The sequence below is a fragment of the Marmota marmota genome, unplaced genomic scaffold (assembly GCF_001458135.2).
Source record: "Marmota marmota marmota unplaced genomic scaffold, marMar, whole genome shotgun sequence".
NCBI classification, from domain to species: Eukaryota; Metazoa; Chordata; class Mammalia; order Rodentia; family Sciuridae; genus Marmota; species Marmota marmota.
This window is the reverse complement of record NW_026000022.1, coordinates 3,962,300-4,098,121: the sequence shown is the minus strand read 5'-3', so window position 1 is coordinate 4,098,121 and position 135,822 is coordinate 3,962,300. Positions and strand designations below refer to the sequence as shown.

Sequence of the window (135,822 nt, the reverse complement as noted above, 5' to 3'; positions counted from 1 at the left end):
CCCCCCCCCCCCCCCCCCACACTTTCCATATATGAGAGAAAGCATGCAATACTTATCTTTCTGTGTCAGGGTTATTTCAGTTAACACAATGTTGCTGTGGTTCTATATATTTTCCTGAAAATGACATGATTTTAGTCATCTTTATGGCTGAACAATGCCCATTTTGTGTGTGTGTATGTGTGTGTGTACACCATATTTTCTTTTTCCATTTATCTGTTGATGATCACCTAGACTGATTGCATATCTGATAAAAGTTTCTTCTCAGAAATACCTGTAAACCCATGTTTATTGTGAATAGTGCCACAATAAACATGGGTTTACAGGTATCTCTTTTGTATGCTGACTTCACTTTCTTCAGGTATATACCCAGAAGTGGTTTAGTTGGTTTATATTTATCTCATCTTAGTTTTTTGAGGAATCTTCATACTCTTTCCAAAGTGACTGTGCTAATTTACATTCCCACCAACAGTGTATAAGGGTTCCTTTATCTCCATATCCTCTCCAATGTTTTTTTTATTTTGTTGATAGTAGCCATTCCAAGATGGAATTTCAATGTAGTATAGATTTGTATTTTCTCATTAGCTAAAGATGTTGAGCTTTTTTTTTTTTTTCATATTTTTGTTGGCCATTTGTTTGAGAGGACAACATATAGAATGGAAGATCTTTGCCAGCTATTCATCTAACAAAGGATTAATAACCAGAATATATAAAGAACTCAAAGAATGTAAAAACAGAATAACATAATTTCAATCAATGGACAAGGGACTTGATACTTCTTGGAATACTTTTTAGTGATTCAAGGGTAGCAGGAAAAACTTATAAGTTGTACACAAAAATAGATCAACTTGGCAACACAAGCCATAATTTTTGTTGGTCTCTAGTTTGACATATTACATTCATTTAAAAGTTGTTAATATATTACACTCAGCTTATATGTTCAAAAATAATATTTCCAACCCAAACATTTTATAAAATGGGATAATCTGCATTTTTTTTCTACAAAGACTTTGGACTTGAATGTGTATATTACATAACTGCATCTTAATTCCCACCAGACGTAATCTGCACGATAGACGCTTGTGGCTGATGGCTACCATCTTGCTAAAGGCCTTATAGACACTGCCATAGTCTTTTGTGGCAAATATTGTCAACATCATACTGAGCTCTTCAAAGTTAAACCTTCAGGGCATCATTCTAGAATTTATTAATGGAGGATCCAGGACTAGGACTTGGTTGGCTAATACCAGTGGCTGTCTTTTCTATATCTCAGTGCTTATGGGGTGGGGTGGGGTGGTTCTGATCTATTTCATTCATTCACATTTTCATTAAAAATGTGGATTTTAGAAAACCATTTTTTTCCCAACAAACTTTTGTTCTGGATGTATTAACAGAAACATGCAAAAATCTAAGGTGGGCAGAGGCATGATTTGCAGACTTCATTTTTCCCTATAAGGTGAACACAACACATTTTAACACTGATCTGTCTTTTACCAGGCTCTTCTTCATTTCTTCAAGGCTGCAGGGAATGTGGGTGTCCACCAAGGTGCCCCACATACAGTCCCAAGATGTATGGTCTAAACAGCCAGGTGCCCACTTTTCCTGAGAAAGGTGGTGTTTTAGACGGAAGGACCTGCCCACTGGGATGGCATTCGCCCAGGGACCCCTGAGTCACCTGGGAGAGCAAGTGAGGGCCTATCCTGTTGGGAAATGAAATTCTCAGAGACTTACATAGTTGTAGGGAAAATAAATACTGGTCCCTGCCATTGTATAAATGTGAAAGAAAGAATGGAGAAAACACCCACATGACAGAAACTGAGAAATGCCATGGGAGCTGGATAACGTGTCCTCACAGCTCATTTATATGTAACCTAGTCACTAACAAGATTCTGAATGTTGTTCTGAATCAACCTGTACAGTTCTAAAAGTTCAGATTATGACCTGGGAGTCTGGGTCAGAATCTCTCTGGTTGGTGTCAAAGGACAACTCTTGTCTTAATTCACACTCTTCCTGGTTTCTGGTGAGCTGGCTGCAGGTGTATCTTGCCATGATGCAATCTACCAGAAGTAATGCCTTCCTGTTATGTAGGCCTGAGCTCATCTTAGATGACCTTCCTCCAAAGTTGGATAATCAAGTTCAACTATTTGAGATTATTTTTTAACCAACATAAAACTGCACATGAGCCAGGCGTGGTGGCACACACCTATAATCCCAGTGACTCAAGAGGCTGAGGCAGGTGGATTGCAAGTTTGAGGTTAACCTCAGTAACTTGGTGAGAACCCGTCTCAAAAAAAAGGCACTGGGGGGGCTGGAGATGTGGCTCAATCGGTAGCGCGCTCGCCTGGCATGCGTGCGGCCCGGGTTCGATCCTCAGCACCACATACAAAGATGTTGTGTCCGCCAAGAACTAAAAAATAAATAAATATTAAAAAAAAAAAAAAGGCACTGGGGATGTGGCTCAGTGGTAAAGTGCCTCTGGTTTGGATCCTGAGTACGAAAAAGGGGGAAAAAAACATGAAATATCTGCATCCAAATAAGTGTCTCCTGATCTATATGCATAACGTCATTTATCTATTCAATAAATATTGACAAACTATGATGCTTTGTACAGGCCTCTGTGCATCACAACTGATGTTAACCATAAAAAGTGAGGGAAAAAGTTCTGATTTTAGCTCAGATTCATCCTGAGAAAAGAAGGAACAGTACATAGAGATCCTGAGGGAACACCAAGAAGGGTGCAATGCTAGGCTCAGGTGAGACAGACATTGTATAGGTGTGAACACATAGGTATTCAACCCTGGAGCATGCATCAGACTTCATTTTTCCCTATAAGGTGACTTTGTTAGAGCAGGTGACGGATTCCCCAGATGACTGATTCTCAAGGTCTAAAGTGGAACCCAGAAAATATGCATTTGTAACAAGTTTCCAGATGGTATTGACACTACTGGTCTGGAGACTGCACTTTGGTATCAAATGGAAATTGTTATTAAAAATAGGAAAATTGGGGCTTTGGATAATGCACTGAGAGAAGCATGTTATGAGGTAAGCTCAAGATCAGAGAGACAGAAAACTGGTGGGGAAGAGAAGTCAGGCCAGAGGGGAGAGAAGCTGACACGGAACCTGGTTTATTATTTTGTAATATGCACATTTATTGGTATGAGGTGTTTTACTCTTGCAGCTGGGAGAGATAGTAGGACAGCTCCTGTTGGTTCCCACCAGAGTAAATGACAAGTTTTCAGAACCAAAGCAAGTTTCCAGCCACTTGGAAGACATCTTCACAGCCAAGACTTCTGTTTAAGAAAATGGGCCACCTGGGGAAGTTTGGTAGGGAAAGGCAAAATAGGGTTCTGTTGTGGAATGACTTGTGTACCCCCACCAATATTAATTGAAGCCTTAATCCGCAATGTGACTGTACTTGGAGATAAGGGCTTTTAAAAAGTTGTTCTAATTAGTTGTACATTACAGTAGAATGAATTTTGATACATACATGGAGTATAAATTCTCATTCTTCTGGTTGTACATGATGTAGAATCACACCTGTCATGTAATCATATATGTACATAGGGTAATAATGTTCAATTCTTTCTACTATCCTTCCTATCCCCACACCCTCTACCTTCCTGTCACTCCCTTCTGCCTAGTCCAAAGTACCTCTATTCTTCCCTAATCTCCCCCCCACCACGCCCCTCATTGTAAATTAGTATCCACATATCAGAGAAAATATTCAGCCTTTGGTTTTTGGGGATTGGTTTATTTTGCTTAGCATGATATTCTCCAGCAGCATCCATCTATCTTCAAATGCTATAATTTCTTTAAGGCTGAATAATATTCCATTGTGTATATGCACATTTTTTAGTCCATTCATCTGAGGAAGGGCATCCAGGTAGGTTCCATAGCTTAGCTATTATGAATTGAGCTGCCGTAAACATTGATGTGACTGCATCACTATCATATGCTGATTTTAAGTCCTTTGGATATAGACCGAGGAGTGGGATAGCTGGGTCAAATGGTGGTTCCATTCCAAGTTTTCTGAGGAATCTCCATACTATTTCCCACAATGATTGCACCAATTTTGGCAAGGATGTGGGGAAAAGAAGACAGGAGTGTACCACACAAAGGGAAGTGAGAGAGGACACAGCAAGATGGCAGGTGACTGCAAGCCAGGGAGAGAGGGCTGAAGAGAAATCAACCTGCTGGCACCTTCCTCTTAGATTTACAGGCTCCACAACTGTAAAATAATGAATTTCTGTTGTTTTGGCCACCCTGTCTGTGGGACGTTGTTTTAGCAAGTAGAGCAGAATGATGGTGTCCAACCAAGGAGAGAGGGTGAGTTTCCTGAAGCTGGTGCAGGGGACGAGTTTGGGAGAAGGTTCTGCTGGTTGAGAACTGCCTCCAGGTGATAAGGCCTCTGAGGAGCTGGCATGTCGTGGGAAATATAATCACAGGAGGCAGAGCCTCAGGTCACAGAGCCCACGGATAAGAACAGTGAGCATCTCCTTGGGCCAAGGGCTCCAGGCCTACCGTCTATGTCCAGATGACTCCTAAGCCCCAAGGGTCCTAGTACAATCATACAGAGAAGTAGCCATCCGTCCAAAACTGCACGGATTGGATGTGTCAACATTTTAACCAGTGGTGGCTTGGAGCTAGTTGGCTTCAGTTTCTGAAAATAATGTCTATTTCTTGCATTGACTATTGTGGAGCAAATCTAGATCAAGTGCACAATTTGTAAATAAGTAATGGGCTAAGTTTATAACACTTTAAAATATAGTGGAAGAATTTAGGTATATGTGAAAATAGTAGAAGAATGGACTTGTTTCTATCACCCTGTTCAGTTATCACCACCTGTGGCTAACCATTTGATTTATTCTCTCACCCCTCGTCCCTCATGGATTAGTTTGAAGCAATCCCTAGATATTACAACAGTTTATCCATGAATGTTTCAGTATCCTTTCCAAATTCACTAAAATTATCACATCAAAATCTAATGAAAGTTTTATTTTATCAAATATTCAGTTTTCAAATGTCCCTGGTTGTCTCATAGTGTTTTTGAAAAACAGTGTATTTGAGTCAAGATCTAAATGAAAGTAACACATTGAGGGCGGTTGGTAGGTCCCCTCTCTTTGAAAAGTCAGGATTACCAGTGCTCAAGTGGTCTCAAGCTTTGGTCAGCAGCAGCCTCTTCACACTGGATGCTGGGTATTTTAGATATGATGGTAGTGGTCTTTGGTAGTTTTCTTGCCTTCTGGTGTGATAAGTTTCTAAGTTCTTTTTGTTCATTTCCCACCCCAAACCCTGGAATCAGCTATTTCTCTAGGACTCTGGGTTTAGAGTGGTTATACCACCAGCTTGGTAAATATTTCATTTTGTCTTAGATTTTTATGGGTTGCTTTTCAATTTAATTTTGTTTTATAATTATATAAAATATTATCTTAAGTCAAATCTGCAGAAGAAAATCTAGCCAAAGTTCCAGTTTCCCTCCCTTCTCCACCAGTGTCTTCCTTACCTCGGCAAGTAACTATTCTTCATTTTCAACTTATCTTTCCAATTTAAAAGAACATATAAACAAATGAGTTTGTATTTTTCTATTCTTTTGCTGACCTCACTTACCCCCTTCTTTCTTATCTCATTAATAATGGCCCAGAGATCACTCCATAGCCTCTTAAAGATACTTTACATTTCTTTTAAAAACAGCTTTATTGGGAGCTGGGGTTGTGGCTCAATGGTAGAGCACTTGTCTTACACTGGGTATGATCCTCAGCACCACATAAAATAAATAAATAAGTAAAACAAAGGTATTGTGTCCCATGTTCAACTAAAAAAAAAATAAAAATAAACAGCTTTATTGAGGTTTAACTTTTATAGACCTCACAAGTATGATTTCATCTTACTCCAGTCAGAATGGCAATTATCAAGAATACAGCAATAATAAGTGTAGTGAGGATGTGGGGGAAAAGGTACACTCATACATTGATGGTGGGACTGCAAATTGGTGCAACCAATCTGGAAAGCAGTATGGAAATTTCTCAGAAAACTTGGAATGGAACCACCATTTGACCCAGCTATCCCATTCCTCAGTTTATACCCAAAGGAGTTAAAATCAGCATTTGATAGTGATGCAGTCATATCAGTGTTATAGCAACTCAGTTCACAATAGCTAAACTATGGAAACAACCTAGATGCCCTACAATAGATGAATGGATAAAGAAACTGTGGTATCTATACAAACTGGAATATTACTCAATATTAAAAGAGAATAAAATTATGGCATTTGCAGGTAAAGGGAAGGAGTTAGAGAATATCACACTAAGCGAAGTAAGCCAATCCCCAAAACCAAAGGCCAAATGTTCTTTCTGATATGATAGGTGGATGCTGATCCATAGTGTGTGTATGGGGGGGTTGACATGGGAAGAATGGAGGAACTTTAATTGGGCAAAGGGGGGTGAGGAGGGTAGGGGCAATGAGGGCAGGAAAGATGGTGGAATGAGATGGACATTATTACCCTAGGTACATGTACGACAGCACATATTGTGTGATGCTACATCGTGTACAACCAGAGAAATGAAAAGTGCTTCATTTGTGTACAATGAATCAAAATGAATTAATAAATAAAAATTTTTAAGCTAAGAAGCTAGAAAATGAAGCAGAGCTTTTGGTAGTCTGTGAGTCTTAAAATCTCGTTAGTGGCCCACTAAATAAGAGAGCCCTATCTTTTTATTAGTACCTTCTTACAAAGGCTTACCCTAAGAGTAAGGGCCAATCAAGAAAAGGCTGGTCCTTCTCAAAAACTAAAACCCAACTTTGAATTAGACCCTAGTATAGTAGTCATTCCTTTCTAACTACTTTCCAAGAAACAGATTCTTTGTGGGGAAAAAAAAACCATAATTTTGGTAAACCTCAAATTTTGTCTCAATTTTTTATACACATGCCTGGCATGAAATAAGAGATGACCAGGCATCCCAAGGAATGGGCAAAAATAAGCCAGTTTAAAAAAAAAAAAAAAACTATAGAAAGAAACAGGTGATGCAGATACTGGAGTTGCATTGGATCATTTTATCATGTTCAATGCAAGACAAAATTTCTGCAGAACTGTAATCAATTAAATCAAATCAAACGGATATTTGATAACAGGAAAAACTTAAAAACTCATGGATGTGAAGTGAAAAGACAACCCACAGAATGGGAGGAAATATTTGCAAGTCATATATCTGATAAGAGGTTAATATGTAGACTATATAACAACCCAATAACACAAAACTAACCCTATGAAATCATGATTGAAGGTCTTGAATTGACATTTTTCCAAAGAAGATACACAAGTAGCCAAGAAAGCACATAAAAAGACGCTCGAACATCACTCATCATAAGGAAAGCACAAATCAAAACTATACTAAGCTAATACCTCTTGCTCATTAGGATGGCTGTTTTCAAACAAACAACAGGAAATACATTTTGGCAAGGATGTGGAGAAACTGGAACCCTTTTGCATAGTTGGTGGGAATGTAAATTTGTTCTACTGTAAAAATAAATTTTAAAAAATTGATAGACCTCTAGCCATACTAACCAACGAAAAAGAGAGAAGGAACATTACCAATATCAAGATAAGAGGAGAGGATATTACTACAGACCTTGCAGGTATTAGAAGAGTCAATAATCAACTCTTAGATGAAGTGGATTAATTTTTTGTAAGACAAAACTATAACACTCAGGAAGAAATATGACAGCATGAATCAAACTACTATCTGCTGAGGAAACTGAATTTGTAAACCATAAAACAGAACAACTACTAAGAAAACCAGTGCTCTCAAAACACTTTCAACAAGTTAAGATAGACTTGTATAGGAATACAAGAAAAGAAAGCAGGAATGAGAAACAGGACAGAAACAAAAAAACAAGTCATAGATAGCAGATAAAAGCCCTGGCATTATTTACCACCTTAAATGTAAATAAAAGTCCTGGTTGCCTCATGCATTTGGTATTGTCAGTGTTCTGTATTTTAGATATTTTCTCAGGCATGTAGTAGTATCTCATTGTCATTATGGTATTGTGTTTCTAATTTGGGGCTTCATATTTCATTTCAAAATAAAACATTGAAAAAAGGCTGGGGATGTGAAATCTGTAAGAACTCTATGCATCGTACCAATGTCAATCTCCCAGTAACTAGAAGGGTAAGGGGACCTCTCCACTGTTTTTTCAATTTCCAGTGAATCTATAATTAATTCAAAATAAAAGTTCTTTAAATCAATTATATTTCTGTTCAGCAGCAAAAATTCCAAAATAAAAATATAAATATGCCATTTATTATAGGTTTTAAAAAATCAAAATCCTAGAAATAATTTTAATAAAAACTGCAAAACTTCCACACTGACAACCTAAAGAATTTAAAGAATGAAAAAATGGGTTATTCTATATTTATCAATTGGAAGGTTTAAAAATGTTAATTTATTCTAAAATAATCTATATAGATTTAATATAATCCCAACTAAGATCCCAGAAGCCTTTTTGTTTTTGCAGCGGGAAAAGTGGCAAACTAAAGTATATGATAAGCAAATGACAGGAATTTTCAAGATAATAATGAGAAGAAAAGTTGGAATGTTTTCACTTCAGATATCAAGATTTATTATGAAGTAACAGTGAGGTATTGGTGCAAGAACAGGAAATTAACCAATCAATTAAAATAAAATTCAGAAATATGCATATGAGGCACTTAATGACAAAGGTCTAGAATGGTGGGGAAAAGAACTTTTTCAGTAAATGAAACTGGGTCATTTTATATCCATATATGAAAATACATATATTCAACCCTACCTCATATGGTACACAAAATCACTGTTGTTCTACATGTGAAAGGTTAAACAATAGCACTCCAGCAATACCCCTAAAGTATACTATAAAAGAATATCTTTTTTGAGTTTGGTGCAGGTAAACAATTTTTCAACAACAACAATACCATTGAATATTACTTGAGTCAGCTCTTTTTATAAGTTTTTATTCCTTTTTCATAGCACTGTCTTCTTGTTTTATGAATGTAGTATCTCCTCCATGGAGATATAAATTAGAATCTTTTAACTTGTGCTTTGTGACTGTCCAGCTTCACCTTTTTATTTGTTTACTGTTTCACACTCCTCCTATCTACATACATCTGATGATTATAGGACTGATTGCTTATGGGTGGCTGGTGTAAGTTTCCTCTCCTATTGCATAAGCAAGTTTGTTTCCTCATTAGGTCTGAATGGGAAAGCTGGTGGGGAGCTTTGGGTACATGGCTAAATGGTAAGTCTTTGCTTGGAATCTCCTAAACACCTGGATTCTGATACAATGGGCCTATCCTTTGCCCAGGAATCTCCATTTCTCTAGAAGAGAATTTTATTTTTGTTTCTTCACTTAGAGATAAAGACTGGACTGCCAGTCTCTTGGAACCCATCATCTCTGGTTCTAAAGCCCTTGAGTCTCTCCAGGGAGACTTCTTCCCTGGCCCCCTGTATCCTTCTTTTGCATGTATCTTAGCCTAGGTCCCTTCACTTGACTTCTCCCAGGATAATATTCTAATCCCACTTTTCTCCTCCCAGAAGCATATTAAAAGCTCTCATCCACTGCAGACCAATCCCTGTATTCATTTCTTTTTGGATATATGCTTAATGGTAATAAGTGTGTGTTGGGGGGAATATGGTTTTAGTCTACTCTCTTGAAATGGAATCTTCTAGCTTATTCATCTTCTACATAACAGCTAAACTGAGCGTTTGCCAAAATTACAGCATTTGTCTTTTAGTTTATTTTCTGTTGCAATAATTGAATACTTGAGTCTGGATAACTTATAAAGAAAAAGAAAAGAGGTTTATTTTGGTTCATGATTTTGGAGGTTCAATAGAATGGTGCTTCATGGAGATATAAATTAGAATCTTTTAACTTATGCTTCCAACTAGCTACTGCGGAGGGTCTTAAGAAAAAAAGGAGAATGTAAGTGGACATATATGGAAGGAAGAGAAAGAAACTTGCTTTATAACAACCTGCTTTTGCATAGGAGTTAATCCCCTCATGAAAATGGAGTCCTAATTATTTCTTAAAGGTCCTACAATCTCTTAACACTGCCCTGTTGGTGAATTAAGCCTATACTCAAACCATAGCAGTGTTCTATTGACTACTAATAGAAACAGTATTACATAGAGATTTAAGGAGATTATGAGAAGTTTGACCAGTCTGATTCTGTGAATGAAAATTTTCACGTTCTTTTTGGGAAAAAAAAAAAATCAGCATTTCTTCATGCAAGATTGTTGAGTTGCGTCATATGATTCAGAACAGCAACTCCAGCATCTTGGTGTCCCAAATCCCTGGGGTGTTAAGATTTCATAATCTTAACAACTGATTGCTTTCCCCAGGGGTCAAGTGAATCCAAAACTACTTCAGGTTTCATCCACTGATGCCCCTGTACCTACATCCTTTTTAGGGCAAGAATACCAATTAGGCTTCAAAATATTCACAGAAAATTGCCAGCCCACCTATTCCCTTACCAGCTCTCTTATCCATTCCTCTGCCTGGAGCCAGACACATGGAATAGCAAAACCCTGGGCCCTCCTCAGAGAGCCTGGCCCCGTGCACTTCTGACCAAATTCCAGGCCGAGGTAAAACACCCTGAGAGAAGAACATCTACAGCAATATTTTCTAGGTTGTTCCCTAGAACACCTACCACATGTTAATAGGTCTCTATGGGCAAAAGAAGTTCAGCCCTTTCATGAGAGCATGTCGGAGTGTCTAGGGGAAAAGTCTCAGCGGGACCAGCCTGTTTTACCTGGTTGAAACCAGCCTTTCCCTACAGGACAACTCTGGAAACTTTATTGAGAGGATTTCTAACAGAAACACATGTATGAAATACAGTTCTTCATTGTTACACAATGCTGTTGGGGAAAAAACAAGAAAACAAAACCAGAAACATCTCTTATGGAACTTAATGTCCAAAATGCTCCACGTAACAAGTGTCTCAGAATTTGTGTGCAAGGCTAGGGGGAGGGAGGAGGGACTGGGACACTTTTCCCTTTCTGCTGAGGGGAGCCATGTCCCTAGTTGTTCCCCTTTTGGCTCGAGGAAACTGTGAGTCAAACGTGAGAGTCAACAGCGAAGATATCAATCTGTGATTAGCATGTTGTTTTCCTTCCTCTTTCCATATTCTTACTGTTTTGATTTTATCTAGCTTTCTGTTAATAAACCACTTGGCAAACCATTTCAAAAACATCTAGGTGGGCTGAGGATGTGTCTCCAGGGCAGAGCTCAACCCCACCACTGCAAAACCAAACTTAGAAACAGTCAGGGTCTAAATGTGTTTCAGTGGGAAAACGTAACTAAAGCTTGCCCCTCCTATGATTATATTTAATGCCAATATACAGTGATGTAATGTCTAGGTGGTATAGAGTCGACAACACAAACACAAACATTGCACATGGTGACGAGTTCCTCAGACCTGGCTGATGGATTTGCATGACAAGGGTACCAAGTCTATACGGTGGCAGAAAGAAAAGTCTCTTCAACAAATGGTACTGAGTCAGACTCCAGGTACAAAGCAAAAGAAAGAAATTGGACTCCTACCCCACACCATATATCCAATCTACTCAAGATGGAGCAAAGACCTACATTTAAATGGATTCTTATGATATCTAAATTACAAGCGACAACAAAAAGATAATACGTACTTTATCAAAATGAAAAACTGTTGTGCATTAAGAAAGTGAAAAGACAACCAATTAATATATTCCGTATATATAAACATATGAAAATCTATATAGAAGAAAATATTTGCTAATGATATATTGATAGATGTTTATTTTCCAGAATATATAAAGAATTCTTGTGATTCAACAACAAAATTCCAATTAAAAATCAACAAAGGATTGAAAGAGATATTTCTCCAAGGAAGATATACAAATGTTCAAAAGCCCATGAAAAGATTGTTAACATCATTAGTTTTTAAGGAATCACCATTAAAATCATGATACCTTTCTCTGGGCATTTTTTTTTCTGGGCAATTCTATAGTAACACATAACCTTAGTTTTCCTTTACTTGAAGACACCTTAATTCTCTCTTTCATCTTAAATAGATTCACTAAATATAGCTTTTAAAAAATTTTTTTCTTTTTATTTATACATGATAATAGAATGTGCTTTGACATATCAAACATACATGGAGTATAGCTTTCCACTTTTTGTGGTTGTACGTGATATGGAGTTACACTGGTCATGTATGAATATACAAAAGTAATGACTTTCCTATTTCCATCCCCCATGAATATAGTTCTTTTTTAAAAAATATTTTTAATTGTAAATAGACACAATACCTTTATTTATTTATCTTTATGTGGTGCTGAGGATCGAATTCAGGGCCTCTCATATGCTAGGGGAGCGTTCAACCACTGAGCCACCACCCCAGTCCGTGAATATAGTTCTTGATTGAACTTTCTTTACTTTCAGGACTCATTTAAAAATGTTTTATTCTTCTTTCTGACCTCAGTAGTTTCAGATGAGAAACCAGCAATCATTTAAATCATTTTTTTCCCTCTAGGCAATGGGTCACATTTCTTTCTTGTCTGGCATGGAGAAGGCCGTTGGTTTTATCTCCAACAGTGCAAAAATAAAATTGAAGGCAATGATAAAGATTATTTTTTGTCTTTAATTTTCAGAAGTTTAATTATTAAGTATATTGGTATGCATATTTTAAAACATTCTATTTGAGACCCACTCTGCTTCCTGAATCTCTAATTTTATGACTTGCACCAAATTGGGGGAATTTTTAGCCCTTGTTTCTTTGAATAATTTTTAACCCCACAATCATAGTCCTCTCCTTCTAGGACAGTGAGCACATAGATGTTAGGTCCCTGAGACAGTTCATTTTTTTTTTTTAAGTTTATTTTCTCTTTGTTGTTCAGAGTAAGTGAATTCTATTTCATTGATCCTATCTGTGGTTACTTGTATTCTAATACTGAGCTCATCCAGTGAACTTTAAATTTCAGTTATTTTACTTTTCTTTATATGATTTCCCCTTGGTTATTTTGACAACTTTTATTTTGCTGAGAATTCATATTTTTTTCATTTATTCCAATTGGATTTTTAATTGCTTGTTGAAGCAATTTTTATGATGGTAGTTTTACCCTAGGTCCACATGTGATTTATGTCCACATTGGCATCATTTAAGTTGCAGTTTCCCTGGTTTTGGGTATGACAAGTGATTTTCTAATCTGGACATTGCAGATTATGTTAGGAGAGTACTGATCCTATTAAAATGTCTATTTTAGGAGGCCACTTGCCATGTTTTGGTGTGGCGTTCAGGTTGTGGTCTACTTTTGTGGCAGTAATTCAGTTGACGACTTAGTTGAGGCTTGGATTGGTCTTTCATTTTCTGGTTCCACTTTAGATCCCCACTAGTCCTTGACGGTCTTGCCCATAAGAACCCCAAGGGGCTTCTCTGGGGCCTTACCTGCAGGAATGGAAAAGGCTTCCCTTGACTTTTCCTTCAGCCACCAGGGGCTGGTGGGCTTCCTACTCTCTCTCTCTGTGCTCACTGAGATGGAGAGGGAAGTCTGTTGGGCCAATTGCTATTGAGAGCCACAGACAAGTCAAGATGGCGCCTGGCACTTTGGCAAGAGGAGTGGTTTGGGAAGTAACGCCAGCGAGCCATTAAGATGATAGAGATTCCTTAATGACTGACTACTAGATTATGTCAATTAAGTTAAGCTGTGTATAATCATTAAGATGATGAGGATTCCTTATTGGTTGGCTGCTGTATCTAGTTTATGTTAATTAAGTTAAGCTGGGTATTCAGTTATGTATATATACCTCTCTGTCCTGTAATAAAGCGGCTCCCACTCCTGCTGTATCAACCTTCATAAGTTGCTCATCATCCCCCGTGAGTTTGCCCAGCCAGACTGCGGCAAACTGCCACTGGGCTGAGGGTGGGAGCCATGGACCTAGGGTGCTCTCTGGTGCTGGTGGAAGTTTGGGAGAATAGGAGCCTGCCAGTACCACGGGTGTGTGGCAAGGGCTGGGTCCCTCCGCTTGGGCAGCCTCTGCTTCAGAAATTCACGGGCCTTGGTGTCAGTACATGAGTGTGTTCTCGTCACAGTTGTGCTCCTACCTTTCCTCAGCCCTTTGGACAAACAGCACAGAAGTTTTCTGTTTTCGATCTCATTTTGCCTATGACTGTTGGCAGTTCTGGGTTACAGGTCTCTCCTGGGCCCATGCTGGGGGCACAGAGAAGATTAAGAAAAGAAAATCTGAGAACTCAAAATGGTGCTGTTCTTCAGGACCTGAGGTTCCTGTTCAGTTTGCCTCTTCCCCCCTTTTGATTGTTGAATCCTGTCCCTCATGATCAGTTGTACTTGAATTCAATGGAAGGGGTAGGAGAAGTGGGAATAGACTGTTTTCTCAGAAATAGACTGTGACAGTGTTCCTATTAAGAGCTCCTACTGTGTGAGTGTGTGTGTGTGTGTGTGTGTGCTGGGGCTGGAGCCTGTTCCTCACACGCACTAAGCACACACTCTACCTCTGAGCTTTTCCCCAGCCCTCTCCTATGCCTTTTAATGTAATTCCTTATTAAAGTATAACATACGTTTGAAAAAGTGAACATTCTACAGACAGAGCATGGTGGATTTCCCCAAACAGAGCACACCCATGGAACCAGCACTCAGATCAGGAAACTGGAACTTTCCGGCACCCCAGAAATCCCCTTGGGCCACTTCCAGTCACAACTCTCATACCCCACAGGTTAACTACCAACCTCCTCCCCACACTACAGATTTTATTTTTCTTTGACCCTCATATAAATGGGATCGGATGATGTGTAATAATTTTCCTGCTTTCTTTCACTCCAGATTTTTTTTGTGAGATTCCCCCATATTGGTGTTTAGACTCATGGTTCATCCTTATTTCTGTACAGTAAGAAAAAGAACAAGAATAAAATAGGATTCGTCAATTCATCTTACTGCTAATAGACATTTAGGTTGTTTTCTACATCTTTGCCTCATGTATTTCTCTAGCATGTTGTTTTAGAATATACGGTTATCCCTCAGTATCCAAGGGTGATTGGGTCCTAGACACCCATGGATACCAAAATCTATGGATGCTCAAGTCCCTTCTAAAAACTGGTGTAATATTTGCATAGAACCTACTTGTGTCTTCCCATATTCTTCAAATCATCTCTACATTACTTATAATACCTAATCCTATGTGAATAGTTGTTATACTGTCTATCTTGTTTATGGAATATTAACAAAGAAAAAAATGTCTATTCAGAGCAGATGCAATTTTTAAAAATATCTCTGAACCATGGCTGGGTAAATCTGCAGATGAGGAACCCTCGGGCAAAGAAGACTGGCTGCACATATAAAAGCCTTTGTGACAGGCAAAACTGGGGTCCCCAAAGATGTTCGTGGAAACTGTGACTGTTACCTGGTGAAAGGGACTCTGCAGAAGTTTCTAAACTGAGGATCTTGAGACGGGGGGGAGAGAATCCTGAATTACTTGGGTAAACCCACTGCAATCACAAGGTCCTCATGGGAGGGAGGCAGCAGGGGCAGAGGGGCAGAGCACCATGTGGAAAAGATTTGCTGCTGGCTTTGAAGAAGAACAGGACCTGCAGCAAGGAGCACAGCCCTGCCAATAGCACTTGGTAAAATAAATTTCAAGTTCCTGGTCTCCAGAACTGCAAAGTAATACACTTGTACAGTTTTCCACCACTAAGCTTGTGATAATTTGCTTTAGCAACAATAGAAAATGAACACAACCTTCTTAAAATTTGCCTTCATCATTAAATAATGCTTTCCTTGCTGTGTGAGTCCTATTAACCCGTAACCTGGGATCTCACTGTTTCTGATGTCAATCTGGTGACAGGGTTGCCAAGGCCACACTCACACATGAAGACACGTGTCCACCTCCAGGCTGCATTTGCAGTTGTTGGAGGAGGGTTTCCAGTGATCTATGTGGAGCGCAAAATGGACAAGAGTTGGGGTGCCTTACCCTGGCAGGAAAAAAAAAAGACTGAAAGCTCCAAACGAACCCCCCCCCCACACACACACACACACAAATGCTCCTGTGTGTGCTGTGTGCTCAGCGAATGCAGGAAACGTAGTCTGGGGGTGGAATAGGTCTCCCATTCTTTTTCCAGGAAAAGAAAGTCAAACCTTGAAATCTCTGATTTCTCAAAACTGTTGAGGTCATGCTCATTGGCAAATGCATTTTACAGCTTGGAGTTTTGCTTTGGACTCTTGGCTGTTTCCCAGAATTCCTCCCCCAGCAGGCCACTCCCATTTGGAAGGGGATTCCCCTGTGCATGGACGGCTTCCTGTCTCTGCAAAATGGTGAATGAGGAAGAGCAAGCAGCAAGACCACCTGTGCAAAACTTCTAGGGCGAAGGAAAAGCAGATTTCAAAGGGCTTTAAAATAAATGGCCTATCTGAGTCTGCTAACCATAAGAGGATCCCTTCTGGCTCTGCAGATCCTAACTTTTCCTCTCAGGTAGCCAGAGCAGAACGACTGGAATAGCTCCCTTGGAGCTTAGCAGGCACTGGCCATATCTGTCCTTTCGTTTCCTTTCTTACAATCGTTTCTCTCTCTTCTCTGGGCTAGAGGAGGCTAATGTCGGTCAGGGGTGAAGCACTTCCAAACACACGCAACTTTGTCCTTAGTGGTCAGAAGAAAGGGACCAAGACAAGGACACCGGGAGTAGGGGGCAGTGGATGCGGGTAAGAAATGGAGGGGCCAGGTGCCTGCCTTTCTGTTGCCCACACATCCCTGCCCCAACTCTGCACAATCAATGTGGCTTTATGGCCTCAAAGACTTAGAAATGGCAACCCCATTCTCTGACTCCTGTTTTTCTGGTCTAGATATTTGAAAGGAAAAGTTAGGACCTGCTGAGCCTAATTAACCAGATGATTACCTGGTTTGGACACCAAACCAGGCTGAAAAAAATAGAAATATGGTCAGATTTCCAACAATCACAAGCATTTCTTGTTTTTTTTTTTTTTTCTACACAACAAGATCTGTGCACCAATGGCCGCCCCTTCGCTTATTTCTCTCTTCGGTGGAGGTGAAGGGCGGGTGGCAGAGCTGTTTCTAGACCAGAAGTCCTCTACCTGGGAACATGGGGTCAGGGAAAAAGGTCCTGTCCCCCACCCCCAGCTTTCCTGTTTTCTGAGCACATGAATATTTACAAGTATGATAGTTGGTTCTTCCCTAACCTCAGTCTCTAATGATGTTCTTCTCGTGTGACCCAGGACAACTGTGCCCAGGTGTCTTGTGCCAAGAGTGTACACATGCAGTGCACACGTACCTCTCACGCTCACACGGCATTTCTATTAACTCATTTAACTGTCATAATTCTGTGAAGTGGATTTTATCATGACCCCATTTTACAAGTGGGGGAAGTGAGGTACAGAAAAGTTAAGTGACTAAACTGGCAAGTGTCCGAGTTGGGGTCCCAAACCAGGTAGTTTGGCTTCTAATGAGTATTCATGGGGTCTGGGTTGGTCTGTGATGTGTGTATTCCTTGCTGCTGGTGCCACTCAGAAACTAATGCCGTGAAGACAGGTATCAAGTGGTAAAGCCTCAGACGACTCCCCCACCCTGCCCGCTGCCTGGCTAGTTGGCTTTGTGACCAGGAAGGGTGGAGGATGTTTGGAGGGAAAGGGGAAATTTGGAAGATCACCCCAATAGCTTTCTCATAAACTCCCCACTTCCTGATTCCTCTCTGGAGTCAGGCCAGTGGTAGGGACTGCCTGGCATGTGGGAGGGGGTGGTGGCCTTGGTCCTGTGGGAGTTTGCTCCTTGGGTCAAATGAGAGTCTTGCGACCAGAGCCAAGAACCCTGTGGCAAGGAGAGTCTTCTGGTGGAGATCTTGGCCTCCCTGTGGGAGGACACACTGGTTTCCCTGGGTTCAAGTCCTGCCCACCTGTGGACAATGTATTTGAGACTTCTCTATCCCTAAGACCTGGGACGTAGAGGCTTTGCATCTGAAAAAGATGAATATTAAGTTTGACTCCAGGGCTGTGGGTGTAGATCAGTGGTAGAACACTTGTCCAGCCATGCATGAGGTCCCAGGTTCAATGCCTGGCACCATGAAAAAATATTAATTTCACTCCAAATCTGCTCTAGGAACTGTACTAAGAATTTCTGTTAACTCATTTAATTGTCATAACCCTGTGAAGTAGATTTTATTATGACCCCATTTTACACAAGTGAGAGAAGTGAAGTACAGAAAAGTTAAGTGACTTTTATCTTAACTAAGCTAGCAAGTGGCAGAGTTGGGGTCCCAAACCAGGTAGTTTGGCTTCTAATGACTATTCATGGGGTCTGGGTTGGTCTATGATTTGAGTATTCCGTGCTGCTGGTGCCATTAGCCAAGACTAAAAAGGAAAGAAAAAAAAGTTGAACTCCCTTCATATTCAAAATTCCATGTAAATTAAATATAAAATATACAAATAAATAAAAATCATAAAAGAAAATTTAACCAACAGCATTTTACCCTTGTGATAGCGAAGACAATGGAAGCCAAGTCGATAAATTCACAAGTATATTAGGAAAGACAGATGTATTTGACTAAATAAAATTTTCTGAATAACAAATTATACTATAAATAAAGTTGTATTAGTCAACTTTCAATGACTATAGCATAATACTTGAGACAATCAACTTAAAAATAGGAAAGGTTTATTTTGGCTTACAGATTTACAGATTTCAGTCTATGATTAGTTGGCCCCTTGCTTTTGGGACTGTGGTAAGGCAGCACATATGGCAAAAGCATTGGGTGGACAAAGCCCATTCACTCATGGCCAGGAATGAAAGGAAGGGGAAGAGGCAAGGGCTGGGGTTCCAAGAACCCTTTTGAGGGCACTCCCCAGTGACTGACAGGCCTCTCACTAGAACTCCCTCTTAAAGATCCATCCATCTCCCAATAGCATCATGGGCTTGGGGCATTTGAGGACACTTTTAAAAACCATAGCAGAAATTAACTGGGTAATAAGAAGTCAAATGGATAATGAAGAGAGGTGATTTTTAATACATATTGAAAGATTGCAAAAGAGCTTAAAAATTTAAGGAAAATTAGTAAACAAGAAATGGACAAACTATATGAATAGGCAATTAATATTCATAAAATCAAATAGAATGCTGATATAAAAAGGTGTAGAACTTCACTAAGTAGTCAGGGAAATGCAAATTAATACATGGCAACTTACAGAGATTAATTGATGAGAATCTGGGGAAAGGTCTCATATACCATTGGAAAAATGAATAGTGTAGCCTTTTGGGGGGAAAACAATATAGAAGTAGTTATTAAAATTTTAAAAATGAAGATATGGAATCAATCTAAGTGTTCATCACTGGATGAATGGATAAAGAAGATGTGGTGTGCTCATATTTGTGACAATATGAATAAATCTAGGGGACATTATTGCATATGAAATAAGCCAGAAAGACAAGTTCTATATGACCTCTAATCTGTACAAGGCAAAAAGTTGAACTCATAGAAGTGGAGAATGGTGGCAACAAGGAGTTAGTGACATGGTTGGAAAGATGTTATCAAAGGATACAATATGCAGTTATGAAGAGATCTATTGTACGACCTGGTGAAAGAGCTAATACCAATGCATTGTTTTCTTGAAAATTGCTGAGAGAGATTTTAAATGTTCTCACAATACACACATAAAAGATAAGTATTATTTTAGTCAGTTTTTTTTTTTTAATTTTGTGACCAAAAGACCTGACAACAACATGTAGAGGAGGAAAAGTTTTATTTCAGGCTCATAGTTTTAGCGGTCTCATTCTATAGATGGCTGGCTCCATTGCTCTGGGCTGGAAGTGGAGCAGAATATCATGGCAGAAGAGCATGGTGGAGGAAAGCCCTCAGGACACCGCAATGGGAAGGAGGGAGGGAGGGAGAGAGAGAGAGAGAGAAAGGAAGGAAAAGAGGGAGGGAGGGAGGGGGTACTCCAATCACCTGGGACAAAATATACACCCCAGAGGCACACTCCCATGACCTACCTCCTCCAACCATATACCCTACCTGCCTACAGTTACCACCTAGTTAATCCATATCAGTGGGTTAACCCACTGATTAGATTTCAACTCTCACAGCACATTTCACCCCTGAATGTTCTTGCATTGTCTCACACGTGAGCTTTTGGGAGACACCACATAATCCAAGTCATAACATTCTGCCCCTGGCCTCCAAAACCTCATTCCTATCTCACAACGCAAAATACATTTAGTCCATTTCCAAGAGTTCCCGCAATATTAATGGTTTCATCACTTTCCAGAAGTTCAAGTCTAAAATCTTCCGAGAATCAAGGCAAACTCTCAGCATGAAGCCCTGTAAAAATCGAAAGCAAGTTACATATATATACCGTATATAATGTAAACATGTCTGTTCCGAAAGGAGCATACAGGGGCATAGAAAGAAGGGATGGAACTGAAGCAAGATCAAAGTAAAGCAGGACAAACAAGTTTTGTAGCTTCATGTTTAGCATCTGGGGCACATGGCATCGTGATGTTCTCTCCAGAGGGCTAGTGTAGCTCCACTCCAGTGACCTCACTGATTGCAGCCCACGTGGCCTCCTTTTGGCTTGTTCTGCTCCATTTCTTCAGCTTTCCCCAGTAGATATCCCACATGATTGGCATATTTTAATCAGCCACAGCCTCCATGACCCCCTAACACCAGCATCCTACACTGCTGCAGAACCAGCCCCACGTGGTTGAGGCCCACTGCTACAACAACCTCTGAGTGCTGGGTGGCTGATCACAGTGAAATGAGTTCCTAGGAAACCTTCCCCCATGCAAGCAAAGTGTCCCCATGGTCTCCTCTCAAAGGATTTTTACTTTTACACTCTTAAGCCTCAGGTAAGTATGCCTTGCCAATTCCTGAGATGCCCTCAAGCCATCTTTTCTATTGTTTCTAGATAAATAAGTTAGAATTTCTTTAGTGGCTCTAATTCCTTTAACCACACCTTCCTTGATGCCAGTTTCACTCACCTTTTTTTTGGCCAAAATTCAGGTTTTTAGGAATCTTTCTGCTCCTGATCCTCACAGTAAACGTGGCTAAAAGCTGCCAACAATACTCATGTCATCTCTTAAATGCTGTGTTGGCTTGAAATTTCCTCCACCAGATTGATCAGTCCATCATCTTTAAATTCAGCCTCACAGAAAGTCTTAGTTCATGGGCAAGTATAGACAGTGTTTTTTTTGCCAGAACATAACATGAATGGCCTCTACTTCAATTTCCAATGGAGTCCTCCTTCTCCTCTGAAACTTCATGAGCCCAGTCTTTATTATCCACATTCCTATTAGTATTCTGGTCTTCTGAGTTCCCACTAGAATTGGTGACTAAGATCCACTTGCAATATCCTTAAAGCTTTTCCTTTTTTTTTTTTTTGTACTAGGGATTAAACTTAGGGGCACTAAACCACTGAGCCATATCTCCAGCTCTATTTTGTATTTAATTTAAATATAGGGTCTCACTGAGTTGCTTGGTGCCTCACTAAGTTGCTGAGGCTGGCTTTGAACTTTTGATCCTCCTGTCTCAGTCTCCTGAGCCACTGGGATTACAGGCATGTGCCACCACACCCAGCAAGCTTTTCTATCTTGTACCTCTAAACTTTTCAAAATTCCTCCATCCACAATCCAGCTCCAAAGGCTTCTGAGCCACATGGTCACGTTAGTCACAGCAAAACCCCCACTTTTTAGTATTGAATTCTGTCTAGTCAGCTTTTTCATCACTGTGATCAGAGAACCTGACAAGAATAACATAGAGGAGGAAGAGTTTCTTTTGGCTCATTGTTTCAGAGGTCTCAATCTATAGATGGCTGAATACATAGTTCTGGGCCCACAATGAGGTGGAACATCATGGCAGAAGGGAATGGTGGAGGAAAGCAGTTCAGGACATGACAACAGGAAGGAGAGAGACAGAAAGAAAGAAAGAGAGAGAGAGAGAAAGAGAGAGAGAGAGAAATTTCCACTTACCAGGGACAAACTATAACCCCAAAGGCACATCCCTAATGACCCTCTTCTCTGGCCACACCCCACTTGCTTTTCAGTTAATACATTCAAGTGGATTAATTCACCAATCAGGTCAAGACTCTCATAATCTACTCATTTTGCCTCTGAACATTCTTGCATTGTCTCACACTTGGCCTTTTGAGGGAACATCACAGATTCAAACCATAACTAGTATGTCAGATAATACATATGTTAATAAGCTCAATTTAGCCATTCTGCAATGTATATACACCATACTGGGCTAGGGATGTAGCTCAGTTGGTAGAGTGCTTGCCTCACATGTACAAGGCTCTGGGTTCAATCACCAGCATCACAAAAAATAATAATAAATAAAAACACCATGCCATGTATGACCAATATATAGGATTTTAATTTATCAACTAAAATAATTTTTAAGAACTTAAAATTGAAACAAACTTTCTTTTCAGAAATGTTACCCCCAGCACTTTATTCTATGAAAATAAAAGTGCCAAGACATAAGAATTTATGTATATAATTTGTTTTTTGGCTGAAAAGTGGTTGCAAGACCAATGCTGGTCTGTAGAATAAACTTTGTGCATCCAAATAATAGGACCCTATGCAGCCATTGAAAGCCTGAGTTAGACATAGAAGATTGACTAGGAAATATTGCTATGATGTATTTTTTTTAACTTTTTATTTTGGAATAATTGCAAAAACTTATGAAAGTTACAGAAGTGTCACAAACAATTCTCATATTCCCATTCACACATATTCTTCAGTTCTTAAAATTTTATTACACCCATGCCTCCCTCACCCTAGTAGCTAATAGATGATTTTTCATGAATCTTCTTTTAGCCTAAATATTTCCATATATATTCCTAAAAAATGTGGACATCTTCTTACATAACCATGACACAAGTGGCAAAGTTGAAAATGAGTGTTGGTGTGATACTTTTACTTAGTGCACAGAAAATTGTCCCACTGATGTCCTTTATAGAAAAAAGAATTAGGTCTCTAGAATCAGATGCAGGATCAGCACAACCCAGGATGCACACTGCATGTCTTGTGTCTTCATTCCAGGACACGAGACACTTCCTCTGTCCTTTACTGTCTCTCTTGACCTTTTTTATGGTGCTGGAGATTGAACTCAGGGGCACTTGACCTCTGAGCCACATCCCCAGCCTTATTTTGTATTTTACTTAGAGACAGGATCTCACTGAGTTGCTTATTGTCTCAGTCACGATCCTCCTGCCTCAGCTCCCGAGCCGCTGGAATTACAGGTGTGTGCCACTGCACCCGGCTGACCTTCGTTTTTGAAAGATACAGATTAACTATTCTGCAGGATGCTCTTCAGTTTGAGTGTATTTGATATTTCATCACAATTGTATGCTAATTATGTATCTTGGGCAGGTGTATCACAAAAGGGAGGCTCATGTTGCTTTGTGCTTTGATGAATTAATTTTTTTAATATTTATTTTTTAGTTGTAGTTGGACACAATACCTTTATTTTATTTATTTTATGTGGTGCTGAGGATGAAACCCAGGGCCTTGCACATGCTAGGCAAATGCTTTACCACTGAGCCACAACCCCAGCCCCTTGATGTATTAATTTTTAAATTCAGGGGATTTTATTATATTCCCCAAATTATGCAATCATCACCATCACTTAATTTTAGAACATTTTCATCGTTTTAATAAGAAATTCCACAACCCCATAGTCTTTAGTCACCACCATCCAGTTACCTCATGCCCTCAGCTCTAGGCTTGCTGTTTCTATAAAACTTTGCTGAATTTGAACGTTTCAGATAAATAAAAGCACAGTATGTTTTCTTGGCCTGTCTGGCATCTTTTGCTTAGCATGCTGTCTTCACGTCTCATCTCGGTTGCAGTAGTATCTATGCTTTTTTTCCTTTTTTTTCTCAATAATATGGATATGAAGTCCATTATATGGACATATGATGTTCTATTTATTCATTCACCCATTGATAGGCATTTGTGATGTTTCTTCTCTTTGACGATTAGGAATGGTGCTGCTATGATCATTTGTGTATGAGATTCTGTGTGACTAGTCCTTCATTTCTCTTGGGCATATACCTAGGAGTGGAATTGCTGGGTTTCATAGCAACTCTGTGTTTAAAATGATTGTGCTGTCAGGATTCTCTAGGGCAAGAGAATCAATAGAATTTGTATATATGCAGTAAGATTTGCTCTAGGCTCACAGAATTATGGAGACTGGCAAGCCCAAACTTTTAGTGTGGGTCAGCTGGTGGAGATCCAGCAGAGGAGATGGTGAGGGTGAATCTAAAGACCATCCGATGGAGAATTCTGTCTTCCTCGTGCAGGCCCGTATTATTCTACTGAGACCTTCTACTGATTGGAGAAGGCTCACCACTTCAAGTTGCTTCATTTAAATTGTACAGATTTAAATGTAATTTTCATCCAAAAACACTCTCAGAAAAAAAATGTGCAGAATAATGTTTGACCAACTATCTGAATGTGTCAATTTAACACATAAAAATTGTAATTATAAGGGTGTATTCCTAAGAGATGAAAGCAAGATGCAGAGAAAGGTATATAAATGAAGGCCACTTTCATAATAACCAAAATTCCTACTTATATTTGTCTATAGCTAAATGATCTCCAGGAAAGGTATTCAGGAATGCACGTGAATTTATTAGCTTTTGTTGCTGGAGTGGCATGCGAACAGCAGAAAGGAGGACTACATTTGTAAAATGCTGTATTTGTGTACGTAGTCCATTTGAACAGAATTTTATATGTGGATATGTGTGTATGTACATTCATGTATCTGAAAAGATAATCACTAAAAAGTTAACGTGTATAGGCGAATGTTGAATTTTTACTTTCCCTTTTAAAAATTATATAGTTTTAAATGTCTTTGGTGATGATGATGATGATGATGATGATGATGATGATTGGTGCCAGGAATTGAACCCAGGGATGCTCAACCACTGAGCCACATCCCCAGCCCCTTTTACATTTTATTTAGAGGTAGGCTCTTGCTAAGTTACTTAGGGCCTTGCTAAGTTGCTGAGGCTGGCTTCGAACTTGTGATCCTTTTGCCTCAGCCACTCCAGCCACAGGGATCACAGGAGTACAACACAGTGCCTGGCTCAGTGCATGTTATTCATATGGTTAAAAAAATCAACAAACCTATCTGGGTGCTAAGGAACTCACCTGTCATCCCAGTGACTTGGGAGGTTGAGGCAGGAGGATTGCAAGTTTGAGGCCAGGTTGGGCAACTTTCTGTGACACTCTCTCAAAATAAAAAATTATAAAGTGCTGGGAAAGTAGCTTACTAGTGGAGCACCCCTGGGGTCAATCCCTAGTATTTCCAAAAAGAAAAAAAAAAATCAACAAAACTCTCTTCATTGTAAAAATAGGCATTGAAGCCACGCCCCGGACCCTCCACTGTTTGGCATTTTGGGCTTGGTGCCCTGAATCTGATCCAGCATTTTAAGCCCTGCATATTTGTACTGTCAGCATGTTTCAGTGATGACTGAAGTCCCCGGGGGGCTTCTGATGCCTCAAATGCAACTGGTAGCTGAAATGTAAATCCTTTCTGGCCAGAAATCAGGAGCTTGTACCATTGTTTCTCCTAAGAGGTGGGAAGGGGAGAGATCTTTGACGAGGTGATTTTGAAGGTCTGTTCCAACTTAAGGACATTAAATATCTGAGTCAATTCTAGAACTAGGAACAGCCCTGACTCTAGGGCTAACCCCAGCTGCCGAGGCCCAGGTCTGTTCTGAGGGTGCTCCGTCAGGAGGCTGCTTGCTGCTCAGGGTAGCCAGGGGGAGTGAACCCAGGCGTGAAGAGGACCAGGTGCTGACATGAAACGTCAGGTGTCTTCTGATGTCCTGAGAGCCCCGCAGGAGCAGGGCACAAGGTGGTTTCCCCCTTACTGTGCCCCCATCCAGCTGGGTGCCTTGGGAAACCTGGGAGGTAGTGACATTGTTTGCCTAGACATGAGGTGTGGGGTGATTGGCAGGTGCTGGCTAATGGTTTCTTATTGGGGTGATGAAAATGTTCATTTTCCTCTTCTCCCTCAAGGACTTCCTTGTGTCTACACCATTGTCTCTTTCCAACAACATGGTCTGGAAAGGGACAATAAGCCCAGTTTGGTTTCCACTGACACGCAACGAAGGCTGGGCCACATAGGATCGCATGGTGGTTTATTTCATGCGTGATGTTTGCTTTTCCTGAAGCTAACAATCACTTTGTGTTTGTTTAGATTTCTACGAGTTTGCCATTAAGATTTTTCCTCCACCGAGGGCAAGGGAGGTCCATGCTATTCAGCAGAGTTGGCCCAACCCTCCTCTGCCTTCTGTTCAGCCCTCTTTGTGGTTGAGGCCTCCCCTTTGCTCAGTCCACCAGTGCAGATGCTCTTTGGTCTGGAGACTCTGGCCAGCTGGTGTGGGCTGGGGTGGCCTCTCTTTGCAGGGCCTCTCATCCTGCAGCAGGCCAGGCTTGTTCACATGGCTGAGGGAAAATGCTCAGCACAAGAGCAGGATCTGCAAAGGCCCCTTGAGCCTATGTTTGGAAATCATTTGTCATCCCTGCCACACTCTGTCGGTCAAAATTAGGAAGTTGTGTTATGATTTTTTGAAAGTTCTCCAAAAGCAAAATGGATGCACCATAGCACGGAGGAAGGTTGCCATTCCTTTTGTGATATTCCTGCCAGAGGTTCACGATGTGGATCTGATCATGAGGACACATGAAAAGAACCCAAAGTGCAGGGCATCCTACAGAGTAGCTGGCCAGTCCTTCTCAAAAACTTCAAGGTCTTAGGGCTGGGATGTAGCTCAGTGATACAGCACTTGCCTAGCATGTGTGAGGCCCCGTGCTCAATCCTCAGCACCAGAAAACAAAACAAAAACGTCATGGTCTACAGAGACGGTTTTGATCAAAATAAATTACACGGGCAGCCCAGATTCAAGGGTGAGGAAATAGAGCTGTAAAATATTTGTAGGCTTTTAAAATTTTTTTTTTTTAAATTTTTTATTGTTGGTTGTTCAAAACATTACAAATTTCTTGACATATCATATTTCTTTCTTTCTTTTTGCAATCTGTTAAAAAGTATATAGTACCTCTTTCTAGTGTTCTTCCTAGTTCTAGAAGAGCACAAATTCCAGTATTGACTTTAGTAGGGTACACAGGAAGTGAATGTTTTGAGTCCTTACGTGTCTATACTAACAATGTGACTTAGCATGGGGGCTGACCACACCAGATGGCCAACTATGTAACAGGGTGGGAGCTTTGGGTCATGCTGGTGGATGAGGATTGGACACTGAGGTCAGCCACATGGATGGACTGTGCCTGCAGAAGACAGCGCCAGGAAAAACTTTGGACGTTGAAGCTCAGGTTGGCTTCCCTGCCGAGCAATACTCTATGTTGGCATCTGTCAACGCTGGGAAGGTAATGTACCTTGTCTCCTCAGTGTGTTACTCAAACAGAAACTGTGTTTTTGTTTGTTTGTTTCTTCCTTTTCTTGGACTCTGCCTGATGTTAATCAGAAACCTTTCCCTGTCAAAAACTGTAACTGTATATAGGACATCTTTCACTGAGTGCTGGGAGTCCTTCTAACAAATTGTTAAAGGGGAGAGTGGTTCTGGAAACCCCACGAACTTGCAATTGATGTCAGAAGTGCAGGAGGTCTCTTGGGGACAGTGTCCACTAACTTGGCATTGGGTGAGATTCTTGCAACACCCCCTTCCATTTTTTAAAAATTCTCTGATAAATATAAATAAGGAGGTGGTACATCTTCTCTGTTTTCCCCAAGGACATTCTAGGTTTTTTATAAAAAATACTCTTCTTGTTCCCTATTCCTTACCTCTTCAGTTTTCTGTGCATTTGTTTGTCATTTTTGGTTCCTCTTTCATGCTGGGCACTCTCCTGAAATGTCTGATGATTCATCACTGTTCATTCATGTTTAAGCCAAAGCACGAGAGAGGAGAATCAAAACTTTGAGCTTGTTGACAGGGGGCTGCATTAGGGTAATCAGATTTTTGGTCGCCTTATTATTGAAGGACCTCCAAATCTGGGCACATTTTCTCCATGGATTTGAGACATGTCAGGTTTCTCACAACCCCTCTGATTTCTTGTGGTGGAGAAAAATAGGAATTCTGGACCCTGAATTTTGTCTGAATCAGAAAAAGCTTCATTTCTCCTTCTGCCTTTGACTGGATTTTCACTGTCTTGGCATCCAGGAGTCTGGTACCTCCATGGTTCAGTTTTCATAGAGACCACACCTCTGACTGTTTTGAATTGTGGCTGCTGAACAGAAGACAGGTCTGCTCTTCTTTAATAGCATGCACTTCATTCAGCTCTTATTTCTACCACTACGTGCTGCTCTCTGGTGGCTTCTACCCACGTCTTGTCACTTCCCTTCAGTCATTAAGCCAGGAAGTATGGTATTTATTGGGTTTGGAATGTTTTCAGGTACCAAATATTAAGTCAAGCATGGAGAAAGACAAAAACAACAGGCAACCCACCAGGATCTCTGCCCTAAGTCAAAGAATGATCTTCATGTGAACGGTTCCAGTGCTAAGTTGTGGTCCTATCTGCTACTAGAAGTCACAGCTATAGGAGTCACAGAGAGCAGAGAGTGTTTCTATCATGACATCAGGGAAGGGTTCCCGGGAGGAAGTAACATCTGCACCAACTAGTGAAGGTTGAGCAGGATTTCAGGAGGCCGTGATAGGCCTGGGACAGGGGAACAAGGAGTAGGAGAGAAAAGATCCCACGAGTCCCCTTCTGTGTGTGTCCACACCTGATTTTTATCTTTGTAGCCAGGCCCACAGCTTAGACCTTGGCCCAGGTGGCTGCTTATGTTGAGAGAGCTGGAACAGGCCTAGGAAAAGGCCTCTTGGGGTCATCCCAAGAACAATTCTGCTGACCTGGCCCATTAGGCCCACTAGAGTGGCTACCTCTGCCACCTTCAGATCCCAGGTAATAGGCTCGCCACATCGTGTGATTTGGAAATTGGGAAGACACCATTGCCCCCACTGCAAATAACTCTCAATACCCACAAAGCTGGTGAATGGCACCTAGAACCCCAATGACCGTGTTTTCCAGTAGCAAAGGAGAAGCTTTTAGAAAAGGACTATGATGTCCTTTGGTCTTCCAAACCTAGACTCCTACCAACAATCTATAGTACAAAAAGGCTAGATGGGCACCAAGTACCATATTTCCCATATTTCCTTGAAAAGTGATTACTCTTGAGTCTCGGGGATTCCATTAACAGCTTTTCTTTTCATTTATAAAGTATATTCATGACAACAACCTAGATAATGGTGGTTAGTTGATCTGGTCTGGTCCTTAAGCAGAGTGCCCAGGCTTTCCAATTCATCTTCCTTTGGAGTTGCAGGGGTCTCAAATAGCTGATTATTTGTTGCTCATAAAAAGTAAAAATTCCTTTCTGGAAGTTTTTGCTTAGGCACAGGGGATTGGTGCTTCTAAAATTTGCAGCAACTATATTGGGCGCTATATTAGCCCTTTTCCTGTTGCGATACCAAAATAACTGAGGCTGGATATTTTAGAAAGAAAAGAGGTTTATTTAGCTCATAGTTCTAGAGATTTAAGAGCATGATGCTGACATTTGTCAGCTCTGGTGAAGACCTTCTGGCTCTGTCAGAACCTGGTGGATGATAGGAATAAATTCCAGGGCCAGCCTCCTTTTTTTGATAGCAACTTGCTCTTGTGGGAACAAAATGGGGTCTTGTGATAATTATATTAAGTCCTTCTGAAGGTGATGCTCCCCCACCCCGTGACCTAACCACCTTCCACTAGGTCCCAACTTTAATGGTCCCACCATCTCCTAACACTGTCAGTGTGGGTTTCAAGGGTCAGCTTCTGGACCTATAGGGCACACACTCCATCCATCTCCACCATAGCTGGTGACAACTCTAGGCGAGGGTTCGGGCAGCACATCCTGGTGATGTGCCCAGCCTTGGGCATTTGTTCAGGAGAATGAACAACCAATGTCAGAGGGGCACCAAACACGCCATGCCGTTTCTTCTACCTGCTCCTCCCTGTTGAACCCTCTTCCTCTTAAAAGCTCAACTTCCCTAGAAAGGTCAAGCATCCTGTTGGGAGGGTGAGTCTTGGCAGACCAAACAGGAGGTGGGTTTGCTTGATCCAGTGACCCCCTGCTACGTGGTAATGCTTTCTTTTCTGCCTACCTTGAAGGGCTGGATTTTTTTTTTTTTTAATGATAGGGGCAGTGGTGGTTCCCAAGGAGGGGGATGTTCTGTCCTGCCATGGTCCCCAGCAAGTTCAGCCACTGGGGAGGGACCACTAGGATGTTTATGCCAAGCCTTCTGCCATCAGTCTAGGCAGTGTCAGAGAACGGCATGGGGCTTGAGCAAGACAGGCAAGTGAGCAGGCAGGCCGCAGCTGCCAGGGCCTTTAACAGGAAGAGACCTGGTACCCAGGGTCATCTCTAAGGCCATCTTCCCTAGCCTCTCATTCAGCAGAAGAAGCGGTAGCACAGAGGCCATGACTTAGGTCTCAAGTCATCCTGAGCTTCTGACTCATCATATCCCTGACCCCTCCAGGTAAAGGCATCCTGCTGATGTTGCAGAAGCATAAGAGAGATGAACTCCCCCCACCCCCAACTCAGTCTGTTCAAGCAGATGCTGCAAGCATTCGTTTTGTAACGCCTTGTGATACTGGATTTTTCATTTACACTTGGCCACTCCTGAGGATCCTGGCACCTTGGTGTCTTGGAGCACAGGAGCTGCCGGCTGTGTCTTTGGCAGATGAGGATATAGGAACCAGAAAAACTGAATGACTTGCCCAAGGACATGCAGTGGAAGTAGCAGGCCCTGACCCTGCAGTCTCTGAGGTGCTGCCCCTTTCCTGGGCAGGATGCCACTCACCCTCTGATTTACATCATTTTCTTTGTAAGCCCTGGGCTCTGGGTTCTCATCAATGTCCTGGTGAGGCCTACGGGCTTTTATTCAGGGTTTGAGGAATTTATGGCCCTCTAGAGGGGCCAATGGTCAGGGGATGGCTTGGCCCCAGGCGGTGCTTCCCAGGACCTCTGCTGCAACCTCTCCCTTGGAGATGGAGATTACTCGCGGCCACCTGGGCTCTGGTGAGCATTTCATAATGGTTTCTGTTTTGCACAGCACCAACCGCACACTGTTTCTCAACCAGGCAGAGAAGTCCTGGCATCTCTTCTTCACAAACAGATTGCTGTTAGGCAACTTCTCTGTTGAAATAGCACGGCTTCCAACACAAACCCGGGGCTGCTGCCTTTTCTCCCAAACCCTCAGAACTTCGCATCCAGTCAGCGCACACCATCCTGATTTTCTTTGGTACCAAGAATTGAACTACTGACCCCCATCCCCAGCCCTTTTTATATTTTACTTAGAGATAGGGTCTTGCTAAATTGCTAAGGCTGGCTTTGAACTTCCGATCCTCCAGCTTCAGCTTCCTGAGCCACTGGGATTACAGACGTGCACCACCACACTCGGCTCCATTCTGATTTTTAATGCTGAGAGACATCAGTGTAGAAAAAAACCGACAGGCCATGTCACTTAGGAGAGTAACTCTCTAGGGCTTTAGCAATAGCAAAGCAGAGTTAGTCAAGGCCATCTGCAGGGAATGGGCAGGAGAGAGACAGCCTGGGGGTCACATCACATCATACAAACCAAATTCCTGTGGAGCAACTCAGGTTCATCCACAGGAGGAGGAGACCGGCTCACATGGCTGCATCCATACTCCCCTGTGAACAGTTCTAGAATGCAGGCATTTTCCTGGGCAGTAAAGAGCCTTGGAGGTGAAATGAAGCTGGAACTGGCCGGGGATATGGCAGGGAGCAAAGCCACCCAGTTTCTTCTGCAAGAAGGTCTCTTTACCAAGGCTTGGGTATGTTAGGGGAATGACAGGTGTCTCGGGCAGCCAGAGACAGTCATGTGGGATCTATTCCATCCTTGTGAGGAGAGCACAGGTCACTTCCCGAGCCTAGTGAGAACAGAGCAAATGAGAGGGGACACAGTGATAGCTTTCTGTGTGGAGAAATGGGCTCCCATCTCTGCTCACCTTCCAGTCTCCTGCGGGGCCTCTTGAGGCTGGAGAGGGAGCCCCAGGGGAGCAGAGGGTAGAGGGCAGTCTGCCTGACCCGGTGCATGGCAGTGTGTGCATGTGCGTGCACATGTATGTACATGATGGAAAATTCCAGGCTTATCTCTGAGCTGTTTTGAATCTTACCTACAACGAATGGGAAGACAGCCCTTGCCCTGCCTTCCTGACAGGTGGTCCTGTTGGCACAAGGCAGAACTTCCCCAATCTGCCAGCTAAGCCTTCTCTTCCAGGGTGTGGCCCTAAGGACAAAACATGAATGTATCTGTCCTTTCCTGTGTTTGCTTAGACCGCAGTGTGGAATCTTGACTCCAACCACATTATATAATCCCCCTTTGTTTTGCTTTATGAAACTTGTAATTATATGTGGGAACGCATGGCACATCACACTTTGATCAGCTAAGTACACTTGGCTCTGGGAAGACAAGGTCTGTTTCATGTCACCTCCCCTCCCAGCTCCACCTCACCTTGGGAGTCCCCTTGGTGGGACTCTGAGCTGCTAGGAGTGGTGGGTCCTTCCTCTCATCCCCTTCTTGGAAGCTAAGAGATGTCAATATGGTGGACAGAACTCTGGGTGAACCAATCTGGGAAGAAAAGTTCCCAGAAGAGAAGCTGCTGAACCCCTCTGTGGCTTTGGGGACAGTGTCCATATGTGGGCCTCTGGTCCCTCTCCCAGCCCTGGCTCCCAGCAGCCTCTATGCACATTGGTTTGACTCCCATGTACTACACAGGGTCATACTGGGAACAAGACAGCAGGCAGGGAGGGCTTTGCCTGCAGAGGCTTAATGCCTCTGGTGCAGGAAGATGCTAATCAAGGTGAGAAGGCTGCAGTGGCTCTTAGGGGACCTGCAGCTATCAAATTCAAGTTCTTGCTGGGGTGTAAATCCCTGAGGGAGCACTGGTGGGTGAGTCAACTCTTTGTCACAGGATCCCAGGGAAAATCAACTTAACAGAGGGAGAGGTTTATTTTGGATCACAATTTTGGGGATTTGAACCCATGGTTGCGTGGCCCTTGATGTACTGTGTCACCCCAGAACCCTTGTTGTTCTGGGCCTGTGGTGACACAGTACACCATGGTGGGAGTTCATGGCTGAACCTTGTTCACTTTATGCAGCTAGGAAGCAAAAAAGAGAGGGGAGGAGCAGCCTGCGTCCCAGAATCCCCTTCAAGGGCACAGCCCCACATGACTGGGAGACTTCCACCTAGGCTCCGCCTCTTAGAGTTTCCATCACCTCCCAACGGGCCCGGGTTGGGGACGAAGACTTTACAACATGGGCCTTTAGGGGGACACTTACTCGAACCATAGCAGCTACCTGGACTTATGCCACAGGGTCCAAAGTTTGGAAGTATCCCATGTTTGGGGGAGAAGACGGGAGGTGAGTATGCTTTTCACTCTTGGGGAAATGTAAAGAAACACAAACTCTTTTCTCAACTCACAGAACCTCTCCATAAAGAAAGAATGGAGAGAAAACCATTTCATTAGTTAACAAGCATTAAACCAGCACATTCAATATGTGCATCATAGGCAATCTGATAAAAGATTGCAAAGGCAGAGAGAAATCTGAGCCTTGTATATGGTTAAGTAGATACAACCCACTACTGTTCTCAAGATAGACAGTCACTAGTCCTCAAATAAGGGGGCTGAGGACCATTTATTACACGTAGCCCATCCCAAACCGATCCATCCATTGGGTCACCATCTGGGTTGCTTAACTGACCTTATACAAAGGAAAGATAAAATCCTATTTTTACGACAAGAGGTAGTTTTGCATCTTGGAGCCAGTTACCTGGTAGAGTTAGGCTCCCCCCTTCCCACAGAAGATTGGTGTTGCTCTCCCCCTCAACATTTACATTTCAAAGACACAGCTCCCAGCTCCTCCGGAAAGACATGCCTGGGTCTTAAAGCTGACAAGAGGCTTATTTAAGTTCTAAAAAGATTTACATGCATTTTAAAGAAACGGAGAAAAGAACTTATAATTACAAATTAACGCTTCAAGAAAATGGGTGGAAAGAATTCTCGCAGTTTCAACAAGGAGAATTCAACCATTGACTTTTAATTTGTATTTATCCTCTAGCGCCCAAGCAGAGAAACAAACATGACTGAGTTACAGCACCAGTTCCAAAAGCAAGGTCACCATCGTCTGGCAAGTTGGGCTCTCTTTTACACTGAGAGAATCTCAGGGTATGATTTAGACTAGGGTGAGGATGGTCTGTGCAGAGGGGTGCAGAGGTGGATTCAGTCTTTCACATGGTTCTTTGTGTCTAAATGGAATGACCAAGGCTTGGGAGATGTGGGGCTCAGACATACTAAACAGGTTAGCTGAATTAGACTTCTGAAAACTCAGTATTCACAATTCTATAGTCAGAGAGCAAAACTAGAGGGGCTCAGACACCCTTGCATGTCATGCATGGGTTGAAACCTTCAGCAAGAGGGATTTGGACAAAACTGAAATGTGACTTAGGTGCTCAGTGATCAACGGGCCCATCTGCCTTAGCTCCCATGTCAGCTGCTCTGTACGACCCTACTCTTGAGCTGTGAGGGTCAGATTGGGTTGGCCCTGGGGTTTCAGGTCTTGTGTTTGGGCTTAGAGGCTGGAACTAACTAGAAGTTAGTCAAGAGAAACTTGGTCTCCCACATCATAACATTAATGGAGTTTGGAGTGTTTTTAGTTGAAAAAATATGCAAATACAAAAAGCCACAATGGATTCACCAATGAAAATGAGTTTTCATTTTGTGGATCAACATGAACATCTCTATGTCTTTGGTAAATGGTAATTTATACAAGTGAGAATGTAATTCCTTCGCTGTCTTGAAAACTCATGTGGGTAAGGATCGAACGACTTCTTGTAATTACTGCTGTCCCCATTCTCCATCCCTGACCATCCCCAGTTTATAAAGAAAGCTTCAGGGCCACCTGCCAGGGCCTGTAGGGGTCTCAGATGGGAGGCTGGACTACCCTGAAGGAAGACCTCTTAGCTAAGAACATTCAGCAGTGGGAGTCAGCATCCCATAGAGCTGCCACAATGACCTGAGCAGGGCTGGGATGGACTTGGGCTGGGTGGTCTCGGGCTCATGAATAGGCACACCCCACACCAAATCCCGTTGACTTCCTGGCATATGCATTTATGCCCCTCAAATGATAATTGGCAAAGGTTATTCATTCACAGCTTGTTATGGAGAGAGAGGAGGCCAACCTCACTTGTGTTATGGTAGAGACTTACAGGGAAAAGCTTTATAGTGGACAACAGGGAGGCTTCAGGTGAGCCCTGGCCGAAGGCCGATGGAATGGGGAAGCTGCAGATGAGCTGATAGAAATGGGGGCTGCTGGGTGAATGCATGGGGGTGCCTATTTGGCTTTCGCTCTGTTGGTCCACAGTTGGAAGCTCATGGGTATGTGTGGGGTGGGTGCCCATCAGATAGAGAAGCTGTTAGTTATTAATCAAGCCCTGGCTCTTAGAGGCTGATTATTTCAGGGGTTGTTCTGTGGCTTCCTTGATGGGTTGGTAGAGATGATATTCTGGGTCCTGGGTTGGTTTTTACGTAGGGTCTGGCCATTGTCTGTGTATTCAGTCTCTCACTCCCTCCACCTCCTGGGCCCATCCTAGGGCGTTGGCTTGGAATGACCCAGCTGAGAGCAAGGGTGGAGCCCACATTTGAGTTCAAGAAGAAAAAGTGTTTCAGTGGAAAACTGTGCATCATCCATTGTGTGCTCTTCAGAGTTGGTTACCAGAATCTCGCCCTGTTCATTACCTTGGAGCTGTTCTGCGACTCCTAATTGTAGGCAACTGGTGGGTATGTAATTGGTGTCCTGTCTGGGAATGATTTAATTGGCTTCTTCCCACTTCCTTGGGAAAAAAAAAAAAAAAGAAAACTTTTGTCTCTATTTACAGTCTATCCCAACATGGCTTTGCCCACATGAATCTGTGTGGTTTTGACTATTTGATAGTTACAACATCTGCTTGCATCCCTCTGATTCCGAGAAAAATAAAAGCTTTAATATTACATTGATTTTTGTATTTGTAGGGAAGTCACGATTTTACCTTTTTCCAAAGACATCTGTTAACACTGAGTGTTATGTGGGAGCCAGGGGATGATTGATGGCCATGGAGGGGCCCTTTGTCATGTTAGCTCTGGAGCTGGACTGGTCATGGAGGGAGTGGCTCCAGGTCAGGGACCAACAATAATGGCCATGCAGACTTTCCTAAGGATTCTTACTTGATTGTGAGGAAGATTTAACTAAGATCGAATTTCTCACCAGCTCTGATTAAAGTATATATGTCTGTGATTGGTGGCTTAGAGGTGGGATGTGATCAGGACCAGGTTTAACCTGATGTAGGAAAATTAAGAAATATGAAGCTTGCATCTAAGAGATATAGAACAAATGCTGTGTAGGGCAGGCTCAAAATGGCTATGGTTAGGCTCCTTTGCTGAGACTTCCAGTAAGCTACATTTTTAGTGTGTAGTCAAGGTCATAAACACTAATTCATCATATGTACTCGAGGTCATAAACATTTACTTGTGAGTATGCACCACTGATATAAACTGTTGGCAGTGTGCCCTCTTTAAAGGCATAAAAATAAAGGCCTAAAGAAAAGACTCAGGGGGCTAAATGGAAATGACTGGGGGCTGAAGCTGGAACTGGGGTTTGGCTAAAGGCTATTGTCACCTCCAAATGAGGTATATTCACTATGCCAACTCCATCTTCCATCTTCTTCTCCCTTCTGGGATCTCACATCTCTGTCCTGAGACTGAGCCCCAGCCCAACAAGCTGTATGTGGCTGCTGGATTTTGGAGGTAGGTAGGTCTGGATGTGCAAAGATTTATTTGTGCAGCCTGTATCTTCACTGACTCCCAGTGACTCTAGTTGATTTGAAAGGCAAGGCAGGTTTTGGAGAACTGGTGTACAAAACACTGCTAAGGGGCTGGGGTTGTGGCTCAGTGGTAGAGCGCTTGCCTTGCATGTGTGAGGCCCTGGGTTTGATCCTCAGCACCACAGAAAAATGAAAAAATAAAGATATTCCCCGCCCCCCGCCCCCCCAAAAAAAACCACTTCTAAGAAAGGGAAGGACAAGGAGGTGATTTTAAGGATATTATTTCAGCCTCTGATGATTGAATCACCAGCAACAATTACAACACAAAAACTTCCTAGAATAAAAGAGAACTAATCTCTACAAACTGGAAACCCTTCCAGGAAAAAGAGGGGTTTGCACAGGCACTCATGAGTGGGGTTGTGGGAAGACTTGCTACAATCCTGAGCCTAAATTGTGCAACATGCATTGACCCACCTGATGGGTAGGGAGCACAGCAGGCTGCCTAGAAAATAATGAACCACCAGAAACTGAGGGCATTTTGGAGTGATGGCATGCCAACTCTGGGGAGAAGGGTCGGAACATTTAATGGTTAGCTCATCTGAGGTGCTGGGGCATTGGAGATACCAGGCAGCCAAGGAATAACATTCATGAGGAAATGCTTCAGGGTTCACGAGGTGCACATTCCAGTGACATTGGTTGCATGACTGAGGCCTTAAAACACACCAAAACACACCTTTGGACACTTACCAGAGAACTGATTGTTCTAGCTCCTTAGAACCTTCCCGGGTACAGGCTGAGCTTTGGGACATGAATCCACTGGGTACCGGTGAAAAGTTTTTGGTCTTGTAAAGTGAGAGACTGAATATATAGATGAATACCCAAAAATATATAAAAACAGGATTCTGACCCATATTGCACAGCAACCAGCCCAGGAAACCCAGCCATTATTCACAGTGACCAGCCTGCTCTAAATTAGACTTGTAGGAGGGCAGAGTACTTCTCTAGCAACCCTGCCAGGAAGCCAAACAATAACTCCAGAATAACTTGGCTCCAAAAAGCTAGTGCTTGGTCAGTAACTGACAGCTCCCCTAATTTTTGCTCCTGCTTCCAAGTTACAACCAATGGAAGGAAGGCAAACGTGGCCCCCACCCAAGCACACAGGTTGCCCATTTCTACTTAGCCTACCTGCAGCTCCCTGGGCCAACAGCCTCCAATCAAGATCCACTGGAAGCCTTCCCCATTGTCCACTGGGAAGCTCTTCTTGCCCCCCAGCCTGCTTCGAAGACTTTGCCAGATGCAAGTGATGGTGGCCAACTCCTTGCCTAGGCTTGTTCCTACTAGGTCATCTTTATTTTTCTGTTTTTCCCCACAAAAGCATGATTCCCATCCACAAAGAAACCTCAAAGAAAGTGGGTCAGGTCAGCTTGGGGTGTGTCTGACTTTGTAATCCTCCCCACTGCCCTCAACTCCTGGATTCAGAGGAGGAGGAGGAGGAGGCAGAAGAGGAGAAGGGGGAACCAGTCTTGGGGGTGACTAGGCCCTGATGGCAGGGAGAGGTGAGGAATTGCCAGGAGAGCCAGAGTCCTGACTGCTGCTTAGGCTCCGGGGAAGTTCCTGAGTGCAGGCCCTGAGCGTCAGCTGCTCACAGGCAGCCCCCAGTGGGTCAGGCAGAGGGGCTGACAGAGGGAGGAGGAGACTCAGACCCACCTGCAAATGGGAGAAGCAGCCAGGTGTGAATAGCCATAGGAAGCTGGTGGTGGAATTTTTTTTAACTTAAAAATTACTTGGATATAACTTTATACCTGGAGAAATATTATATGAATAGGAAGCAGAATTTCCACGCCATTTACCCAGATTCCCCAGACGTCAACATTTTATTGGATTTACTTTGTCTTTCTTTATCCTCCACCCTCTGTGTGTATATTTGTTTTTTCCCCTGAATTATTTAAAGATATAATTGCCCTTTTATTTTATTCTTTTTAATTTTTCTTTTTAGTTATACATGACAGTACAAACTACTTTGACATATTAAACATACATGGAGTATAACTTCCCATTCTTGTGGTTGTAAATGATGTGGAGTTACATTGGTCATGGATTCATATATGAATGTAGGAAAGTTATGCCCGATTCATTCTAATCTCTTTCCCATTCCCATACCCCCTCTTCCCTTCATTCCCCTTAGTCTAATCAAATGAACTTCAATTATTCCCTCTTCCCCTATAATTCCCCTCTAAGACTTTAGGGTATATTTTCTGCAGGCAATAAATTGACTATAACCATAGTACCATGACCAAAACCAGGTAAATAGTATGATACTATTATCCAATATACACACCTTATACAGATTTTCCCATTTGTCCCAATAATGCCTTTTATAGAAAACAGAATCAAGATCCTTTGTGCATTTGTCGTCTCTCTGGTCTCCTACAATCTGAACAGTTTACAGTCTTTCTTTGTATTTCATGATACTACACTTTGGAAGAGTGTGGTGGGGATTCCCCTGAGTTTTCCTCCATTTCTGTCTGGTATCCGTTTCTGATTAGGTTCAGGTTTGCACCTTTGGCAAGCTCTGCAGGTGTGAGGCTGAACTGAGCTCTTCTGATATGTCTGGTGATTGACATTTCAATGATGGCAGCACATAGGGGTGTTGTCTTGTGTGGTACTGAGATTTAGCTGTATCCCAGGGGCTACAAGCACTTCTGCAAAGAAAACACACCAAAAGGGTCCACTGGATTTCTAAGAAGCTCATACCCTAAAGAAGGCTTCTGTCATTTATATCTCAATCAACAGCCAGCCAAACATCAAAGTAGGTTTTTATTTGTAAAAATAAAGACTATCAATGCTCAAGATTTGAGTTAGAAGCGGACTCTCATTGCTGAGACTAAAGGTATTTGAGATTGAGTGGGTTGGCAAAACCATTTTGGAGAGTATCTCTAATGCTGCATACCTTGGACAAATGCACCAATTTAGACAGATGCCTGTTCATTCTGTACTTAATCTGGTCACTGGTGGATTCTGGGTTCCTAATTCTGGCTTTCGGCTGGAAAAACAATTTCCTGCCAAGTAGCGGTTGGAGTGTGTACAAGGACAAAGAACTAGAACTTTCTTGAACCAACGGAAGAGGATGCATGAATGTATTTCTAGCTTTGCTTGCTAATAAACATTTAGTGTAAAAATGTTTGTATGAATATGAGGCAAAGCTTGGTCTTAGACTTGATGTCATGGCATCTTGGTGGCGAGGTTGTAAAGGGAAATTACCAGCCCTCCTTACCTTCCTGCTTCTTCCAAGGCTAATGATATCCATCATGAGTTTGCAGCAGAGGGAAATCTTTTAGCACTGTCACTGAGTATTTAAGGAAGCCCAAGAGTCCTTCTATTAACTTCATGTGAGGGAAGCTGGATGTCTCTTGCTAACCTGCATTAACAGGACACACAGAGGGGGCAATGCAGGTTGAGTGTTCCTTATCCAAAATGCTTGGGACCAGAAGTGTTTTCAATTTTACAAATTGTTTTTGGATTTTAGAATATTTACATTTACATAATGAGGTATCTTGGTGATAAGATCCAAATCTAAACATGAAATTCATTTGTTTTATGTACATCTTATATACGTGGCCTGAGGGAAATTTTATACAATATTTGAAATAATTTTGTGCATGCAACAAATTTTCATGGTGTGGAATTTTCCACTTGAGGTGTCATGCTGGCACTCAAAAAATTTTCAGATTTTGCAGTGTTTCGGATTTTGCAGTTTGGAATTAGGATGCTCAACCTATATGAAAGCTAAGTCCTGCTCAGAGTGTAGGGCTATGATTCTCCAGCTCAGCCAAACATTGGAATCACCCTGGGCATCCATTAAAAATCTTATTTTTTTTTTTTCTTTTTTGGGACTGGGTATGGAACCCAAAGGTGCTTAACCACTGAGCTATGTCCCAAGCCCTTTTGAAATGTTTTATTTAGAGAAAGGATCTTGATAAGTTGTTTAGGGTCTTTCTAAGTTGCCAAGATTGGCTTTGAATTTGAGATCCTCCTGCCTCAGCCTCCCCAGCTTCTAGGGAGCATGCATCATGCCCAGCTCTTTAGAAATCTTGGTGCCCAGGCCAGCTTCAGGAAATCAGAATGTGTGGGGTCCAGACATCAGTAGTTTTTAAACTTCCTAGTGATGAGCAGACGCAGCCAGGTTAAGCAGCACTGGAGGAAGAATCCTGGCCCCACAGGTGATAAGACAGCTGAACCTCGTTCTCCTGTCACCCCAGAGAGGGCCAACAGAGTGGGTGGGAGGAGACTGGAATGCCCTCTAGGGGTGGACACTAGGTGGGCTGGGGGCTGTTGTGCTGCCAAGGCCACTATTCTTTTCCTCCCCATCCCTTTTTTGAGGGGTTCCAGCCAACATCTTGGAAAGGTCCAGGTGTGAGCAATGCAGGGAGCACAGCCCTGACAAAGAAGACCTAGCTGTAGATTGGGAGGGGGTTTGACTCCAGTACTGGCCAAATACAGGCCTCACATGCCTTGAAGGCCACGGTGGAGGTCTCTCAGTGGGAGGCACCATTGGGGAGGGGCTCATTTTTAAGGATGTCTGGAAGCTCCCTTCTAGGAGGTGAGATTCTCTCACGTTCTATTCCTCTTCCTGCCTGTGGACACTGGTGAGGCTGTGCTGGCCCAGGGCACTGGCATTGCTCTGTTCTGGGTGGCCCTGGGCAGGGGGCTAATGCCCCCATATGGCCCACCCAGCTCTTTAAGGCAAAAGTCTATGGGGATGTTTGTTACTTTCTGTCTGATGGTTGGGGCAATAGGAGGGTCCTGAAAGAACAAATAAAGTGACATCTCCCCGCCCCCTCTGAAGAGGAAGATAGCAGGAATTTGGGTTCAAGTTCTAGATCCCTGGTTCCAATATTCATGGCTTTGCATTTCAGGGACAAAGGCCAATGCTCCCAAGTGACATGGCTGGTGAGTGTGGGCCCACTGAAAATGGTTCCCTTGGAGAGACCTTGGCTAGAGATAGGAGAGACCATTCGGACAGAGGGGGTGGGTGGGACGAGTCTGCGTGGGAGCAGCAGCTGGCAGCAGCTGGGCCTCTGCAGAACCAGGACTCTAGTGACTCTAGTCTGAGCCAGGAAGGCTATGGCCGAGAGAGGCTGCTCTGTGGCTAGGCTTGCCTGTGGCCGCAAGGGCAGCATCAACATTTTAACCACTAAGGAGACCACCATGGACTCATCTAGCCCTTAGACTGGACCAAGTTCTGGTCTGATCATGGTCACTCTGCCCAGGGGGTACTTGGGAGCACCCGTGGGCCTCTTTTGGTGGAGAACTTTGTTGGGAAGATGGAAGATTTGTCAGCTCCAAAGGATCTGCTTCGAACCCCTTATCCCGGTAAAGTGGCTCAGTCTTGCTCATGTGTGTGGCAGCACCTTCTGCCACGTGGGGGAGACCCTCTGCCTCCCAGTTGCCACCCTGAAACCCAGGCTGTCTTAGGAAGCCTCGTGCTCTCACTTCTCAGCTTCACCCATTTACCCTGAACAACTAGGTGTGGTGAGTTCACCACTGTGAGAACTGGGGCTCCGAGGACCCCAGGACTGGCCAGACTGGGGAGAGGTGGCACTCAGAATGGACCCTCAGCCCCTGGCCTTTGGGGGAGGAATGTGGAAGGGTCAGAAGGCAGAGGCCAGACCAGCTGTGGGCATCAGGGAGTCCAGCAGGGGGCTCCAGAGGGCAACATTGGCTCCCAGAGGAGAGTGGATCTGGGAGAGAGAGCAGGGTTTGGATTCCCAGGGGCTCCAGGGTGGGAATCCTGCCTCTGTTTCTTACTAGCTGTGTGAACTTCCCTTGCTGACTTAGGTTCCTTATCACCTCAGCCAGATGAGTTATAATTTCTCACTGTCTGGAGGGCTGGACCATCCATCAAACGGCTGATGTATGTTGTATATTGAACCCGGAACCTGGAGCACAAAGTGGGTTTGGTATTCATCAGTTCCCTGTCCCTCCTATTGTGGGAAAAGGGGTGCATGCTGGAGCTGGTCTTGTGAAAGAAGTCAAGGACTCAGTCATTGGGACCTGCCATTTGTGGGGACTGTCTGCTTCCCTAGGGAACAGATCCGCATGGCCTTGCTAGACTCCAGGACCCACCCTAAGCACCAGACTTATCTTTGGAGGGAAAATGGACCCATTTTCAACTCTTACTTTCTTCATAAATCCCATTTCCTCACAGCCACCTCAGTTAGCCCCTCATATCTCCCAAGTCCCTGGACTTGTGTCCTGGCCTCTGCCCTTACTTCCTCCAGGTGCTTGGCCCTAGATCCCTATGCCAGGGATCTAGAACTTGAACCCCAATTCCTGCTATCTTCCTCTTCAGAGGGGGCGGGGAGATGTCACTTTATTTGTTCTTTCAGGACCCTCCTATTGCCCCCAACCATCAGACAGAAAGTAACAAACATCCCCATAGACTTTTGCATTAAAGAGCTGGGTGGGCCATATGGGGGCATTAGCCCCCTGCCCAGGGCCACCCAGAACAGAGCAATGCCAGTGCCCTGGGCCAGCACAGCTCTCCAGTCAGGAGAGAAGCTCATGCAGGTCCTGGCCTGATCTGGGAGTGGGGCTGTGCAGGAACAAGGTCGGAAGCTAGTAAGGCTGACGTGACCCTGAGCCAGCAGCCTGGGGCTCCCCAAGTTCCCGACACCCGAAGTGGGTGGGTCCCCAGCGCCTTGGATGGGGCTGTGCCCATGGGTAGGGGCCAAGGACCTTGAGTGGCCAAGGCTGGGCCTGCTTCTAGATGGAATTCATAATAAATCTTTCTCCATCCCTGGAGTTGTTATGTTTCAGGCTGGGTCTTTGTGTCCTGCACATTCAAGTACTCCACGTAGGTTTTATGGTACTTGCTGACGCTTACTGAATGCCTTTTGTTTGTTTGTCTGTTTTTTGGTGCCCAGCCTTTCTAAATGCTAATTCAATCCTAAAACAACTGTAGACAGATATTATGATTGTACATAGAGAAAACTGAGACACAGGAAGGCAAAGCACATGCCCAGTTACTAACTGGTACAGAGTCCCATTCACAGTTACATTTTGACGCCATGAATCAGAATGGTGCTCCCTAAGTGTGTGTGAAACTGGACTGAATTGGTGGCTGATTCGACTCTGTGTTGCTGGCTCCTCCTCCTACTCACTGGTGCCTCTATTTTTAGGGTGGCTGTTTAAGATCAGAGGCGTAGGTGCTCCTCCTGGAGCAGGGGAGGGGGCTGCACTTCTACCCAGCACCCAGCACTCCACGTTGGAAGGGGGCTGTCCTACACTTGTGCTGACCAGGCTAGAGGAGGGCCAGGTTGGAGAGGCGCTCTCGGCTACCCCACCTGGGAAGGAGTTTTGCTCTGGCCTTGTTCCATTTGGCAGGAGCAGCAGACTCATTTACTCTCTGATGGAATTTACTAGGCTCAACACCCCCGGGAGTGAAATATCGGTTATGAAAGGAAAGTGGTAAACAAACCCATCCATCTCTGTAGGGTACATGACACTCTCGATGGAACATATTCTGTTGCTACATGCTGGGGAGTCAGGGGATGGTTTCAGTCTTGTTAGAGATGCTTGCCATGTTTTCTTTTAATCTTCTGAGAATGTGGACGAACAACCTGTAAGATGTTGCCTCTTCCATCTCTGCAGAGTTCTTAACTAACCACCACCACCATGTGCGGATGAGGTACCTCATGTCCATGACTAGTTTTTCCAAAGTTGCCGTAGCAAAGTGCCACAAATTGGGTGGTTTGGAACCACGGAAATGTATTGTCTCACAGTTCTGGAGGCCGGAAGTCTGAGACCAAAAGTGTTGGCAGGGTTGTGCTCCCTCTGATGGCTCTAGGGGAGAATTCTTCCTTGCCTCTCCAGCTCCTGGTGTTGGGACACTGTGGCATCCCTTGCCTTTAGGTGTCACTCATTTGTCATCTTTCCCCTTGTGACTTTACGTCATCTTCTCTCTGTGCATGTCTGTCTCTGTGCTCATCCTTCTCTTTTGTGTAAGGACATCAGTCATATTGGATTAGGACCCACCCTAATGACCTCCTTTTAACTTGATCTGCTCTATAATTCTGACATAGTGGGGGTGAGGGCTTCCCCATACCTGTTTTGGGATGTCATGACTCATCATCTTGTGTTTGACAAGTTACTTGATGTCTTAGTGTCTTGGTATCTTTACCTGGGGCTGCTAATGCAGCATAGCATGTACTTCAGAGGGTTGTTGAGATGATTGAAGAAGCCAATAGGTGAATAAAGAGCTTGGAGGACAGTCAGATGCTTTGTCACCTTGACCTTCTTATTTTACAGGAGGTTTGGGCACTTGCCAAGGCTTCCAACAAGGACTAGAAACCTCGGTCACTGGGATCCGGGCCTGGATCAGGCCCAGCTGCATTCCTCGTGGACTGGCCCTGAGTGGCGAACTGTGCTCACAAGCAGGGAGCCCAGCCTGCCAAATGATTTTTTTTTTCATTTATTTTTTATAGAGTTGTCCAAGTTAGCAAATTCAAATGCACATGGGGAAGTGGCAGATAGCTTCATCCTTCAATCTTTAGCATGGGGGAAATCCACCAATCCTCACCTACAAATAGAGTGTTTGGCCTGCAGTGAGTCTGAGGCCCATGCTACCAAACAGTCTGTGGGTCTATGGATCTACAAATAGAAGGCCCCAACCCCCACTTTGGTCAGACTAAGTGCTTCCAAGCCCCAGTGAATATTCTGCTTGGTCCCTTCAGTATTGGGCCTGAGGTGGCCAAAAGGCCTGGGAAGGCTCTGGAGAGTGGGCCTGGCTTTATGGACCCACAAGAGTCAGAGCAGGGGCTGGGAGCACATGGGTTTCTTAGATTCTCCAGAAAATTAACAGTGGTACCAACTCAATCCTGGAGAGCCCAGAGCCTTCCTCCCACCTGTCAATCAATGCAGCATCATCACTTTATAAAGGCTGAAATTCCTTAGCACCCCTCCTGGAGAGGCCTCCTTTGAGAGCCAGGCTCAGGAGGGCAAGTCAAGTGGGCTTGTCTGCCAACGTGCCATCTTAACATTGTCTTCTTCATGACCGTGATTATTGGGAGAGTGGCCAGGGTGACTGTGGAGTCATTTGCTCTCCTGATGAGAGGGGAGGTCTGCTTCCTTGGAGCATCAGGATAGGGGCTCTCTCTCCCCCCACCAGAAATACCAATGTGAGAGTAATAAGGGGTGGGTCCTTTGGCAGTGATTGAGTCAGGAGAGTGGAACCCTCATCAATGGGATTAGTGCCCTATAGAAAGGACCCCATGCAACATTGTAGTTAGATGGAAGGACCGAGTTCTAGAGTTCTGTTGCACAGTGGGAAGTCTGTAGTTAAAAATGATGAAACACACATTTTAAAACAGATAGAAGAGAGGATTTTGAATGTGCTCATGAAGAAATACTGAAAGTTTAAGGTGATGGGTATGCTGATTACCCTGATTTGATCATTATACAATATGTATATGAACTGAAACATCACCCCATAGATATGTACAATTATTATGTGGTAATCAAAAATAATAACTGAAAAATTTAAAAGGCTCTCAGAGAGCTCTCTCACCCTCTTTCTGTCTTGTGAGGACACATTGAGAGGATGATCATCCACAATCTTGGGGAGGCCCTCATCAGAACCTGACCATGCAGCACTTTGATTTGGGACTTTTTGTTCTTCAGGACTGAGAAGAAATGTCAAGTTCCAGACTAAGGTGCTTTTTAATATGCAGCCTGAACTAGTGAAGGCCCTGCCCTGCTTAACTTTTAGTCATTGCTTTGAGAAACAGATCGGCCTGAATTAGTGTAGAACTTGCATGTTTTAAAAAGCGTTTAAAAGTCTGTGAAGATACTTTCTGGACATGAATCCAGGCCAACAGAATGTTCTGAAGAGAGACACCTGGAACAGATAGTTATGATTTGTTATCAACGCATTATCACTTTAAGGCATGTGACTGTTCATCTTCAGTGTGTGATGTGCCCTGTTCATCATTTTGTTTGTGATTTTACTGAGCAACCCCTAAGATGGAATCAGAATAATATCACCTCTTCCAACAACGTCAGTCTCGTTGGTGCCCTGGCTTCTGCTGGATTGGTGTAGTCAGATCAAAGCTCAGGAGCTCCAAAGTAACATATTGCAAATGGTACGGGTGGCAACAGATAATGCCAACTGCCCAGAACAAATCCAGCGAGAATAGACATCTGAATGGCTCTACCTTGTGGAGGGAATTGTCCAGTGCAAGGGACCTGCCTGGGTACTGCATAGAGCATATCTCACTGGCTATAATGAAGATGGTGCCTTGTTGACATCTTTATTATTGCTATTGTATTGCCTCTGGAATGTGGGTCCTTAGGACCTAGAACAATGCTGAGCTGGGCGCAGGTGCTCAGAACAGAGCATGTTAGTAGAATAAACGAATGAATGAGGATGTTGACACAGACCTTGCTTTTTTGTGAGCTTGGTTAGTAGAAATCAAGTCCAATTTCTCTGTTGTCCTGATTAGACACTGAGGTTCAAGTCCTGTTCTCATCCAGCCTGGAAACCTTGGCTTCACCTCTGTCCTATTAGCTGTCCTTTATGATTCAGCCTTGGAATTTTTTTTTTTTTTTTTTTTTTGCACTCATTTGCTTATCTACTTGCAGGAGCCAAAGACAAAAACCATAGAGCAGGTGAGTGGTGGAGCTCTCCACCCTGGGAGGCCACACATCAGAACCACCTGGGGAGCCTAAGGAGCATCCATCGGGCCCCACCTCTTGTAGGCTGAAAGTGGGGTGGGGCATCAGGTTTTGAGGAAAGCTTCCTGGGGTGGCCTGCATGTACAGCCAGAATGCAGAACCAGTGAAGTAGTACTTGGCAAAAATTTGGTACCATTGGAATCATGTGGAGGTCTTGTTCAACTTAGACTGCTGGGTTCCACCCCCAGTTTCTGATTCAGTCGTCTGAGGTGGTACCTGAGAATCTGCAGCTCTAATAAGCTCCCAGGATGTTGCGACTGCTGTCAGTCTGGGTGAGGCTTCAAGAACTGCTGCCATGGGCCTCCGTCATGGCTGCCCCTAATTCCTTGATCCAGCATGTTACCTGCTTCCTGACCCTACTATCCTGGCTCTTTTCCTTTCTGTAACTTGACTTTTTCCCTATACTAGTCTGCCTTTTGCCCTGGGATATTCCGACAGGGTATAGAAAAAAAAAAATTCTTATTTTTCCCAGTCCAAAGGAGATGGGAATGATGTCTTTAGTCTGTTTCTGTTACTATAACAAAATACCCAAACTGGGTGATTTATAAAGAATAGAGGTTTATTTGACTCATGGTTCTGAAGGTTGCGGAGCTCAAGGGCATGGTGCTGGCATCTTCTTGGCATCTGGTGAGGACTTCCTTGCTGTATCATAATATGACAGAAAGTATCACACAGTGAGATAGAGCAGGTGTGCTGGCTCAGGTCTCCCATTTTTTTTTTTTAATAAAATTACTAATGCCACCAGGGAGGCTGCACCCTCATGACCTCATCTAATCCTTGATTGCTTCCCCCAAAACCTCACCCCCAAATATTGTTAACATAGGACTTTGGGGATTAAGTTTCTAACGTATGAACTCTTGGGCCACACATGCAAACCATGGCAAATGCTTCCAAATGGTGTTCTACAGGGGGTGGGGGGGCGTGGTGAATGGATCACCCCATAGGGAACTAAGCACAGAGTGCTCACCAGTCTGACCTCAGGCGAGGCCTTAGGGATGGCAGAATGGCCCCAGGGTTGGGGGCATCTGGGCATCAGAGCCAGGAATGCTGCCACCTGGAGATCACCCAGAGCAGGGCGGAGGGGCTGCTGGGACCTGTGCCATGCTCACCCTGGCTTCTCTCTGTGTCTCTCTTCTTTTTATCTCTCTGAATTGTCACGTTCTGGCTCCTTCAGGCTCAGAGGGATTCGGTGGACCTTTAACTCTTTGAGTTTACGTAGGAGAAGTCCAGCTTCTCACAGAAGCTAACTTGCCTCTTTCTGGGGCCCAACTCCAAATTCCTAAGAAAAAGAATGTGAGCCTATTTCAGGAGCCAGTCCCTGGGGTACAATAAACCCGTGACTCAGGGAAGGGTGTCATAAGTACAGGTATGTTACTACTTAGGTGTGGCAGGCCTAGCAGATCAGGGATGACTACTATTGAAAAGAGTACCATTATACTCACAGTCCCAAGAGGAGCCGTATGGGGACACACCCGGGTTGGTGCAGGAGGCAGAGGGAGAACAGGAACTGCCTGCCTTGTGATTTCTACTGGAAGTAGCGGGCAAGGCAGGGTAGTTGGCTTTGGATTGGCTGGTTTGACTAGCATCATCGGGCTCTGGGGCCGAGAGGCATCCCTAGTTGTCTGGTATCTGGGCCTGGGGTGATTGAGTCAAGTGGTAGTGGCCCAGAGGGGGAAAGCCCGATAGAGCAGGTGGGTGGGCCACGGGCTTTGGATTAGTGGGTTGGAGAAGTGCATTCCTGGGACTCTGCCCATTATCTCTAGGAACTGGCTAGTCCCAGAGGAGGCCATCCTGCCAGGGCCAGCAAGCCCCAGAGGTCAAATCAACAGAACACAGAAAATAAAGACATGGTTAATACAGGGTAGTCTGCAGAGAAAAGTGGAATTATTGGCTTTCCTCTGGGTGACATGGAAAAGGTATAACCGACAGAACCTTCTTAAAGTCTCCTTCTTAAAAACAATGTCCAATCTGTCCTTTGCCGAGATCTGAGTTATTTCTGACAGGTGTAGAATCAGGTTATTTTTAAAAATTATTTTTCTCAGCTCAAAGGAGAATGCTAAGTCCATTTTCTATTGCACCCTGGTGGGTAACTGCCCCCTTCTCTAAGCTCAGCTGGTCTCTCCAGTGCTAGCTTAAGGGGCCTGGCCACCTACTGCTCCCTGGGGAATCTCTGTCACAGTTCCTGGACTGGCAATGGCTGTGATATCATGCATCCAGGGGCAAGTGCAAAAGCTCCCACAGCATGGGGTGTAGTGAAACCATGTGGTCCCCACACTGAGTGTCATTTCCAGTGGAAGAAGGAGTGGCAATTTCTGGCAGGATGCGGGAGGAACGTGGATTCCCCTTTGTGGGTGACCTCATTCCAGCGGCAAGGCCTTCTGAGCCAAGGTGCTGGGTCTGCTAGTGTCCACCTGCCCTGGGAGGAGATGAGTGTTTTGAAGACGACAAACCAAAGGGCCCCTGCCTGAAGTTTTTGTACCTGACAGGCGGACTAGCATGTTGAACTACCCAGGTGGGTTTGTTTGAGGCTGTTATTCTATGTAACAGGACACAGGTTGAGAAGCAAGGAGGCCCTGCAGCGGGTTCAGGCTCTATCGCTGCTTTGCAGAAGCTCGGGGCTCAGATACCAGCTGAATGAAGGAAACTGTTCTTCATGTTACTGAGAGATCATTCGAAAGCAGAGCAGGTCTCGTGAGTCAGGGAAAGGATTGCCTAGAAGCTGAAGGTGATACAGCAGCTGGGAATGGATGAGGTGAGTGGTCAGGGGATGGGGGGGGTGTGAGCAAGGATGGCCAGAAAGGCCACTGACCTAGGACTCACAGTCACCAAAGGTTGTGGATGATGACTTTCAGGTTTTATCTCAAACGAGTTATGCATATGAGGTTACTTTGAGACCTAGACCATTTACTTGCTAAAGGCAAACTTTTAAAATAAAGCCTGATGCCAGTCACTCTGCTAGGGCATGGGTCTTTAAGATTTAATAGACTAAGAGTTTCAAAATTGCAGTGGCTGGGGTCTCTCTTCTTACCTCCTGGAGGCCCTGCCACATATGGGCTGGCAGCAGTAAGAATTGGTGGGGGTCTGGGCAAGCCTTGGGGGAGCTAGATTGAAGGGCAGCGCTTCATTAAAAAAAAAAGAATCAAACATATCACACACACGCACACACACACACACACACACATACACATGCACACCTGGCGCACATCTGGGAGTCCTAGCTTAGAGACCACACTTAAAAATTTGTTTGGTACCACGTTCACTGTAAGTCTAAAGACCATTCAGTCCATCAGCTATCTGTAATTTGCACTTCTGACAGAAGCCGAGAGGAGCCAAGGAGATATTGGCTAGAATAGCTGGTAGGTGGGGTGTGGGGGAGCTGAGAGGAGGGAAGGGGAATGTGGAGGATGGGCGCGGTGGGGAATGGGTCTAGAAGAATGGCTGAGGCCAGTTGTGGCATTGGAACCCCATCATTTTTGTCTGATAGTCTTCCTACTAAGCCTGGTAGGAATAAACGTAGCATCAGATCCCGTAATGATAAGTCCGTGGGAGACAGGGACCCCCAGGACTGGAGCCTGACTTTGACGTGAGTGGAATGAGCACAAAGTCAGATGCTGGAGGCGGCCATGTCTCAGCATCTCTCAGCTCCAGGTGCATGACAAGACTGACTTGTTTGTGTCTATGAGATCATCAGGACTGGGGTCTTCTCGGCTTGCAACAGATGGGGAAGTGAGACATCTGGACCATTGGCAGGAAATGTCAGTCTGCTTCTTCTAGGGGTGCGGGGCGGGGCGGGGGAGGCCCTTGAACTGGTTCTCTAACAGCAGGTTGAATAATTACTGTGCTGCTCACTCATGCGGAATGAAAATCAAGTCTGCATCCCAAGACAATCAGCCCCCTTTCTGGTTCTTAGGGAAAAGAAGTTTTTCATCTCTTCTCCGGAGCAGCAAGAGTGGACCCACCTCCGGGGGTGACCTGTTGGTTTTCTGTGAGGTCCGCTTCTAGGGTTTCTCAAGGGAGCAGGCACTTCCACCCCATGGGTGAAGGTTATCGAATCAAGGTCATCAAATCATTTTGTAAAACCCTAACAACCACAAAAATAATGATAAATAAAACAGGGAAGTTGTGAAGGAAGGGGATCTTGTGCGCTTGTGCCTCATTAGAATGATGGCAGAAGACTCTGCCAGAACCACAGCTTTGTACATAGGCAACCACAATCTTATTCAAAGAAACAAAACAAAACAGAAAAAATACTTCTGCAAAAATTCTGTCCAACAACTTCCTGTTTCATCTTTGACTGAAGCCACTCTTGCTATTGATCCTTATAGCCAAAGGTTACTATCTCAAACTAAAGCATATAAACCTCTTCCTTTTTTCCCTTAAAAACTTCCCTTGGCCTCAGCCTCCTTGAGTACAGACACACATTGCTTATGACACATGTGTTTCCCTTGCAATATCTGTTCCTGAAAAAATTAATTATCTCTGGAGACTCTTTGTGTTATTTAGTTTGGGACATGTGCAAAGAAGATTGAGGGATTTGGGACAGAGTAGGTGGTCTTTGCCTGGAGCCTCCCGAGACCCATGGGTGAAGGAAGTCTCCATGAGTGTTCAGAAGAGCACTCTGGGTCGTGGGTGATAGACTGGGCCTGGGTGCCTGTGGGAGGGGCAGTAGGCATGGAGATGGGACCGAGTTCCAGTTGCCTGCCACCTATGCTTTGGGTCCTGGGGGAGAACAGGCTGGAGAGAGAGTGGCCTGTGGCCATCAGTGTTGCAACTGATCTCCCTGGAATTCTTTTCCTTTCCCAGTTTCTCTCTTGGAAACTCATTATGGGGGAAAAGGAACCAAAAGGAAAGACTGGAACACAAAAGCTCTTCCACAATGAAGATGGGACTTTCTCTGTACTGAGTGGCAAAATCAAATTGCTCCTGTAAATCTCGGAAACTCAAGGCATACCCCTCTCTCCCTTTCCCAGACAATCTTCACCTTGGGCGTGGAAGGAATTATGGCATTCCAATCCATAATTATGCAGAGTCATTTTCCTTCTAAAGGAATGGGGTCTTGCTGTGTTGCCCAGGTTAGCCTGACACTCCTGGGCTGCAGTGGTCTCACAGTGGCACGCCACCATGCAGGCCAGAACCTCTTTGTAAAGTCTCTGTTTAGAATTGTAAAGCTCACGCTGAAAACTGGAAGGAAACTTTCAGCTCACGATGGGATGAACAATGGAGTCAAAGATGTCTATGTCCCTATCCCTAGAAACTGTAAACAGGCCATGTAATATGGCAAAAGGGATTAGCAGATGTGGTTAAGTTAAGGATTTGGGGAGGAGGGAGATTATAATGGGTTATTTGTGTGGAACCCAAAGGTGATCAATAGAGTCCTGCTAAGAGGGAGGTGAGAAACCCAAAGGAGAAGAAGGTGATGTGATATACTCTGGGGTTACAGAAAGGAATGAGAAAACCTGCAGGTGCTCAGAAGGCACAGGAACAGATACTCCCAGGAGTCTGCACAAGGAAGTCCGCATTGCTCATATGTGATCATTTCCCACTGAGACCCATGTCAGACTTCTAACCTCTGGAGCTTTAAGACAATTGTTTTAAGCCACTAGTTGTGGTCATTTGTTACAACAGCAGTAGCAAATGGACACAGAGCACTCACTGTACAGGTGAGGAGACTGAAGCCCACCTGTAGCCAATATCTAAATTGTCAGTATGTTTGTAAGTTACGTATGTGGAGGGAATAGTTATCCTTCTGCTCCATGAATAAGACATAGAGTTTTTTTTTTTTTTTTTTCTGTGATTGACAAGTTGACCAGGGCAGGCCTGAAAATTCTCTTTGTGAGGTTTTATAGCTAAATTTTGTCCTAGGGGCTTAATGACTATATTTTCTAGCCGCTAAATTCTGGAACTCTGATCTGATAAGAATGAGTGAATTGGTGACGGTAATATGCTAGAGTATTTGAAGCTGAGGTTGTCCTAAAAAAACTGGGGACAAATACATGACATAGTGACCAACAGGTGCCTTCCTCCTCTTTCCAAGCTTACCTTCCCCCATCCGTTGGCCTGCATATCACAAGGAAGCAAAGAGGTCAGGGCCTAGCCGCAGAGTTTTTAGAGGGTGCTGCTGATTTGTGAGCCAGAACTGACCGTGGAAAGGCCTCCTTCATTCTAAAAAGTGAAGGATCATTGCTTCAATCAGCGCAATAAACACCCTGAGCAACTTTCACCTCAGAGGATTTCGAGATACTCTAGAACATTCTGTGCCTTGCACATTTCCCATCAGCTAGTGGAGAAGTTGAGCTGAAAGTGCCATAGATAGTGGCTCATGAGTAGATGATGGAAGGATACAGGAAAAGTAACCGTTGCCCTGTGACTCCTACAGCAGGCTGGGGGGGTTTAGTCGCAGGTGATTATCGAGTTCGAGGATTAGTTCTTGAAAGGACTCTTCAAGCAATCCTGTGACTCTGTGATTGACTTGTCCCATAGAAAAAAATAAAAAAGGAAGGTTATGCAAATTCCTCTTTCTAGGTCACAGGATCAGCAGTTACCCTTCAGGCCAAGGGCAGATTGCATGATTTCACTTCCCCTCTGGGCAGCATTAAGCCGTGGGCTGCCGGTGTTGGTTAGCAAAGAAGATCTCCAACAAGGAAGATCAGCTGGGAGGGATGTGTTCACTCAGGTACAGTGAGCATGGCCAGGAGGACTCAATTATTTGCATGTCCTTTCTTCTGGGGTGATGCTGGTATCTAGGAGAAGCTTCCTGGTGGGGGGGAATTCATACCCTCAAAATTTATTTGGTTTAACCCCTAATTTATAGCTTCCTTTTCAATCTTACCATGTCAAAAGTATGGGACAAGTATTACTCTCTCATCCGATGTTTGCAAAAAGAATACACATATGTGGGAATGTAATATACCCTTTGTCCAACAAACTCCACTCTGGGGTATTCCCAGCTTCCTTAAGAATGCTACCCTTCATGAAGTCAAAATCCATCATGTCATTTCACTCTTGGCCCTCCTAAGTGCCTGTACCCCAGTTTTCTCTTTTTAAACTGGAGAATGGATTTTATTATCCCTGAGTTTCCATCTAGTTCTAACATTTTCTCAGATATTATTTACTCAATCTGAGTTGAAACCTCTCAAGGAGAGTTACCTTCCTTGCTAGGAAGAGAATAACACTAGGGCCAAATGGGCCCTTTGACTTTGTGCCATTTGTTCTGGGTATGAAATTCCCAAGATTCCTGCAAAAAAGTTTTTATATCTGCCTTTTTCACCTATAAGAATGTGAAGATTTGAATAAACCGGGCAGAAAGTGTCATCAGAGTTAATAAGTTTGATTTTAAAGTATGTTTTGAAAAGCATTCTTCTTTTCCATCCACCAATAGGGGGACCCTGAATTACACCCCTTTAGGCTATGTGACATTTCCTAACGTATGTGAGAGAACCCAGGAGACAGCAGAGGCCGTGGAGGGCTGCTGGCTCAGGAAGGTTCAAGTCTGGTGCTCACCTTTTGGGGGAGGCCATGGCCAAGTTCTTATGCTCTTCTTCTTGGCTTCCTGTTCATAGCAAGGAGAGCCCTGGGCCACCAGTTCTTTGAAGTCCTGTCTGGACTGACCAACATGGATTTGAATCAATGAAGTAGGAGGTGTTGGTAGAGAGGACCAAAATTGGTTCCGTGCATGGTGTGGTTTATAGAGGACCTGGGTGTCTATGAACAAGCTCCAGAGGTAGCTGCAGGTCAGGCTCACCGTTCATGGAGGGGACACATGTGGGTCAGAGGAGCAAGCCAAAGCACCTTCAGGCCCCGTAGAAGGCAGATGAGATAGTTGTTTTATATGGATGTAATTTAGTGACTTAGTCCACTATCAATCGGAATAGAAACTACTCAGACAAATTCCACAAACTGGAAGAAAAAATTTTAAAAAATAACACCTATCACCTGGCAATGAAAAAGTCATGTAAGAATGAAATAAAATAGAAAGAAAAAAGAAGAAACTAGGGACTGGGGTTGTGGCTCAGTGGTAGAGTGCTCACCTAACATGCACGAGGCACTGGGTTTGATCCTCAGCACCACATAAATGTAAAGTAGAGATATTGTGTCCACCTAAAACTAATAAAAATAAAAATAAACCTTAAAACAAGAAGAAACCATAGACTTAACCTTAATCTTCCCTAGATCCCAGAATGATTCCTTGGAGGTGGGATTGGGGACCAATTGTGCTGCTGGTTTAAAGATCTCCTTTTACCTTAAATGGGACCATGGTTGAGTCGAAAAACACACAGCACTTTAAAACCACTTCTCAGCTGGAAATACGTAATTTTTAAAAAGTCACAAAAAATAGGGAAACTTACCCAGAGTTTCCTTGGCCACTTCTCCATCTGGTGATCATGCACCATGGCCTGGGGGCGCTGCCCTGAGGAGGAAAAAGGTGTGTCCACCATCACCCAGTTGGAGCCAGTGACACAGCTTGGTTAGGAAATCCCAGTGTGCAGGAAGGTATAAATCCCTGCCTGGACAGCTGTGCTTCCACTGAAGGTGAAAGTCTGGCCTGGCAGCCTTCCCCAGGCAAGAAGCAACAAGGGGCAAGAATGCAGAGCTGCAGGTAAGAGGCTTTGGAGACAAGGAGGGAGAGAAGGAGGAGAGGAGGAGAGGAGAGAAGGAGGAGGGGAGGAGAGGAGAGAAGGAGGAGGGGAGGAGAGGAGAGGAGGAGGAGGGGAGGAGAGGAGAGAGGGAAACCTGGGAGTCAGACCCCAGAGTCTGCTTCTGGTACAACCTCAGGCAACTCTTCTGATTTCTCCTGACCTCAGGTAACTCATCTGGGTGACCTTCCTCATTGGTGACCTTCTTCACTTGTGCGAAGGTGACCTTGAGTGTTCCTTGATGTTTCTGGGCTTCAGTTTTTCTTCCATAAGAGGGGCTGGATCAGAGGTTTTCTAAGGACCTTCCTCAGTTCCTGTGGAATGCCATAGGAGGAAAACGGACTGACCTTTGCCTTAGGAGACATATGCCCAGTGTGGAGGCTTTCTCCCCTGGAAGGCTCTTGGGACTTTTCTAGCGTAGAATGTTTGATCTTTTAAGAGCATGTGACTTCTCTAATACCTGAGCTCTCAGGGCTAGCTGGGCACCCGGTGGTGCTCACGTTTGTCTGTGAGAGGCAACACAGTGGTGTGAATTGTGTGCCCCTGGGGCTAAGTGGACTGGATGTTCAAAGTCCAGCTTTGCCTTTTACTGGCTGTGTGATGTTATGCAATTTACCCTCTCGGTACCTCAGTTTCCCCATCCCAAAGTAGTGATCATACAGTCAAAGAATCTGAATAATGCTAAAACCACTTGGAATAGTGCCTGGCCCAAAGAAGGTGCCACATACGTGTTTGTTTGTACTCTTTTTAAGTAAGAACCCCATCCCCTTTTGCAGGGCTTCCCTCTTCAATCCCCAGCCCCTCAGGATTCCTCAACCCCTACCCTCTGGCTTGGCCTCCTAGCATGGTGTGATCTTGGTCAAAGCTCTTCATCTGTGTTTCCTCTGGTGTCAACTGACGTGGCGGATTTAACCAGCTATTCCCAGGATGTCCCAGTGCTCCCTGTCTGCAGTGGAAGGCTCCTGGCTTCCCTCTAGGTGCTCCATCCCACCTCCCACCAAGCCCACCCTTTCCCTGCCCTGTTTTCCCCTGCTTTGCCTCCCAGAGGTCATGGGCTTGTTTTTCCCCAGCTCAGTGTGGTATTCCCACATGCACAAGCAGAAGAGAGCTCCTTCCCTCAAGCCACATTAAAAAGCATGTCCATTTTCTTTGTATTCTTCTTTGGCTCTCCTAAGAATTAAGAAGGAAGCCTGGCTTAGGGATTGTGGGGCTGTGGGGATGTAGTGTCAGTTGATCTGGAAGCACCCTTCCCAGCCCTGTCAGTGAGGCTTCTCCTCGAATCTCCACTCCTGGCACAACCTCCAACTGAGGGACAACTAGAGCTAGGTGATCCAAACACCCACAGAGCCCAATCCCTCCTCTCTGTATCCCAGAATAGCAGAGTGGGTTTTCGACTGACAACACGGTCCAAGTAGTATTAGAAGTGCAGATTCGGGTGGCCTTTTTATGTTACTATCATTTGCTTTCCATCTGGGGACACTTCATCTGGACAAAGCCTTTGGCTGGGGTTCTCAGACTTAAGTCTGCATCAGAACCACTGGCAGGTTTATTACAACACAGATTGCTGGGCTCACTTACAATTTCTAATTAGTGGATATGGGTTAGGTCTGAGGACTTGCATTTTAATAAGTTCCCAGGTGACTCTGGAGTTGCTGGTCTAGGGACCACACTTTGAGAACCACTTCTTGAGGAGATAGGTTTCATGTCCACTGGAAGCCAGTCAGGGAGTTATTTTGAGAACAGGTTTTTTTTTTTTTTTTTTTTTTTTTTTTGATCAATGCGTCTCCTGTCACCTGGGAGTCTTGTTAATGTGCTATTCCTTAGGTTTCAAATGGGCCCTGGGAATCTATATTTCTCACAATTGCTATTCATTTTGCTGGCCCATGGACTGCACTTTGAGTAACAAGGCTTTAGATAATTTTGAGAGACTGTTCCTATTTGGGAGCAATGAATAAGTTAATGTAAATATTTGGGTGGATCTTAAATTTCCTAGAACTAATATTCATCAGAATGCTTTCTTATATGTGTGTGATAGGTAAAATTCTAGGATGACTCGAACTTCCACTGATTCATGCCCTTATATAATCCTCTCACCTGAGTGAGGCTAGGATATGTGACTAGATGGAAGAGCACACCCATGGATTAGGTGACCATATATGGTAAGGGCGAAAGGATTTTACAGATGTCATTTAGGTTCCCAATCAGTTGACTTGAGGATCATCAAAAGAAAGAGCATGCTCAGTGGGCCTGACATAAGCAGTAGAGCTCTTTATAGGAGGGGTAGGGGCCAGGGTCAAGGGACCAGAGATGTTCGAAGCAGCAACAGATCTTCTGTAAGCCTTGAAAAAACAAACTGTCCTGTTGTGGAGAGGATCATGGGGTAGGAGACCAGGTGGCCTCTGGGGCCTGAGCATGGCCCCTGGTGGGCAGAGATCAAGTGAGGGGGAGACCTGAGTCCTCCAATCACAACCACTGTGTGGGCTGGGAACAGGAACCTAAGCTCAAGGAAGGAACTGAGTTCACACTTGACTTCAGTTTTGTGGGATTCTGTGCAGAGACTCTGGGTAAACTAAGCCCAGACATCTGACTTATAGCAAATAGGTTAAGTTGGCTGTGCAATCATACAATGTCCTTTGAGGATACTTCTCTTTTTGAGTGCCAGGCATCCAGTTTACACTGCAGGGATAACATGGAACAGGTCAACTCGAGACACTACCGTATTATTTCCTGTTCATGCTCTGTCATCATTGTTGGTCAACGGTGTCAGACCATGACGGCTCCACATAGCCACTCGAGGGCACTGGCCGCTTTGCAAACAGTACTTGCGCAGTCCACTTGCAGGAATCATACTGTTTTGACATGTTTTGAGTGCTGGAAGGGGTGGGGATTATTCCTATTTAACCAAAGGAGGAACAGACAGGAGCCCACGGGTGGATCAATAGATGGAAGCAGACCTCAGCCTGTCAGGATGGCATGACCATGTTACCATGGCAGCATCGACAGAGGAGGGCTCAGCCATCATCATGGCAGGAGCAGAGAGGGCTGGAGGGTTGAACACCAGCAGGAAAATGAGTGAGTCTGGAAGTGGCACCATGCCTCCCAGTGCTGTGTGGCGCCTAAAGCCAAAGGCATAGAGGCGAACTCTTTGAGTGCCCCAAAGTCAAAACCAGCCAAGTGTTTTTGAACATTGCCTGTGCTGTAGCTACCATATCTTGCTGTTCAGTCAGGTGGGTTGGAGTGGAGGGGAAGGACACAGGGTTTCAGAATGTCACCTTCATGGAGCTGTTCTTGCCAATGGCCGCGAGCTGGTGGAGCCTCGGGAAGCAGAGAGAAGCCAGAAGGGTGAAGTGTGGGAAGGGACACTGACACTTACCCACAGCCCCAGGGAAGAGCCAAAGGGTTCCTGGGGGGAAACTTCTGGAGCCTGTGGAAAACCCAGAGAGTTTGGGCTGTCCTTGGACCAAGGACTGGGTTTTCTTGTGGCAAGGGATTTTCCCACACAGAGTGCATAAAAAACTTCTTGGTATTTTTAGGCATTTGTTGTTGTTGACTTTTATTTTTCCCATTGATATTCTGGATTCAAGGGTCAGGATGGCTGCTGCCCTCGGTGACCCTCAGAGGATAGGCCATGCTAGGTAAACACATTTTCCAGTGAGTGGGAGATAATTTTTCAAAGCATAAAAGAAAAAAAACAAAACAAAACAACACATCTTTTCTGAGAACTTAACAATCTTGGAAGGAAATATTTCTAAAGTAGATGGAGCCTGGAGAAAACTTATTCTTATTACAAATCATTGTCCCCAAATGTACCTTTACTCACTCTTCCAGTGGGACTCTCATTGGGTTCCTGAGGCCCCTTCCTACTCAGGAAGAGGAATTCAAGCTCCCACTGGGTGTTATCTCTATCTACTTCCCCAATGCAAATCTGCCTCTCTTGGATTTGAGTAGATGCTCAGACTTCCATTTTCTTACCTGGCCCTTTCTTCTAGCGAGGAGGATGTCTAGAATAGAGGAAGCAGTGTTCCTAGAGAATGGGAGGGAGGGTGGCTGGTACACACCTGCTGATCTGGGGGTCTTCGCTGGCTTCCCCAGAGATGTCCCTACATCTTCCTGCTATGAGGTGATTCTACTACTGGGAACCATGAGTGGAATAACCTGGGATCTGGTGCTCAAGGTGTGTCAGAGCCAATCTGTGACCAACTTGTCTTCTCTGTGTCTCTTACTGGCTCCACAGGTCCTCTGCATCTTGGCTGTGATCTTGCTTCTTTCCTCCCAATGTCCAGGTGTGTCTAGATACTTAGCAACCAGTAGGACACCAGCGCCTATCAATCAGAACAGATGCTGCAGCGTCTGTTGCTGGACTACATAGATCTCTGGGGAGCCTCGGGAAAGCAGAGGTAGCAGAGGGCAGAGAGCTCAGTGCCTTGGCAAAGTGCTTATTCACTAACTGTTATAGCTGTGCTTTCTAAGGTGGCCCCCCTCTTTCTGAATACCCTGCAGCCTATCTCTCGGTGACCTTGTGCTTTAGCAGGGTGGCCCATCTTAGCCCAGATCTCAGTTTACCTCCCTTTCTCCACCGGATACATAGCAGAAAGTCTGGATCTCTCCACATGGACATAGAACTGAGGGCAGTAGGACATGAACACTCACATCCCTTCTATCAACACGCCATACCATCGTTGCCATTCTTCCTCAGTGCCCCCATCTTGGTAAGGGCTCCTAACCTTAACAAAGAGGGGTTCCTGTAGACACCCAATTTGGAAGTGGAGCAAAAGTTCCTCTGCTTTGAACTTCACTCTTTTTTCATTTTTATGCCTTTGCTTTCAGGATCTAAGTCCAGAATAAGAAATAGGAGCCTCCTGCAACTTCACTCTTTTCACCCTGGATCCCAGAGGACATTATCTTCTACTTCTCCTTCCTAACAGCAAGGAATACCTTCCCCATTTCCTTCCCTCCTTCCTGTGGAGGGCTTTGTTCTTCCTCTTTCCTGGGAAGAATAATGGTAGAATAATATAGGATAGGAATGTATTTTATTTCCATTGAGAGGTAATTAAAAATGTTATTTTTGTAAAAAGTGTTATATCCTGTCTCATTCTAGAGAAAGAGGGTTTTGAACACAATTTGAACTGTTCTTTATGATTCAGGGAAGTCATTAGGAACCTCAGCTGTTTTGTACCCATAGCTCAACCAAAGCCCCTATACATGGCCTCCCTAAAAGGTGGTCTCCAAATGGACAGGTTCTGGGCATGATGGCCGGCTGTCCAGAGAGTGAGCATCCCAAGGGAAGCCAGTGGAAGCTGCCTGGATTTTTCTGACCTAGCTCCAGAGGTCACATAGTATCACTGCGGCTGCATTCTGTTGGTCACACATGCGTTACAGGCCAGCCCACATTCAATGGAGGTGAGCTGGCCTCCACCAATCGAGCGCAGGGATTGTGACATTACAGAAGACCATGTGGGATGGAAGATGTGGTTGTGGCCACCTGCGGAAAATACAGTCTACGGCCCTGAAAGACTAGCCACACTCATACCAGTAAAGGGAAAGACCATCTGGAGGAAGCCTTCAAAGATGGTTTTGTGAGTAAATACACATGCCCTGTGTCAGGATCCTATTGGTTCTGTCAGCTCCTTAGATCTTTTTGTCTTTGTCTCTTCTGTCTGCGTGGTGTTTTAGATGGGCAAGTTTTCTAGATGTTTGATTATTCAGATATTTGAGTTGTTTCCTATACTCAGATTACAAGAGGTTGAAAGCAGCATTTGGTCTAAAGGTGTGCAACCAGCCCCTTTCCCATCACCCTCAGAGCATACCTAGCAGTGGTCCAACAGTGCTAGAACTCCAATTCCCAGGAGAACGCCAAAGTCCTAAGTGTTGGCTCTGCCATATGCTGGCTCTGGAACTTTCAGAAAAGTTCTGTGTCTGATTAAACCCCCTGATTTGATGCTTTTAAAATTGAAGCTATGCCCAGGACCACAGCCTAAGCTCCAATCCAGATTGTCTTAGAAATCTAGGGTTTTGTGCCTGGGAGTGAGTTCTCATCTGCACAACCTTTATATTTTGGAGAAGAAGAGATTGTGGCCCAGATTGTGTAAGGGGTTCTGTGGTTGCCCAAGATCACATAGCTAGTAGATGGTAAAAGCCAGGATCCAGTTCCAATCTCCAGTTCCAGATGATCAAGGCTGTAACACTAAGATGTTGGTCTTTGAATTCATCGCAGGCCTTATTAATGTGTGTGTGTGTGTGTTTCTGGGTGTGGTACTTAGGATTGTGTGTTTATACGTCGAATATTTATAAAATTTGGATTTATGCACTTGGAGTTATTTGGTTCCCTTAGGTAACGATGCACTCATTTCTAGCGTAGTAACACGATTCTAGTATAGTATAGTAACTGAACTGACTGTGACATTAGAAAGTTCTCAGGCTATGGGATGGACCCAAAGCAGGAAGGAGGCAGAGTACAGACAGTAGAGTCTCTGCCTTCTCACTCAGATCTGCCAGCAGTGTGTCCTTAATCAAGTCACCTCCCCAAGTACCTGAGTCTGCTTCTGTGAAATGTTGGTGACAGCTACTATTGCTTAAGTACTTCCGCTGTGCCGCTCTGTGCTGAGGTCCTTATACATCAAGTCATCTAACCTGCCTGAAATGCCCTTTCGATTATGTCAGTTTTACAGACTGAGCCCAGGCAGGCTATGGAAACTGCTCAGGGTCAACCCACTACATGGAGGGAAGGCAGGACGCACACTCGCTCTCTCGTGTACTTTCCTTGGGCTCTTCTGTATGGCCTCTCTAGCACTCAGGGACTACTGGAAGGTGCAGACAAACTTCTGAGCTGCTCCCGATGGTAGAATCTGACTAATGAATGGAGTTTAGAGGGAGGCAAATTTAGTCTCCAAAATGACAAGAGACATTTCAGATACTTCCCAAGACAAGAAGTGGACATCTTGTAAGGGGATAGGCTTAGTTGCTATAGGGGACCCTGGGAAGACTGGGTGGGTAGGCTTTGATGTTTCTACAGAGCAGAGAGAGAAGGTATTGAGACTAAGGACTGCACAACGTGGGTTCACATCCCACTTTATCACGATGCCAGCTCTGAAGCCTTGGGCAAGTGACTTTGGTGTATCTGAGTCTATTTCTATTGTTCCATGTTTCCAGTGGGGATGCTGCACTCTGCCAGACTCAGACCAGACTCACGAGTTTTATCCCCTGGGGTTGTACAGAGCTGCAGACTCCTCTTACACAATACCAGGTTGGGAGAAGTTGAGGCCCGGGGGGATTTGTTCTGTGGTTGCCCAGAGGCTTGTGGGCAAAGCTTCCTCATCAGCCATTTTGGAGCATGATGGTTTTTTTTTTTTTTTTTTGAGCTGGAGGAGTGTTCTTGTGAGGGCCTGAGGCAGGAGGAAGGTGAAAGAAACCTTAGTTGATGGTCCTTCATGCTGGGGGTGATGTATGACCCAAGCTTACTGGGAATGGAAACTGTGACTAGAGGAGTGGAATGAACAGGCACATGAGTCGGGCTGATTGTTGGAGGGGGCTCTTCCTCAGTGGTTCTTGGGACAGAAGTTGGCCAAGGTTTGGTGAGAAGGAGTATTTGCTGTCCAAAAAACAAAACAAACAAAACAAAACAAAACAAAATAAAAAACCACAGAGGGTGTGAAGCACTTGGAGGAGCTGTATTTTAGCCTCTCCAGGTCTGCTTTTCCTGGACCAGGAGGGATCTTCCTAGGCCATGACTTCCAGGAAGTGATTCCCTCTCCCCAGTCTTCCCCAGGGAGCTGGAGAGCCTTGTCAAGGATTTGCCGGCTGTCACGTCAAGGACGAGAATTTCCCTTAATCCTGGGACAAAGTCCTGCCCAAACTAGCTGTTCTCTTCTACAGAACAAAAGTACGTTTTGGACAAACCATCAAGAGTTCCACTTTGAGCCAGTGTCTTTTCCAACAAAAGCTGCCTCGCACCTGGCCCTGTGTTTCTCTGCAATTGAACCTAGCAGATATTCCCTATCCTCCATACCTTTAAAATTCTGTGGCTTCCTGAAAGCTTGTCTTAAGACGTTTTTTTTTCCCTACATATTTTAGATTTGTAGGAAATTCCCAAGCTTACTCTTGATATAAATATTTATTTTCCCATGGGTTTCAAATGGTTTTTATATGATGAAACATATGTGGGTTTTTAGGAATTCATTTGATACACTGGAAGTGACTAAGTGATGGGAGGGAATGAGGTCTGATAGCTAGTTGACCTCATTAATATTCAACTCCTGCCATCTGTTTTGTTCTTTAAATGACGGTTCCACCTGACTCAGAGCTGGGACAGTTGCCTGAGACTTTCTGGGTACAAGGGGAGAATAGTAAGAAAGAGAAGTTCAATCTTCTGGATGAATTCAGTCCTGGATATATTCAAATATATCATACAATAAAAATTTTACTTCTTTTAAATGCTTGGGATTCATTTCCAGAGCTATCATATATCTGCTCATTCTTAATCTGTTAAAAAATGTATTCCTACATATAATCTAAAGTGTTTAGGAGTGAAGTTTGACTTTCAGTGTTTAGGTGAAAATATGTACATGAATACTTGTGTGTGCGTGCGCGTGTGTATACGCATGTATACAGACAGACGCACACAGAGACAGAGAGAATGAGAATAAAACAAACTCAGCAAAATATTAACAATTAGCAACTAAGTGGAACAAATAAAAAATTTCAAAAAAATATGGAAATTGGACAGAATACTTCAAAAATCTTTTCAACTCTAGGATTTAAAAGAGCATATACAGTGGGCTGGGGCTATAGCTCCGTGGTAGAGCACTTACCTTGCATGTGTGAGGCACTGGGTTCGATTTTCAGCACTGCATGTAAATAAATAAAATAAAGGTCCATCAACAACTAAAAAACATTAAAAAAATATTAACAGTAAATCTAGGTGAAATATATACTGGTGTTGGCCATCCCATTCTTTCAACTTTTCTATCTCTTGGTAACTTTTAAAAATGAAATTAAAAGGTGATGTAGGAGCCGGAGGAGGGAAGATAGAAGGGAAAATGGAAATACTGTGGATTGAAATGGAGTAAATTATATCTCATGCATGTATGAATCTATCAAGATGAATGTATAGCTAGAATGTTCTAATAAAACAAAATAAAATGCAAAAAAAATGTGTTGTCAATATCTACATATGCTTAGGCTATGCATATTGTCCATGAACAGGAGTCTGGGGCCAGAAGTTGACAGTCAGGGATCAAAGGTGACTTAGTGTCCCTGGGCCCCAGTATGGTTGTCGTGGCCTCGGGCACAGCTGCATTATTAGCCCTTTCTCCTTCCTTCAACTTTCTACTCATTTTCCACATTTTTGTCATTTTCTTATGCCCAGTTTTCCTTTTCACGATAACCTTCTGTTTTCTCAGAGTGAAGGCAGTGAAAGAAATATGGTTATTTGACAAGGAAAAAAAAAAAAAAACAGGGTCATAGATTTAAAACTCAAATACTTGGATTGAAAAGCCCTTAAAATTTATTTCTTCAGGTAAGAAGGGTCAACTCAGATTCCAACAGGAACATCAAGTTGTCTGTGATTTTAGAATGCACTTCGAGAAAGTAGGGCAGGAGAAGAGCCTTTTGCTGAAAATCTCTGCAAATTATTTCCGCCCCCTGCTCTGGGCCTGCCAAAGACTTACTGTTTCCCACACTGCAGCAATTTTGGTTCCAGCCTATTTCTGAGGTTTTGATTATTGAAAACTGTTACTACTATGTGCTTGTGGCTTGTTTCTCTGAAGCCATTTCCTGCAGAAGCACAGTAAAGCGCCTCTTTTTGCCCCAGTTCAGGGAGAGAAACCAAAACAAATCCCCCATGGCTGGGGGTAAGGGTGCCGGAGGACAATATTTTAGGATTTCATTCCATTGGTGCAGGGTTCTAATTGAAGCATCTCCTCCTTATCTGACCAGTTCTGCAATTTGGAGAAGAGGGTTTACTTCAAACTCACTTTCATGACTTGTCCAAGGAAGAGACTGGAGTAGCTTTCTCTAAGGCTCTTCAGCTCCATAACTCTGAGAAGCTTAGGGAGTGACTGCCCCTGAGTGGACACAGCTGAACTTTCTGGTGTTAGGGCCATTTAAAGCACATTTATAGACCTTTGCATAACCCCAAGCTAAGCCTGACCCAGACAGAATGTGAGCCTGGGGGTGGGGGCTGCTTTCATTGGAAGAGAGCCTGTGAAGCGACTTCTGAGTCAAAGTGACTTTTCAGTCAATGAGCAGGAACTCTACTTGAAACAGCTGAGTGTCAGAGAGGGCCATGAGAACGTGGCACCTGGCAGGACACAGGAGGGCACCATCCCCAGGGTTCTTTCTACAAATGCAGAGTCAGACAGATGACATCCTGGGACTGGGTTTGGCTGCGTGTGCCAGAAAGCCTGGGCTTATAAGAGAAGCCACTCCAGGGTGATGAATGGCTTCACAAGGCATCGAGGACTCAAGTCCCCTTCTCGCTGTCCCATCACTTTCAGTTAGCCATCTGTATCTTATGGTCCAAGATGGTAGCCATAGTCCAGACAACCTATTCATACCGAGCTTGGAAGAAAGGATGGTTGGTGGAAGGATGATTTCTGTTGTTGTTACTTTCTTTAATGGCACATAATAATGGTGCACATCTATCTATTTATTTATTTTTTTAATATTTAATTTGTAGTTATAGTTGGATTCAATACCTTTATTTATTTATTTTTATGTGGTGCTGAAGATCGAACCCAGGGCCTCGCATGGGCTTGGCAAGCACTCTACTGCTGAGCCACAACCCCAGCCCTATGATGCATATTTTTGGGGTACAATGTGATGATTGGATACATGCATATTATATGGTGGACAAATCAGGGTAATGAGCATATCGGTTGGCATATTCATCATTTCTTTGTGGTGAGAAGCATTCAAAAACCTATATTCTAGCCATTTTTGAATGTACAATACATTTTTTTTTTCAAACTAGAGTCATACTATTGTGTACTTAGAACAATTGTACTTCTTCCTCCTAGCTCCTTGTACCTTCAGACCTCCCTTGGCCAACTTTTCCCATCTTCTTTGTCCCCTCACTCTGGTGGCCACTGTTCTACTCTCTACTTCTATGTGGGCAACATTTTTTTTAGATTACAAGTATGTTTAAGGTCATGCAATTTTGTCTCTGTGTTTGGCTTATTTCACTTAACATAATATCCTCCGGTTCTGCCTCTATTGTTGCAAATGACAGGATTTCACCCATTATTATGGCTGAACGATATTCCATGGTGTATATATATATATATACATCACATAATCTTTATTCACCCATTGTTGGATATTTAGGTTGATTCCAAATCTTGGCTATTGTCAATTATGCTGTAATATGCATGGGTGTGCAGATATCTCCTCAATATACTCATTTTATGTCCTTTGGATATATACCCAGTAGTTGGATTAGTAAAAGGAGACTTTTAAATCTCCTTTTAAGGAGATTTACGAGGAAGTTCACACATTTCCACATTTAACTGGCTAAATTATTACTTTTTTTTTAAACTGGCCAAAATTTTGCAATGTGGCTACTCCTACTTGCAAGAGAGGAGGAAATGTGGTCTTTGCATGGGTTGTTCATGGGCCCTGTTGAGGATATGGGGTTCTGTTAATGGGGAAGCAGGAGGACAGCTAGAAGGAGAGGAAACTGGCTGTATCTTCGACAGAAAGTCCATTTTTGAAGATCAAGGACTTTGGAATAACCAATCCTGAATTTAAACTGCAAATCCTGCTTGGTAGCTTTAAGACCTTGCCTCTTAACCTCTTTGATCTCTTCTAATACATCATCATAGAACTGGCATGGTGCTCACCTCCTGGAGATAAAATGAAAGAATGGATTTCAAATAGGAAAACCTCAGGTCCCAGGGCTCCTTGTTCTGAGAAAGAGGAGTTGAGATGGCATTTCTGAGCCCTTGGATTCTGAAGGTTCCCTAATCCTGAGGGAGGGTTTCTAGAGCATCCTCAGTGCCAACCCTGCTGGTTAATGGAGACCCATCTGGGTTTACTGAGAGTCACTCACAAGGAAACGCAGGGCTGTTGGTGGTTCAGACTTTGTGCTTTTTATGGAGTCACTTACCCCTTCCACAATCTTTGGTAGACCTTCAATCATAAATATTCTGGAACTTTCTGGGTCCACTAGGTGGACCATCAGGGCTGTGAACAAGACCCAGCCTCTGCCCTCAGGATTGTCACCACCCCCAGAGAGCCAGATAAGAAGCAGGCGTGGTGGATGGCATGACTGCTCCCACCTCTTTACCCTTTTGGGTAACTATTTTCCCCACCCCACGGATGACAGGTTTGACCCTGTGACGTGCGGAGGCCAATGGAATGTGGGCAGACAAGAGCGAGGTGGTTCTGAGCATGGCCTGTGTGCTTTGGTCCATGTTTGTATTTCTGCCATTCCTTCCTTGAGATCATCTCCCAGATGTTCACGGGTCCAAGCAGGATGAGAGACATAGGAGCAGACTTGGGCCTCTGCCTGTAACTTGGAGCAAAGCCTAAGCCAGCCTGGCCTAGGTTAACCAACCTCCATCTGACCCACAGACTTGTGAGCAAAAGAAATGATCATTGTTTATCCCGTTCCCTTTGGGATGAAGGGTGAAGCTGCATGGTTGTGGCAGTGGTTAGCTGGTGAAACCAACAACTGTGATATGGTGTGCGAAGGACCACAGGGAAATACAGAATGGTGTCTGATACGCCCATGTTGGGGAACAAATGATTCACGAACTCGTGTAAAATATTCACTTTTTGTACCTCATGTTGCTTTAATTTTAATTTTAATTTGGGGGGTATTGGGGATTAAATCCAGGGGTGCTTTACCATTGAGCCATATCCCCAGTCCTTTTTAGATTTTATTTTGAGACAGGGCCTTGCTAAGTTGCTGAGGCTGACCTCAAACTTGCCTCAGCCTCCCTATTAAAAGCATGTGCCACCATGCCTGGCCTCATATTGCTTTTAAATATATGTTACAATGATTTAGAAAAATAAAGAGTTAATCCATGGGGGTTATAGCAGTTTTTCTATATCCATGGGGAATTGACTCAAGGATCCCCAGGATACCAAAATCTGAGGATGCTCACGTCTCTTATATAATATGGCTTATTATTTGTTTATAACCTGCACACACACATCCTCCTGTATACTTTAAATGATCTCTATATCACTCATAGTACCGAATACAATGGAAATGCTATGCAATAATTCTATACTGTCTTTTCCAGGGAATAATGACAATAAAAACTCTGTGCATGCTCAGTAGAGATGCTGAGACAGTATAAGGCCTGATTTCCCAAGCACATTCTTTAAGGAAAAGAAGGTTTTCTCAAGATAACTCCATTTACACCACCTGCTTCCTTCAAAGCTTATGAAAAGCCATTGCTGCAGCCTCAACATGAGCCTACTGTGTAGCTCTGCCTGCCGGGGGGGTGACAGTGAGCACCTCAGACTAAAACACCTTCCTTCTTGCTTCCTCTGAGAGCCAGGCCTGTAGCTCTACCCTGGGTGCTGTTTCTCTTATGATTGAACATGAACCCCAGCAAAGTCTCAGTGGGGTGGAACTACTTGCCTTTTCTTGATTTTTGTCTCAAATTGAGCAAAAGAAACCAAGGCTGAGCTGGTAACATTAAGGGCTGGACGACGAATTGGTAACATCACTGGCAACTCTGGTTTCCCCTTAGACAGTCCTCTAGGGACCAACAACTTGGCAGTAGGTGCAGTCCTGCTCATAGCTGATTGGCAGGGCTTCCTGGTCCCATGACTTTTGCCCCAGCTGGACCCAGTTGTGCAGCTCTCCCCATCTGAACAGGGTTTTGTCCCTGCCCCCGGGTCCCTCTGTAGTCTTCCTGTTTCTGTTGAGCAGTCTGTTGGCTTAGTTGTGCTTTGTAGTGTGTATTGCACAGCACAGGCCTGCAGGGAGCGCCGTGGGCTCGGTCACCCGGCATTTTAGACTGTCGCTCTGGTTGCACGTCTCTAGTCTTTGCAGGCTATTTGGAAATGCTTCTGGTACTTTCCTGTTTTGCAAGTGTTTCTGATTTTCTGCTCTTCCCCCCTCCACTCTTACCTGCTTATCTCTATCTACGCCTTTACTCTGGGGCTTTGGGAATCAGGAATGGTCACATATTCACTCAGATGCCTGCTCCCAGGCCCTACACCTGTCCCAGCCATTAGATTAACAGTAAAAGAAAATGTGATGTCTCAACTGAAAATGGAAGACACACTGAAAATATCTCCCCTCCCCAGCTAATGCAGGGAAAAATAACTGTGGGTGAGCCGTGTGGCTCTAGACCTCAAACTATGACACCGTGGCTTAGGAGGAGACAAGTTTACAGTTAAAGACACAATGGGGGGGCTGGGGATGTGGCTCAAGTGGTAGCGCCGCTCGCCTGGCATGCATGCAGCCTGGGTTCGATCCTCAGCACCACATACAAACAAAGATGTTGTGTCCGCCGAAAACTAAAAAATAAATATTTCTCTCTTTCTCTCTAAAAAAAAAAAAAAGAAACAATGGGCAGGTGGGGAGAAGGGGTTGAAAAACACCAAGATTCCCCAAAGTCAGCTTTCTTTCAAAATAAGATACTAGGAAAAAGAATCAGTTGCTGTGTGTAGACAGATGTAGGAGTCATGGCGACTTCCTATAGTCATGCTACACTGGAAACCGCTTCTGAACAGTCCTGCAGAGGTCTCACCTGTACCTGTGTCCCTTCACTGACTGCAGAATTTTTCTGCTTCTGGAAATTCCAGAAGCTGGTATGCTGGTGTCTTGCTTTGGCTGACGAAGCAAACCCCATGTGAGCCTAAGTTACTAAGGCTGTGTGTCTCACCAGCCTTCTCCTTGTTTCTGTAAATCTTACCAACCGCTGTACCTTGACACACACATAGAGCAGCAACTTCCATAGCTATGGTGGTTTCTGAAGGGAGTTACATCTTGTAGAAGCTTAAGGTTGGGTTTCAAATTAAGATTTCTTATGCTGATGTTTTTTTTTACTTTCTAAGAAGACACCTGTTTAATTTTTTTTTAAACATGCCTTTGACTTTTAACATAGGGTTTTTTTTAGCAGAACCACCGTTTTAGCTAACTGAAGTTTTTTTTTTTTCTTAAAAGAAATAGGTGTCAATGTTCTATGTTGAAGACAAAAGCAGCAACTTATCTTTAGGAGGGATATGTGTTCTCTAGAAGGAAAATATAGACTCTCTGAATTCAGCTGCCTCAGAGGGTAGGTATATACATTGTGATGATAACGAAGAGTAGAGCTATCTTCAAGCATCCTGTGGCTTTTAAGCCTCTCACCATTTTAATCTTAGAAAACAGAAGTCAGGTTTGAAGATACTTTAGAACCTGTGGCCTGACGCTCACCTTTCACTTGGATGTGAAATTAGAGAGGTGTTACCTCCTCTTCAGCTCTGTGGTCATTGCCAGACTCACCTGGAAGCATTTTTGTGATAGGTGAATGGTCAGGAGAAGCTTTTTATGTTTGGTATAGTGATCAAACTTCATCTAGTAAGACAGATGGTGGTTACCCGGGACATGAAAGAGGTATTGTGAGGCTTTCTTAGGCTAACCGGAAAAGACAAAAACCAAATGTCACAGGAAAGGGAATAAAGTGGCATCTTAGTGACAAGCTCTCTCCCCCCACCCCCAGCTTTATTGAGGTAAAACTGAAGTACAATAAAATGCATATAGTGACAAGCTCTTTAAGAACATATTATTTGTATTATTCAGCTTTCTGTCACTGTGACAAAATACCTGAGAAAATCAACTTAAAGGAGGAAAAATTTATTATGCTTACCTCATGGCAGTTGGGAAGCAGAAAGAAAGAAAGGAGTCAAGGACCAGATATTCCTTCTAAGGCATGTCTCCAGTCACCTAACTCTTCCAACTAGGGATCACTTCCTGAAGTTTCCATCACCTCCCAATAGTGCTACCATCTGGGGACCAATGAACATGCTCATTATCCTGATTAGAGTGACCTTTAAATTGTTGGCCATCAACTCTATTGGCATTGAAAACACTCCCAGGATTCCAAAGGACTCACTCTTAGGGTGCCTACATGTTAATGGGGATCAATTGACCTAGATGACGTCAAGCTTAGAGAGAAACCAATTTCCCTTTGCAATATCGCATGGCCTCAATACAAATTAGGGGGCCAAGAGCACTTCCGGGAAAGTGGGTCTTTAAATTACAGCGTTATTCTTCAGTTCCATTTGTTCTGTAAGAGGGAAGAGAAGTGGGGAGAAATAGCCCCTGTGCAGGACTTCATGAAAGTAGACAGGACCCTGGATTGAGAGACTTCTGTCTGGTCTGTGTGGTTACAGCCTCCAAGTCCTGTGGACCTACAGACCCTGACCCAGGCATCCTGACGGATCTTGGCCTTCAACCAGGGCCTTGGCCAGAATCTCGTCTCCCTTCTCAGAATTCTACACCTCCCAAATAGTAGAGTGTGTCTTTCCCTCTAAAGCTCTTCCTGGTGTAATTTAGAAAAAGCAAAACGATTTAGATTGGAATTCCATTCACCTACAAGCAATAGGGGCCTGAAGGGGCTACGTCAGGTCTGCATCCTGGGTACCTGGGGAATCAGAGAAATCTGACCCTGGGCTCTCCCCTCCAGATTTAATTGACCGGGGAATATGATAATTTTTGAAAGATTCCCGATGATTTCAATGTGTGACAGAGCTGATAACCAGTGGAGTCTAAACTGGAACTTCTTGAGAACACCCTAAATGAATGAGAATCTGGTGTTTAACTTGTCTCTTGTGCTAAGCAAGTAAATTTATGAATGCCAATCCTGGTTAGCCTTCATCTGAAGTCAGAAATGGCTAAAGGGCTGTCACTTTCGGGAACTGGGCTCAAGTCCTTTACTAGTATTATCTTAGAAAAACACGGTAGGCTGTGCTTCTCCATGCATGATAAGTTACACTGTCATGCCATGATAATTTAGTACAAGTAAGATTTGATTGATAGACTGTATTTTTCCAGAATTTTTTTTTTTTTTTCATTCTCGCTATTGCTTTTTGAGTCACTTTTTCTTCTCTGACCTCCAGATCACCTACCCCACTGATCCCATCTCTAATGAGACTGAGGTTAGGAACTGACACCCTATCCTACTTAAGGGAATCTGTTTCTACTATGGGAAATGCCAATGAAGACAGAGGAATCATCAAGATGCATGTCCCCTTTTCAGTAATGCAAATGGCTCAGGGTAAGGAAAGTTTTGGTAGCTGCTCAGAGAACCCTGGCAGATTCAAGGATGAATTCCTTAAGTTAACTTTTGTCTTGACGTGCAGGGGTGTTATTGCAGTATTAACTCGCGGTCACACCCTGATAAAAGGAACGAGTTCTTCAGAAGACTGCGGGTGTAGCTGACCACCAAGCACCCTGGACACAATGTTCAGTGACCTGGGGAAGATGCAGTTCCCTATAGAGATTCCATTTGGGACCCTGCAAACTCCAACAATTAAAGCAAGAATGGAGCATCTTGTAACCCGTGTTTCTGATGGAATGAAGGGAGGTTTAGTCGAACACGATAATTATAAAAGTAAGAAGGTCGTCTGAGAAAGTCAAGAAAATCCTGCAGTTCTTCAACTGCTTATCAGAGACTTTCTGAAAACACACCAACACTGATTCAGAACCGGGGGAGAGAAGGGCCTTAGTGGTTGTGTGTTTCATGACAGAGGTTGCCACAGCTATACGGGGACGTAACAAAAGGTTGAAGAAGGACCCCGCATCCTGCTGCTGCCCTTGATAGAGGAGGCCTTAGCAGTCTATAAAAAACAGACTGGGCAGCTTTTTGGCTGTCCCGATTTGACCATCCCAGGTAACCCACAGCTCCCTGAAGATCTACAGCAGCCAACTTCCAATGGGAGCCCTGGGGCCTGGGTAAAAACCAGTGTGCCCGCCTGAGAAAGAAGGGTGCTAGAAGGGAGGTTGCCCAAAACACCCTAAGGAGGGCAGGCTGGACAGCATCCCACTTCAAGCCCAAATCTGGGCCCGATCCCACAATGGGTAAGATCCGCCCTAGACTGAAAAGAGGTCCAAGGATACTTCAGGCTCCAGTGCACTCAAGAAATATCACCTTTAGGTCAGTGGAGCTTTGGGTGACCCTTGATGTGGCAGGGACACTTGGGTCACCTCTTCTGTCCTGACTCAAACTGTTGGCCCCCTTCTCATTGTTGACTGACCCATGAGGCAGGTAAGAAGTGTCACTTTCCCCTCAGCTGTGAACCTTCCATGTTAAACTGGATGCCTTTGTTTTCCTAAAGGGAGAACAAATACAAGTTTCTGTAGACCTGAAAAAGGGATTCATTTACCAGCTCTCCTTGACGATTCTAAGTCCTAACACATTCCTGATAGCCCACTAGATTACAGTTTAAGCATGGATTAGGTTATTAAAGAGATTTCTATAGATTCAATGCAATCCACACCAAAAACAAACTTCTACTTTTACTTCGCAAAAGTAGAAGAATCAGTCCAAAAATTCATATGAAAGAATAAAAGACCCAGAATAGCCAAAGCAATATTGAGCAATAAATGTGAAAGCAGAGACATCATAATATCCCATCTCAAATTAGACCACAGCTATCGTCACAAAACGGCATGACATTGGCATGAAAACAGACATGAAGGCCAATGGGATAGAATAGCAGACACAAATAAATATAGACACAGTCATCGGACAGTCTTTGAAACAAATGGTGCTGGGAAAACTGGTTATTCACATGTAGAAAAATGAAAATGGATCCTTATCTCTCATCCTCCACAAAAATCAATTCAAAGTGGATCAAAGACCTTGAATTAGCTGAGAAAAAGCATAGAGTCACACTCCAAAACACTGGTACGGGTAATGAATTCCTTAGTAAAACTCCCAAAACTCAAGAAATAAAGTCAATAATCAATAAGTAGGATGGCATCAAATTAAAAAATTTCTGTACAGCAAAAGAAACAGCATGTGAAGAGAGAGCTTACAGAATAGGAGAAAATCTTTTTCAGCTACTATTCCAACAAGGGATTAATATCCAGAATGTATAAAAACCCAAAACATCTTAACACCAAAACCCCACAATTTCCACAAACAACCCAATCAATTAATGGGAGAATGAGCTAAATAGTCATTTCTCAGAAGAACAAATAAAAGAGACCAATAAATAAATGGAAATATTCAACATCTTTATCAATCAAGGAAATGCAAATCAAAACACACTAAGATTTTATCTAACTTCAATTAGAATGGCAATCATCAAGAATACAAATATAATTTTTGGAGTGGATGTGGGAAAAAAGGTACATTTTTACCCTGTTTGTCGAACTGAAAATTAGTACAAACATTTTGGAAGGCAGTTTGAAGTTTCCTCAAAAGACTAAGAATGGAACCACTATGTGGTCCAGTAATTCTGCTCCTTGGTATTTATCTAAAACAACTAAAATCAGTCAATTATAGTGATATAGGTACTAATTCACAATAGCCAAGTTATGGCTCTGGTGCCTGTCAGCAGACAAATGGATGAAGAAAATGTGGTATATATACACAATGGAGTTTTACTTACTCGTAAAAAAGATTGAAAATTGTCACTTTCTGGTAAACGGATGAAACTAGAGAATATTATGCTAGGTGAAACAAAACAGACTCAGAAAGTCAAGGGTCCAATGTTTTCTCTCATATGTGGAAGTTAGAGAGAAAGAGTGGGTAGGAGAAAAGAGGGAAAAAAGAGGAATCTCAGGAAAATAGAAGGGAGACCAAGAGAATAGAGGTGGAGAGAAGGGCATGGGAGGTGCTGGGAATGAAATCTACCAAATTACGCTATGTCCATGTACAGATGAATCCTGCTTATAAGTAATATCATCTTATACTAATTAAAATAACAACAATAAAAGTAAAAATAGAAGGGAGATCAGTAGATTAAGTAAATCAGGGAAAAGGAGATGGGGAGGTAAAGGGAATGTACTGGAGAGTGAGATTGATCAAATTATATATTTTGCACATGTATTCATACATGCACAAAAGTGAATTCCAGTATTATGTATAACTATAATGCACCAATAAAAGTAAAAAGAGAGAGCAAGAGATTTCTTTGGTAGAAACTCATTAGATTATGTTAATCTTTCTTTCTTTTTTAAAATATTTTTAGTTGTAGATGGACACAATATCTTTATTTATTTATTTTTTTATGTGGTGCTGGGAATAGAATCCAGTACCTTATACATGCTAGGCAAGCTCTCTACCACTGAGCCACAACCTCACCCCAGATTATGTCAATCTTATTGTCCAGTAAAGAAACCTAATGGGGAATACTGCCCAGGTCCTGGGGGGCCCAAATAGCGCTACCCTCCCACTCCATTCAGAGTCACAATAGATTTTTACCTTCAAATGGTGTGATCCTGACTAAACAGGAAGCTACTGTGTGTCCTCAGGGATTTAGGGATAGCATCCATCTTCTTGGCCATGCTTTGGCTAAGAAATGGGATTCTGTTATAATCTGCAGGTGACTTATTATTGGCACCACTTACACCAAGTGGCCCCCAGTCATGTTAAACTGATGATCACACAGGGTTTGCAGCCTAAATCCTCAGGAGAGGATTTGGAGCTCTATGCTGGGTGCTGCTTCTCTTGGGCTGGCGTGTGAGCCCCAGTAGAGCCTCACTGGGATGGAACTAGTTGCCTTTTCCTGATTTCCATCTCACACGGAGAAAAAGAACCCAGGCCCGAGGTCATTTCTGGTGAGTCAGGGTCACACAATTCCTCGAAAGCAGGTAATATCAAAACCCATCAAGTTCTGTGTCAAATTCTATGAATAGTTCAACAAAATTGACACAGGTTGGAAATCATAATATAGAGCTCATATGTATTATTATATGAATACTCTTATAATCATTATAACTATTACTGGAATGTAATTTAATATTATTAATTAATTATATTATGTATTATGAAAAGCATATGTAAGTTGCTGTAGGTGTTGCACATCTGGGACAATGGGACAAAATGAGTTTTTAAAAGCTGGGTTGATTGGTAACCGTACTATTTATTTATTTGAATATTTTTCATCCACGGATGGGTTAAATCTGCAGATGCAGAACCACCAGATCCAGAGGGCCGAATGACAAGTGAATGGGAGCACCTTCTGACTTCCAGTAGTTGATTTCCTTACTCATTGACTCCACAAATGCAGTTGAGGCTAGATGGTGGATGAATGAAGTGCTTGTCCCACCCGGTGCTCACAGTCAGGCTTTAGGTACCATTAGTGATGATGAAGCCACAGTGAACACACAGCCACAGAGGACAACAGGGTAAGGGGTGGAGGGGTGATGCGATTTTGCACAGGAAGGCGAGGGAAGGTCTCAAGGCAACGGTTGTGAATACCTCAGGGAGGGGTGGGCAGTGGCCTCTGCTGAGGAAAGGGTGCCTTGGGGAAGGAGCAGGGGTGTGTGAGGTACATTTCTGGGCAGAAAGAAATAGGATATGAAACCCCTGTTTTAAGGGGGTCATTAGGCCTTCCAGGGTTTGCCTGAAGGAATGTTCAGTGAACAGAGCCATAGAGAAGCAAATCTAAAAGTTTTGAGTTTGCTTATTAAAAAATCTAGGAAGAAAATTTCCATCATCAGGGGAAGCGTTGAGATGATTCCCTGGGACCATCTTCAAGGGATTCTCTCTGTCGGGGCTCCTGACTGTTGGTGACCCCTTGGTCTCCTCCTTTAGGCTACAGCAGGCTGGACCTCAGATCTCCACTTCCTGTGTCCTCTGGAAATTACCAGGAACAATGTCCATCTTGTATGTGTTGATAATGGGTATGTCAGCCTTCACCGTTCAGCCCGAAGACCACACAGGTAAGGTGCAAATCCTGTGGGGCAAGGGCTGGCCTGTAGCTTCTCTGGGGAAAAGTTCTCTAGTGAGGTTTTCTTATTATCAAAAGGCAAGATATAAATATGCATGCCTTGGTAGGTGGCAGGGGCTTCTTGCTCATCCTGTGTGCTGCAACCTGGGTGAGGGTCCTGCCAAGAAACTAAGCAAAGAAGTGGTGGGCTTGCCCTTAGCACATGGTTCCTTTGAGTTTTAACCACACAGCTTGTCAGAAGTAAGATTTTCCATCTGAATTTAGCTGACATCTATTTTTTAATGTCAACAAATAAAAAACATGGCCAAAATTTTGAAATTTTTTTTTTTTGGGGGGGGGGGGTTTGTCACAAAGTAACCTGATTTAACTTTCCCAACAGAATGTGAATTAGAATTGAGAGTAGCCCTGAACTTGTCATTTGAGATTGCAGCAGAGGGTGTTCATGGCCTGTGGGTGCAGTCACCTTCTCTCAGGACATGGGACATCTTCTTCAGACGTGCTATGTCCCTCTGTCAGGACCAGCCTGAGTCTGGGACCCAGGGAGGTTCTGTGATCTGGGGAAGTTTGGGGCCTAAACCCTGACTGTCACTTCTTTGTCCTTCAGGGGCTGCAGGAGACTGCCAGTTTCGTGGCAAGCATTACAAAACAGAATTCAGGGTGGAAGGGGAGCCTGTGGTTCTGAGGTGCCCCCAGCTGTGGTCTCAGTTTGGGGCCTCCATCAGCCCCCAGGCCCTTCTGACCTGGCGTAAAAACAACTCGGCTCAAATGATTCCAGGAGAAGGGCCACGGATGTGGACAGAGGACGGCACTCTCTGGGTTTTACCAGCCTTGAGGGAGGACTCCGGCACCTACATCTGCACTGTCAGGTGGGCCCCTGTGGGGTGGGTCTGGGTAGTGGGGCTCTAGCAAAAGTGGACCCTTGGGCTGTGCTTTTTTTTTTTTTGTGCTGCTCTGACAAGAACCACTGTAGAGGAGAAAAAGTTTATTTGGGGGCTCACGTTTCAGGGGTCTTAGTCCATTCCAACCTACTCCATTCCTCGGGGCTAAAGGTGAGGCAAGACATCATGGCAGGAATGTGTGGCAGAGAAAAGCAGCTCACATGATGATGAGGAAGCAGAGAGAGACTCCACTCAGCTGGTACCAAATATATGTCCCAAAGGCACACCCCCAGTGCCCCTCTTCTCCAGCCACACCCTATCTGCTTGCAGTTAGCACCCAGTTAATCCCTAACGGATAAATTTACCGATTAGGTTAAGGCTCTCATAACCCCAGCTTTTCAGCTCTAAACCTTCTTGCATCCTCTCACACAAGAGCTTTTGGGGAGCAGTTCATATCTAAACCACAAAAGGAGCTTCTTCCATGATAGTCTGGATTTCAAAATCCAGTGCACAGGTAAGAATCCACATTATGTTCATCTCACTGCTCCTGCCATACCCCTCACCTGGCCATTCTCCTGGTTCCCTCCCTTCTTTCATCTATTTAGACTTTGCTCAAATGTCACCGCTTTGGAAGGGGCCTCTCTAGCCATATCAGCGGACACAGCAAGCACTCTGTCCCCTCTCCTTGCCCTGTGCTGTTTCTTTCCATAGCCCTTTCCCCATCTGACACATCTGTGTGACTTTATGGATTTAACATTTGTCCATCTATCAGAAGAACATAAGCCCCGGGAGAGCAGGGACTTGGCCTGTTTCTTTCGCTGATGAGTCCACGTGGTAGGGATGCAAGAAATAAGGTAGAATCCTGAGTGGAATTTTAGAGCTGGATGGGTTCTTACGAATGAATGAAGCTGACAGCTAATTGTTTGGACAAGGGAACCAAATTTGCTCAGACAGCTCTTCCAGTGGAATCCTTGAGCCCTGAATGGTCCTCCCTTATGTCTACCCTGGTGGTTCTTTTTTTTTTTTTTTTTTAAGTAGAAAATTGTAGTAAAATACACATAGCATAAAATTCGCCACTGTAACTAATGTCAAGCATACAGTTCAGGCGCATTAAATATGTTCACTTTGTTGTGCAGCCATGACCACCATTTGTCTCCAGGATGTTTTTTTATTCTCACACAGAAAAAACTGTCCCAATTAAACAACAGCTCCCCATTCCCTCCCCATCCTCAGCCCCGGGAAACCACCATTCCAACCATTCCTCTCTAGGAATTTGAAGGCTAGATACTTCACCTAAGTGCGGAGATGCAGGATCTGTTATTCTGTGACTAGCTTATTCACTCAGCCTAGTGTCCTTGAGGTTCATCCATGTCACAGCCTGTGCCAGAATTTCCTAAGACCGAGTAATGTTATTCCTCATTCTGTTTAACCATTTATGCATCTGGAGACACTTGGGTTATTTTTGCTGTATAGGTCTTCCGAATAATGCCAATCTGAATATGAGGTATGCAAATATCTGTTCAAATCCCTATATTCAATTTTTCTTGGTCTGTATACCCAAAATATCATATGGCAGTTCTGTTTAATTTTTTGAGGAACTGCCACGATATTTGTCACAGTGGCTGTGCCATTTTACATTCTTACAAGGGTTCTATTTTTCCGTGTACTTGCCAACACTTGTTATTTAAAACATAATTTTATTTATTTGTTTATTTATCTATTGTAATTGCCACCCTGATGTGTGTGTGAAATGGTGTCTCATTGTGGTTTTTGAATTGTATTTTGCTGTCTCATTGTGGTTTTTGAATCGTATTTTGCTCATTATTAGCATCTTCTGATGTGTTTCTTGGCCGTTTGTGAATCTTCTACGGAGAAGTATCTTTGCAAGTTGACCATTTTTAAAATTGTATTTGTTGTTATTGTTGAGTTGTAGGATTTATTTATATATCTTGATATTAACCACTTTTTGGATATGTAACTTGCAAACATTTTCTCCCATTCTATGAGTTGATTATTCACTCTAATAGTATCCTTTGATGCATATACTTTTTTTAATTTAATTTTTTAACTTGTTTTAACTAGTTATACATGACAGTAATTCCAGTTTACCTATTTTTTTCTTCAATTGCCTGTGCTTTTGGTGTTACAAACATCACTGCCAAATCCAATGTCATGAGGGTTTTGCCCTGTTTCTTCTAGGAATTTTGTAGGTTAGCCCTTACATTGGGTCTTTCCTCCATTTTGAATTAATTTTTATGTAAGGTGTGAATGAGGGTCCAGCTTCATTTTTCATGTGTTTATGTGGTCTTTCCAGAACCATTTGTTGAAAAGACTGTCCTTTCCCCACTTGAAGGATAAAGCTCTAGGCCTGCTGGAGGTGATATTAAAAGTTTCCTGCCTTAGTTCTTCTGAAAGGTTAGGGCAGCCCCTTAGCTTGACTGGGAAAGAGCATTTCTGGACTTTCCTCTTTAGTTGCTGCCTTCATCTCTCCCCAGGGTTCTGTTCACCCCCTTCCACCAACTGGCTTTAGAGTCCCTGAAGATTTCATAAACTCATGTAAGGAGTTATTGTACCCAGGAATATTTATATGTAGAATGAAAACCAAAGAAATTGACATTCTTAGAATAGGGAATTACTGGTGAACAGAAGAGCTTCAGACATCAGTCCCAGACCTAGGTAGTGTGTGTATGTGAGAGAAAGAAAGAGAGATGGGGTGGAGTGTGGAGAGAGATAGATATATATATATAGAGAGAGATAACGATAGTTTGTGTGTGTGTGTGTGTGTGTGTGTGTGTGATGGTGGGAATCTTCAAATCAATCCCATCCTGTCACTACCATCTATACACCTAGCTCCTGCTGTAATTTGGGGCCAGGTTCAAACCTGTCAATGAACTTCACCTGGGAAGCAGGCAAGCAATCTTCTACTTCCATATCAAGGAAACCTGGATGTGTGATTTCAATGCATACTTTTTCTGTCTTTTTTCAGGGTAAAAAAAATTCTAACTTTCTCTCAGGGGCATTCTTTGGAAAACATAATGGTATAGTACAAAGAAATGAAACTTGGGGTCAGAAAAACAGAGGAGAATCTTAGCCCTTCTCTTTCTATCTGGTTGGAACCTTGCTCTTATTACTGGACTTTTATGGGTCTCAGTTTTCCCCCTGTAAAGAGATTTCTTAAGATGGCTATGTGAGGTAACAGCATGTGAAGAATTCATGGGGAAAGCCCAGGTTGATGGTTAATAAATATGGAAATGCCTGGTCCTTCTTAAGGCAGTACTTAGGTCTACTGATGTGACACTATGCAAACATCAAGGAGAGGTGAGCAAAGTCACATTTGTTTTAAAGTTAGTTTTTATACTGGATTTTAAAAAAAATCATAGTTAGTGCCTTGGTTTTATTTTTGTAGGAAAATAAGAGATCTAAGACTGAGGGGCAGTGGAAATCCCAATGTGTGCCAAGTTTTCTTTGCATGTGGGAAAGTTTACCTCGTTGACCTCCAGGACTCTCTTTCAACTGTAAGAGTGGATTTAATAGGGTGAAAATCACCAGCAGTTGCCATAACATTCTTTGGCATTTACAGTCATAGGGCATAAGACTGCCCCATCCTGTGACTTTTATGATCTTGTGATTTAGAACCCATGTAGCCTTTCTGTCACTCAAAATAGTCAAAATGATACTGCTGGAACAAGCAGCCCCCCAAAATCTCTGTTTCTTGCCCAAGGGGAATTACAAGATCAATGATGTGAACAAGTTTGTGACTCTAGTTATGTCTGGTAAGTTTGGTTTGCCCTAATTTATGGTTTTTTCCCAGAAACCCACAGGGTTTCCAGACTTGATTTCATTTCTTTGTAGCTACACAGCTTTAGGAAATTCATTTTTGTTATTAATTTCCCTCATCTGAAAATGATACAATAACCCTACCTCAGAGGACAAATGAAATGATGCAGGTAGAGCACCCAGCTCAGGACCTGGCATGTGCCAAGTAGCTGTGACCAGGTCTTGATGATGATTGTTCAGGTGTGCACTGTTCTTTGAACCTGTCCCCATTTGCATTTCTTTAACCTGTAGTGAAATTATGTAATTTTAAAGGTGAGAGTTAATTTTTTTGCATTTCTTTGTGCATAAAAGGTTTGTTTATCTATTTTTCCTTTTTTTCCCTCCAAACCAGATATGAAATATAATACAGATACTGACTGGCCTTATACATTTGAATTAATTATTTTTTACTTTCAGATAGTAAGTTCTTATCACATTTCTTTCATGTATTTTTCACACTTTGTAGCTTCTTTGAATAGATGTTGTTATATATTTTTCTGGGCAAGTAATTTTCACCCCACATACAAAACCCATCCTCATTGCCTCTGTTGATATGTAACGTGTCTTAGGTAGCTAGGAACTTAGCTGAGATAATTGTGTTTTTCTACTTTATTGTATATTTTGGATGCTGGGATTGAACCGAGGGTCTCACACATGCTAGGTGAACACTCTGCCACTGAGCCCCAGCCCCAACCTTTTTATTTTGAGCCGGGGGTCACTAAGTTGGTGGGGGTCTCACTAAATTGCTGAGGCTGGCCTTGAACCTGCTGTCCTCCTAAGTCTTGGTATCGCAGGCATGTGCATCATGCCCAGTTTAGTTAAACCCTTTTGAAGAGGACTTGGGGATTTCTTATTGGCTTTGAATGGTATTGAAATCAGGCTCATGAAGGGTCCCTTGGTGAAAAGTGTAGGTCACGTTACTGCTTCTGTATAGCAATTATGATGTTATGTTCTTTGTACCTAAAGATTTAAAAGAAACAGAGANCCCCCCCCCCCCCACCTTTTTAAATCAGAAATGCTTCTCACTGTGATGAAATGTCCATTGAGCTCAGAGTTTTTGAGAACACAGAAGCTTCCCTACCGTTCATCTCATACTCGCAAATCCTAACCTTGTCTGCCTCTGGGTTGTTAGCATGCCCTGATCTGAGGGAATTCACCCGTAACAGAACTGACTTGAAGACTCGGTGGTACAAGGTACAGCTCTGAAAATTCCATTTTATTAAAATGTGTTTGGACAGTCATAGAAAAGATATATAATATCCATTTCTGAAGACAATACTTTCACTTGTATTCATATGTGTATATATCATATACTTATATCTTTGAAATGTGTATATATTAAATGATTAAAAATGGTTATAATTAATGTCTTCTTTACATGGCTTGAGAAAAATTCCTCAAAATTGTGATTTGTGAAGTCAGAATTTAAAATGAATCCAGAGTAGGAAACAGCTAAAAAATAAAAATAGATTTTTACTTGGTCATTTGTTATTTTATGTGACAATTGTATATATTTTTAAGTTTATTTTTTAAAGCACCTGACAATTAATCTTTGGGCTAAAGAAGTAAATACGAACACAGGTTTCCCCCTCACTGGTTGAATAAATATAAAATATTATAATGGTTCTTAGTGAGATCATTGGAAAGTTAAAGAGCTGGCTCTTAGACAAATCAGCAGGGAGCTATGTGTAGACCTCACCTGTTTTTGTGCAATTCATAAGCTAAGGATAGTTTTCACTTTTAAAAATGTTTTTTAAAAAAATGGAATAAGAATGTCCCATGGCATTAACTGTTATCTAAAATTCAATTTTCAGTGTCCATAAGTAAAGTTTTACTGAGACTCAGCCATGGGCATTTGTGGATGCACTGTCTGTGGCTGATTTCACATTGCAGAGGACCAGGAAGACTGTGAGCTTCCAGAAATATTTACTATCTGGCCCTTTCCTGAAAAAGTTTGCCAATATTTGACATAGGCCATCGACCGGTAACTGAAAACTATATCTACAGATAGATATATATAATCGGTTAACACTGGAAACTATGAGATGATTTTCTGAAAGTAGATATTAGCCATCTCCTATGAAGAAGCCCAGTCAGCTGTATAAGACTTCTCTTTTGTTTTAGAAAGAGTTTGAAGGGGGCAAATAAAAGATTTTTGCCTGGAGAGGAAAAGAGCACAGATCTGGAGAAAACAGGTCTGGATTTAAACCCTGTTCCTTCATTTAGCCTAAGCCAAACTACTTTCTTTTTCTTTCTTTTTTTTTTTTTTTTTTCCCCTTTGGGACCAGGGATTGAATCCAGTGATATTTAACCACTGAGCCACCTCCCCAGCCCTTTTTTAATTTTAATTTTGAGACAAGGTCTCACTAAGTTGCTTGGGGCCTTGATAAATTGCTGAGGCTGGCTTTGAACTTGCAATCCTCCTGCCTCAGCCCATCGAGCTGCTGGGATTAGGGGTGTGGCCACAGTGCTGGGCTACTTCACCTCTTTAACCTGTTTCTGTTGTAAAACAGCATGTAGTTAATCTGCTTTGAAGGTTCAATGGAGTGGTGTGTATGAAGCGCTTAGCTCAGTGCTTGATGGATAAAGAGGCTGGACGGCACTGGCTCCCTCCATAATTATGCTAAGCATTACTGAGCACGCACTATGTCCAGGCTCCTTCTAACCTTGCCAACAAGTAGCCCAGCCAAGCAGGGATTGTTGATCTCTCCGCTTCCCAGATGACAGGAAATATAAGGAATTTACCCAAGGTCTCCCGGCTGCTGGGTGGTGAAGGCCAAACCCTAACCCTGTTCCCCACATAGCATTGGAACAACTACCTTGCATATTTGACTACTCACGCTAGGAAACACGAGATCCCTCCTTTTAATTAGATGTATGATAAAGCAATACTGCGTGAGCCGTGTGGCTAACTATTTCAGTTTTGTCTGTGTCATTTCAGAGTAAGATTCTGAAATGACTCATGATTTCATTTGACTATTGGAAGCTTTGGTTTTGAAAGAGATGTTCCCCAGGACATGGTGTTCTCATTAGGATGTTTTCTTAAATTTTATTCCACTTCTCTTAGGGTATTGGAGGTCTCATTCTTGTGGGTTCTATTCTTCAGAGAATCCACAGAACTTGGTGTTTATAGGAAAAGTGTACATCATTTCTCCCACTTGTTTTTTTTTTTCTGACTAATCTTTACCAACTCCTAAAGTTGAAATATTTTAAAAATGATTACTGCATCATTATCTTTTCTAAATATTGTTGTCCAAAGTCATTGTGACTATTTAATAGTGATCTTCCTGGGTATTTCCTGAAGCCAGTAGGAAGCAGTTGAGTCAGAAATAAAGTTGTATTTTAAATGGCCTATTTTTCCAAGAAGAGTTCATCTCTTTTTCATATCTGTACTTGAACAAATATGCTTTAAATATCTTGGCTAAACAAATCAAGCCATTTTATTTGTTTTATATGTTGACAAATTTCTTTTTCCTAAAAATACAGCTAAAATTATGCCCAAAGCATAAAATCAGTGAAGTAAATGTCAGGGCAATTCTTGGGTTGCAAATTCAACACTGGTTGATTCTGATGATGCAAATCATAGCTTTTGAGATATGTATTATTATATAATGTAATTATCAAATATATTTTCCCTCAAGGGTTCTGTCCCTTTGGATGAAAACAATGAGAAATTTATAGGTGTGGAGGGGACCACACACTTACTCATACATGATGTCTCTGTGGAGGATGCGGGCTACTACAAATGTGCCATAACATATGCCCACAAGGGCAGGCAATACAACGTCACTAGGAACGTCAAACTCCGCGTCAACAGTAAGTACTTACCACCAAGGTGCCTGTCCTTCCTGGTTCAAGAACAAGCATCAGAGCAAATTCGGTTCACAAAGAATCCCTAGAATATCTTTGGTATGAAAGCAAAGGAAAACAGATAGGACTGTCCAAAAGCATCAGGCTAATAAGCCATCAGGGTGGTGGTGTGAGGAAAGGTGAATTACCCTGAGTGGTAATAAGATGGAGGCTAAAACTCACCACAACGGTTTCCTTGGATATTTTCTTCCAAAAGTCAGCGTCAAAGATTTGCTCCTACAGGGCTGGCGATCAGAACACGGCTGCTGCAACTTCATATATAATTTAGAATATTAGGATTTTACTGGATTTTTCAACCAGAAGGTTCTGCATCAGCTTATCCAGTGGAAATTCCTTTCTCTATTTTTTTTTCTCCTAAGGTGTGCCGGGTGGCCTTTGGTACAGGTTGAGTACCACCAATCTGAGATACTTGGGACCAGAAATATTTAGGGTTTTTGATTGTTTCCCTCCAGACTTTGGGATATTTGCATATACACAATGAAATACCTTGGGAAGGGATCCAAATCCGAACATGAAATTAAATTATGTTTCATGTACAACTTATGCACGTAAGATTAATTTTATAAAGTATTTAAAATAATTCTATGTATGAAACAAAGTTTCATGGTGTGGAACTTTTCACTTGTGGCATCATGTCGGTGCTCAAGAAATTTCAGATTTTGGAGTATTTCAGATTTTGAATTCTCGGATTAGGGTTGTTCAGCCTGTACCAGGATTAATTATACTTGAAAACACTGTCGTGAACAGTATTGGCTAGCATTTAACATTTGCTGGACATATATTGCTTACCTCCTGTGTGCCAGACAAAGAGTTAGGTGCAAGGGGCAGAAGATGCATGAGTCCTGGACTCTGTCCTGGGAAGTATGCCACTTTCCTTACCTACTGAATGGCACAATTGGATTCTTCTAAGGGGACTTATAATGAGCCTGTGAGGGAGACTTTTCCTAGAGAATCCAGAGATTGTTTTATTATAAGGAAAATCACCTCTTCCATAAGTGGAAGTCCCTAGATTCCATTTCTTTTACTGTCCTGCAGAGAATTCATTCATATTAACTTCTTATTCCTCCACAGCCAGTTTGACTTGAGATGTTCTTTCAACGAGTCCCTAATGATTATCTCGCTCATGCGATACTGCACAGGAACACTAGGGGGCGGCCGACTTACATATTACACTGCGTAGCGAAATGACCCTCTGCAGCGCAGTGACTCTCAAGGGTGGGTTGGGGGGGGAGGATTCTGGACCAGCAGGGGCCTCATCATCTGGTTACTGATTACTCAAGCAAAATCTCAGGTCTAACGCAGAAGTACTAAATTAGAAACTGGATGTTGAGGGGCTGCGATCTGTCTCACAAGCCCTCCCTAGGGAGAGGCTGGTGCACCCTCACGGTTGAGTCATTGAGATAAGCAGTCTGGGAGGCTTCTTTCTCTTACCTGACTGCCTCAACCTGCATATGATAGCAATGTGACGTTGAAAAGAGGAATAGGCCTCTGGCCACAGTCACGAATCCATCTGCTCCTCCGCCTATGCCTAATGCTTACTCACGGGAGGATTTCAAAATACCCTTTCCTAGAAGGGAGGATGGTAAGGCCGGCGGGCGTGCAGACAGCTCCCAGCTTTCACGGCACCCATACCATCGTTTTTGCTCCACTTCAGGTGCCCAGTTTGTTCAAGCTGGTTCCAATTCCCAGAGTTTTGTCTCCTCAATTAACAAGACTTTAGCAGCCACAGCTGGGTTACTGTATTTCTCACCCAGTGTGGGATTAGCTTTACAAACAAATGGCCTTCCAGCCCCTGTGCCTGCTCTTGAAGAAGCTTCAGTATTCTGTGTGGGCATCCTGGGGTGGGGGGACCTTTGTGTCAAACCTGTCCCGTGGGCATCATCAACACACATTCAGGAAGCCTGGGAAGGCAACGGTTAATGGTTTATCACGGAGGAAAGAACAAAGCCCGACTGTCAGAGGAATGTGTAACTGTGGCCTCTTCCAGTAATGTCTCTGCTGGGAAAAGCATTGGCCAAAGATGCTCGATTTCGTGGAGAGCCTATTTCCTTTGCCAGACAAAAGGTCAGTTCCCACAATGACTGGCCCCACTGTGAAGGAGAACTTGGTTGATTAGCTGAACAATGAAACCTGAGTCTCACATTGAAGTGAAGGCTTCCCTAATGGAATCTCTTTTCCTTACATCTTTCTCAGAAAGAAAAGAGGAGACCATTCCTGTGATTATTTCACCCCTCCAGACCATATCAACATCTCTGGGTAAGGCATGCAAGTACCGTACAACCCATGGTCCCGCAGTGGTGCCTGAAATCACAGAGTCAGGGGGTTGGGACTTTGTGGCTGCTGACCACACCATACCTGTCCCTGTAGGGTGGCAGTGTGCCTGGGTGGGAACCTTAGAACCCAGTGTACGGGCTGAGATGACAAACGGGAGGGAACATTTTTGTTGTTAAAAAATGACATTATTAGAAAGCAAGGATACTTCACTTCATGAATATCCTACCTACAAAAATTTAAATGTAGAAAGCTGAACATTTTGCCAGCTGTTATTAATTGTAGGAGAAGATGAACAGCACGAAACCCTCACAGAGCTTCACTTTTAGTAAATTAAAAGTAATTCACATTACCCAAATGTGGCTGATCTTTCTGAGACTCCACTGGTTAGGTGACTTCAGCAGTGGTCAGAGACAGTTTCTTGACACTGCAGTAGCTATCAATAGGTTGAGTAACATGTTGAAGATGTCCAGCGAAGTTCCCTTGTTTTCACCCTAATTGAGCACAGGCTGTCCTGGCCGGCACACTTCCTTTTCAGTCCCTCGTAGTAGGCAGTGAGGGTGCATAAGTGGGCCGTACTAACAGCAGTTGATGAGAGTGTTGGGTTGGGATGGCTGTGCATTGAGCATTTACGGTGTCTAATGGGATCTATTTGATCCCAACATTCTCTCTGTGGGAAGGTGCTAATTCCATTTTTCACAAGGAAAAGCCGCCCAGGGAGACATGGCGGCTTAGCGAAGTTCAAAAAGCCACACTCAGGGGCAGGCTGGGCTACAGACTGAGGTCTGTATGTCAATAAGCACACCCTTTTGTGTCTTTGTGTTTGTATAATAGTCTGGTGGGTCTGATGCTCATTTATCAAGCCCTGGCTATGGAGTGCTTTAGAAAAATGGTTTTGCACTTCTGTTTGGCCTTGGTTTTGAGTTTTAAATTTCAAATGGAGGCCATAGGAAGAGGGCTTTTGAGCTGTTGCGGGGATAGCTGGCTGCTACATGAATTGCATCCTGCATGGCCACCTTGACTCTGGAAACTACTAGGAAACCAGGGTAGTGGGGACACTGGTTGGTGCTCCCTGGATGCCAGTGCCCCAGCTCCCAATGTCCCTCTGCTGAGTGAAACCCTGCTCCCCATCAATTGCTTTCAGCAGTGCATGGTGCGGTCATGTGACCTGGATTTAATGCACTCCCATGGCTGGGGGAAGCGTTTAAAGTCACTGGAGTGGCAAAGGATGGGGAAAGGAGGGCATTCTGAGCCTGAAGTGGGGCTAGGTGCATTAAAAGACACCCCATAGGATACATATTCCCAGGAGGAAGAAACAATTGGGCAGGATTTATTCTTTTCCTTTGGTGACTTACAAAGAGGCAGCATAGGGGTGTCCAGTGCCATCACATCACATAACTGTAGAGGGCGCTGTCCTTAGAAAATGAAATTGGATTTTTAGAGGGTTAATCCTAAATGCCAGCCACCTTGGAGTTCTCAGGGGGAAATGTTCATGTTGAGAGCAGCCGTGGGCAAAGAGAGAGAATCTGCACATGGATCTGGATTTGTTTTGGATCCATGGTGGAAGAAGGCAGCCACCGAATTCAGAAGGTCCCAGAGAAGAGGAGTGGTCATTGGTGAAGTCAAGCTGAATATTAAATAGTAACGCTCGGTGTGAACAGAATCATTTGGGGAAACTAATCTTCCTTCTAGAAAATAACTGGCCAGTGAGGGGTGTTTGAGAAGACAAGGAGGGGGGTCCCCTGCTTTGGCTTGTGGACAGATGTGAGGATCTGGGGTGACTCTTTTGCCCATGCTGGGTGCTGATGCTGGGTGTGCGTGTCTTGCTAAACACAGGGTCCAGACTGACAATCCCGTGTAAGGTGTTTCTGGGAGCCAGCACACCTGACACCACCCTGCTGTGGTGGACAGCTAACAGCACCCAAATCGAGAGTGCCTACCCGGGAGGCCGTGTGACCGAGGGGCCGCGCCAGTAAGTGGGTGAGGGCCTTCTGTTGTGAGACCTCTGTAGTTTTCCCTCTTCCTTCTGGAGACAATGTCACATCCAGCCTATCAATCTGACACACATACTACAGTAAAAGTGACTTTTGGGGTGGTTTCACAAAAAAGTAACTTTTGGGGTGCTTCTAGTTTGAGACTGTTTTGAATTTTAAAATTTCTATTTTGCTAAAAATTATCTTGAGAATCAAACTTTTTCTAGACCCACGTGAGTTAAGTTTCAGTTGACTAGTTGGTATGGATGTTGCGTTTTGTAGCTGTTTTTAAAGATTTATTTCTTGATTTTGCAGGCTTAAAAAAAAAAAAAAACCATTTTGGAGTTGATACATTTCCCTTTGCCACTTGTCAACCTCACTCTCGAATATTTTCATAAATTCCGACAAAAGACTGAGAGCTAACTCCAGTATTTGTACGGATGCCTCTTCTTTTTCTTGGGGGGAATCGTAGGCTGTCAGAGTGTCTAATAAAAGAAAGAATGCAGTTCTCATAAGCAGTCATCTCCAGAAAATGTTTCCTCACTCTGAATCTAGAAGCATCAGACTTCATAAATGGGAGGCATTTGTGTGAGAGGAAGGGAGACCATTCCACGTTCCAAATCCTCAAGTGTTTTTAAATTTATCGTTTTGATGCTTTGAATCAGCCTGAACTTTTGCTTGCTTTTCTTTTGTCCTTTTTGAAAGACGTATCAGAAAAATTCTTTCTGGATGCGAATTAGTAGATAAAAAGGTCGTGGATTAGCGTAACAGTTGGCTTGCGAGTCTTTGTTGTGGAAGACTTGGCCACGACTAAATGCTCTGTGCCAGCTCACTCATGCTATTCATTTACTTAAAGGAACACATTTTTCTTCCAGATAAAACAAAAGTAGTCCCAGTGGATCCATTCCACAAGGTTTTTATTCATGTGAATAGATAGCAGTGAAGTGTCTTCAGCTTCCGCTGACATTGTGAATGGCAGATATCCCCACTAGAGCTCTTCCACTCTGCAGCCCTCTGACCTGGACTAGAGTTTCAGAGTGACAGTTGGCAGTAGAAATGAGGAGGTGACACCGCTGAGGGATGGAGTCCTAGAGGTGCCCTCCTCTTCAATATGTGAATAATTTCTTGGTGAGAGACTCAAGATTCCCCTAAACAAATGTTTCTGTTCCCACTACTGGATCTTTGTTTGTCAAGGGTCTTTAAAAATAAAAATTTTGATTGGGCATGATGGACATGCTTGTAATCCTAATGACTTGGGAGGCTGAGGCAGGAGGATTGCAAGTTCAAGGCCAGCCTCAGCAATTTAGTGACACTCTGTTTCAAAATAAAAAAAAATAAGATGATAAGGGCTAGGGATATAGGTCAGTGTGGTACAGCATCTCTGGGTTCAATTCCTAATACCAGAAAAAAAGATTTTTTTTTTTTTCCATCAACCAAACCAAAATGAGAATGTAAGTTGTCAGTCTAACAGAGGTCCTATTACAATGACCAGCATCTTCAATGACACTCTGTCTTCTAAAAGAGGCTTAGAAATTCTCCCAGATAATTATGATGAAAAATTCTCCTGACTTTATGAAACTTTAAATCAATTTAAGCACAATGGGTTCTTCTAGTTTGAGACTGTTTAGATGCCTATGTTTATACCATGTGTAAGTGAATATTTTCTCACCTAGGGAATATTCAGAAAACAATGAGAACTACATTGAAGTGCCGCTGATTTTTAATCCAGTCTTAAGAGAGGATTTGGATACAGATTTTAAATGTGTCGTCCTTAATACACTGAGTTTTCAGACACTACAAACCACAGTCAAAGAAGGTATGTATATTGGGGACAGAGGAGAAAACAACACGTTGAATGGATGCTGAACAAAGCTACAGGTTCTCCAGAAGATTCCTTAGGTGGTCTTCTTGCATTGCCTGTTAGGGAAGCCCAGAAAAAAAATCTCCTACTTTTAATTTTTTTTTTTTTTTTTGGTGTGATAGAGGCTGGACATTGGGAGATCATACTCAAATACAAAGTTCAGATAGCAAGATAAGTTTTGGCAAAGGTTAAATAGCAAAATAATTTCTGCTATGAACTTTAAGCTACCCTGTGTCCTCCTGTGGTTCTGCCTTGGATCACCAGGATCAGCTGTCCTCACATGGCTTCTAGAAGAGGGTGGGTCATTCTTTATCTTGAAGTTGAAAAATTCCATCCTACAAAAGCCGGATACTGAAAGACTCCAGGGTTCAGGGTGGCTTTAAGGTCAAAGCCATTAGGTTACAAGGAGTAAGAGCAAGGCTGTAGCCAAATTAACCCGGTGTCCACTTAAGGACATTGAAAAAAGGAAAGCAAGACCCTCATGTCATCATTTTTGACATTTTTTTTTTTCCTGAACGTTCAAACATTGAGCAGGAAAGGGAGGTGCAGATGATGTCCTCTCTGTTGACAGACTGCAAAGACAACAGCCCCTAGCCCAAAGCAATTCCCAGCAGGGATCTCAATGATGCCTTCTGACTATGCTTGCACATGTCCACATTTTGCTAGGAGGAAACTGTTGGACATACTTTAATTTGGAAGTTTGATGATTTGGCCAAGTTTCAGGAGAGGTATCAACAGCTGGCACAGCTTTGCTCAGCTCTCTGTGCTACCAGAATTGCACTACCTGAGCCACTAGTTAAAAACACAGACCCATGGACTCTTCCCAAGTATTCCCAGGTGCGTTTTCCTGGTGGGCAGCTGAAGGTTGCAGTTTCCCAAACTCCTTGCCTATGGAAGTTTGAGAACCAGGACATATGTGTGAAGCGTGGTGTTTCTGATTATTTTCATAACGAGCAGGCTGGCAGAGAAGACAGTGAGATTGTCACTGTACAGATTTGGACATGGGGATCCCATAAAAAGCAGCTTCCTCCCTCTGGGAATCAGACTAGTGAGCCAAAGGAACCCGTGCTTCGTCTGGTCCTGATGCTGGAAACCTTTCACATTTTTCCTTCACCAGAGCCCTGTGTCTGTGTGTCCTTGGCTGGGCATGCTGTGACTGAACCCAGAGGGCACAGGCTGAGCCTTTCCTAAGGACCAATAAGCATATTCATCTGGCTGCTGAAAAATCACAAGCTTCATTTATTTCTAATCTGGGTGAATTTTTAAGGTATAGGAATCCTCAGGAGAATCAGGTTGAGAGTATATTGATTCCTGAGTGTCTAACCAGATTATGGCAAACAAAAGCTTAAAAAAGGTGAAATTCCGGCCTCAAAAACAATGTGTTTAATAACACCCTATTCCCATATTTACCATTTAACTTTTGGTTTACAGTTTCTTCCTATATTTCCATAACCTAGAGATGTCAAGGAATAGAATCTGCAGTTGCTGGATTTAAGCAATGATCTTGGCATCCGGGACCTTGACTCTAAGTTTGTTTTCCTGGGTCAATCCTCATGATCTCCATGCTCATTGAAGAAAGGCAGACAGTTCCCTGGCCAAGTCACAGATGGTTCACTGAGGTGTAAACAGACAGCATCTTAAGTGCACACTGTCCACATTTGGAACACTTGGTCCCTTGGCATGGGCCCCTACTTTGTGATGTTTTTGATTAACAGATCTTATCTAACTGGGATTGTGTCTCTATTGCCTCAGATGTCATTCTCAAATGTCCTTGATCTGGGCATAAGGAACCTACTTTCTGGAAACCAATGCACATTTATCTGCTTCCTTTTTTCTCAGCCCACCCTGCCCCTCCTGTTTTGCTGTGAGACACAGTTCCATCCTGATAATGTCTCTGCTTTCCCCACAGCTTCCTCCACGTTCTCCTGGGGCATTGCGTTGGCTCCCTTGTCGCTGGTCTTCTTGGTTTTGGGGGGAATTTGGATGTACAGACGCTGTAAACACAGAACTGAGAAAGCACGTGGGCTGACAGCGCTCAAGACCGGCCTCTGAGACTTCCCGTCCCAAACCCGTGCAATAAAGGAAGTGGGAATGCCAACGCGACCACCATCCTCCTCCTCCTTCTTCTTTCATTGGTTCTTTTTGGTTGTATAAGACAGTAGAATCCATTCTGACATAATTATAGAAGCACGGAATACAGCGTGTTCTAATTCAGCCCCAGCACCCCTCCTTCCCCTCCCCTCCCCCACCCCTGTTCCCTTCCCTCTACTGATTTTCTGCCATTTATCCAGTTATTATTATTTAATTTTTTTTTTAAATTATAGATGGACACAGTATCTTTATTTTGTTTATTTAATTTTTTAAAAAAATGTGCTGGGGATTGAACCCAGTGCCTCACACCTGCTAGGCAAATGTTCTACCACTGAGCCACCACCCCAGCCCCCACGGTTATTTTTTAAAAAAATTAATTTCGTGTGGATGTTCAGGAGGGTGGGACTCCCTGTGGTGTATTCATATATGTACACAGGAAAGTCATGTCAGACTTATTGCACTGTCTTTCCTTCTCCTCTCCCCCCTCCCTTTCCTCCATACTGGCTGGGTCATTTTGAGGGACTCTTCTCTTCTTCAGTTGTTTAACAAAGTTGTTGGGGGGCTGTACTGGACTGAAGTCTTGTAGTCCTTATTTTTCAGAATCTCAGTGACAGGAGCAAATGTGCATATGGGTGGGCTTGAATAGCTTTCCGCTACTTGTGATGGATTTTAAAAAACGAGGAGTGGAAAACCTCTAAATGGATTTTGAAACTCATCTGTTCACTCATCAAAATATAAAGATTGTCTAGGCTGTGTGGAAGGTGGTGTAGATGCCTAGTTGACAGTTTGCCATTCAGAGCAGGAAGTCTTATTTTGATCCTGGCAGGGATGACTTAGAAATGCTCAGGCAGAAGAATCAATACAGTCGGTGAATTCTTTGGGAAAGATGATCCAAAAATAGTGATTAATAAAGAATTACGATGATCCCCAAAAGACACCAGCTGGAGCATATTGGCAATTGCAGAAATGGACCCAGCTTCATAACAACACTTCTGAAAACAAGAAGGACACTGAGATAATTATATGCAAATTGGAAAAAAATAGAACCAGAGCCTCTTTTATAACATACTTCAAAAGAATTACACACGGATAAATGGGTTGAATTAAAACAAAGACAAATGGCAGGAAGATCAGCCTGGCTCACTCTTTCACCTATTTATGGCATTTGATTATAGCAGCCCAACTAGATGAAGAAAGATACCTTTCATAAAACTTTATGTGTTAAGAGTTATTAATTCTTTAACTTATCTGACATGATTTCCTTCAAATTTTATCTTCGCTATTTTATTGTATAGAAATTGTGATTAAGTTTATCAGTCTTTTCTCTTGCAGTTAGTTCCCTTATGGGGAGTGAACACGAAAGGTTCATCTTCTTTTCTTTTATTCCATAAATATTCACTAAATGCCACCTTCACAGGACTGGAGATATACCTGTGATCAAAACGACACAAATATGGCTCTGTTTAAATTTAAATGTGGCTTTCTCAGAGGCTTTTTCGTCCCCTCATGTTGCTTCATCCTTTGATACTCTTCCCACTGGACCTCCCAATGTATGTGTGCCTGCTCATTTCCTATTTGTGTTCCCCATCTGGATGGAAGATCTGCCAGGGCAGAGATGTCATTTTGATCACACGTGTCTCCCCAGCCCTGTGAAGGTGGCATTTAATGAATATTTATCGAATAAAAGAAAATAAGATGAACCTTTCGTGTTCACTCCCCATAAGGGAACTAACTGCAAGAGAAAAGATTAATAGGCTTAATCACAATTTCTACACCATAAAATAGCGAAGATAAAGTTGGAAGGAAATCATGTCAGATAAGTTAAAGAATTAATAACTCGTAACATATAAAGTTTTATGAAAGGTATCTTTCCTCATCTAGTTGGGCTGCTATAATCAAATATCATAAATTGGGTGGCTTATAAAGAACAGAAATTTAATTCTCCCATTTCTGAAGGTCAAGAAGTCTAGGATCAAGATACCAGCCGACTGGGTGTGTGGCAAGGGCAGCTGGTTCAGAGAAGACTGTCTTCATGACTTGGTCACCCCCCCCAGGACATCACCTCCCATTACCACACCATAGGGGTTTAAGGTCTCCAAATACAAATTTTAGGAAGACACAAACATTCAGTGTAGTAGCTCCTCATCCTGCTAGAGACCGTGAGTAGGGAGCACATGGAAAGATGAAAATCAGAGATGCAAATTACAGCTGCTCAGAGATACCAAGGCTCAAGAGTGAGATCCAGGCTGTTAGGAAGCCATCACTTACACACCCTGTAATTCAGTTTAAAATTTGGTCCTGGGAAATACAAAGGCAATATGGACCAAGCCAGGGGTCCAGGGGGCCAACTTGCATCCACTTGTCAGTGCTAAGCATCTGCCTCTCTTCCCATCGCTGTTCAGTGATGTCACATTGACAATTAAAAATCCACCATCATCAGAGAATTACCCCATAAAAATTGGCAAATGGCACAGATCAGCCCTCTCCTCCCCAGCATATCACTTTAAGAGTCAGACTGGTGCCAAAGAGGCCCAGGAATTCAGCTTAAGAAATAATCCCTTGAAAGAAAATGGTTAGATGTATGAACTAATTTAGTGAACGCTATTATTTGAATGATGAAAAATCATGCTACAATTATTGGTTATAACTGTCAAGATTTTGAGACAAATATTTATAATGTTAAGGGACAGCAATGCATTGTTTCATGCAGAATTTATGGTTACAGCAATATTGAACTTTGCATATGGACAAACAGGAAAGTTAGAAAGAAGAACTTTTAAGAGATTTTTTTGGGTCCAAGTCCAAGTGCTGCCCATGTGGTTTGGGGGCAAGTCCTTTAATCTCACAGTTCATTAATTTTGTCATTTGAAAAATGGGAATAATCATAGTAATTGTTTTGACTATTAAACTTTACTTTACATTTTATCTTTCCTTTAAAAAAATTTTTAACTGTCGTTAACTATTTAATAATTAAAACCAGAGTAGGAACAGACCAAAATTTAGAACAGTTGTATTGTTTAGACTGTGGATAAACTGCAGCCTGGGGGCCAAATCTGCTGTGCCCTCTGGTTTTATAAAGTGCGAATTATAGCTACTCCTGGTTGTTTACGTACTGCCTTGGACTGTTTTCACTCCTTGAAGACAGAATAGTTGAGGAGGCAAAGTCTAAAATATCTACTCTCTGGACTGTTATAGAACAAGACTGCCTCCCCCTGGTTTAGACTAAGGAAACCCCTGAAGGCTTTTGACCTCAGCTGTTGTATCTTTATCTCCTCTTCCATCCTTTCTTCTATTTTCTAAGCATGTGGTGGGGGTGGGGAGGAAGTAGGAAGAGGAGGCAGAGGCCTTTGAGCCCCTAATCAAAGCAGGATTTTATCCACTAAAGGCAGGAAACAGGTTTGTGATGGAAGGACCACGTGAGGACATCACCAATGGCTTCTGCATCTGCAGGTTGGGTACCATGGACGCTTACTTCTCTTCCTTCCTGGGACTCCTCCAGGGCTCTCTGGAGTTCCCCACCTGCAGATTCTGGCAGTTTCAGCACTGACCCAGAAAAGAAGCTGACTGCAGCCAGAAAGAACTGCCGACGACTTCTCAGAACCTCCGTCGGCAGCCCGGGTCTGTATTTCCTCCTCCCCAAGGGGCGCAGCATGGGGCCATGGTGTTTAGGAAAAGCACTAGGAGCAGGGAGTTGTGAAGACTGGATTTATGCTCACCTATGGGATAAGTGTGATATTGGGGTTGATACAATTTTTAAAAAGAGTTGTTTCTTTGTAAGAGACATACTGAATTATTTATGGGATGATATCTGAGATCGGATTCAAAATTATCCAGGGCTGGGTGGAAGAGTAAACAAGGTTGGCCACGTGTTGATAACAATCGACACCCATGGTGGCTACTCTGGGCTCCTTAGGCCATTCTGTCCACTTTTGTGTGTATTTGAAAACTTGCTTAGTAAAGAGTAAAATGAAATCTAGGAGCAACCCCTATGAGTAGGGTACAGGAACCGCAGTAAAATAGGGCGGTGGATTTTATAGTGGTAACTACTCTAATAAATGAACTGCTTGCAACAAAATATGGATGGATCTTAGAAATATATTATTGAGTCAGTAAGTCCAAGAAATGTTTGCTTATAGCTCGTTGCTCTTTGACATAAAGTGAAAAACAACTAAAACTAAGCTCTCTCACACACTCATACATCTGTGGTTAAAGTTGTGTCACACACGTGATTTTACATGTGTGTGTGTGGATAGTGATGATGTCAGGCAACAGCCAGGGGACAAGAACTGGGATGGATAGGAAGATGTAAGTTGCATGGGGGTTCTTCTTGGTCTCATGTTGGGCAGAGGATTTTTATTGTTTAACTTATTATCAAATAAACAGATGAAGAAACAGGTCATTCAGGGACCAATGGAGAATGTGCATATTGAATCAAGGATCGTGATTAACCTAACTCTCTGCACCTGAGTCCATTTTAAACCCACAAGTTGAACAAGTTGGCTTCTTAATGTGACTCATTTCGGTTAGATTGAGCCTATTGTTTTAATCTTCAAGAGGTTAAACTGTGCCTTTATGAAAGATGCAGGGAAGGGGGAGACGAGGTGTGGAAACTTGACACTTCCTTGCACTGCCTCTGAGAAATAAAGCAAGCCCTAGGTGATAAGATGTCACCTCTCGAAACTAACCAAGGACAGCAGGGGATAGCCCCAACAGACACAAATAATTATTTATGCACTAAAAGGTAAATTGGATGTCTCTAGTATTTCAAATATCTGTGAGAGATGGTAGGGGTTCTTATAAAGAAAGAGTGGGATGTATAGTTCCTGTAAAATTCTCAGGGCAGGGGTTTTCTTGCTCACTGATGCAACCCCAGCACTGGGCCCATCGTCTTGGTACTGGTGGAAGGCAGTTACAGAGTGTCTGCTGTGTGGACAGATGACCCATTACTTGGATTTTCCAGGCCTGTGTGAACAAATGGGGTCCTATTAGCAGCACTCAGCTAAATTCCTCTTCTGCTCCTGCTCTCAAACTTGCACTGCCTTTTTACCATGACCTCCTGCCAAGAGCTCGCTTGGACACACAAATGCTACTTGTGTTTCTGAGGTTGTTTTTCTGTACGTGTGGACTCCACCCATGGGCATCTGCCATGCATGCCACTTTTTCAGGGCTACTTGTTAATGTCATTGGGCTCCAAGAAATCACCGTCATCCCCCACGGGCACTGCCCTGGGCGTCCGGAGGACAAGCTGTCCAGCTGTCATTCTGGGCTACAGCCTCCCTGTGCACTCATGGAAGCTCCCCTTCCGTGGCTCCTGTGGCTGGCCAGGCTCCAAAGCAGAGGTGGTGTATTGTCACCTTTTCCACAGGGCTCATACCTTTCCAGCGGGGCATCCTTCTCTCTGGCATGTTTGCAAAAACCACTTCCTCAGACAAAGCAAAGAGAAACAAAGCTTCCTGCCAAGAGACTCCTGCCCACTGGTTCCTCGGAAACCGCTCAGTCTACAGTCACCAGGTCCCTGAGAGAGGCCAATCCACTGGGGCCAGGTTGACACAGATAGATGCAAAGATTGGGGGAGAGAAGGTTTTAGATGAAAAAAAAAAATTGGGGAGGCAAGGTAAACAGAACGAAGAAGGGGGAAACCAACATGTTATTGTCTGCACTGTGCTAGACTTTACCCAATATAATGCTAAAAGTAAACTTTACCAGGCAAGAATTTTACAGTGCATTCTCAAGATAAGGGAACTGAGGCTTATTTAGTTTAAATATTACTTACGTCTTAGAGAGTGTAGCTTGGTGGTGCAGCAGCCGTGGGTGTCCTGAAACTAAATCTCAGAACTGAACACAGCTGGAGAACAGCTGGGCCCTAGCAGGCGCTGGTCTGAGTCAAGGTTAAGGCAGGAAGGAGCAGAGTAAATATTTGCTTTCCTGGGGAAACGTGAGTCCCAAGAAGAGATGAGCCACATCCATTCAGTCCCCCTCCAAACTCACCAGAAGATGTGTCTGGAATCACTGTGAGGGGACCAGAGTGGCTCTAACATGATCCTAGGAAAGGAAGCATCAGAAAGGGGGACCAAGTGTCCCTCTTTCCTACAGGGCTTCCCAGTGATTTGTAGGCTTAGCCTCTGGGACCCCCCCCAACAAATCCAAGGTCCACTGAGGCATTGCTGGGTTTCCCTGGCATGATGAGCTGTCCATCAAAACCGTCCTGCTCCTTCACCTTCCTGAGCCTGCTTTCCTAGGGAAATACAGGTGTGACTCCCTGAACTTTCCTGAGCCCTTCAGGGGCTAATGAAGATTTAGCCCCCAGAAAGCTCAAAAATGGTTAAGAACTGTATGTAAATTAAACTAGTTTCAAAACGGTGCTGTCCCTAAGGCTGACAATGCACCTTGTGGCATTCCCTATTACAAATTGCTGTTTGAAAATATAGATGTTATTATTATGCAGATAGGGTGAGGCCAACAGATCAAAGGACAAGTGCATTAAAGGAAATACAGTATATACTACAGAGCCCAAGAGGAGGGGCCACGCCACATCATGGGGAAGGGGCATGGGAAGCATGAGGCTTGATCAGGAGGCAGAGGGAGCCAGGGGAGAGTTTCTGTGGGTGCAGAGATGGGTGAGGCGGGGAGGCAAGATATGATTGGCTGGTTTGAATTACCAACGAGCTCTGGGGTGTAGGGTCCGTCCCTAGCTGGGCAGGTGTGTAGTGATCCAGAGTGTGAGAGCTCCTTAGAGCAGGTGGGGAGGGGCAGTCTCTCCAGGGCTGCAGGCTTCCAGGTGTGTAACCATCAGAAGCACACAGTCAATACAACTTCATCCGGCATCGCCTGAAATGAGCATCAGAAGTTTTGCAAGGAAATTAAACAGCCCAAAGTAAAGATCCAACAAAATAGATGCTCCCAATATTATTATTTTTTAAACAAGAATACCAAGTATCCTTTATTAAGTGCAGTAAAGCAGCCACCATAAGACCTTGCAAATGTGAACAGCAAAACGTTAGTGTTGCACTGAAATGTTGGCAATATCTAAAAGGGATGTAAAACAAATCTCAGAATTTTTGAAATCAAAATCTTAGTTTCTCCTTCCATAATTCCTTCTTGCTGAGCCCCAACAAGAGGGGTTTCAATCTGGGTTGTCACTTTTTTTTTTTTTTTTTTGGAGGGTAGGGTGTGGCTCCCTAGGATCTTGGGCACTGAATTGGCCTCTCATCTGTCCCCTTTTGAAGAGTTCCAGGTGTTAATGCAAGATTAGCACAGCCCGACCAATCTGCACTACATTTTTAAAACAAGCCATTTCTGGGCACTGGAGTGATTCCCCAGACAAACATTGCTCCCAGGACCCTGTACTGAGTGTTGACAGTGGCCCCAGCAGGGCCTTGAGGGTATCTGAGGAAAGATGGAGACCAGCCTAGCTGCTGGTTCTCTGCACAGAGACCCCACACCAGAAGTGTCAGCACCCCCAGGAACTCACTAGAAATGATCGGCCTGTTGATTAGAGACTCCGGGTGATCCAGGGTCTGTAGTTTAACAAGTTTTTCAGTTGGTTCTTCTACACAAAGGCCGAGCACCCCTGCTCTTATGGATAGTCTAGAATCCATGAGCTGAGAATGTAAGCCACCTTTGGCCAATTAGCTTAACAGGAGTTAGTGAAATCACATGCTCATTGCATCTGGGGGGAATTCCACCCATGCATCTTACCTCTCCCTCCAGTATCTGGGACCCTGTGCTTTCTTGAATAACGCATTCATCTTCAGGAGTACTCCTGATTGCTCAGGCTCGGGGCCTTATTTTATTTTGGTGACTTTCTTCCCATCCAGCATATTTGGAATTTCTCCTAATGGTTTTTCCTGAGAATGCTCATTTCAGTCCTGTCTGGTGGACAGAGCTTCCCCTCTGTTGTCAGCAATTGCCATGGCCTCCTCCTCTAGAACTTTCTAGATCTCTGCACCTTTCCCAAGGAAAGGGTACTTTCCCAGCCCCATTTGGGCTGCATAATTGCCCCCAGCGGGTTACCCACACTGCCTGTACCCCGGGATTTCAGTGAGAGTTGCCCTGTCAGCATGTGCTAGCAGCACGTGATTTCCCTTCGGCTTTTGAATGTTCAAGATGCTTTGTTTCCTCTCACAAAAATATCTTTCAGAGTGGAGGGATGGACCTTGAGTGACTGTATAATGGTTAAGTGGGAGGTTCCCAGCCTTGGCTGCAGACTGGGATCATCTGGGGAGATGGAGGCCACGTGGCGGGTGACTGGGCCACCCCCCGGGCATTCTGCTGTGAGTAGCCTTGACTGTGGGAGTTGCCAGTACTTGCAGGTGGTTCTAATGGGAATTCACCCCTGGTTTAACTTCTTTTATTTTCCATTGCCTGAGGGCTGGTGCTATGTGCTCTTTGCTTTCTGTACCAGAAATCCATGCATTCACACACTCATTATTTCATTCATCTGTCCCAGCATAGTCTTCTAGATTTCTGTCTCATGGGTTTCCCACGTGACAGCTTACAATCAGTATCTCTGGGCATGCCAGAAACACCCTGGAGAATTTAGGCCACAGAGGAGCCCAGAGCAGCTTGTTTCTGTCCATGACCTGCCTCCTAAGAGACAGAGAAGGAGACCAGACTAAGCACATCTCTTCTACCAGGGCTGAGAGTCTAGAAATATAAGGAGTGGGGACCCTGTGTGGCCTTCTCAAAAAATTAACATTTCTTGGTTATGTCCAACTATTTTACTACAACTTTTATTTGTATTCTTCCTGCCCAATTCTTCATTACTATAAGAGAGTTCTTTCCCTGGAAAGTAGAAACAGAAGAGGTTGTTGAGCTGTGGTCAAAAAGTTTGAGTGCCACTGGTCTATGCCGCTGAAAGTCAGGCTCCAGGGAATGGAACCAAAGTCTTTTGAAAGTTGCAGTTCAAGTCCTCATTTCCTGTCTGGCCTAGTCTCATTCTACGGCTGCTGGGACATTTGTATGAGTACACAATAGACCAGCAGTTGTCCATGAATGAATGAGTGAATGAATGAATGACTTATGCATTCAAGGGAAGTGGCAAGAGGAAGAACTTCCCCATCAGCTGTTAACTTTCCTACAATTGGCTTTGTTTGCATCTTTTCCCTCCTCTCTAAATCTTATTTTCTCTTGAGCCCTGTTCAAATGTCACCACCACTATAAATCCTTTTCCACACAATGAAATGATCTCTAGCAGTCCTGAATTCTCCAAGCACCTCACTGGGTCTTTATTTTAGCATTTAGAGCTTTCTACTTTCTGTGATGGCTAATTGAATTTCCCTCTTTTCCCTCTAGCTAGACTTTGAGAAACTTGAGGGTAGGTTCAAGATCTGATTGATCTTCATGTCTCCAAAGCCTGAGATATGAGAGGGGAAACGCCTGTGGTGGACTTGTGCTCTGAGGAGGAAAGTTCACAACTGTGAATGAGCCCTGAACAGCCAAAAAAAGGGTACCCAGACATAGAAGGGCAATGAAGAGAAGGCCCTCTGCCCTAATCTGAGGGAAGCTTCCAGAACCACAGGTCCCTGATGAAGGAGGCAGGGATGCATCTCCCAGGAAACAGCCCATGCCAAGGTTCCTTCCTGAGGGATGCAGTCCCTAGGGAGGAGTGAGATCGGCTGAACCAATCAGATCCTCCCCTGGGAGTCTGAACACTCTACCGTCTGCCACTAGAGGGAGCCAAAGTGGAGAGATGATGAAACCCAGGAGTGTGGGGTCAGGGGCATTTTCAGGGCCACACACAGGTGCGGCTCTCACATATGCCGGTTCCCTGTTGTCTTCAGTCACAGTTCCATTTCAGGCTTATGAGTAGCCCAGCCTCCCACTTTAGCCTGGAATTAGCATTCTCACTGGTCTCCACGTTGGCCTCCCACTTCTGGCCCTCCCACGAGAGCCCACACCTGATCATGCCACTCTTCTGCTTCAGGCTTTTTGATAACTGCCAAATGCCCACAGACTCCTTACTTAAGGTGTGGAGACCTTTTCCGGTCTGCTTATTCAGCTCAAGTGTCTTGTCTACTCTGTCTCCTTTTAGAATGCAAACTCTAGGAGACCAGGGCTTTGTATCTTGATTGATTCACTACTGTTCTGTCTTTCAGCTTCCAGGAGATAGGGCTTGGCATATAGCAGGTGCACAGAAAATATTTACTGAATGAACAGGTAAGTGCTTAGCTCTGTGGCTTCATCTCCCACCAGTTCTCCAACTCTCCCCTTGCCCATGGCTAGCCAAACAGTAGCACTTGCGATTCCCCTCAAGTCTCTATTATTTTCTTGTGTTGGAGCCTTGGCATGTGCTGTTTTCTGGGGTTTGGTAACTCCTTCATTCTGTCCAATCGGCTGAATCTTTCTTTCTGTTTAGGTCTTCCCTGGAAGTCTTTCCTGAGTCCCCAAGCTGGCAGGGAGGACCCCTCTTACTGGACCCCAGAATGCCGGTGACCATCACAGTTGGAGTGGATGTTATTTACTGAGCCAGTAGGACAGCCTCTAAGCAATTTTTATCATTTTTTGGTACCAGGGATTGAACCAGGGGTGCTTAACCACTGAGCCACACCCCAGTCCTTTTTATATTTTATTTAGAGACAGGGTCTCGCTAGCTAAGTTGCTTAGGTCCTCACTAAGTTGCTGAGGCTGGCTTTAAACTTTCAATCCTCCTGCCTCAGCCTCCTGAGCTGCTGGGAATTCAGGCATGCACCACTGTGCCCAGCTCTAAGTAATTTTTTAAACATGATCTCATTCATTTACTCAAACCACTAATGATTCCCCTAATTTACATGTGGGGAAATGGAGGGTTTGAAGGCTTCAGTAACTTGCCTCAGTTAATCCCAAGGAGGGCTAACAAGGAGATTATTCCTTGTAATCAAAAGAGGAGACTTGAATTGTATTCCAGGAATTGCTCCCTCTTCTTCAGAAATCAGTCTTTTCTCTCCAACATCTAACACTGCCAGACTCTGCCCACTGCATCTTTAGCTCCTTTATTATAAGAAGAGCACTCAAAATCTCCTTTTTAGTTTTTAGACTTAAGATATTCATCAGAGCCAGGTGTGGTGGTGCATACCAGTAATCCCAGTCGTTTGGGAGGCTGAGCAGGAGGATTGCCAAGTGCAAAGCTAGCCTTAGCAAGTTAGGGAGGTCCTAAGCAACTTAAAGAGACCCTGTCTCAAAATAGAAAATAAAATAAAGGGCTGGGGATGTGGCTCAGTGGGTTCATACCCTGTTACCAAAAAAAAAAAAAGATATCTGTCAGCAAAGTAGGGAAGCTTGGGAGTTTGGTATGAGCAGGAAAGGAGATTTTTCCTGGTTATCACTGACACCATTCTAAATGTTTTCTGTTCTCTGGACTCACATTTTCCTGTTTAAAAATAAAGTCTGAAAGTGTATCACAATTGGACACAGAGTACTTGCTGAGCCCTGACTATATACAAGCCTGTGATTAAATCATTTCAGACTCTAATGAAAATATTTTTAGAATAAACTCCTTCGGGAGTCCTATCAGGTGCTGAGTATACTTTCTCGGTAAGCACTTGGACTTGCTCTGTCTTTCTGAGTCAGCTTGTACTCAGCAGCCTCCATCCTGAGGAAATTCGGAGACTTATCTTCAAAGTCAAAAGCCTGGGGTGAGTTCAGAACTCTCCCAGAGATAAAGGATCGTGATAAGAGGGCTCTCGGGTGGCCAGAGCTTTTTGTTTATATATATGTAGAAAGATAGGTAGATTTCCCTTGTTCATTTAACTGTTTAAATAAAAATTTCCTGCAATATACTTGAAATGGTGATCCTTCAAGGGAGAAAATTCATGAAGTAGGTGCTGTCAGGGTCCCTTTTTCCACCGTCCCCTAAATACAGGGCATCTAGTGTTGGATTGGGGTTGAGATAGGTGGGGCCATGGCCTTTTGAATTCCCTATGCTGACTGACGTTACTGTCACCATATTTCTTAAATCACAATTTTTCTTCAATAGCCCAAAGGAGATTCTCTGTTATTTCCTGCATAGAAGCACATGACTTTCAAATAACATCCAATGAACACCAGCATGAGTAAGAGGCTGTGCTTGGTGAGGGCTTGGGAGGAAGCACACCAGTGGGTTGTGCAGTATTTTTCTGTGCTCTAGAAGCTTGTGGGACGAGAGCTGGCAGGACATTTCCACAGGTTGGGCATGCTTTCCCTGGCTCAGCCAGTCTGTGGTGGCCCTAAGACATGGGGAAATGCAAACAGCAACCCAAATCTTCTTTAGCTCTAGATCTGTATCAATTGGGGATGCATTCGGCTGCAGGGAACAGCCAAGAACTAATGGAGAGTTATTTAAATAAAAATGGGTGCTCGGTTTTCTCTCACATTACCTGAGGTAGGAAGGCCTAGCAGCTCAGTGATGTCAGAGTCATGCTGCCTTCATTTTTGATTTTTCCTCATGGTTAGAAGATGACTGTTGGGTAGCAGATGTGGCGTCTACAGTCCAGGCAGATAGAAGGGAAAAGGAAACATCAGCCTTATTTTCACCTTTCCCTGGAAACCCTTCTCATAGCTCCCTGCAGACTTCTGCCTCATTGATCAGAACCGTCACATGGCTTTCCTGTCCCCACAAGCCTAGGAAAGCCATACCCCAGCTTCCTGCACTCCATTTCCTACCTTAACACTTTTTCTGAAGGTTTGCTTTTCTGTTCTTAAAGTCCCCATTTCCTAGGGATCTAGCAACATGTTTCTGAGGGCTGATGTGAAAAGAGCAGGGGGCTTCCAGCAAGTGCCTCTGCTCACACCTGTGACAGGGAGCCCCACACCTGGCTCTCAGGCCCGACTTCCCCTCTCCTGGAACTACTTCTTTTCCCAATGAGAACACTGTAGGGTTATAGGACAGCTGGCGATCCCTGCTTTTGGGGAGGGGATGAATCTGGGGCAAAGCTGGATGTCAGGCCCTGTGTGCAATTGAACAATCCTAGGGAATTCAGACAGACAAAACCTAGGATGGGCTGACACCGACATGCCTGGATTCTTGTTGACCACAGAGTTTATATGCTGGAATTTGGAAGGAAGGAAGGAAGGAAGGAAGGAAGGAAGGGGAGAGATGAGAGATGGAGGGAAAGAGAGAGAGGGAGGGAGGAAAAAAGGAGAGAGAAAGGAAAGAGGGGAGGCGGGGAAGAAAGAGTAAGAGAGGGAGAAGGAGAAGAGAGAGGAAGGGAAAGAGGGAGGAAGGAAGGAAGGAATAGAGGAAAAGAAAGGGCAAGAGAAAATAACCAAACAAGCTAAGACCTTCAAACTGTACCAGAGAGAGGAGGGAGGGAAAGAAGAGGGGGCAGGTAGAGAGAGGAGACAGAAAATACACAAACAAGCCCAGACCTCAGAACCGTCCTGGAGAGGAGACTGGGGTGTGTACAAGTTTCCACAGTGCACTGCGGGAACATGGCGGGGATTCCCAGGGTGCTTGTGTGAGTCGGTTGGAGGGAGCTCAGTAGAAAGCAGGAAAGAGCATCTTGACTCTTTGTTCGTTTGTTCATGCAACAAATATAAATTTTTCCTTCTTCGGCTCACTGCCCTGTGGGAGCTGAATTTTCACAGAGAAGGCAAAGATGATATAATGAGCCCAATATAATATAAACTCATGGAAAGCGTGGTTATAGCTGTGAGCAGGTATAATCAGGGAAATCCACCCACGGGGTGAGATTTTGACACAGAGAGGAAGGGGGAATGCTCCTCCTTAGGAGAAACAGATGGAGCAGGGACAGGGTTGGCCTGGTGTGCGAGAGGTGAATGGAGGGGCACCTGAAAAGAGCAGAGATTGGATCAACCATGTGCCAGACATTTGTTTGTTTCTTTTTTTATTATGATTTTCTGAATTTGTGTTATGCTTAGAACGATCCTATAAAGTTAGAATTCCCTTCATTGTGGTTCCCTTGAAAGTAAACCCTGACACAAGGATTTGGAGTCAGGTAGTCTATCAGGGAAGCAATTCCAGTTAGCAGAAGTGAAGGATACTGGAGAGTTGGCCAGGAATTCAGGAAACACGGAGCTAAGGTGAGTAATAGAGGTCCCTACCATGGCCAATGGAGCTCTTGTCCACTGGGATCTCCTGGAAAGTACCACCAGCCCTCCATATCTGTGAATCCACATCCCCAATTCAACCAACCACAGGTACAAATGTGTTTAGGTCTATGATGGTCGCATCTGTACAGAACATGTACATTTAAAAATTGTTATCACTGGTCCATAAACCACGTAGTGTGACAACTGTTGATATGACCTGTGCGCTGCGATGTAATCTAGAGATGATAGAAAGCATACAGGAGGATTTGTATAGGTTACAGGCAATATTATGCAATTTTATAGAAAGGACGTGAACATCTGTGAAATTTGGTGTCCATGGGGAGGGGAGTTGTAAAACCAATTTCCAACAGATACTGAGGGATATCTGTGTATAAAAGTCTTCCACAGTTTTTTTTTTTTTTTTTTTTTGCTTGAATAAATGTACACAGATGCAAAGGGTTTATTGGCTGGGATGTAGTTCAGTGGTAGAGTGCATGCCTTGCATAAGGCCCTGGGTTCAATCCCAAGCAACACACACACACACACACACACACACTCTCAAAGCGAAAGGCCAAGGGCTCTTGAGATACTTGCCATGAATGTTATGTTCATTTTAAAGCTAAGGATCAAAAATTTCAACCCGGCTGGGCATGGTGTGCACTCCTGTAATCCCAGAAGCTCTGGAGGCTGAGGCAGGAGGATCAAGAGTTCAAAGCCAGCCTCAGCAACAGTGAGGTATTAAGCAACTCAGTGAGATCCTGTAGGGCTGGGGATGTGGCTCAGTGGTAGAGTGCCCCTGAGTTCAATCCCCAGTACCTCCTTACTCCAAGACAAAAAACACCAAACAAAACAATTTCAACCCCTTGTCCAAATTTACACGGCCAGTAGATGACAGAGCAGGGATTTGGACCAAGGTATTGTGTTTCAAAACTCGTATTTGTTTACCATCATCATTATATATTAAATATTAAATTTATCATTATATATTAAATTTGCTGGCCTCATCATTATGTATTAAACTTATAATTATCAAAAGTAATGAATTATAAAGATTATTAATATCCATGTTGGCATGGTATTTTCATAATAGTCATTCATTCTTCCAGTCTTAAAAATAATGTAAAATTTCTGATTTTGCTATGGTACCTGTAGTACCACATCACTGGGTAGGAGTGAAGAGATGACATTGCCCTGTGATGATTTAATCCTAGCATCAGACAGATAGCAAAGGGGATTTCAACAGGGCCTGTAGATTAACGACCTAAGAGCAGATTAAAGATGACCACAGATTCTGTGGAGTTTAAAATCTCCTTCCCCTAAGTACCGGCTGGCATTAACGACTTGCAAGATCAATCAAAGACTGAGACAGAGTGACTTTCTGGAATTTCTAAGCTTTGCTGATAGGAATCCCTGTGGTTTGGAACTGGGCCTCTTGTGTGGGAGACTTTGCTATTGGTGTTCTGAGTGGCCATTGAAGGTATCTAACCACTCAAGAGTCTCCATGCTGGTGAGGCCTCAGGTCAGTGCTTCCGTTGAGAGTGTCAGCTGAGCCCAGCTTTCTAATCGTCCCCCCAAAGTGCCAGATGGAGGAGAGGCCCTCCAGACGAGGCCATGTTCCAGCTGTGTGCCACCATGTAACCTCTATTGATGCCACATGAATTACGTAGGCTGAGCCCTGCTCGAATATGGACCCACAAAATTATGAGATAAAACCACATACTCGTTTGGTTAAGAGTCTAATTTGGGAGGCAGCTAATCAACAATAAATAGCTGGAATACAGCCACCACTTTCTATTTCCTGTACTGGTTACAGTATCACTCAGTATCAGTAGGATACAGTAATATTACCATCTTTAATTTCTGGCCAAAAAATTAGGTTGAAACTTAGCTATTTGAACTAAGTTATTTCTGATATACTTGGTAGTCATTGGGAAGTTTAGAAATCTCATTTCTCTCTTTGTTAATCAAGCCTGGGGTTTATGTTTTTTGCTTTTTAGTAAGAATTTTTATTTTATTTTACTTTTTGCAGTTCTAAGGATTGAACTCAGAGAATCTCACCTGCTGGGCAAGTGCTCTACCCCTGAGCTACATGTCCAGTCCCATGTCTGGAATGCAGTAGTGTTCATGATTCTCATCACTGAACTTTAAGTCACTGGCACAAGACTTACAAATTCATTTATAAACATTAGCATACAAAATCCTCAAAACTATACTTTTTTCCATGAGGGCTTGGTACCTACTGTTATAATTATGGGTGTGTTTTCTGAGACAAAGCAAAGCAGAAAGTAGAACACAAACTTGGGAGAGGCCACAGTGAAAGAGGGAGAAAGAGAAGCCTGGGTTGGGTGCTTGGCAGGCAGGGAGAGGTTTGTAGAACTTATGTCAAGGCAGGTTCCTGGAAGAGACCTTGGTGATTCATACAGAGTCCCGAAATCCTCACTTTGCATGTGCTTTCATTACAATTCCCTGGTGACCTCCAAAATAACTTTGGGTAGTGGTATACACGTTGTTAGTGGGGAAAAAAGGTCTTGTGTTTCATTAATGGGTAACTAATTTAGTGAGGCATCTCACCTTTTGGGGGCAAAGGCATAACATGGTTTTATTTTTTTAATCCCCAAAGTTGTCTTTTGACGAGTTCCTCATCTGTGGGGCTAGGGAATCTCCCTAATGCCCATTTGATCTGTTTCTATAAATGTCAGTAATGGGTCATTAGAACACTTCAGTTCTGATTTTAAGACTTGGTCTTGTTCACTTTAAAATCTTCATCTCACCATCTGTGGTTTCCTTCTTGAAAGGAAAGTGACCACGACACGAAAGTGACCAAGAGACCTTTATTGCCATGGTATCTGATTAACAGGGAAGGAAGAGAAAAAGAGAGAGAGAAAGAGAGCAGGGAATGAGAGAGAGGGAGAGAGAGACAGAGGGAGAGGGAGAGAGGGAGAGAGGGAGAGAGGGAGAGAGGGAGAGAGAGAGGGAGGGAGAGAGAGAGAGAGAGAGAGAGAGAGAGAGAGAGAGAGAGAGGAGAGGGCCAGGCAGGAGTTTTTATAGCCAAAATCTAATAGGGTCTCTGGGTCTGCAAGCTGCCTTGTTGGTGTACAATGATTGGATCACACAGTAGTTATTAAGGGTGTCGTCATCTGTCTTCAGGGCCTAGATGTGGGTTTCTATTGCACCAGACAGGTGGGGTCTGAGTGTTCAGCCCTGAGTGGGGCTGAGTGTTCAGCCTTGAGGCAAACAAGCGATAAGGAACCAGATGGGTGGGGGTCAAGTGTTCGGCCCACCCTGCAGCTACCACTTCTCCCTTGCTGTTGTGTGTTGGAGCATGTCTCCCACCTCTCATCTCTCACCCCACTGAACTCATATCTTTGCGTTGGTTGGGGCTGTGGGAGGGTGAGGGAAAGCCCTTAAAGACCCTGTGGATGGACTCCGCTGGCCAGATTGCTGTCCTCTTCCAGTGGCCACTGCTGTTTCTGTGTTACTGTGACTGGCCTTGGGGTCCATTTGGTGCTTTCTAGCAAGAGCTGGTTGTCCGGAGGAGGCAAAGGTAGGGCACAGGATAGCTTCTCAATGGCCTGGGGAGGGTGGTCTCTTTCCACAAGGTTCCTTAATTTTTATGACAATGTTAATATGGTCAGTGCCTCCATCTCTTCTGGCTGAAGAACCCTCATTATTTTAGAGCCCCTTCCCAGACCATGCCTTCCACAACCAGGCTTTTTCTAAGTCCTCTCTACACATTAGCCACTGTGCAGAGCCCTTTCATCAAATCCTCTTGCCTCTGGAGGGAGCAGAGGCTGAGGAGGCAAAGCGTTGTCCAGAGTCCCAGCTGTGGTCAGTGGTCTTGCCGGGTTCTCCCTGTCCTCTTTCTTCTGGTCCTGTTTATTCTCCACACACGGTACAGACCTCTCCGTGATCAATCATTGTGCTTCTGAGAATTTCCTTCAGCCTTATGTGTCTTTTCTTAGATGTGGTTAACCAAAGTTCATGCAGTTTTCCAAATATGGCTGAGGCTGGGTTTTGAGTACCCACAGGATGAGGGCTTGTTTTTGACAGCGACTGCCTTCCTGCCCTTTAACTTGGGTGGGACAACCAGGGGAGGGAAAGAAGTGGGAAGATGTTTCCAGGAAATGGCCACAGTGACCCCTCAGCATTTCTTTTCAGGGCTATAATAAGGTGGGCTGGGGACCTTTATCTTAGAAAAATAGCAGAGATGGCTGTTTCTGGAAGTCGTTTCAGGGGAAAACTATAATCATAAAATACTCCCAGAGAAGTACAGCTATCATTTCCTGCTGACTATGTCAGATCATCTTAGAGTATTATCAACTTGCCATTTTATTATCTGTAAAACTTGAGGGTCATCTGCAAAGTTGGAGATTTCCCTAGGTACTCCCTCATTTTCCACCATGGAGACATATTCATTTATTTTGAAAGTTGGATTTGGTCCTCAGGTTTCCTGTCTAGACTTGCTATATGCCTACGATTCTACTGGTTGTGCTGTGAAGTCACTAAATTATTAGACCTGGGGTACCTATGAAGCAAGATCAGAACCCTGGAGAGGTGAGGGCTTCCAGACAAGGGTAGGTTACAAAGACCTGGTATTTTCTACTCAGAGAAATCAACAGTGGACAAAATAAGAGTATAAAATCATAAGATAATTTATTTTATTTAAAAATTTTTTTTTTTTTGGTACTGGGGATTGAACACAGAGGCTCTTCACCACGGAGCTATGTCCCCAGCCCTTTTTACTTTTTATTTTGAGTCAGGGTCTCACTAAGTTGCTGAGGGCCTCACTAAATTGCTGAGGCTGGCCTCACACTTGTGATCCTCTTGCATCAGCCTCCTAAGTCACTGGGATGACAGGCATATCACGTTGCCAAGCTCATGAGAAAATTTAAATCAGATTTACCTAACATGCAAGAGCAAGGAAGGTGCCATTTGATGTTTGATAGGGATTAAGAAAATAAAATGTCTGTTTGAATATACATTAAAGAAGTGTATGTGAGTTGCTCACAAAGACATGGTACATATTCAGGTACCAAAAAAGTTCAAGTGGAGTCTGAGTTAAGCAATATAATTCTTAGAAGTCACTTGGGGGAATTAGGGATGTTTTGTTCACTAAGAAAATTAAAAATAGAACTGGGCCTGAAAGGTATGTTGGGGAGTTTGGGGAGATGTTGGTCAAAGGCTACAGAATTTCAGACAGGAGGAGTAAGTAAAGATTATTGATTTTAATTAAAAATTAATTTCAAAATTGTTCTTGATAGCAATTCTATAAGGAACACTAAGAATGGTTGACCAGTATGTCTATGAGAAGGCATGTTAGAGGTCTTAAGGATCAAAGAGTCTGTTTTCTTTGTCCTGATGAACTCTTCCTTTTTCCTCAAATTCATTTTATATTAAAAAAAAATCAAGCAACAATTCTAGCTTCAAATGATTCTTCACCTCCAGCCCTTCCTCTTTCTAGAATGTGTTAGACCAGCAGGTAATATAGTGATTTAGTAGCAAAGTAAGTTCCAGCCAGCCTGGGTTCAAATACTAGCTCAGCCATTCACTTGCTTGTGACAATGAGCAGGTTCCTTAAAATCTCTAAACCAGGAGGATGATACTTCTCTTATGAGGCTGCTTTGGGGAATGAATTAATCAAGGTGATTTATGATGAGTGTTTGTCACAGAATAAATTCTTCTTCAATTATAGTTCTAAATTAGCATTGATAGCAATTCCAAAATCTAGGTCTTATAAAAGAAAAACTGAGGCCAGTTTAATTGAACAAAGTTCACTTGAAAAGAAAAAAGTTCTAGAATCAGGCAGCACGCTGCGCCTGAAGTTGGTCCTGGATGCCCCACTTTACCCCAAGGTCAGGCTGTGTTTACAACCAGAGAAAAGGAAGAACCTGGCTGGGAGGTTGGCTTTTGCCAGATATGGGCGTGGTCTGATCAGTTGGCAACCTGTGATTGGCTGAAGCTCTGCTGCTCTGATTGGCTGAGACTCATTCAGCTATGGTAAGATTATACTTTGAAGTTAGTTTGCGTACCAAGTTGGGTTGTAGTCCTTCACACAGTTAGGCAGCTTTGGGCCAAGTTTTATTACCCAAGGATGGAAACAGACTTAGGCCAAACATTAATAGTGTCTACGAGCCTAGCTTCTTGAAGTTTTTGGACTATAGTGAGTTCATGATTGGTTGGTTGATTTCCTACACCTCTGGGGAGTCACAAATCCTTCTTCTCTCCCTTTATGTCCCACCAGGGCTAAGTCCGTTCCCAGAATGGGTCTGCTCACAAAAGAGATTGATGCTTCGTACTCAAGGCCCAGCCTTGATGTCAGTAATGGCAGCTATGGGTTATAAGACAGTGGTGGTTTTTATCTGCAGAATAGATCCATATATTGAGTATGAAAATGAATTTCCCCACCAGTTTCTGGAGCACGAGAAGTGGAGCATATCTTGTGATTCCCGGGAGATTTGAAAAAAATACTTGACGATGAAGAACATCATCCCTAGGGGCGTTTGCCAAAGTCCTAGGAGCAGTTTCCATGAGCACTTCAGGGCACAGTGTGCTGAGGCTCATTGGGAACATCCTGAACTTTTGAGGTTGACCTTGGAGGAAACAGCCCTTTCAGTGTCTCACAACCCCCTCTTGGCGCCACCGCAGTCAGTCACAGCAGGGATTTGAGGCCCACTCCAGGTTTTTCAGTACATCTGTGGGCCTCCTCTTCCTCTTGGACCGCTGGCCCCCTAATTCTTTTCTACAGCCTGCCTATAGCAACAAAATCAAGACTCAGACTTTTACATTACTCTGCAATTAATCCTTGTTACAACCTGTGGGAAAGGCAGGGCAGCTCCTACTGCACCCATTTAACTGGGACAAACAATTCTGCAGACAAAGACCTTGCAAATGGGGGCTCCAGCTCTTGCTCAGTTTCTTTTATTTGGTTGGATAATAAAGTTCATGGCTGTCATTTGTAGAGAGCATTTGCCTTTAAATGAATTCCTGCAAAGGAGAGATTCATTCCTGTTAGAATTTTAAGCAAAATGACAAGGTCACAATTCAAAGATTTTCCAGACCCCTCTGGTCACTCGAGACTGTGTCTCCCTTGGGGGATGAACTGCCCTGGCAGATCAAACGACTGGTGAAGTGAAAGTAGATTTACAAGAAACAACTCCTTCCCCTTATATGTTATTAAAATGTTTTTTTTGTAGGATTGAATCGCAGTGACAATTTTTGAGGCAGTTGACCTAAATTTTGAATGTGATCTCAAGGTCAAGGTTCTTGAAATAATGAAAATGGCTATGCTTACTACAGGGAAATAGAAAGAAAGCGAAGCATGTGGTTTTAGTTCAGAAATCATCAAATTTAAAAGAAATCTCAGTCTGTTCCACCCATGCAGAAAACTCTGGCCAAAGAGAGATTTACTAGATTGCTTTTAAAGTGGGTGGGATTTAAATAGCTCTAAAAGCACAAATGTGAATTTTAATTTCTTTTAGTGATCAGTTCTGGCTTTTTATTTGTTAATTGCATAAAGTGAGTTTCCAAGAGTTGAAAATACTGAGTCATGGAAAAAAGGGAGTTTGACCTAGGACAGCTCGGTTTGCAATCAGGAGTCAATTAAATGGGGGTGGGAGGAGGCAATGGTTGCTAGCACACTGTTTGTCAATGGCGTGGCCAAGGAGTGCCTGGCCCAGCTCTGCACAACTCTGGCTGCTGCTTGGTTAATGTGAAGCATTTTCCTAGTGGTGGCTGTAGGCTCTGTTTTCTCCACCTATTCTGGGACTCTGGGTCTTGCTTCTGGGGGTTTGCTGCAGTCAAGGGAAGGATGTTTTCAACTCCTCTTGGTAGGATGACTTATTCTTGAATGGTATCCAAGCAAAAAAGGATTTTCCTCAACTTGGTGAACTATGAAATGCCAGGATATACACTTTTGGTAACATCACTAAATGCTTTTCATGACTTCTGGGATTCAAGGTCTTCTGGTTCAAATCTATTTAGAGCAATCTGAGGTGGGCGGCACATGGATAGCCAGCTGGATACCCTGGTCTTCAGAGGGGACTGAGTGTGAGAGTGTCCATCACCCAATGGAAGGCCTGGGTGTGGGCCCTGGTGGAGTCCAGTGCTTACAGGTCAGGAGGCATGCATGACAACTGTGGAGATGATTCAGGGCGAGAGTCAGGGTGATCACAGGCACTGGGAGACTCGTGGAAGAGAAGTTTATATACATATATACTAATACTGTCTCAGTTTCAAATATTTCTGAAAGGACATATGAAAGGATGTGGTTTTCTCTGGAGAGGAGGCAAGAGATTCTGGGATAGGAATTGTTCTACTTTTCTTTGAATCGTTTCTACAAGTGCGCTCATTCTGTTTCCATTAGCTAACTTGACTGGGTTTCTCCACCCACATTAGAGGTAACTGTGTGATTTGGCCATAAAGCACTGCATGTGGCCTAATGTCACATTTCTTACTAGCAGGGCAAGGGATTTGAATTAGAAACTGTTTAACACCTTTTCTTGCTCCTTCTAAGGATTAATTTTAAGACTGAAATATAACAGGAAGTAGGTTGTTTTCTACTTAAAACAATTTTCTTTTTAAAATGTTTAAGTTGGTAGTAATGTATACACAGCGCTCTTTGCCATGGTAATGCCTCTTCTACCCATAGCTAAGACAATGGAGATGTGAATGTCAATCACATATCACTCCCGTCCCTTAATGAGGACAAATGTGGAAATTGCATTGCTTCCAGTAGATAAGACAGATGTGACAGAACTTCCTCTGTTTGTGTGGGTGAGTGAGATTATTTACATCTTTTTGAGTCAAGCCAAAAACCGGGATTCAGGCTAACAGCTGGAGGAAGCCAGGAACCTATTTGATTGGGACACATGAAGCCTTCAGGATTCTCCCATCAAAGAGCCTTGTGTTTGGAAACTTTCCTCTTGTTGGACATTAATCCCAGCCAGTGCTTTGGAAACTACTGTTGGTGGCTGGTTGGTGAAGATCTTTAGAAAACAGAATGGAAACAACCATCTGTTACCAAAGCTAAGGAGCTTAGATAGGTTGTTATTTCTCCTCTTAGTAGAGGAATTAAATGTGCTGTGTGTTAACATCCAGTTAAGGCAAACAGATAAAATGGGGTCAGTTCTAGAAGGGCTGGCCTCACTGTGCTGAGTCAAAGCTTAGTTTTTCTAAGACAGTGGTTTGACGGGCCCCAGGAAGAAGGAGTCAGAAATGGAGGGTCTGGCCTGTGTCCCAGGAAAAATCACTTAGGGCCATTGCCACTGTGTGCAGGCAGCCACTGGGGTCTTCAGGCTGCCTTGAACTGAGGCTGGAAACTCAACTTTAATGGTTTTCAGAGATGTTCAGGCTCCCAAGGGCAGGTTCATCCTATCCAAACTCAGCAGGCTGTTGAAATCCCAAATCCCAAACTGTTAAGGACAGTAGGGACATCTCTTTCCAATGACTTATGGATGTAACTGTGGGGCCTAATTCAGCATCTAAGGGCAGCTTGGAGAACTTGCCACAGGAGTGCAGGGGCCTTGTGGAACTTTCTGGCAGTATAGTGTAGGTATTAAGAGTGTGGTTCCTGGACTGAGGCTGCCCAGGACTAGGTTCCAACCCTAGAACACTGTTGATGCTGCAGAGGTTTCCTTGTCTCTGTTTCCTTACTGATGAAATTGGTATAATTTCACTGGGTAATTCCAAAGTCTGAGAGAGGATGAAATGAGCATGCTATGTACCCAGAACAGTGAGAGGCAAATGGTGAGCACTTGGAGTGTTAGCTACTGTTGTCATCCTCTCTGCAGACTTTTAGGGAAAGAAGATAACAAATACTTAACTGCATTGCTGACCACAACATTTCTATGGCAACTACTCAGCTGTGCGACATAACATAAAAGCAGTCATAGAGTGGGGTGGGGCTGTGTTCCAGTAAAACTTTATGAAAACAGAGGGTGGGTAGGATTCTGTCCTGTGGCTGAGGTTTGCTGACCACTCACTTATAAAATCTTCATGATACTGGAACACTGGTTCAATTACTGAGTGTAATGACTTGGATCTTCAACATCCCACAAAAACTCATGTGTTAAGGGCTTGATTACCTAACGGGGGCGATGGTCAGTGTCTCACTGGGGGGTTCTTCTTCCTTCTGAGGAGGGTGTAAGCCCCCTGAAAACTAAAATAATTCTAAAGTCTAAAATAATTAGTGTAGAACTAAATACAAAGAGCCAGAAATATATTTACAAAAGTGGAGCCCCTGATACATCCAGTCCACATAAAAGCTGGAACTAGACAAAGGGAAGCTGGCTCCAGTGGTTTATTTAAGGGGGTACATCAAAGGCAGAGACAAGGTTTCAAGGGCGGAGTTTTACTTTGTGATGTCTTGCAGTCAGTATGTTGATTGGCATCTTGGCAGGTCACACCCATCTCAGGTCCTGTGTGGGACATGGCAGAGCGAGATAGAAATTCACAATGTCTCTGGGCCATCGACTAGAAAAAATGTCCCCTGGTCATTCCCAGACACCAGATGTTTCTATCCACTAGGCTTCAATGCACGGTGATCCACATATAACCCATGGATGGCTTGTGACAGTTACCAGCCTGTGGTGTTAATGGGTGATTGTGGCACCTTTAAGAGGTGGGGCCTAATGGGAGTCGGATAGGTCTTTGGGGGCATGCCCCTGAAGGGGTTATTGGGGACTCTGGCCTCTTCCTGTACTCTCTTTGCTTCCTGGTCACCATGAGGGGAACAGACCCCCTCTGCTCCACACTCTCTCCATGAGGTGTTATGCTGCCAGACTCCCAAAGCAATGGGGCAAGTAATGATAAATTGAGCCTTTGAAACCATAAGCCCCAATAAATATTTCCTCTTTTAAGTCAGTTATCTCAGGTATTTTGTCACAATGACAGAAAGCTGACTAACACATTGAGTAACAGTAAGGGGTTAATAAGCGGGATGTTCAGACTTTCACTTTACTAAGTATGCATTCTTAGTAATAGGATGGAATGGACAGATAAGGAGACCAAGGCACCCATTCTCATGTTATGAAGTTGGCAAAATTTCACTTGCTTGATCCTTTTATTTAGTGCTTTTTCCTCACCCTTGCATAGCCTAATACTTACATGGGTGGAAGGAATTCAATTTGATCATGTGCAGATGAGTTAGGGATATAATTTCCTAGCCAAGGAAACCTCCAATGAGGGGTATTAAAGAATATGAAGGATAGAACCCCCATTCAAAGGGGATTTGTGGTAAATTGGATGCTTCTATCCTATCCACTGCACTCTTCCCAAGGGAACTGTGATAAATCAACAGCTGGCCTTCTCTAAGAGCATCCTCCAGAGATAGCAAATGTGGTGCCTGGAGTCATAACTGTCCTTAACATAGAACGAGGGCCACTGCCCAAAGCCCTAAGCTTGAGAGATCTAATCACTGAAACCCAAAGACCTCATTTAAGATTCATTATGAACCTTATAAGTAAGTTTTTTAAAGTTTAGACCAAAATTGAATATGAGGGAATTATAGAAGCAGCTTGCGTGAGCCAAACTAGACCCCTCCAAGCCAGAGGATGCTGTGAAGAGGGGAAAACCTGCTCTTAAGATCCAGAGAAAGTTGCTTTTGTTTAAAACGGACTGTCCCAAATCACCCAAAGTGGGAGTCTGAATAAATAACTGCATCCCCTTCCTCCCCTTTGTTGAGAGGATGTAGTTTGGAACTTCCTAGAAATTCTCAGGAAAGTGTGGCTCTGGAGTGGGTGGGGAGCTTGCCCTCTGTGGCTCTTTGGGTGCTTGAGCTTGTCCTCTCTCTACCCAGGATGCCGTGCTACCTCTTGGGCTCCCAGCATGCTGGCTGGGTGGGAGGGTTCCTACGGTTTTGGGGTCAGGGATCCTGTGGGTGCTGACCAGGCCCTGGATGTGAATGGGTAAGATTTCAAACATAGTTTTCTTAGGTTTACATTAAACAACTTTAAAAATATATCTGTGGGAGGTGCTATGGCTTAAATATGTCCCCCAAGTTTCACGAGTTAGAAACTTAATCTCCAACTTCATTTGTTAATGATGCTTGCAGGTGGGATCCTAAGGTTACGAAACCTGTAGCTGAGTCAAACCTTGAACCCTGGTCTTTGGTGTTTCATAAAAGGAAGCTCTTTCAGCCTTCCCTATTCCAGAACCTCTTGTCTTTCCTACCAGATTTCACCACATAATCATTGAATATTTTATGCCAAATAGTTTTGCGAAAAAGTGGGTTGTCACCATTGTGTGAAGCTTTTTTTTTCAATTAAAAAAGTGCAGTATTACTTAAAACTTGCTAATTACTAAACTGTCTTTGATGCAGAAGTAGGATGCACAAAATACTTATGAATATAGTTTAAGTCCAATAATCCAAATTGTTGAACATGGTTTCTTCATGACAGTTTAGAGAACATTTTTCTGACCTGAAAAAAGTGAAACACATTAGTTGTTATTGATTGGTGCATTTTGGTTGAAATAGTACACATGAGAAAATTTATTACAGTGTTGCAAAGTATGGACTTGCAAAATGCGGACTTCTGGGTCTGAAGATTCTGAACCACTGTCATTATTTTCGTCATCTGACATGCTGTCCTCAGTGCCACTCATACAAGCTGTGTTCACGGTTAGTACTGAAGCATTTTTTTTTTTTTTTGGTACTGAGAATTGAACCCAGGGACATCTAACCACTGAGCCACATCCCCAGCCCATATTTTTTTGTATTTTATTTAGAGACAGGGTCTCATTAACTTGCTTAGGTCCTCGCCAAGTTACTGAGGCTTGCTTAGAACTCACAATCCTCCTGCTTCAGCCTCCTGAGCCACTGGGATTATGGGCGTGGGACACCATGCCCGGCAGTACCACAGCATTCTTAACAAACCAAGCAAGTCGAATTTGGAAACACACTGACGATATGCAGTGTTATGGAGGCTCACAATGAGACAACCATTTCTTAGCTCATGGTTTCAGAAGGCCATCAGTTCAGGGTGGTTTTGTCTTAGGTCTTTCATATGATTGCAGTCAACATCTTGGCCAGGGCAGCTGTCAATCAAGGCTCTAGTGGGGCAGAGTGATGACTCATAGCTGGCAAATTGGGGCTGACTGTGGGCAGGAGACCTCAGTTCATGCCACATGCAGTCTCCACAGGGCAGCTAGTATGTCTTCATGACATGGCAACTGGCTTTCTGGGTCTGATCCCAAAGTCTGCAGAGGAGGCTGCTCTGACTTTTATGATCTAGCCACGAGAATCACCTGTACTCATTTCTGAGGGTGTATTCAGATTTAATATTCAATGTGCAGAGTCATAAATAGGAGGTGGGGATTATGGGCTGGAGGGAGTTGTCCTGGAGACTGGCTACTGTAGATATCCTTATATCCCTATGTGCACCGCGGTATTCACACCCCTCAGCTGGGGCTACTCAGGCCCTATGTTTGAGAGGGCTGCTTCTTCGGACTGTCCTTTGTGCTCTGCCTTCAGATCCGGTACTTCCTCATCAGATGCTTGTGGACATTTGGTACTCTGGGGAACAATGGTAGGGTGTCCATCCTTCCCCTGATCTTTCTCTTTGGTTAATGCTGATGGGATTCTGTATCTTACATCATTCATTCTGCTTCATTCTTTTAATTCAGCTGATATGGAAGTGAAAATATTCTGCCTCTCTCCCTTTTGTTCAAGAATCATCTTTAACTGACCAGAATATATCTGCAGAGTCCCACAGTCCCATTAACTGTGTTTCCAGCACTCTAGATCCTGTGTGCTTGTTCAGCCCTCACTCATTGTTGCATTTATTACACGGTGACTGGGTGAAAGCTCTATTGCCAGGACTGGAAGCAAGTTTCTTTGCTTTCTTGTTGGTTGCTGTACGAATTGTCAAATACTGCAGGCTGGAGCTGGTTTCTCCTCCTTTAAATTAGGCTCCTCTAGTGCCCTCTGCAAAATGTCCTTATGCAAAGTGAAAACTGCTTGCAGTACAAGGAGATGAAGTTTGAGAGGCAGCTCTTGCTGTAGGTGCAGAACATGCTTTCTGGGCTGATGTCCAGCATGGTCCCCGGAAAGATCCTCCATATTCTGGTGCAGGTCTTCTTTACTGTTTCCTGTGTTCCAGTGTCCCCTTAGTCGCAGGTGCTCCAAGAGCCTGTGTTTGTTATGGGTAGTTTGATCCTTTCCTGATTTTTTTTTTTTTTGGTCTCTTTAAAAGGACTTTGGTCTTGGGTTGGGGTTGTGGCTCAGTGGCAGAGTGCTTACCTTGCACGTGTGAGACACTGGGGTTCGATTCTCAGCACCACATAAAATGAATAAATAAAATAAAGGTATGTGTCTATCTACAATTAAAAAGTAAAAATAAAATAAAAAGTAAAATAGTACCAACCTTGATTTTAAAAAAAGACTTTGGTTCTTTGGTCCTCTACCAAAGGAACCTGGGTATCATCTGACACTTGTGTATGTTCTAATACAGATTAAAAACAACTCTTTTAAAATGCAAAGTGGCTTCTGGAAGTAGGTAGAAGATCAGTAATGTGAAGAGCCATTGAAGAGACTGAAGAACCCACAAAGCTGAAGAAAATCATCAGAAAGCGTGGCCCTCTGGTGACATTCAGAAGCAGGGCAGGCTTGGGTAAGAGAAGCAACAGAGCCGAGGCCTGCAGTCATCCCGCCTTTGAGACCAGGTCCAGAACATCGGCACCATGACATGTGGCCCCTAGAGAGGGAGCCCATGCTCGGAAATCTCCATTCAGGATCTGGAGACAGGGACTGTGTGACAATGTGAAAATTGCCATGAACTGCCCCACAAGGTGGGTCTCAACACCCCTATTTTAATAAAAGAGCAGCTGACTTGATGTGGGGCTCAGTGGAAATCTGCTGGTGAACTTTGGAGTGCTCAATGAAGAAAGATTCCCTGGACCCCTGTGAGCATGGATGTCACACATGCTCCCACCCAAGACCTTCAGGATTGGTCCTTTGCACTTTAAATGACTACACTGGACTAGAAATGAAACCCTACAACCCCCTGGAGATTGAAGGTCCATTTGTCTTCCTCCTAGTGCTGGACAAGGGTGCTACTGTGCAGGACACTTTCCCTATGGTGATGGCTTGCTGTTTGCCAGTTGAGTCCTCCAGTCTTCACCTCTCTAACTTTTCACTCAAAGCTTTATTCAGGCTATTCCTTGGTTTTTCTTCTTATTCACCCTCTTGGTTTATTATAAGCCTGTAATCACTGGAGAGAGTTTAGTTCATGGACACAGAATCCAGAAGAAATTCTATGAGTTGGGCTTATTTGGTTACCTGCTGAAAGCTAACCCTATCACCTACTTTCCCAGGGGATTTCGGGACAGCCCCTGGATACTCAACTTTTCATTACTACAACAAAATACTAGATGCAGGCTAACTTTATAAAGAGAAGAGGTTGATTGGTTTGCAGTTTTGGAGGCTGAAAGTCCAAACATCAGGGTACAGGCTCTGGTGAGGGCTCCCACCCTGGCATCATCACCTCATGGCAGAAATGCATGGTAGAAATGCATGAGAGGATGAGTGATCATGTTCCTGAACAGGAAGCCAGAGTGTTGGGTGGGGCCAGTTGCAGGCTTTTGCAATTACCAACTCCTGAGAACTTCCACAGATCACAGGAGAACTACTCAATCCCAATCAAGAGCAGCACCCTCAACTCATATAAGGACATCCCACCAACCAGGCTCCCCCTCCTAAAGGTTCCTCCATCCTCAATATCACCACCACCTGGTTGTCAAGCTTCCAACACATGAGACTTGGAGGGACACACAAAAAACATGCAAACCACAGTCACACCGAGTAAAGGGAGCCACACCTTGAATATGAGCCACAGAGAGAGATGTAAGCAATTCCTTAAAAGTTGGCCAGAGGTTGGGGGGAGGGTTGGAGGGGGGAACAGAGAGGAGCTTAATTCTAGCACTTTCATTGAACGGGTTAACCAGTGTTTTACGACACATGATCTATTTGCCTTTTCCCTTTTTTTTTTTTGTGTGTGTACATATAGTTATAGATAAATGCATGCACATGTATACTCGTGTATATTCATGTATGTATGGATCTATGCATGTTTATATACAAGTGTGTATAAATTTCTATGCATATGTATATATAAGTATTTTTTAATTATTTATGTACACACAGAAATCAATTCACACTTACTTTGAAAAGATGTCTTTAGAATTGTTTACCAAAATCGTTAAAACCAAGTTTTACAGCAACAGGCAATTGAGGGCTAGGAAGTAGCTCAGTGGAAGAGAGTTTGCCTAGAATGAGGCTCTGGTTTGATCACCAGTGCTGTGAATGAATGAATGAATGAATGGATGGATGGATAAAATAAAAAAAGGAATATGGGAAAAATCCCTATTTTATAAGTGTAATGAATGTCTGTAAAATTCTGGGGACTTAGGACCTGGCAAAGCCTGCCCTTGTCGTTCCCATGGGATCTGCACATCTGGCACCACTGGTCAGCAGGCCGAGGGCGATCTCTCAGGAAGAGGAGAACCCAGGAGGCAGTGTGTTCTTCGGGTGGGTGAGGTCAAGCTTGTCTGAACCTCGTCATCAGGTGGTGCCCGTGTGACCTGAGACACATCACTCTCACTCCCTGGGGTTCTGTTTCCCTCTGTAGAAAAAGGATGCTCTAAGTGATCTCCACAGTCCTTTCAAAGCTCATGTTCCATGACTTAAAATCACTGGGCAATAGAACCTCAGTGGAGACGGACCTTGGCTTCAAGTCTGCCGCAGTCTGGCTGGGCACAATTCACGAGCCACTTGTCAAGCAGAAACGAACTTTATTTTTAGAACACACGCAGCACCACACAGCTCTTCAGGAATTCCCTCAGAGCCCAACTGCCACCACCGGCTTCCAGGGAGCCTCTCAACCCACCCCCACAATCCTCCTGCTCTTGAGGCCGATTGGCTGGGTCGCGTGGGTGGAGCCAAAAGAGTCCCCCAATGAGCAGCTCCGTGGTCTGAAAGGGCAGGGAAACAGCCCAATGAGCATCCGCAGAGGAACCAATCAGCTGGCAGCTGGAAGTTTGCTGGGGCCACGGTGAGCCAATCAGCTGGAAGTTTGCTGGGGCCCCTTCGGCTGTGGCTCTCAGCACAAGTCCATTCTGAGCACACAGAGATGGGATGGCAAAGATTCAGGGGCTGATATTCCACATAATTTCCCAATGAGACTCACAGTCAGTCAGGCTGGGAACACACCAAATGCTGTAATTCTAGCTCCTTCATCGAGTAGCTTTATGAACTTGATTACAGAACTATTAAATTTACCCTCTTGAAATTTCTTTTTCTGAATATCTACCTCTCAAGGTTATAGTTGGCACCTCACTTATAACAATACCTGGCTCCCAGTGCGGCTCAGAGCCAGTAGCCCAGATCTTGTTTCTAACACCCTCCATAGCGAGTTGAGAATGGTGTGAGAATCTTGTCCGGGGGTGACAGCAGACCAGAGCTTGGAGTCAAGATTTCGGAGCTTTTAACAAAACAGTGGAGTGAGTGCAGACCAGCGCTGAGATTTTCCAGAGAACATTTGACTTCAGCTTCTTCTTCTTTTTTTTTTTTTTAAGTTACTTTTTTAGTTGGACACAATATCTTTATTTTATTTATTTATTTTTATGTGGGACTGAGGGTCGAACCCAGGGCCTCGCACGTCCTAGACGAGGGCTCTACCGCTGAGCCACAACCCCAGCCCTTGACTGCAGCTTCTTGGCAGTGTTTTTAAAGCTTTCAGTATCTATCATTTTTTTCTCTTCTTATTCAGCACAACAAAATCCTACTATATAGAGTTGATGAGTAAGCAATTTCTCTTGAGCAGGAAACTTTCCTCATCAATATATTTATAAAAGTAATATTTCACATTTTCTAATTGATATGGTTTTCATTTAGGTTACTTTTGGTTCTTGATTATTTTAAAAATATACAGACATAAAAGCATAAAAAAACACATAATCCCTCTCCTTATAACTAACGCATATTAGTAAATTTTTCTTATTTCTAAATATTAACTTAACTCAAGAGGTAGGGGAGAGGCAGAGAATTATCTATTGGCTCATAAAACAATTCATAAGATCCAGAAACAGAAATTAACAGCTTCAGGCATGGCTGGATCCTGGGGCTCCCTGGGTATCTTGTCCGCATTCTCGTCATATGGTTGGCATATGAGCTACTGGTAGCTCAAGGTGGGCCTTATGTTTCCTCAGCAACCCACACAAGAAAAGAAAATCCTCCCCAATAATTCTGGCTGAAAACGCCTTAGGACGAGTTTGCCATGTCCAGTGTGTTCTGTGCTCCTGTCTGGATGGGTCACCGAGGCTAGGTGGATGGTACAATCACATTGATGAGGCCTGGGTGACGTGTCCACATCCCTTCTATGTAGAACTCAAATGGTGGGAGTGGTGTCCCAGTACCCTCATTTCTAAAAATAGCAAGAAGCCGTCTCCTGGTTTCATTGTCAAGGACACCATGCAGGTAGACGCATGATTGATTTCCGTCCATCATGTACTCGATGTCCCTGGAGGGGGATGGGTGTGTGTGTGTGTGTGTGTGTGTGTGCAGCGTTGTGCTCCAGAGTTTTGAAGCCTGTGCTCTTACACGCAGAGCCCAAAGTAGAAACCGGGTTGAAATGAAAAGTTGGAAATTTATTCTTGAAAATCCCCAAATGTTTGCAGCCCGTCTCTTATTAATCAAGGTCAAGTGCTTTTCCATGAGACACTTTGATGGCCTCTGTGCTATTTCTGATGCACTCTGGGTCTGATACCAAGGCTCGGGTGCCTGTGGCTGGTGCTTTTTTTTTCTTTCTTCAGAAGTGAGGGGTCAGAATCACCAGGGACATTCCCCTGCATAGGAAAGCCCCTGGAGAATCCATGCAAGTCATCGCTTTCTCCGGACTGTGCTGACTCGAGAGCCCCATGGGTTCGTGCTCATTGAAATCCCCTTTGTGCGAGAATAAATTTTTTTTAAAGATAAGGAAAAAAAAGTTGATTGCGGAAAATGAATAATATGATCTCTTAACTATCAAAAGCCTTAATATGATGTCATGTGCTTGGTCTCACTTTGAGAGGGTGGCAGGCTCCGTTTGCAGAGGAGAAGCTGAGGTGTCTCCTGAGTCACTTGGCCACAGATCCAGGGTAGCTCAGATCATCGCAATCTCAGACACCTTGGTGCACAGCTTTGTGAATTTATTTTCATAACATCCTTGGGAAACTGGGCCCTCCATAATCAACAGATCTCTGCTCTGTACATCCTAAATTTTAAAAACTCAATTAAGCTGGGCACAGTGGTGCACCCCTTTGATCCTAGCGGCTCTGGAGGCTGAGGCAGGAGGATCTGAGTTCAAATCCAACCTCAGCAACTTAGCGAGACACTTAGCAACTCAGTAAGACCCTGTCCCTAAATAAAATATAAAAAGGGGCTAGGGATGTGGCTCAGTGGTTAAGTAACCCTGAGTTCAATCATCAGTACAAAAAAAAACAAAAACCAAAACCCAAAAACTTCACTTAAGTACAAAGATCTTTCAGTTTGCTCTCTTGAACTCACTTTGCATCCCTCTAGGGTCTTCCAGGTCATACTCCCCTGTGTGCTTCTGAACAAACAGTCACTCCCTGTGTTTTCCAATGTCCTTTGCCCTCCTTTCAAGTGACATTGACCTCTTTTCAAATGAACCTTATCAGTTTCCCCTTTCAAAAAGGCCTTTGAAACTCCCTTCCTTGCAACTGTAAGGTCTTCCTTCCCAGGAGGCATAGCGGTTACTGGAAGGTTGGCTGGAAGTGGTTCTGGTTTTGTTGACACGGGGATGCCTACCTGCACACAGGTGGGCTAAAGACAGCGGAATGAGGGTTCCCAGCAGCTTCCTCATTTCTTTTTATATCAGGATCCCAAGAAACAGCCAAACCTGTATTTCAAAATTCCACAACGAACCCAGTGTCTTTTCCCTGGGCCCCACTTCCTTCCTTCTCTTCCTTCTTCTTGGAGTTGGATACCAGCCGAGTGTCAGCCTGGGACTGCTGGTGCCCCCAGCTAGCCCGAGGGGACACAGAAGCCCATTCCAGGTCTGTTGAGGTGTTGGTGGCCTGTGTGCCCCTGGCCCCCAGGTCTCTTGCCAAGATGTAATTTCAAGATTTGGAGCTCTTCTGGATGAAGCTCTGTCCTTTGTTCTACATTTAATGATTTTACAAAATTGCCTGTTTCTGGTGTCTTAATGGTGTTGGTCAGCTGTACACACCCTCAGGGTGACTGTGATGATCAAATGAGAGAATACCTGTAGAATTAGAGAGATCCTTGTCCTCACCACCTGTCTCTCTCAGACAAGGCTGGATGCCTGGGATGACTAGGTGGCAAAGGCCATCCCCTGCTCACTGTCTTGACAGGGTCACAGTGAAAATAGGTGCTGGCAAAGCCGCTCTCCCACTGTCTTGACAGGGTCACAGTGAGGATGAAGGCTGGCAAAGCTGCGTTGGTTGGTGGGAAACCGAAACCATGAGACCCTTTTTTATATAATTGGGACTTTTCATTTTCATGCTTATGTTCCTGACAGGAGGCATGAGTATGTTAAATGCCAAACAAATTAAATTTCAGATGGCTAGAACATAGCAGGTAGTTCATGCCTTGGAGGCTGTCCTACTACCCCTCAGCATATCAAGGACAAAGTGGAAGGCTGTTCTTCTATCTCAGTACATTGTGGATAAACCTGATAATGGACAACAATCATCCTCTGAAAGGTCACCAGAATTTTAGGCACCACATTGATTATATCAACTAGAACCCAAGCTCATATTTCCGGCCTCTTAGAAAACCTAATCTTTATGCTTATTTTATAAAGCCCACCATAGGTAGTCTCATTCTTGATTGAGGAAAGTTATATTATACACTTTGGAAAGTTAAAACATATAAAGATACATTCTTCTCTTTTTATAAACCCTTTTTACTTTACATAGGGATTTATGATGAACGTAGTTAATATTGGCGGAAAGTGGACTGATGTTTAGAACTTACTTTCTATTGAGAAAGATTATAAAGATATGAGAACTAGTGCACCTTGACTGAGAAACAAAGAAACTCTTTGAGAAAGCAGCTCAACCAGTTTTATGAGAATAAATTTAGGAATTAATTAAAGTAGCTTTATAAGACATATTTTTAGAATAATGTTAGAAATATTATCCTATTTAGATTTTGGGGTTTAGAAATTCTGAAGTTTTTAGTTGTATGGGTTTCTGATATGTTTTAAGAATGATTTATAAACTTTAGGATATTTTAAGTATAAGATTTAAGGGGACTTTTTTAGATGGGAATTTTAGATTAGAAATAAAGTAAAGGTGTACTTTAAACTTAAAGGTTAATGATAGGTTAGGAGACTTAGAGTCTGGTTACGTAGTTTGGCATTAGTTCATAAGAAAATAGTAAATCTTGGGAAAATCTGAAAAATGTAAATTAGTGATGCATTTTATTAATGATTCTGTACTTTTAATAATTAAATAACTAGAGGTCATACCCTGGAAAAATGTAAATTAATGTTACATTTTTTGTACCCCCAATCATGGTTAAGGAAATGTCATATCTTGGCAAAAGTTTTAAATTGTATAATCAATGACATATTCTGAATCTATAATGATGAGAAAAACTGTAATAAAAGATGACCCAGAGAAAGCTGCATTAGAGCTCTCTCTCTCTCTGGAGATTGTTCCAATGGAACGACTCCTGTCTCATTTTTTCGCCAACGCCACTCATCCTTCAGGACGCCCTGGACCCCGCTAGGGCAGGACCTCAGCAACTAGGTCTGCCTGCAGGCATCAAACCCAATAACAATAAGCCAGATATCACTTGTTTGGATCTTCACACCAATCCCATGTGGAACTTGTGGTTGCCATTCCATTTTGACAATGAGGAATCAAAGGTTGAGAGGTGAAGGTGTTAGCCACTGGACAGGTACTTTCAGGGATGAGAACCTATGCTTGAGACGGGGAGTTACTGCTGTCCCTTTAAATGACACTCTCAAAATTGTTGGGTTTTGTATAAGATAAGGCCATCGAGAGAAGCCAAAGCCACAGAGTCACCGTGCCTCACTCTTTTTAAGTAACTAGAGTAAACTTTGCTCATTACGATACTGACTTCCTCACCCAGAGGCACTCCCCTCAGCCATCTCTTTGAACATAGGATACATGACCTTGAGCTCTACATGCTCAGGAATGTGCCCACCTCCCTGTGATGATGAGTCTTTCTTGTACCAATATGAGTTTCCCCAACAATAGCCCCTGGCTTTGTTCAGGGAGGTGGTACTTTGAGTGGCTCTGGTGCACTCCTTACTTTCTGCAAGTATCTAAACTTTCTCCACTCTCTAACCTCCTGGTTTTGCTGCTCAGCTTTGCAAACCCATTGTGTTCAGTTACAAAGGGACTTCTCACTACCAAACCTGCCCTTTTCTCACTGTGTCCATCAATTTTATTTATTTATTTTTGCAGTGACAAAATACCAGACACACTCAACTTGGAGGATGAAGGATTTATTTTGGCTCATGGCTTCAGAAGTCCATTGCTTTGGTCCTGTGGTAAGACAGAACATCATGGCGAAACAGCAGAGGAAAGTTACTCAGCTCAAGGTATTCAGGAAGCAGAGATAGATAAGATAGAGAAGGAGCCAGGGACAAGATAAATCCTTCAAGGGCATACCTTTAGTGATTTACTTCCTTCAACTAGGCCCCAACTCCTGATAATCCATTTGAATGACCCACTAAATGGATTAATCCACAGATGAGGTTAGAGTCCTCCTGACCCAATCATTTCCTAAAAACCCACCTCTGGATATTGCTGTATTGGGGACCAACCTGTTAAGTACATGAGCCTTTGGGGAACATTCCATATCCAAAGCATAACATCCACTATAATAGGATCATTTTTAAATATTATTCTTTATTAATTAATTATTTTTAAAAATTTCATTCAAGGTACACAATTGCAGCACAACTTTTCATTTCTCTGGTTGCACATGATGTAGCATTGCACTGTATGTGCAGTCGTACATCTACCTAGGGTAATGATGTCCATGGAATTTCACCATTTTTCCTGCTCCCATGTTCCTTCCCCACTCCTCCCTCCCATTTGCCCCATCAAAATTCCTCCATTTTTCCCATGTCCCCCCTATTATGGATCAGTGTCCACTTATCAGAGAGAACATTCAGCCTTTGGATTTTTGGGATTGGCTTACTTCACTTAGCATGATATTCTCCAGCTTCATCCATTTGCCTGCAAATGCCATAATTTTATTCTCTTTTAATGCTAAATAATATTCCATTGTGTATATACACCACAGTTTCTTTACCCATTCATCTATGGAAGAGCATCTAGGTTGCTTCCACAGTTTAGCTATTGTGAATTGAGCTGCTATAAACATTGATGTGGCTGTGTTATTATAGAATTCTGATTTTAAGTCCTTTGGGTATAGACCAAGAAGTGAGATAGCTGGGTCAAGTTTTCTAAGGAATCTCCATACTGCTTTCCAGATTGGTTGTACCAATTTGCAGTCCCACCAGCAATGTATGAGTGTGCCTTTTCCCCCACATCCTCAACAACATTTATTGTGGTCTGTATTCTTGATAACTGCCATTCTGACTGGTGTGAGATGAAATCTTAAGAGTAGTTTTGATTTGCATTTCTCTAATTACTAGAGCTGTTGAACATTTTTTCATATATTTGTTGATGTAAATACTCTTACTCAAAAAATGTTAAGAGTTCTGCAGGAAACAATTGAAAGCACGTGTGAGATTATCCTGGGCTAGTTTCATGTTTAAGTTAACAGAGGCACAGAGCTGGGGATGGAAAAGGGGGTTTAGTCCTAGCCCTACCTCCACTGTGTCCTTATGGGGGGACCAGAGTCCACATGATGTGGTTGCATCTATCATGAGATGCTGGAGAAGAAGACAAGGAGTGCTCCAGGTGGCTTCCTTGCTGGAAGTGATGACTTTCTTGGTGAGACTGAACGTGACTACCTTCCTCTCTCTGCTGTCCTTGCAAGATATCAAGTGGGGAACATTTGGGTGTGTTCCAGCCTCTGCCCTGGGGCTTCAAAGCAGAGTGGGAGGATCAGAAAACACCGGTCAGAAGGCAGAAGGTCAGAGCTATCACCTCCCAGCTGTGGACCTGGACGCATTTCTTTAATCTATCTAACATTGTACAGTTACTGTGAGGTTTTTAAAATAAAAATTACAGAAGGCTATTTATTATGTTGGACTGAGCTTTTGAATTGGGCTCCAAAGGACCTAAATAAAAAGCAAAACTACGATTTGATGTCAAACTGAAACTAAGCTGTTATCTGATGGTCCAAGAATCCAGGAGAAATGTGAGGTCAGGGGTGACTTTCCCAGATATTTCCCAAATAGGCTATTTCACTTGGTGGAATAATGAAGTTTCCTCTGCCATTAGTCCTTACGTCCTTTCATCTTTACAAAAGCAAACTGAAGGAGTCCGATGTTAAGCAATCAGTTATTTCCCTCTTGTTCTGCCTCTTTTGAAATGACCAATCCACCTTTTTCTTCTTTTGTTTCTGCTTTCACTTTTCTCTTTATAACTCAATCCCCTCTGTCTCCTACACTGGAACACTCATTCCATTTTATATGATGAAGTGTTGTTGGATTCTAGGGTCAAAATAAAGTGAATTAAAATACTAAAATTGTTTTCATTTGCCCTTTCACAGAATTAGATAAAGCATGGAAAGTTCCCGTCACAGAAGACAGTCAACAAATGTTAGGTGACATCTCCCTCCCTCACACCTGAAGAGCACTTGCTCTCTCTCCTTCTACACCCCATTCTTACACCTCTTGGACAGTCAGGTGCTCTCTGAGAACCTCAGTCTCTTCAATTATAGGGGAAAAACAATAGAGTTTCTTTAACAGTCAGGATAACTAAATTCTAAATTATTGCTCTCCATCCTAAAGCAGTTTCCCCTGTGATAGCTGCAGGGCTGGGCTGCTGGGAGCAGAGGAGTCTGTGTCACTCCACCTCCATGGCTTCCCAAAGAGCCTTCATCCTGCTGCAGAGATAGAGCATAGATGGCCACTGCTGCCACTCCCAGAAGGCGTGACCTAGATTCAAGTCATTGTCACTTAGGATTAGGCCTGTGACCCCTCTTTCTGTCTGCTGCAGGATAGTTCTTGTATCAACAGCAACTCTTACAAGAGTCAGAGAGGACTTCAGAAACCAAAGTCCTCAGCAGTCCTCAGCTACTCTGTGCCTGCACCATGTGTGATAAGTGATACTGGGGACAGACAGCAGCTGCCTCTCAACCAATATTTGCCATGCCATGTGTTGTTTTTTTTTTTTTTTTTTTTCTGGTTCGATTGATTTCAAGGTCCTTATTATAACATCATTTAGTTTAACTGCAATGCGTCCCCTGGGACACTCACAGGGCAGAACCAGCTCAGCGGCTCCATCATGGTGGGGAAAGGAACTGGAAGGGGGTGCAGACCCCCTCCATATGTGCCTATCTTTTCTTGGGTATTTCTGGGTATAAAATGCATTGGACAAAATGGATGGTTTTACATGCCTTTTTGTTTTCTAATGTTCTAGAATTGGAGCCCTTTGGTCTGAAGAAATTTTCATGTCACTTCAAAATATAAAAAACAAAAATTCAAAACCACTCCAGTTGAAGTCAGAGGGAGAGAGGCTCTTTAGGCTTCTCCCAAATCCCTTGTGGAACCCCAGGGTTCTTTGGAACACAGTCCGAGAACTGCTGGACTGGCGTCTCCCTGAGATGCTCTGTGGGTGATGAGTGTGTGAGATGCATCTGGGGGTACTACCAGAGACCGGCTCGTCTCTAGAATCCTCCTGGGAATCTGCATTCCCTCAGTATGTGAGGAAACTCCCTTTACTTTCTGCCAGTGTACTCAGTGGATAGGTTTCAGGGTCACCTGAAGGCTAGGACCGACCCGTTAGTCAAGGAGCCTTTCCTTAGGTTCACAGGAAGGGCTTGGTGAGTACTTGATGGACAGGTAAGGAAACCTCTTTTAGGTATACAGAAGGCTGAACAGTGCCTGATGCCCAACCCCCAGTCAGAGACATGTTGCCCCGGAGTCCCACATATAAGGAGACAGGAAAGCCTGGATATACTTCATCCACGTGTCCTGGTTTGGACAGATGCTGGTGGGGACATCAGTGACCTGCTGCAGTATTTCTGTAACTCATTAATGGGTTATGATCATAGGAAGGCTGCTGAGGGGCTGCTCACTGTCACTTCACCCCCCTACACTGGGGACACATGAATATCCCTCACACTATATCAAGGGTCAGCAAACTGGGGACCCTGGCCAACCATGGCCTGTCACTTGTTTGTATAGCCCAGAGCCTCAGGCCCAGCGCTCTGAGCTGTGGAACCCAAGCCTAGGTGTCCACCCCCATCCCCATTCTCCATTTGGCTTCCAGCACCTGCCTCCCCTGCCAGAGGACTGACCTGTCTTGCCACTACCCAGGGCCCCCGGAGTCACCACCTGCATTGTGGGCACTCTCTTGATAAAACAGCCAGGCATGAGCCTCAAATCTCAGTCTGGGAATTGGTGACGTCATAGACTCACTTCCGGCCAACTGTCTCAGGGGAGAGGGTGGCGGGCTTACACAGGCAGACAGGGCCTGTTTTCTAGGCCAGTTTTCTCTCCTATTATAGATGGACCTGCATTTTCTATCTATGGTCAACCCTCCCTAAGTGGGGTTTGTTTCTAGAGCCTCCTTATGATTCCCAAATCCAATGATGCTCATCTCCTTTATAAGAAATGGCAAAGGATTTGTACCAATCCTCTGCATTCTTTAGATCATCTCTAGATGACGTATGAAATAAATGTAATGCCATGTAAATTGTGATATTGTTTAGGGAATAATGACAAGATAAAAACACCTTTGGTACATGTTTAGTACAGATGAAAATTTATTCAAATATATATATATATATATATATATATATATAT

General features: G+C 43.6%; 1 protein-coding gene across 1 annotated transcript; it reads left to right on the top strand.

Moving 5' to 3' along the window:
• The first annotated feature begins 27,148 nt into the window (after window positions 1-27,148).
• On the top strand, window positions 27,149-94,885 carry Il1r2 (interleukin 1 receptor type 2). The gene is made up of 9 exons (XM_015505007.2): window positions 27,149-27,414; window positions 77,978-78,105; window positions 78,718-78,979; window positions 83,821-84,001; window positions 86,449-86,623; window positions 88,871-88,933; window positions 90,785-90,920; window positions 92,595-92,737; window positions 94,692-94,885. The coding sequence occupies exons 1-9, from the start codon at window positions 27,227-27,229 to the stop codon at window positions 94,832-94,834; spliced, it is 1,419 nt and encodes a 472-aa protein (XP_015360493.1). The 5' UTR covers window positions 27,149-27,226; the 3' UTR covers window positions 94,835-94,885.
• The last annotated feature ends 40,937 nt before the right edge of the window (window positions 94,886-135,822 follow it).

What these genes read in the sequence shown, in the direction of transcription:
- Il1r2 (XM_015505007.2), top strand. Translation starts at nt 27,227, where the DNA reads ATGGCCAACTATGTAACAGGGTGGGAGCTTTGGGTCATGCTGGTGGAT. An exon ending in ACCTACATCTGCACTGTCAG is followed by an intron (nt 78,980 to 83,820) that starts GTGGGCCCCTGT and finishes TTTTTAAATCAG; the next exon opens with AAATGCTTCTCACTGTGATG. An exon ending in CGTCAAACTCCGCGTCAACA is followed by an intron (nt 86,624 to 88,870) that starts GTAAGTACTTAC and finishes CATCTTTCTCAG; the next exon opens with AAAGAAAAGAGGAGACCATT.